The following is a 144,179-nucleotide window of genomic DNA, read 5'->3' on the forward strand; positions in this document are numbered from 1 at the left end:
TCATTATGATCAGTAGTAGTGCTGATCTAGGATCAGGTCCCCTCTTATTTATTATGATCTAGGATCAGGTCCCCTCTTATTCATTATGATCTAGGATCAGGTCCCCTCTTATTCATTATGATCTATGATCAGGTCCCCTCTTATTCATTATGATCTAGGATCAGGTCCCCTCTTATTCAATATGATCTAGGATCAGGTCCCCTCTTATTCAATATGATCAGGTCCCCTCTTATTCATTATGATCAGGTCCCCTCTTATTTATTATGATCTAGGATCAGGTCCCCTCTTATTCATTATGATCTATGATCAGGTCCCCTCTTATTCATTATGATCTAGGATCAGGTCCCCTCTTATTCAATATGATCTAGGATCAGGTCCCCTCTTATTCAATATGATCAGGTCCCCTCTTATTCATTATGATCTAGGATCAGGTCCCCTCTTATTCAATATGATCTAGGATCAGGTCCCCTCTTATTCATTATGATCAGGTCCCCTCTTATTCATTATGATATAGGATCAGGTCCCCTCTTATTCAATATGATCTAGGATCAGGTCCCCTCTTATTCATTATGATCAGGTCCCCTCTTATTCATTATGATATAGGATCAGGTCCCCTCTTATTCATTATGATCTAGGATCAGGTCCCCTCTTATTCATTATGATCAGGTCCCCTCTTATTCATTATGATCAGGTCCCCTCTTATTCATTATGATCAGGTCCCCTCTTATTCATTATGATCAGGTCCCCTCTTATTCATTATGATCTACGATCAGGTCCCACTCTTATTCATTATGATCTAGGATCAGGTCCCCTCTTATTCATTATGATCTAGGATCAGGTCCCCTCTTATTCATTATGATCTAGGATCAGGTCCCCTCTTATTCATTATGATCTAGGATCAGGTCCCCTCTTATTCATTATGATCTAGGATCAGGTCCCCTCTTATTCATTATGATCAGGTCCCCTCTTATTCATTATGATCAGGTCCCCTCTTATTCATTATGATCTAGGATCAGGTCCCCTCTTATTCATTATGATCTGGTCCCCTCTTATTCATTATGATCAGGTCCCCTCTTATTCATTATGGTCTAGGATCAGGTCCCCTCTTATTCATTATGAGCTAGGATCAGGTCCCCTCTTATTCATTATGATCTAGGATCAGGTCCCCTCTTATTCATTATGATCTAGGATCAGGTCCCCTCTTATTCATTATGATCTAGGATCAGGTCCCCTCTTATTCATTATGATCTAGGATCAGGTCCCCTCTTATTCATAATGATCTAGGATCAGGTCCTCTCTTATTCATTATGATCAGGTCCCCTCTTATTCATTATGATCTAGGATCAGGTCCCCTCTTATTCAATATGATCAGGTCCCCTCTTATTCATTATGATCTAGGATCAGGTCCCCTCTTATTCATTATGATCAGTAGTAGTGCTGATCTAGGATCAGGTCCCCTCTTATTTATTATGATCTAGGATCAGGTCCCCTCTTATTCATTATGATCTATGATCAGGTCCCCTCTTATTCATTATGATCTAGGATCAGGTCCCCTCTTATTCAATATGATCTAGGATCAGGTCCCCTCTTATTCAATATGATCAGGTCCCCTCTTATTCATTATGATCAGTAGTAGTGCTGATCTAGGATCAGGTCCCCTCTTATTTATTATGATCTAGGATCAGGTCCCCTCTTATTCATTATGATCTATGATCAGGTCCCCTCTTATTCATTATGATCTAGGATCAGGTCCCCTCTTATTCATTATGATCTAGGATCAGGTCCCCTCTTATTCAATATGATCTAGGATCAGGTCCCCTCTTATTCATTATGATCAGGTCCCCTCTTATTCATTATGATATAGGATCAGGTCCCCTCTTATTCATTATGATCTAGGATCAGGTCCCCTCTTATTCATTATGATCTATGATCAGGTCCCCTCTTATTCATTATGATCTAGGATCAGGTCCCCTCTTATTCATTATGATATAGGATCAGGTCCCCTCTTATTCATTATGATCTATGATCAGGTCCCCTCTTATTCATTATGATCTAGGATCAGGTCCCCTCTTATTCATTATGATATAGGATCAGGTCCTCTCTTATTCATTATGATCAGGTCCCCTCTTATTCATTATGATCTAGGATCAGGTCCCCTCTTATTCAATATGATCAGGTCCCCTCTTATTCATTATGATCTAGGATCAGGTCCCCTCTTATTCATTATGATCAGTAGTAGTGCTGATCTAGGATCAGGTCCCCTCTTATTTATTATGATCTAGGATCAGGTCCCCTCTTATTCATTATGATCTATGATCAGGTCCCCTCTTATTCATTATGATCTAGGATCAGGTCCCCTCTTATTCATTATGATCTAGGATCAGGTCCCCTCTTATTCAATATGATCTAGGATCAGGTCCCCTCTTATTCATTATGATCAGGTCCCCTCTTATTCATTATGATCTAGGATCAGGTCCCCTCTTATTCATTATGATCTAGGATCAGGTCCCCTCTTATTCATTATGATCTAGGATCAGGTCCCCTCTTATTCAATATGATCAGGTCCCCTCTTATTCATTATGATCTAGGATCAGGTCTCCTCTTCATTATGATCAGTAGCAGTGCGGATCTTGGATCAGGTCCCTCTTATCCATTATAAACTGATGCTAGATCAGCACTCCTGTTCTGAGGCGCTTTGTGAACACGTGATGTGGTGGCCAACTCTTGTCCTGGGGAGCTACGCTCCTGCAGGGATTTGTTCCGGCCCAACAGTCATCTTTGTTTTTCTGCTATCCTCTCGTTTTGAGAAAGTGTAAATAAATAAAAATACCTTTATTTCATCAGATATACAAGGCACTTCATCAGATCTTCAGTCTGAAACAGATAGCTGTCAGTGGACCCTGGTCTAAAGTAGTGCACTATAGAGGGCCCTGGTCTAAAGTAGTGCACTATATAGGGAATAGGGTCCTGGTCTAAAGTAGTGCACTATTTAAGGAATAGGGCCCTGGTCTAAAGTAGTGCACCATATAGGGAATAGGACCCTGGTCTCTTCCAAATACCATCCTATTCTCTAGGGAACATGTCGGGCACTACATAGGGAATAGGGTCCTCCTCTGGTCGGGCAGATCAGACGTGAGACGTGCCCTGGCTGCGGGCAGGGTTAGTGGTGGTTTATTATACCAACCCTTATCCTGTCCTGGGTTAGTGGTGGTTTATTATACCAACCCTTATCCTGTCCAGGGTTAGTGGTGGTTTATTATACCAACCCTTATCCCATCCAGGGCCATCCCTCTGTGGGCACGAGAACACCAGGAGACCCCCTGAATGAATGGAAGGACATTTAAAATACATAGTTGTTTCAGTAGTTTCAGTACAACAATAAATCCATCAAAATTGAGGATAAAAAAAAAAAATAAAAAAAAAAAAGTCTGATTTACTGCATTGTGGTCCGTATCTGGCCATGAGAGCTTTCCCTCCCCGGCAGATAAAGATGGCCGCACCCAGCTCTTTAATCCCTGGTGTTCCAGAGGATTATAGAAGTCAGTGATGACACGGAGCTGTCCAGCTGAGAGACACCACACTCAGCACCCCGGCAAATCAGGAACAGAACCCCAGCTGCCGTGGCAACCTGGGCCTTGGTTCCGGAACCCTCGCGCCGAGCAGCTGTTGCACTTTCCCCATCCCGGCGATGCTGGCGACCATGGAGACCAAGTTGGAGACGATGGTTCTGCAGCTCTCTGGGGAGAGTCAACGTGGAGTCGTACACCTTGACCAGGAAGAGAAGAGGAAGTCATGCTGATACCTCAACTGTTAATGTGAACTTTTAGTTTTAATACAGAACCATCACTCTGTGTGTATGTAGGTTAAAATGTCTACTCACCATCTTTAAAAAGGTGAATGAAACACCAGTCAGAGAAAGTCTTTAGAAAATGTGCTTTTGTTCCTGAAAATAAAACATCTTTGCAGTAACTAGTGATGCCTCCACTTGTGTCACTTGTTGTATTCAAAATGGCAGCGTATTCCCCAAAGTACAGTGCCTTGCGAAAGTATTCGGCCCCCTTGAACTTTGCGACCTTTTGCCACATTTCAGGCTTCAAACATAAAGATATAAAACTGTATTTTTTTGTGAAGAATCAACAACAAGTGGGACACAATCATGAAGTGGAACGACATTTATTGGATATTTCAAACTTTTTTAACAAATCAAAAACTGAAAAATTGGGCGTGCAAAATTATTCAGCCCCTTTACTTTCAGTGCAGCAAACTCTCTCCAGAAGTTCAGTGAGGATCTCTGAATGATCCAATGTTGACCTAAATGACTAATGATGATAAATACAATCCACCTGTGTGTAATCAAGTCTCCGTATAAATGCACCTGCACTGTGATAGTCTCAGAGGTCCGTTAAAAGCGCAGAGAGCATCATGAAGAACAAGGAACACACCAGGCAGGTCCGAGATACTGTTGTGAAGAAGTTTAAAGCCGGATTTGGATACAAAAATATTTCCCAAGCTTTAAACATCCCAAGGAGCACTGTGCAAGCGATAATATTGAAATGGAAGGAGTATCAGACCACTGCAAATCTACCAAGACCTGGCCGTCCCTCTAAACTTTCAGCTCATACAAGGAGAAGACTGATCAGAGATGCAGCCAAGAGGCCCATGATCACTCTGGATGAACTGCAGAGATCTACAGCTGAGGTGGGAGACTGTCCATAGGACAACAATCAGTCATATATTGCACAAATCTGGCCTTTATGGAAGAGTGGCAAGAAGAAAGCCATTTCTTAAAGATATCCATAAAAAGTGTTGTTTAAAGTTTGCCACAAGCCACCTGGGAGACACACCAAACATGTGGAAGAAGGTGCTCTGGTCAGATGAAACCAAAATGGAACTTTTTGGCAACAATGCAAAACGTTATGTTTGGCGTAAAAGCAACACAGCTCATCACCCTGAACACACCATCCCCACTGTCAAACATGGTGGTGGCAGCATCATATTTTGGGCCTGCTTTTCTTCAGCAGAGACAGGGAAGATGGTTAAAATTGATGGGAAGATGGATGGAGCCAAATACAGGACCATTCTGGAAGAAAACCTGATGGAGTCTGCAAAAGACCTGAGACTGGGACGGAGATTTGTCTTCCAACAAGACAATGATCCAAAACATAAAGCAAAATCTACAATGGAATGGTTCAAAAATAAACATATCCAGGTGTTAATGGCCAAGTCAAAGTCCAGACCTGAATCCAATCGAGAATCTGTGGAAAGAACTGAAAACTGCTGTTCACAAATGCTCTCCATCCAACCTCACTGAGCTCGAGCTGTTTTGCAAGGAGGAATGGGAAAAAATGTCAGTCTCTCGATGTGCAAAACTGATAGAGACATACCCCAAGCGACTTACAGCTGTAATCGCAGCAAAAGGTGGCGCTACAAAGTATTAACTTAAGGGGGCTGAACAATTTTGCACGCCCAATTTTTCAGTTTTTGATTTGTTAAAAAGGTTTGAAATATCCAATAAATGTCGTTCCACTTCATGATTGTGTCCCACTTGTTGTTGATTCTTCACAAAAAAATACAGTTTTATATCTTTATGTTTGAAGCCTGAAATGTGGCAAAAGGTCGCAAAGTTCAAGGGGGCCGAATACTTTCGCAAGGTACTGTATCTGGTCTAAAAAAATAGTGCACTATATAGGGAATACGGAGAAATCTTTGGCCCTTGGCCCTCTGACCTTGCATCTGTCCAGTACTCTGCACGTCACAGTATCATCCACAGCCTCTACCAGAAGATCTGAGCCGTCACTATGTTGTTGCCGATAAAGACTGGGACTCTCCACAGCAACAGGACAAGATGATTACCAACCAGCCCATGACCCCTGAGATGAACGTGAATTCATCCCCTCATGGGGAAATGAGTGTCATCCTTACAGACATAGTATATTCACAACAGTTAAAATATATATAGAAAAAAATCATAGGATAATAAATATATGATTGGTCAGGTAAAACGTACAGTATAGTCTGCACAGTGGCCGTTACGGTGCTGGGTGATGTCATGCGGTGTAGGACTACCTACAGCCCGACAGACATGGTGGTCAACAAGAGTCCTGAACTACTGCTACCTGCAGGGGAACTGGAGCCAAAACAGGATCAATAAGGACATGATGCAATGAGACAGCGATCAATTACCTTTTGAGGAATCGGTCTGAAGAATAAAATTACCCTTTTACTCAAAGGGTGTAGGCCTAGTATGAACCACACGGGGTAGCATCTCAAATGGGCCAGTCGGCTCTTCGTCGTCATATTCACAACGGCTACGTTTAAAACACATGCCAATTCCAGGTTACATATACTGCCTTTACATAGTAGGTTTTAAAAATGGCAGAGAAATAAGGGGTAAAGGTAGATAAAAATGTACTTGCATAAACCAAATTGTTTGACAAACTCAAAGGATGAGGAAGGTTTTTTTTCCCAAAGCTTTCCATAAATGAAGCAGTTATAAGCATTGGTCACCTGCTGCTCAACTGTGACCTAGTCCTCCTTGGAATCAACAGCCAGAACTGATTCATTTTAAAGAGACAGTAGGGGATTGATTTATATAGGTAGGCGTGCTGGTGTCACCTGTTAATTAATAAATGAGCACATCCAATATCATCTCATGTCAACCAATCAACGGAATGGAAAGATATAAAGTGTTTCTGATCATGCCGCCGTTCTGAAATGAGAGAGACACAGACAGATAAAATCACTAATTGACTCGTTCAATATTAGGTTGGTGACAACGTTCAAAGAAACGTTAATCAAACACGTTGCAACAATGTTCCAATGTAACCCATAACATATAAACACACAAGATACCTTTCAATGTAGGGGCGTTTTTTTGTATTTTTTAGACGATGTGCAGTGTCCTCCAATCACAAGACGTATTTTCCGCCGTAGGGCAATACAGACGTGAGTTTCATCCAATCAAATCTCTCGACCGCGATACGCTCGGACGCGTCGCGTTTTAGTCGCTGTAGCTACGCGCTAGGCAAGACAAGCAGTATGGCGGAAGAAGAGAGTGAATTTGAGTTAGAAGGTTTTAAAAAAGAATTGAATAGTTTATTTGTCAGTAGTTCAAGTGAAGAATACGGACTTCAAAGCAAGTTATATTGTGTACGGTTCTGTAAGGTAAAGCAATGTATTGGAATTACACCTGGGGGAGAGAGAGGAAAAATACTTGTTTTCCCCAGGACAGACTCGTACTAGCTAACGGTAGCTAGCTAGCTAGCTAGCCAGAGCTCCTTTCTCTAATCTATGCTAAGGCTAACTAGCCAACCAACCTATTCCCCTCCCCCCTCAAACAGACAGATAACAACCCGTAAATGGCTAGCTAGCAACCAATAAACCAACCTGTTTTTCCCCCTGTAATGTCACATATGTTATATCCTAATTCACCCTTTTCAAAATGCATGATAGTAGCTAACTAGCTAGCTACGGGGAAAAGCATTGTCAAGTCGTTCTCGGGTAGCTTGCTTGTTAGCCAAGTTATCTTCAGTTCCCACTTTAGCGAGTTAGTTTAGCTGCTAGTTTACCAACAGTAGATTCGGGAAGGTGTTTAATAAGACCTCTAGTGGAATTCAATGTCTGCCCTTGTTTTTACAGTTTGTCAGATTGAAGCGTTAACGTTACATATACTTGTAGCTAGCTACAGTGTCTAGTTAGTGTGACTATGGCCTAGTTTGGTAATAATGTAGCAAGCTACAGTGTCTAGTTAGTCTGACTATGGCCTAGTTTTGTAATAATGTAGCTAGCTACAGTGTCTAGTTAGTCTGACTATGGCCTAGTTTTGTAATAATGTAGCTAGCTACAGTGTCTAGTTAGTGTGACTATGGCCTAGTTTTGTAATAATGTAGCTAGCTACAGTGTCTAGTTAGTGTGACTATGGCCTAGTTTTGTAATAATGTAGCTAGCTACAGTGTCTAGTTAGTCTGACTGGCCTAGTTTGGTAATAATGTAGCTAGCGAAGTATTCAGTTGCTACTAAATAAGTTGAGATGGTGATGCAATGAAGGGGACAATTGTTTTTAATTGGGCCCATCCAACGTCTTGGTATGGTTTCTCTATCCAATGTCTTTATTTTTCATCCCCCTTTCCTACCTGTATCTCCCCCTTTCCTACCTGTATCTCCCCCTTTCCTACCTGTATCCCCCCCTTTCCTACCTGTATCTCCCCCTTTCCTACCTGTATCTCCCCCTTTCCTACCTTTCCTACCTGTATCTCCCCCCTCCCCTTTCCTACCTGTATCTCCCCTCTCCCCTTTCCTACCTGTATCTCTCCCCTTTCCTACCTGTATCTCCCCCCTCCCCTTTCCTACCTGTATCTCACTCTCCCCACCCCCTTCCCTCTCTGCTCCCTTCCCTTGTAGTTGGTGGAGGTGTATTCAGGACGATGGCAGGTACCCTTGCCACAGCTGCAGGTGCTCCAGACTGCTCTATGTTCCTTTGTCCAAGCCTCGGCCTGCTTCCCGTCTGACTGTGAACATGTATGCTACACACTGAGTAGCCTTGCCCTGTAAGTATGAGTGTTGACTTGTTTACCTGCACTGAGTAGCCTTGCCCTGTAAGTATGAGTCTTGACTTGTTTACCTGCTCCTTGGAGTCCATGTCACCCCCAGTCTCCATCTCCAGTATGAGTGTTGACTTGTTTACCTGCTCCTTGGAGTCCATAGTCCTGTCACCCCCAGTCTCCATCTCCAGTATGAGTGTTGTTTTCTAGGGTTACTCTGCTCCTTGGAGTCCATAGTCCTGTCACCCCCAGTTTCTATCTCCAGTATGAGTGTTGTTTTCTAGGGTGACTCTGCTCCTTGGAGTCCATAGTCCTGTCACCCCCAGTCTCCATCTCCAGTATGAGTGTTGTTTTCTAGGGTTACTCTGCTCCTTGGAGTCCATAGTCCTGTCAAACCCAGTTTCTATCTCCAGTATGAGTGTTGTTTTCTAGGGTGACTCTGCCCCTTTCAGCCTTGTTATTCCGTCCCTGTTGTTACATTTATTTTCTCTCCCCCAACACCTCCCCTTTCTCTCCCCCCCACACCTCCCCTTTCTCTCCCCCCCACACCTCCCCTTTCTCTCCCCCCCACACCTCCCCTTTCTCTCCCCCCCACACCTCCCCTTTCTCTCTCCCCCCACCCTTCCCCTTTCTCTCTCCCCAACACCCCTCCCCTTTCTCCCCCCCACCCTTCCCCTTTCTCTCTCCCAACACCCCTCCACTTTCTCTCCCCCACACCCCTCCCCTTTCTCTCCCCCACACCCCTCCCCTTTCTCTCCCCCCCACCCCTCCCCCTTCTCTCTCCCCCACCCCTCCCCCTTCTCTCTCCCCCACCCCTCCCCCTTCTCTCTCCCCCACCCCTCCCCCTTCTCTCTCCCCCACCCCTCCCCCTTCTCTCTCCCCCACCCCTCCCCCTTCTCTCTCCCCCACCCCTCCCCTTTCTCTCCCCCACCCCTCCCCTTTCTCTCCCCCCACCCCTCCCCTTTCTCTCCCCCCACCCCTCCCCTTTCTCTCCCCCCACCCCCCCCTTTCTCTCGCCCCACCCCTCACCTTTCTCTCTCTCCCCACCCCTCCCCTTTCTCTCTCTCCCCCTCCCCTTTCTCTCTCTCCCCTTCCCCTCCCCTTTCTCTCTCCCCCCACCCATCCCCTTTCTCTCTCCCCCCACCCCTCCCCTTTCTCTCTCCCCCCACCCCTCCCCTTTCTCTCTCCCCCACCCCTCCCCCTTCTCTCTCCCCCACCCCTCCCCCTTCTCTCTCCCCCACCCCTCCCCCTTCTCTCTCCCCCACCCCTCCCCCTTCTCTCTCCCCCACCCCTCCCCCTTCTCTCTCCCCCTTCTCTCTCCCCCTTCTCTCTCCCCCACCCCTCCCCCCTCTCTCTCCCCCACCCCTCCCCCTCTCTCTCCCCCACCCCTCCCCCCTCTCTCTCCCCCACCCCTCCCCCTTCTCTCTCCCCCACCCCTCCCCCTTCTCTCTCCCCCACCCCTCCCCTTTCTCTCCCCCCACCCCTCCCCTTTCTCTCCCCCCACCCCTCCCCTTTCTCTCCCCCCACCCCTCCCCTTTCTCTCCCCCCACCCCTCCCCTTTCTCTCCCCCCACCCCTCCCCTTTCTCTCCCCCCCACCCCTCCCCTTTCTCCCCCCCCCACCCCTCCCCTTTCTCTCTCTCCCCACCCCTCCCCTTTCTCTCTCACCCCCACCCCTCCCCTTTCTCTCTCCCCCCAACCCTCCCCTTTCTCTCTCCCCCCAACCCTCCCCTTTCTCTCTCCCACCCCTCCCCTTTCTCTTCCCCTCCCCTTTCTCTCTCCCACCCCTCCCCTTTCTCTTCCCCTCCCCTTTCTCTTCCCCTCCCCTTTCTCTTCCCCTCCCCTTTCTCTTCCCCTCCCCTTTCTCTTCCCCTCCCCTTTCTCTTCCCCTCCCCTTTCTCTTCCCCTCCCCTCCCCTTTCTCTCCCCCTCCCCTTTCTCTCCCCCTCCCCTTTCTCTCCCCCTCCCCTTTCTCTCCCCCTCCCCTTTCTCTCTCTCCCACCCCTCTCCTTTCTCTTCCCCTCCCCTTTCTCTCCCCCTCCCCTTTCTCTCCCCCTCCCCTTTCTCTCCCCCTCCCCTTTCTCTCCCCCTCCCCTTTCTCTCCCCCTCCCCTTTCTCTCTCCCCCTCCCCTTTCTCTCTCTCCCCACAGGAGTGCTTTTGAGCTCTTGCTGTTTTTGAACAGAAATAAGATCCTGCAGGATCCCTTGAAAAAAATCCTTGATTCGTTCCAGGTGAGTTGTCTTAACAACCCCTTGCTTCCTAGCCTGGTTCCATATCTGTTTGTGCTGTCTTGCCAGCTCCTATGGTTGTTATGTCAACAAGACGACACAAAGAGGCTGTGTTGACTCAGCTGACCAATCAGATCATATCCGTTTGAATCAGCTGACCAATCAGATCATATCCATTTCTCACTGCTTTATGGAATGCTCTAAAACATCACTCTTGAGTTTGGCAAGATGGCACGTAAAGATCTTGGACCAGGCTAACCTCTTCCTCCTTTTTTCAGGAATGTTTTTCCCAGCTGGAGAGACACCAGAACATCCACCTGCTGCAGGTGGGACAGATCATCAGAGAGAAGGGACCGTGGACCAACCCCATACTGCAGGCCATCCTGAAGGACTCACAACTGCCCCGGGATGAAGGTGAGAGTCTGGGAGAGAAAGGCAGGATGAGAGGGGAGGGCCATGGACCAACTACTCATCCATGTACCATGTTGTATTACTGACTAGAAATCTGTCCTGTAAATATCTGCTCTGGAGTCGTCCATCTATAATGACAGGAGTCCGTTAACTAGAGGTTCCTCTCTCTGTGGATTTAATATTTACTACTGTTGCACTCCTTTCTCTTTCTTTACCCCAAATATAGAGCACTATTTGGGATGCAACATTGACCCTTGACCTGTCTCTCTCCACAGTGGACCGGTACCTAGGCTCAGAGGTGCTACATTGACCCTTGACCTGTCTCTCTCCACAGTGGACCGGTACCTAGGCTCAGAGGTGCAACATTGACCCTTGACCTGTCTCTCTCCACAGTGGACCAGTACCTAGGCTCAGAGGTGCAACATTGACCCTTGACCTGTCTCTCTCCACAGTGGACCGGTACCTAGGCTCAGAGGTGCAACATTGACCCTTGACCTGTCTCTCTCCACAGTGGACCGATACCGAGGTTGAGGTCCAACACTGACCCTTGACCTGTCTCTCTCCACAGTGGACCGGTACCTAGGCTCAGAGGTGCCAGTGTTCTTTGAGCTGCGTGTTCGTTACCTGCTGTCCAGTGAGATGTTCACCGAGGCGGTGGTCTTGGCTAAGACCTGCTCTCAGCACCCCGTTGCCGGGCGACACCTGTTCTTCCGACAGGCCTACCTCACCTGTCTGTTGAAGGCATCGCTCCCTCGCCATATGCACGAAGAGGTGAGGGGAACAAACTTTGGTTATTAGGATTCCTGGGTTCTGGATAATAGCATCTGCTATATGACTTAAATATAACATGTTGGGAATGGGGGGGGGGCTAATGACTGCTCGGGATAATTACTGTAATTGATAGATGGGATCTACTGTAGAGACGAGGATGGACTGAGATGCTAGATGGGATGTAGAGATGAGAGGATGGACTGATATGCTAGCTGGGATCCACAGTGGAGATGAGAGGATGGACTGATATGCTAGCTGGGATCTACAGTAGAGATGAGAGGATGGACTGATATGCTAGATGGGATCTACAGTGGAGATGAGAGGATGGACTGATATGCTAGATGGGATCTACAGTAGAGATGAGAGGATGGACTGATATGCTAGCTGGGATGTAGAGATGAGAGGATGGACTGAGATGCTAGATGGGATGTAGAGATGAGAGGATGGACTGATATGCTAGCTGGGATCTACAGTAGAGATGAGAGGATGGACTGATATGCTAGATGGGATGTAGAGATGAGAGGATGGACTGATATGCTAGCTGGGATCTACAGTAGAGATGAGAGGATGGACTGATATGCTAGATGGGATCTACAGTAGAGATGAGAGGATGGACTGATATGCTAGATGGGATGTAGAGATGAGAGGATGGACTGATATGCTAGCTGGAATCCACAGTAGAGATGAGAGGATGGACTGATATGCTAGCTGGGAACTACAGTGGAGATGAGAGGATGGACTGATATGCTAGATGGGATCTACAGTAGAGATGAGAGGATGGACTGATATGCTAGCTGGGATGTAGAGATGAGAGGATGGACTGAGATGCTAGATGGGATGTAGAGATGAGAGGATGGACTGATGTGCTAGATGGGATCTACAGTAAAGATGAGAGGATGGACTGATATGCTAGATGGGATCTACAGTAGAGATGAGAGGATGGACTGATATGCTAGCTGGGATCCACAGTAGAGATGAGAGGATGGACTGATATGCTAGCTGGGAATTACAGTGGAGATGAGAGGATGGACTGATATGCTAGATGGGATCTACAGTAGAGATGAGAGGATGGACTGATATGCTAGCTGGGATGTAGAGATGAGAGGATGGACTGAGATGCTAGATGGGATGTAGAGATGAGAGGATGGACTGATGTGCTTGCTGGGATCTACAGTAGAGATGAGAGGATGGACTGATATGCTAGCTGGGATCTACAGTAGAGATGAGAGGATGGACTGATGTGCTAGCTGGGATCTACAGTAGAGATGAGAGGATGGACTGATGTGCTAGCTGGGATCTACAGTAGAGATGAGAGGATGGACTGATATGCTAGCTGGGATCCACAGTAGAGATGAGAGGATGGACTGATATGCTAGCTGGGATCTACAGTAGAGATGAGAGGATGGACTGATATGCTAGCTGGGATCTACAGTAGAGATGAGAGGATGGACTGAGATGCTAGATGGGATGTAGAGATGAGAGGATGGACTGATATGCTAGCTGGGATCTACAGTAGAGATGAGAGGATGGACTGATATGCTAGATGGGATGTAGAGATGAGAGGATGGACTGATATGCTAGCTGGGATCTACAGTAGAGATGAGAGGATGGACTGATATGCTAGATGGGATCTACAGTAGAGATGAGAGGATGGACTGATATGCTAGATGGGATGTAGAGATGAGAGGATGGACTGATATGCTAGCTGGGATCCACAGTAGAGATGAGAGGATGGACTGATATGCTAGCTGGGAACTACAGTGGAGATGAGAGGATGGACTGATATGCTAGATGGGATCTACAGTAGAGATGAGAGGATGGACTGATATGCTAGCTGGGATGTAGAGATGAGAGGATGGACTGAGATGCTAGATGGGATGTAGAGATGAGAGGATGGACTGATGTGCTAGATGGGATCTACAGTAGAGATGAGAGGATGGACTGATATGCTAGATGGGATCTACAGTAGAGATGAGAGGATGGACTGATATGCTAGCTGGGATCTACAGTAGAGATGAGAGGATGGACTGATGCTAGCTGGGATCTACAGTAGAGATGAGAGGATGGACTGATATGCTAGATGGGATCTACAGTAGAGATGAGAGGATGGACTGATATGCTAGCTGGGATCCACAGTAGAGATGAGAGGATGGACTGATATGCTAGCTGGGATCCACAGTAGAGATGAGAGGATGGACTGATATGCTAGCTGGGATGTAGAGATGAGAGGATGGACTGATATGCTAGCTGGGATGTAGAGATGAGAGGATGGACTGATATGCTAGCTGGGATGTAGAGATGAGAGGATGGACTGAGATGCTAGCTGGGATCTACAGTAGAGATGAGAGGATGGATTGATATGCTAGCTGGGATCTACAGTAGAGATGAGAGGATGGACTGATATGCTAGCTGGGATCCACAGTAGAGATGAGAGGATGGACTGATATGCTAGCTGGGATCTACAGTAGAGATGAGAGGATGGACTGATATGCTAGCTGGGATCCACAGTAGAGATGAGAGGATGGACTGATATGCTAGCTGGGATCTACAGTAGAGATGAGAGGATGGACTGATATGCTAGCTGGGATCCACAGTAGAGATGAGAGGATGGACTGATATGCTAGCTGGGATCTACAGTAGAGATGAGAGGATGGATTGATATGCTAGCTGGGATCTACAGTAGAGATGAGAGGATGGACTGATATGCTAGCTGGGATCTACAGTAGAGATGAGAGGATGGACTGATGTGCTAGCTGGGATCTACAGTAGAGATGAGAGGATGGACTGATGTGCTAGCTGGGATCTACAGTAGAGATGAGAGGATGGACTGATATGCTAGCTGGGATCCACAGTAGAGATGAGAGGATGGACTGATATGCTAGCTGGGATGTAGAGATGAGAGGATGGACTGATATGCTAGCTGGGATGTAGAGATGAGAGGATGGACTGATATGCTAGCTGGGATGTAGAGATGAGAGGATGGACTGAGATGCTAGCTGGGATCTACAGTAGAGATGAGAGGATGGATTGATATGCTAGCTGGGATCTACAGTAGAGATGAGAGGATGGACTGATATGCTAGCTGGGATCCACAGTAGAGATGAGAGGATGGACTGATATGCTAGCTGGGATCTACAGTAGAGATGAGAGGATGGACTGATATGCTAGCTGGGATCCACAGTAGAGATGAGAGGATGGACTGATATGCTAGCTGGGATCTACAGTAGAGATGAGAGGATGGACTGATATGCTAGCTGGGATCCACAGTAGAGATGAGAGGATGGACTGATATGCTAGCTGGGATCTACAGTAGAGATGAGAGGATGGATTGATATGCTAGCTGGGATCTACAGTAGAGATGAGAGGATGGACTGATATGCTAGCTGGGATCTACAGTAGAGATGAGAGGATGGACTGATGTGCTAGCTGGGATCTACAGTAGAGATGAGAGGATGGACTGATGTGCTAGCTGGGATCTACAGTAGAGATGAGAGGATGGACTGATGTGCTAGCTGGGATCTACAGTAGAGATGAGAGGATGGACTGATATGCTAGATGGGATGTAGAGATGAGAGGATGGACTGATATGCTAGCTGGGATCTACAGTAGAGATGAGAGGATGGACTGATATGCTAGATGGGATGTAGAGATGAGAGGATGAACTGATATGCTAGATGGGATGTAGAGATGATAGGATGAACTGATATGCTAGATGGGATGTAGAGATGAGAGGATGGACTGATATGCTAGCTGGGATGTAGAGATGAGAGGATGGACTGATACGCTAGATGGGATCTACAGTAGAGATTAGAGGATGGACTGATATGCTAGATGGGATGTAGAGATGAGAGGATGGACTGATATGCTAGCTGGGATCTACAGTAGATATGAGAGGATGAACTGATATGCTAGATGGGATCTACAGTAGAGATGAGAGGATGGACTGATATGCTAGCTGGGATCTACAGTAGAGATGAGAGGATGGACTGATATGCTAGATGGGATGTAGAGATGAGAGGATGGACTGATATGCTAGCTGGGATCCACAGTAGAGATGAGAGGATGGACTGATATGCTAGCTGGGATCTACAGTAGAGATGAGAGGATGGACTGATATGCTAGATGGGATCTACAGTGGAGATGAGAGGATGGACTGATATGCTAGCTGGGATCTACAGTAGAGATGAGAGGATGGACTGATGCTAGCTGGGATCTACAGTAGAGATGAGAGGATGGATTGATATGCTAGCTGGGATCTACAGTAGAGATGAGAGGATGGACTGATATGCTAGCTGGGATCCACAGTAGAGATGAGAGGATGGACTGATATGCTAGCTGGGATCTACAGTAGAGATGAGAGGATGGACTGATATGCTAGATGGGATCTACAGTGGAGATGAGAGGATGGACTGATATGCTAGCTGGGATCTACAGTAGAGATGAGAGGATGGACTGATATGCTAGCTGGGATCTACAGTAGAGATGAGAGGATGGACTGATATGCTAGCTGGGATCTACAGTAGAGATGAGAAAAGTAACGCTCCCCTAACGGTGTAGCCCTGCGTTCGCCCTCCACTACACCACTGGAATCTACCGTATAAATGCTTGAATGATGTCACCATTTCTTCTTCTTCTCTCTCTCTACCTGTAGATGTCTGACATTGACGGTAAGGACGCTGTGGATATCGTGTGTAACACAGAGAGTGAGGAGAGCGACGAGACGCTCCTGGCCCTCTGCACAGCCTTCCTCTCTCAGCAGCTACACCGGGGAGACATGTACTGCATGTGGTGAGGCTCGTCACTGTCTATACACATCATACTGGTCTGTGTTCACTGTCAATACACATCATACTGGTCTGTGTTCACTGTCTATACACATCATACTGGTCTGTGTTCACTGTCTATACACATCATACTGGTGGTCTGTGTTCACTGTCTATACACATCATACTGGTGGTCTGTGTTCACTGTCTATACACATCATACTGGTCTGTGTTCTACACCGGGGAGACATGTACTGCATGTGGTGAGGCTCGTCACTGTCTATACACATCATACTGGTCTGTGTTCTACACCGGGGGACGTGTGTATGGTACCGGTCTGTGTTCTACACCGGGGGACGTGTGTATCGTACCGGTCTGTGTTCTACACCGGGGAGACATGTACTGCATGTGGTGAGCCTCGTCACTGTCTATACACATCATACTGGTCTGTGTTCACTGTCTATACACATCATACTGGTCTGTGTTCTACACCGGGGAGACATGTGTCATACTGGTCTGTGTTCTACACCGGGGAGACATGTACTGCATGTGGTGAGCCTCGTCACTGTCTATACACATCATACTGGTCTGTGTTCTACATCAGGGGAGACATGTACTGCATGTGGTGAGGCTCGTCACTGTCTATACACATCATACTGGTCTGTGTTCTACACCGGGGGACGTGTGTATGGTACCGGTCTGTGTTCTACACCGGGGGACGTGTGTATCGTACCGGTCTGTGTTCTACACCGGGGAGACATGTACTGCATGTGGTGAGGCTCGTCACTGTCTATACACATCATACTGGTCTGTGTTCACTGTCTATACACATCATACTGGTGGTCTGTGTTCACTGTCTATACACATCATACTGGTCTGTGTTCTACATCAGGGGAGACATGTACTGCATGTGGTGAGGCTCGTCACTGTCTATACACATCATACTGGTCTGTGTTCTACATCAGGGGAGACATGTACTGCATGTGGTGAGGCTCGTCACTGTCTATACACATCATACTGGTCTGTGTTCACTGTCTATACACATCATACTGGTGGTCTGTGTTCACTGTCTATACACATCATACTGGTCTGTGTTCTACACCGGGGAGACATGTATCATACTGGTCTGTGTTCTACACCGGGGAGACATGTACTGCATGTGGTGAGGCTTGTCACTGTCTATACACATCATACTGGTCTGTGTTCTACACCGGGGAGACATGTACTGCATGTGGTGAGGCTCGTCACTGTCTATACACATCATACTGGTCTGTGTTCTACACCGGGGGACGTGTGTATGGTACCGGTCTGTGTTCTACATCAGGGGACGTGTGTATGGTACCGGTCTGTGTTCTACACCGGGGGACGTGTGTATCGTACCGGTCTGTGTTCTACACCGGGGGACGTGTGTATCGTACCGGTCTGTGTTCTACACCGGGGGAAGTGTGTATGGTACCGGTCTGTGTTCTACACCGGGGGACGTGTGTATGGTACCGGTCTGTGTTCTACACCGGGGGACGTGTGTATCGTACCGGTCTGAGGCACTGCATCTCAGTGCTAGAGACGTCACTACAGACCCTGGATCAGCGGTCTGAGGCACTGCATCTCAGTGCTAGAGACGTCACTACAGACCCTGGATCAGCGGTCTGAGGCACTGCATCTCAGTGCTAGAGACGTCACTACAGACCCTGGATCAGCGGTCTGAGGCACTGCATCTCAGTGCTAGAGACGTCATTACAGACACCCTGGTTTCGAATCCAGGCTGTATCACCACCGGGGCCGTGAATCGGGGAGTCCCGTAGGGCGGCGCACGATTGGCCCAGCATCGTCTGTGTTAGAGTTTGTCCCGGGGGTAGACCGTCCATTGTAAATAAGAATTTGTTCTTAACTGACTTGCCTAGTTTAAAATAAAGGTTAAATAAATAAAAATATATATATATACTTTTTTTTTAAATACCTAAATAAATACAATTGAAAGCTGACATGTATTTATCCTGCTTGTTCTTTGATGTTTGTGGTTTTCTGGGCCTGGTTACCGTTCAGCACCTGGTGAGAACTGTTGACATGAATGGGGCTTTATAGACAACATTGATTGATCTTGGACCACTTCCTACTCCCCCGTTGGGATCTGATTTACAAACCCAGGTTTTTAATTGAGTCCGCTAATGAATAAACTGACTTTTTTTATTTTTTATTTAACCCAGTAATAATTAACGTTTTTATTAAAGAAGTGGATTATTTTTTTTATCATCTTGTTATTGAATCTCTTCCTCTTCCAGGGATTTGGTGTTCATATGGAGTCGACTCCGCCTGCGGGTCAACCCTTCCAAACAGGCCTTCCTGGAAGAGAGTCATCGGTTGCTGCTGTCTGCCACCAACATCAGATCCATATTCTCTTTCATTAGAGTGATCCTTGCAGAGGTGAGCCAGGAACTCCTGCGATTGTTGATTTTTAGTGCTGAAATTCCAGCTGCCATTTTGTTTGTTCAGATGTAATGGAGTTGTTGTGGTAGAGGATGATGTGAAAAGCTTCTTTTTTTGATTTGGGTTGTACCTCCGCTCAGGTGGCTTGGCTTAGGTCAGCGTTCTTCAGATGCTTTGTTGAGGATTACTGTGCCGACTAGAGAGATGATTTGGGTTGTACCTCCGCTCAGGTGGCTTGGCTTAGGTCAGCCTTCTTCAGATGCTTTGTTGAGGATTACTGTGCCGACTAGAGAGATGATTTGGGTTGTACCTCCGCTCAGGTGGCTTGGCTTAGGTCAGCCTTCTTCAGATGCTTTGTTGAGGATTACTGTGCCGACTAGAGAGATGATTTGGGTTGTACCTCCGCTCAGGTGGCTTGGCTTAGGTCAGCCTTCTTCAGATGCTTTGTTGAGGATTACTGTGCCGACTAGAGAGATGATTTGGGTTGTACCTCCGCTCAGGTGGCTTGGCTTAGGTCAGCCTTCTTCAGATGCTTTGTTGAGGATTACTGTGCCGACTAGAGAGATGATTTGGGTTGTACCTCCGCTCAGGTGGCTTGGCTTAGGTCAGCGTTCTTCAGATGCTTTGTTGAGGATTACTGTGCCGACTAGAGAGATGAATAGAAGCCATGGCTTTTATTTGGGGGGTTTGACTGAGAATTTGTGTTGAACTGTCAAACAACATGAGCGGTTGGACGAGTAACCGAAAGGTCGCAAGATCGAATCCCCCTGAGCTGACGAGGTACAAATCTGTCGTTCTGCCCCTGAACAAGGCAGTTAACCCCACTGGTCCCCGGTTAGGCCGACATTGAAAATAAGAATTTGTTCTTTAACTGACTTGCCTAGTAAAATAAAAATACCATCAGCTTAGCATGGTGCTGGGGTGCGACTCAAATGGGCCCCTACTTATGGTCCCTGGTTAAGAATAGCACACTACAGTATATAGGGAATAGTTCACTTTTTTTGGGACACAGCCCAGATCATGATTAGGCCGACTCGTTAGTATAATTGTTTGTTTTTCAGTCAAAAATAGACACCTTTTGATGAAGATGAGCAACAAAGACTGGATAAATACATGATCTAAATACTGAGCTATATTTTATTCTCCAAAACATTTTGGTATTATTTTATACTCGTATACAATCGCTGAGGGAAAGATTTGAGTTTAACCAGTACACAGAGTTTTCTAAACGCCGCTTGGATTGGAACCTGGTGCTTCGGGTCAGAGCACCTGTAAATAGAGCTCTTTGTCCACGCAGACCAGCGGTGTGTTTGGTGTCCAAATCAGGATGTATGAGCAGAGAATAACCCCATTACCTACTGTGGAATATGGTGCTGGATCTTTGATGTTATAGGGGGCCGTTCTGCTTCCGCTGGTCCTGGACCTGACTGTGTGCCTAAAAATATATATATAAATACATGTTTTTGTACAGCATGGGTAATTCACTGACCCCCTTCTGTTCTATTTCTGTTCTTCTCTCCCAGCTGGGAAAGGATGGTCTCCAGTTCTGTGTGGAGCTCTGCACCCACGCCCTCCAGACGAACCCCTGCGACGCCGCCACCAAGTCCCTCGTCTACAAGACGGTAGCCTACCTCCTCCCCAACGACCTGGAGGTCTGCCGGGCCTGCGCCCTCCTCGTCTTCTTCCTGGAACGCACCGTGGAGGCCTACAAAACGGTGTTCCTCCTCTACACGCACCCCGACCAGGAGTACCACGTCGAAGCCGGTCCCATCGGGAACCACATCCGCTTTGAGATCCTCCAGACCCTGAAGAGAGGTCTCTACTTCGATCCAGAGTTCTGGAACCTTTTGAATCTCCGGACCAACTGCCTGAAGCTGATGAGCGAGAAGAAGGCGGCGTTGGCGAGGATGATGATGGAGGAGGAGGATGATGGGTGGGTGTCCAACCACTGCAGCACCGCCACCAAAGAGCCCTGTTGCAGCTGGAGCGCTGACCTGTCGGAGCGTGTGCAGCCTAAACATGTAGAGACTAAACCGGTACAGAAACACGTTCAGATTAAACCCTTTCACCAGGTAACGGCGCCCAAAAGGCGGTTCCAAAAAGAAGAGAAGAATCACGTTTCCGTGGCAGCCAAACGTGTCAAAGCTCAAAGGTTGGAAAAAACCTCTGTTGTCGAGTCGCAGCGGCTGCCTGTTAATCATGTGACGCCGGCGATGGCGAAGACGGAGAAGCTGGCTGAACCCCCTGTTGGCGAGGAACAACCTGTTATAAAAAGAAGAGGGAGGAAGCCTGGGCCGAAGCCGGGACCGCGGTCATCCGTCAAAACAACAGAGCCCTCAGTCGAGACCACCTCTGTCAGACGGTCCTTCAGACAACTGGACATGGCGCAGGAGAACCTGGCCAGGCAAGTCGGTCACAGACCACATAGGCACATGACCAGACTCTCGGAGAAGAAACCTCCTAAACGGCGGGGTAGGAAACCCCGGTGGCTCCTGGAGGGTACGTTCCAGGCTGAGAACAGTGCTCCCCGGAAGGGTCGCCGTCCGGGGAGGAAACCTACACAGCAGAAGACCCAGCAGACACCAGTGGACAAGACCAATAAGACCTCTCGGTCTGGTGCCGCTGTCAAGGAAAGCACAACCAAACAAAAGAATGCCGTGACCTCACAAAATAAAATGGCGGCCGCTCGTCTAACAGCTCCGAGGGAACAGGAAGGTAAACGTCAGAAGGAGATTCCCGCTACTAACCACCTACCAGTAGTATCTCCTGCTCATGACTCAAAGCTGGAGGTCTCCCTACCTGACAATGAAGTATTTGGGTTCTTCCATGAGGATTATCTCAGTAGGCAAGGACTGGTGACTCTAAACTGTGATAAATCTAAGGCACCAATCCAGGCACAGTATCGGGTGAAGGACAGACTCGGAGAGGTGTTTCTCCTTTCCGCTCAGAACGCCAGTCTCTTCATAGAGCAGTTGCACAACTACGCCCAGACGCCTAAGGCGGAAGGTGTCACGTTGAATACCGAAACCTGTTTGTTGAAAGCGACAGATGTCCGTCCCTCCCTGAACCAAAGTTGTCTGCCGGTGCCGTGTGACGCTTCGAGGGTATTTTACCAGACTTCTGCAGTGGAAATGGAAGTTGAGGTCTACTCACAAACTGTCACTGCTACAGACATGACTTTCACACCACAAGATGGCGCTGTCGAACACATCGCAAGTCCCAAGGAGGACGGATTCTCTACCGATGCTCAGCAAACATGTATTCCATCTGTTCTCTCAGTGAATGTAATTGTTCCTAATAACACAGGAAGAAGAACAAATACATATGTAACTGATGTTCCAAGAGAACCAACGGAAGTTACGAATGTTCCAAAAAAGCGAACCGCTTCTGAAGTCGCGGAGATTCTAGAATCGTCCAGGAAGTCCGAAGTTACCGACATTCTGAAAGAGGCTATGGATATAGCAAACATTGGTGTGGATGAAGCAATGGTGGGTGACACTGGCAGCGTCCCTGGAAAGGAAACTCGGGAGCTTGTTGTTCTTACTCCTTTCTGCTGGCTGGCTAATACCTCAATGGATGCGTTTGCTAGAGAGTTTGAAAAGTTTGCCAAGGGTCCGGATTCTGATGTTGTCGCAAAGCAGCAGTCGGTGACACCACAGACCACAGATGGTGTCTCGCGCAAAATGTTGGAGACGACATCGTCAACGGTGACACCACAGTCTCCAAAAGTCATCCCTACGGCCGTCACAGACCCAGTGGTCCTTGAGGACACTTCAAAAATAACCAAAGTCACCCCACAGGACACTACAGACATCCAGGAAAACATGGACACTCGGCACACCCAACTGGACATTAAAGGTATCTCACAAAACGCGGAGCCGGAGGATATCCCAATGGCCGCTGAGAGCTTCCCACGGCTCACTGATGAGACCCGGCAGCTTGAGCACCCTGTGGACTCGACACAGGACAATGGCACCCCTCAGTTCACTGAAGACCCCCCACAGAATACACAGGACATAAGACAACTCGCAGAGGACACCCTGAAAGTCACTTTCACTGAGGTCACCCCACAGGCTACTGAGGACCGCACAAAAGCCACGGTGGATACTCCAGAGGCTGTGGACACACTACCACAGAACATAGAGGAGGACAGCTCGGAGGGAATTGAGGATAGCCGGGAAGTTACTGTAGACAACCAGGAAGTTACTGTAGACAGCCAGGAAGTTACTGTAGACAGCCAGGAAGTTACTGTAGACAGCCAGGAAGTTACTGTAGACAGCCAGGAAGTTACTGTAGACAGCCAGGAAGTCACTGTAGATACCTCTGAGCACATTGAGGACGCCCTACAAAACACTGCAGACACCCTACAGCTCACAGTGGATGCCCCAATGGTCTCTGAAGACCTCACCAAGGACACACGTGGTGCCACACAGAACAATGGGGACACGCCACAGCTCCATGAGGACACACCGATCACTGAGGACACCCCAAGAGTCCCCGAAGAGACGTCACAGGAACCCAAAGACACCTCAAAGGTCAGCGGAGATTCCCCGATGGTCTCTGAGGACACCCCACAGAACACACAAGTCAATGAAGACACCTCAATGGTTACTGAAGACACCCCACAGGACACACAGTACAATTCACTGGTCAACCCGAAAGTCACTGAAAGTGCTCACACTCCAAAGGTCACCCCAAGAGTCCCCAAAGACACGTCACAGGATTCCGAAGACCCCTCAAAAGTCACTGAAAACTCTCCACAGAAAACACAGGACACCCCAAAATTCACAAAAGACAACCCAACTGTCTCTGGGGATATCGGACAAACTCCTGGAGATGGCACCCCACAGGAAAATGAGAACAGCCCACTGGCATATCGCTGTAGTCTCTGCAACAAGGTTTTCAAAGGCAAACGCGTTATAGCCCACGCCATGTACCACTTCCGCAGGGACCAATGTATGTTCTGTAGGATGCTGTTCAAAAACGACCTGCTCGCTATGATGCATCTGTCCCGACACGTCGACAAGTTGAAAAAAGGAAACCTACCGTCTGATATTGAGGAGGTCCGTGAGAACTGTACAGCTGGGATGTCAGACACGCCTGGACGCTCAACGCAGAGGGGGAGACGGGGACGCAAGAGGATCCCTGTAAACTCCGCCGAGTCAACGCCTCCGGATCGCAGGAAGCTACGGTCGACCAATAGGATCTCCTCTATAAACTGCTCGGAGTCCACTCCACCGGATCGCAGGAAGCTACGGTCTAACCCTAAGCTACTGTCGACCAATGGGCTCTCAACTGACTCTCAACCTTCACCAGATACTAAACTCGCAACAGAAGAGTCTGAAGGCAAGCAGTCGACGCAGAAGGTCAATGGACAGAGGGGCAGAAGACGAGTTAAGGTTGAAGGAACTGAGGGTGATGGTGATACTCAGGCAGAGGAACAAGAAAAGATCAGTAGGAGGCAAGAGGAGGAGCACTCGGCTCTGGAACAGAGGGAGGAACCCGTGGAGATTGCTACTTCTCTGGTGAAGACATCGACAGGTGAACAAGGGGGAACCTGCTCCTCTCCTCTGACAACGTTTTTGGAAGAAGGGGAGAAACCCTGTTCCTCGGCAAAGACCATGGAGGTCAACACAGAATCTCAGGCTGTATCGGTAACACAGGACAGGCTTTCAGTTTCACCTCTAGAGACTTCAGTTCAGGGTAAGGAGACTCCCGGAAGCTGCCCTGTGGAGGGATGCACAGAGATATTCACTGGAAAACGGCGTTCTCTCCTCGGACATATTCTGGACGATCACCGCGGCGACGCCAAACCCTTGGAAACGACGTTCCGTCACGGGAATGGCAAATGCAATATTTGCCAGAAACATGTTTTGACTTTGCAGCATTACCAGCACCACATTTTATGGCACAAAGGAATTCCCAGGCATCCCTGTCTACATGATGGATGTAAAGCCCGGTTCAGTGCAGCGACAGAAATGAGGAACCACGCGAAGACCCATCAGCCGCTCCTGGCAGTGTGCTGCTTCCCAGGTTGTCGGGAGCGCTTGGCTTGTCTTCCGGAGCTGAACCGCCACGAACAAGAACACTATCGTCTTCCAAAGGAAGGGAAGGATGAATCCGTTTCCTCTACCCTTGTCACCAATACCACCTCTGTTAACGTGATTAAACCGTGTAAGACGGGGAGGAATAAGCTACAGGAGATGCAGGGTGTAAAGAGACGATGGCCTCTTAGAGAAAAGGAGGGATCGGCAACTGACCTCACTACTACTGTAAAGGTAACCAGGAAGTATGACTTGACCAAGACGTTAAAGAGAACGCAGGTCGTAAAGAAACGGCATGTTCATGGAGATCCTCGTACTACTGACCCCTCTACCGTCTCTGTAAAGGCAACAAATACGTTGAGGAAATTGCGGGTTAAGAGGAAACCGTGTGTTGGTAAGAAAATGGACGCTCCAACTACTCCCGTCACCACGTCCAATGAAAAAGCTGAGCAAGCGAGCAAGAAGTTAAAGATGATTCATAAGGTGAAGAAAGCGTGGGCTGTAAAGAGACAGAACGTTAGCGAAGACGATCATACCCCAACTGGTCCAACCACCTCCACCACCATTACCGCCACTGAAAAAGTTACCAAAAAGCTAAAAATCATAAACAAGTTGACGAAAATGCGAGTGATTAAGAAACCGAACGTTAGCAAAGAAAAGGATACCCAACTGGATCCAGCCACCGACACAAAAGTGACAGAAAAGTTAAAGAAAACGCAACTTGTGAAGAAACCGAGTGTTGGAAAAGACCCCAGGAAGATGTCAAGCGTTAGCACAGACGAGGACACCACCCCCCAACCTGTTCCTCCCACCGTCACTCCGAAAGTCACCGAGAAGTTACCCGTGGTGACCGAGAAGTTAAAGAAAACACAAGTTCTAAAGAAACAAAGAGTTATCAAGGAACCCAAGAGGCCTGTTAGCAAAGAACCCAGGAAGACCTCTGGTCCAGAGAAACATGTTAATGAAGTCACAGAAGTGGTAGGAGGTAAATCAAAGGAAAAAGCTGATAAACCATTGGTGGAAACATCAGACTCAACAGCTAGCGATGTCTGTGACCAGAAGATGGTTAACGGACACGTAAAGGACCTCCCTAAAGAATCGCCAAAATACCAGAGAAGTCTTAAAACAAGTACAGTTTCCAAATCCAAGAAATGTGACCCACGAAACCATAAACCTGCTACTCCCAAAACCCCTACAAATACTCCCAAAACCCCTGCAAATACTCCCAAACCCCCTGCAAATACTCCCAAACCCCCTATCAAGGAGGAAGCGAAAAACTCAACTTTCTTTGGGAAGATTAACAACAGGCCATACATCCGGCCTCCACCCACGGCCTACCTAGACGAGCGGTACACCACCATGCCAAAACGCAGGAAAGAGATGTCCTGGACCCCTCGCTTCTCTCCGACGCGCCCGGACCTCGTGGTGGAGGCGTCGGGGACCACGGCGACACCGTCCGTCCATAGGCAGCGCTGCGCCAAGTGTTTCTTGTCCTTCGACAGTGGAGAAGAGTTGCAGACGCACGTCTCGCTGAAGAAGTGCGCAACCCTTTTCGGCTTCGACTCAGACGAGGACAGTAAGTATAACATTGTGACTTGTTGTTAACATATTTGTCTACTTCGGGGATTTGATTTCTCGTTGATTGATTGAATTAAAAAAAAAAAAAAACATTATTTGAATGATAGTTAATACAAGGTCATTTAGGAGCTGTTTCCGGATGCTGATTTAAGCCTAGAAGTCGTGGATTTAAAAACCATCTCAACGGGGAATCCATCAAAGTATTCTTAGTCCCAGACTACCCTTAATATGTGTCTGGTAAACCTCCAAGTGTAGTAGATTATATGTCTGGTAAACCTCCTGTAGTAGATTATGTGTGTCTGGTAAACCTCCTGTAGTAGATTATGTGTCTGGTAAACCTCCTGTAGTAGATTATGTGTCTGGTAAACCTCCTGTAGTAGATTATGTGTCTGGTAAACCTCCAAGTGTAGTAGATTATGTGTCTGGTAAACCTCCTGTAGTAGATTATGTGTCTGGTAAACCTCCTGTAGTAGATTATGTGTGTCTGGTAAACCTCCTCAAAGTGTAGTAGATTATGTGTGTCTGGTAAACCTCCCGTAGTAGATTATGTGTCTGGTAAACCTCCCGTAGTAGATTATGTGTCTGGTAAACCTCCTGTAGTAGATTATATGTCTGGTAAACCTCCTCAAAGTGTAGTAGATTATGTGTGTCTGGTAAACCTCCTGTAGTAGATTATGTGTGTCTGGTAAACCTCCTGTAGTAGATTATGTGTGTCTGGTAAACCTCCTGTAGTAGATTATGTGTGTCTGGTAAACCTCCTGTAGTAGATTATGTGTGTCTGGTAAACCTCCTGTAGTAGATTATATAAATTATTTTAAATTGGATTTTTCCTCCATATTGTGTTTATGCTGAAAGCTCCAGATGTTGTATGCTGATTTATGGTTTGTGATTTACTATTGTTTCAGGTAGCTCGTGAAAGCTGATAGACAAGAGGACATGTTTGGATGTGCTGCTAGGGAAGGGGGGGTGTGGGGGCTGTTGAACCCCCTCCAAAACCTGCTAGGAGTGTTGAACCCCTTTCGACCCTGCTACCTCACTGAGGGGCGACCAGGGTTTACAGGACTCTAACATGACTTGCTGGCTAGTCTGGGACAGCCGTGCCAGGCCTCCCCTTGTGACTGAGGCTGGCAATCTGAGGCGGCTACAACAGGAGACACCTCTCAACCCTGCTACCCTTTTTATTGAAGAGGATTCCTAAAGCGTTAACTCTTTTTTACATGACTTGCTGACTAGCCTGGGATGTGACTGAAGTTGGCCCGGTTGGCTACAGCAGAAGACGGAGAACAGTAAAAGGGTTGTGACCATTTCTTCCATGTTCTGTCTCCCATGGTCATAGGAGTGACCTACGACCTTTGAACCCTGACCTCAAATCCAAAGTTCAAAGAGGTCTTTTGGGCTGACCGATTTTTTGATTCGTCGACCAGGAAGCGTCTCTAAACTAAAGCCTGAAGGACTTATGAGGCGGACACTATGAGACCTGGCCTGGATAGTTAATATATTCTTAGTTTTTTTTATTTGTTTTTGACTGTATTTACTTTGGACTGAAGAAGTGCCTGGAATCCAACCTGCTACTTCCTGCTTCTCTTCTATTGGTCAATGGTCCAGGGGTTTCCTCCCAATTTGGCATCTTATTCCCTCTATAGTTGCACTACCGTATGTGAGCCCTGGTCAAAAGCAGTGTACTATTAAAAGGGAATAATTTGGGCCACGGAGACTCGTTGCCGGGGTCAAGGAGTGACTCTTGAAGATGTGAGAACTGATGATATGCAGGGATGTTAACTAAACAAAATGTTCAAATATTTAACACACACTAAAAAAAAAAATAATGTTTTTTTATATTGCTCATTGCTATTGCACTTGTCACTTAAACCCAAAACCCCCCTAGTGAGTTTAACAGTCAAACTGCCAGTGGGAAAGAGGCTCCTAAACCCCCCTAGTGAGTTTAACAGTCAAACTGCCAAGGGGAACGAGGCTCCTAAACCCCCCTAGTGAGTTTAACAGTCAAACTGCCAAGGGGAACGAGGCTCCTAAACCCCCCTAGTGAGTTTAACAGTCAAACTGCCAGGGGGAACGAGGCTCTAAAACCCCCCGAGTGAGTTTAACAGTCAAACTGCCAGGGGGAACGAGGCTCTAAAACCTCTTCTATGGATTATATGTCTACGGCCCACAATGCAACAACGTGTATATTTAGATATCGTGTTGTTAGGCAACCGGTAACTGTCCAAATAAAGTAAACCCTTGAGTAAATGAGGGGATACAGAAGTTTTGTATATGTGTGGGGTGCCATTTTCCAGGCATGGTCCAGGTCCACTTGTAGAATCTATGCCAAGGTGCATTGAAGCTGTTCTGGCAGCTCGTGGTGACACGACACCTATTTAAGACATTTATGTAGGTGTTTCCTTTATTTTGGCAATTACATGTATTTGATCAAATTTTAACCAGTTTATTATGATTTATTTTTATTTTTAACTATTGATCCTCTGACTAAATTCTGTTCATTGAGAGCATGCTCCTGTGATTGGATATTTTTTTTACAACTCAATATTATTTTATATATATATTTTTTTGCTTCTTGGGCCCCATATGGGCTTGGGGTCCAGCCCCTGACTCACACCAATTGACCCGTCACATTTATTTATTATGCAGTTTATTTTATTAAATCAGTTGACCAATCAAGGCAGGGCCCCGCCCAGTTACCCAATCAAGGCAGGGCCCCGCCCAGTTACCCACGTGGATGCCCCTGCCTCCTCTTCTCTCCCCCTGTCTGATAATTAGCAGAGCGGCAGCAGGTTGTCTAAAACTCATTGACAGCGGGTTCCTGAATCCTCCTGTGGTTGGCGGTTGCAGTAAAATAAAAATAAATATCTCTATCTAATATATACTGTATAGAAGTGTCTTGCCCCCCCCCCCACCTCCCCCACAGGCCTGGGCCCAGGGGCTTCAGCCCCGGTAAGCCCCTGCATTAATCTGGCCCTGTATGTAGGGAACAGGTTGCAATGTGCAAAGTGTCTTTCATTTCCATATTACCGCTTAAATTTACTATAATACAAACAACCCGTTTGAACATATTAGCCATCAGGACTAAACAACAACAACAAGAACCCGTTTGAACATATTAACCATCAGGACTAAACAACAACAACAACAACCCGTTTGAACATATTAGCCATCAGGACTAAACAACAACAAAAACAACAACAACCTGTTTGAACATATTAGCCATCAGGACTAAACAACAACAACAACAACAACCTGTTTTAACATATTAGCCATCAGGACTAAACAACAACAACAACAACCCGTTTGAAGCCATCAGGACTAAACAACAACAACAACAACCCGTTTGAAGCCATCAGGACTAAACAACAACAACAACAACCCGTTTGAAGCCATCAGGACTAAACAACAACAACAACAACAACCTGTTTGAAGCCATCAGGACTAAACAACAACAACAACCCGTTTGAAGCCATCAGGACTAAACAACAACAACATCAACAACCCGTTTGAAGCCATCAGGACTAAACAACAACATCAACAACCCGTTTGAAGCCATCAGGACTAAACAACAACAACATCAACAACCCGTTTGAAGCCATCAGGACTAAACAACAACAACAACAACAACCCGTTTGAAGCCATCAGGACTAAACAACAACAACATCAACAACCCGTTTGAAGCCATCAGGACTAAACAACAACAACATCAACAACCCGTTTGAAGCCATCAGGACTAAACAACAACAACATCAACAACCCGTTTGAAGCCATCAGGACTAAACAACAACAACAACAACAACAACCTGTTTGAAGCCATCAGGACTAAACAACAACAACATCAACAACCTGTTTGAAGCCATCAGGACTAAACAACAACAACATCAACAACCTGTTTGAAGCCATCAGGACTAAACAACAACAACAACAACAACAACAACAACCCGTTTGAAGCCATCAGGACTAAACAACAACAACAACAACAACAACAACAACAACCTGTTTGAAGCCATCAGGACTAAACAACAACAACAACAACAACAACAACAACCCGTTTGAAGCCATCAGGACTAAACAACAACAACAACAACAACAACCCGTTTGAAGCCATCAGGACTAAACAACAACAACATCAACAACCCGTTTGAAGCCATCAGGACTAAACAACAACAACATCAACAACAACCCGTTTGAAGCCATCAGGACTAAACAACAACAACAACAACAACCCGTTTGAAGCCATCAGGACTAAACAACAACAACAACAACAACAACAACCTGTTTGAAGCCATCAGGACTAAACAACAACAACAACAACCTGTTTGAAGCCATCAGGACTAAACAACAACAACAACAACCTGTTTGAAGCCATCAGGACTAAACAACAACAACAACAACAACCTGTTTGAAGCCATCAGGACTAAACAACAACAACAACAACAACAACAACAACCCGTTTGAAGCCATCAGGACTAAACAACAACAACAACAACAACAACAACAACCCGTTTGAAGCCATCAGGACTAAACAACAACAACAACAACAACAACCCGTTTGAAGCCATCAGGACTAAACAACAACAACAACAACAACAACCCGTTTGAAGCCATCAGGACTAAACAACAACAACAACAACAACAACCCGTTTGAAGCCATCAGGACTAAACAACAACAACAACAACAACAACATTCCATATTTAAAATGGGCTCTTCATCTTTTCTTTCTGTAATGTATGTGACTTTAATCCATATTATAGTTTGATGCACATTCTAAGTTTCCCTCTTTGTATATCTGTCTGGGATGAGTTGACGCGATGTCAGTCGGTCTCCACACAACCAGAACTACGCTGTCAGCCTGTTGTTCAATGTACGTCCCTGTCCCAAACGGTTCCTGGTGTACTACTTGGGACCAGGGGCCCCATTTGGGTTAACTATAAGGAATAGGCCAGGGGCACCATTTGGGTTAACTATAAGGAATAGGCCAGGGGCCCCATTTGGGTTAACTATAAGGAATAGGCCAGGGGCCCCATTTGGGTTAACTATAAGGAATAGACCAGGGTGCCACTTGGGACTCATATTTTATAAAAAGAGGTTAGGAACTTGTTACGTGTATTAATCGGACCCATCTGTCCCCAACCAACAACGCTGCGTTCAGAAACCAGTGTATTGATATTGTCTATTGCTCAACACATGGACGAGACTAAACGCTTCTATGAGCTTCTGACATCACTTCCTTTTTTTTTTTTTAAAGATGAATCTATTGTGATGTCAGCGAGGCGGCAGCCTGACTGACTGTTCTACTGAACCCAACAGAACAGTGGCAGCAGGTGTAATGTATTATTCACATGGGGTTTTTCTATTTGGCTCCTGTAAATATGTGAAGAGTTCGAATGGCTTATTATTTACTGGGTGTTTTGAAACGGGTTTATTATATATCATCAAGTTCTTGGTGTAAAATAATAAAAACACATGTTATTAAACTGGTATAAGTCGACCGAGTCGTATTTATTTATCAAGAGTTACCAGTACATGCATAAGGTGGGGAAGAACTGTGTCAAGGTGTGATCACTGTGGGCTGGGCCCTCTTTTTCTCAATTCATCTTTCATTGATTGCTTGTATCTTCCTCTCCTTGCCTCCCTTCTCAAAAGACATTAGCTGTGTTTGAGCAGATCGATACCGTAATGTATCGTGGGTAAATTGACTGATAGTGATTTATGATGCCATGGGGTTTTATGTACATCGGGAACTTAGCTTAGTTTGACATTTCAGGTGACCGCTAACATACTGACTTGTTTTAACATGCTTATCCCATGGCTCATTTATTTGATTTTGAATTTTTAGGACCCCCTTTTTAATGTGGATATAAAAACAAAAAATAGATAAAATAGTGAATTTGGTCTTTACTAATATAGCCCACAGAAACCGATTTGAATAACACATAAATCGCAGAAAAGACAGTCCAATAAATCATAAGGAATTATGTTTAAGGTTTTGAAGTGTCTGTATATCTCGGAGATCTAAGAAAGCTCAGGAAATATATTAGGTTGTTGGACACATTTAACCCCTTATTATTTTTGTTGACACATAACTGCCTCCATACTTCCATTCATTTGTATGGGTTACCTTCAGACAAGTCCCATGACGCCGTCATGAGCCATCTTTCCATAGAGTGGTCTGAACGCTACTAGTTTTGTAGGCCAAACCGTTCAGATGCTACAAACATTTTTGTGATATCTCATGGTCTAACCGCTGTAGCTCCACCACAGATGTGGAAGACACATACAGGCAGATTGAGACGCAGCCCATGCAAAAACATTTCTCTAACTTCATCTGACAGATTTGGCTGGGGATGTTATTTAGATTGACACGAGGGGTGCGTCAATAGATTTAAGGATTTCTGTTAAAGCCAGAACACTTGTCATATTTATTAGACCCGTGTAGTTCCACGCTTTGTCCACAGAAGGTGCTGTTGCAGACTTTTACAGTAAAGATTGTCACTAGGTACCACAGCCACAAAGCATTTTTTAGACTTCATTTAAAGGTTTAAGCATAAGGTTAGCAGTGTGCTTAAGGTTATGTTTAAACCCAGATTTTAAGAAATTGTAGGAATAGTCAAGAGTTTAGCCATAATTATGACTGTGGTATCTAGGAACGACCACTAAAAGAGGGGGTGCCTGATTTCTCGACCACTGATGATGACTTCCCCCCACGGCTCTTGTAGCCATAGCAGCCGAACACGACAACGGTCGTAAACACAAAAAAAAAACGGATTCCAGAAATATTTTCTCACTGAAGAGATCTTTACAAAGGAATATTACCTTTACTTTTGTTGTTGTTTTGTTTTACCTGACAACGCCAGCTGTACGTAAAACTAGCTAAGGTCGCTAGCAGCGCCTAAATTGTATGCTAGCTAGGTTCGCTAACTAACATTAGCTAGCTGCATTGTATGCTAGCTAGGTTAGCTAACTGACGTTAGCTAGCTACATTAGCTTAGCTTGTTAACATTGTCTAGCCGCTATCTTTTGCAGTTTGTGAAAAATACCAAACATAATAATATTTTGCTAGTGTAGTTTAGCAAGGAAACTTACCTGCTAATGTCATTAGCTAGTTCTCGCTAACGTTACAAGCTGGCCAATATTTTATATTGCTTTTAAATAGTTAGGATTTTTTTAAAATCTTATTAACACTTTGTTCTAGCTAGCTAATTTGTGTAGGTAGATAAAGTAAACACAATGATATAGTTAGAGAAACAGCAAGTACACTCACTAGTACTAGCTGTGGCTAGTGTTTTTAGTTTGACAGTCCGACGATGTCAAAGAATGCCACTTTTATTGGCCCCTAGGCCTAACTCATGCAGCTGTATGGTGATAATGAGCTGAAATGCCGAATAGAGGCATTTGATTCATTCAGAATCGCTGCTACATGAATCTTTTCCGACAATTATCTGAGTTTGGACAACAATGTTTAGTCTGATGGCGAATTGTTGCAACTGGTTGAAACGCTGGCGGCAGCCCGCAAGGTGAGTGCATGAAGTATCATTCCATGTGTAACTCACTGTGTTGTTGTTTGTGTCGAACTGCTATGCTTTATCTGGGCCAGGTCGCAGTTGCAAATGAGAACTTGTTCTCAACTAGTTTACCTGGTTAAATAAAAAAAATGACTAGTTAGCTAACGGAAGTTAAATTGTCTGGTTATGTATTTAAATATTCACACTATTTTTGATTTATTGGCTATTTGATTTGTGAATGTGGTACCAGTGCTGCCAGCCACCCAGTTCACCCCATGTCAGAATCTGTGATTTCATAGAATGTCTTGTTCGCTATATACAGTGCCTTGCGAAAGTATTCGGCCCCCTTGAACTTTGAGACCGTTTGCCACATTTCAGGCTTCAAACATAAAGATATAAAACTGTATTTTTTTGTGAAGAATCAACAACAAGTGGGACACAATCATGAAGTGGAACGACATTTATTGGATATTTCAAACTTTAACAAATCAAAAACTGAAAAATTGGGCGTGCAAAATTATTCAGCCCCCTTAAGTTAATACTTTGTAGCGCCACCTTTTGCTGCGATTACAGCTGTAAGTCGCTTGGGGTATGTCTCTATCAGTTTTGCACATCGAGTGACTGAAATTTTTTCCCATTCCTCCTTGCAAAACAGCTCGAGCTCAGTGAGGTTGGATGGAGAGCATTTGTGAACAGCAGTTTTCAGTTCTTTCCACATATTCTCGATTGGATTCAGGTCTGGACTTTGACTTCGCCATTCTAACACCTGGATATGTTTATTTTTGAACCATTCCATTGTAGATTTTGCTTTATGTTTTGGATCATTGTCTTGTTGGAAGACAAATCTCCATCCCAGTCTCAGGTCTTTTGCAGACTCCATCAGGTTTTCTTCCAGAATGGTCCTGTATTTGGCTCCATCCATCTTCCCATCTATTTTAACCATCTTCCCTGTCCCTGCTGAAGAAAAGCAGGCCCAAACCATGATGCTGCCACCACCATGTTTGACAGTGGGGATGATGTGTTCAGCTGTGTTGCTTTTACGCCAAACATAACGTTTTGCATTGTTGCCAAAAAGTTCCATTTTGGTTTAATCTGACCAGAGCACCTTCTTCCACATGTTTGGTGTGTCTCCCAGGTGGCTTGTGGCAAACTTTAAACAACACTTTTTATGGATATCTTTAAGAAATGGCTTTCTTCTTGCCACTCTTCCATAAAGGCCAGATTTGTGCAATATACGACTGATTGTTGTCCTATGGACAGAGTCTCCCACCTCAGCTGTAGATCTCTGCAGTTCATCCAGAGTGATCATGGGCCTCTTGGCTGCATCTCTGATCAGTCTTCTCCTTGTATGAGCTGAAAGTTTAGAGGGACGGCCAGGTCTTGGTAGATTTGCAGTGGTCTGATACTCCTTCCATTTCAATATTATCTCTTGCACAGTGCTCCTTCGGATGTTTAAAGCTTGGGAAATCTTTTTGTATCCAAATCCGGCTTTAAACTTCTTCACAACAGTATCTCGGACCTGCCTGGTGTGTTCCTTGTTCTTCATGATGCTCTGCGCTATTAACGGACCTCTGAGACTATCACAGTGCAGGTGCATTTATACGGAGACTTGATTACACACAGGTGGATTGTATTTATCATCATTAGTCATTTAGGTCAACATTGGATCATTCAGAGATCCTCACTGAACTTCTGGAGAGAGTTTGCTGCACAGAAAGTAAAGGGGCTGAATAATTTTGCAGGCCCAATTTTTCAGTTTTTGATTTGTTAAAAGAGTTTAAATATCCAATAAATGTCGTTCCACTTCATGATTGTGTCCCACTTGTTGTTGATTCTTCACAAAAAAATACAGTTTTATATCTTTAAGTTTGAAGCCTGAAATGTGGCAAAAGGTCGCAAAGTTCAAGGGGGCCAAATACTTTCGCAAGGCACTGTATCACCCAACAGAGATGTGTGGTATATAGCATGCTGCTGCCTGATTACCGGGTAGTCATGTAACCAACCAGTGACTAAGGTGCTAAACTACAGCCACTTTTGGCAGCTGTCACTCCTTAAAACTGCAGAAGTACCCCCCCCTCTCTCCGGGGGCCGGATTAAAAAGGCATAAACCCCAGGGCTGTTATTCTGTATGTTCTCTTTCATTCTGTTTGATTTCATGACATGCCTATTCTTACTATAACATATATGTGTGTTGTTGACTGTGATAAAGGCACAGGATCGTAGGCAGTGTGTGAGTTTCAAGTTTGGGGGAAGCTTATTTTCACTATAAAAATGCACGTTTTATTATTAATAAGCATTCGTAGCATCATGACATTTGCATACTGAAGTAAGATAATGTGATGAGTAGATTGGATAGTCATAATTTAGGCTCATAATATAACCCAATCACTGTTGGCAAAAAAAAAGGTTCAACGCATGGCTGACAGTGTATAGTGTGGAGTAGGCCTAGGTTATAGGCCCGGGTTCCCCAACTTGCGGCCGGAAGGTGGTTTTATTTGTCCCCCCAAATTCTTAGAATTTGTTTTCTTTTTTCCCCCCCTCCATTGTTGGACATAAGACTGTAAAAACACCCAGGAAATCGGCTCCAAGTAATTTTTTATTTAAGGAATATGTTCCCATTTATTTCCACCATAATAGAGAGACACGTGATCCTATACAAACGTAATCAGGGTTTGAAATTATTATTTTAGTCAAACATATCTGTTTGGGCTTCTTGTAATCAATTTGCAGTCTACAAATGGTTTGTAATTATGTTCAGGCCCCCCGACCATCCGCTCCAGAAAAAACACCGTCCCTCAGCTGAATCTTGTTGATGATCCCTGCTATAGGCTACGTTTCTGCTATAGGCTACGTTTCTGCTATAGGCTATAGGCTACGTTTCTGCTATAGGCTACGTTTCTGCTATAGGCTATAGGCTACGTTTCTGCTATAGGCTATAGGCTACGTTTCTGCTATAGGCTACGTTTCTGCTATAGGCTATAGGCTACGTTTCTGCTATAGGCTACGTTTCTGCTATAGGCTATAGGCTACGTTTCTGCTATAGGCTATAGGCTACGTTTCTGCTATAGGCTATAGGCTACGTTTCTGCTATAGGCTACGTTTCTGCTATAGGCTACGTTTCTGCTATAGGCTATAGGCTACGTTTCTGCTATAGGCTATAGGCTACGTTTCTGCTATAGGCTACGTTTCTGCTATAGGCTACGTTTCTGCTATAGGCTACGTTTCTGCTATAGGCTATAGGCTACGTTTCTGCTATAGGCTATAGGCTACGTTTCTGCTATAGGCTATAGGCTACGTTTCTGCTATAGGCTACGTTTCTGCTATAGGCTATAGGCTACGTTTCTGCTATAGGCTATAGGCTACGTTTCTGCTATAGGCTACGTTTCTGCTATAGGCTACGTTTCTGCTATAGGCTATAGGCTACGTTTCTGCTATAGGCTACGTTTCTGCTATAGGCTATAGGCTACGTTTCTGCTATAGGCTACGTTTCTGCTATAGGCTATAGGCTACGTTTCTGCTATAGGCTACGTTTCTGCTATAGGCTATAGGCTACGTTTCTGCTATAGGCTATAGGCTACGTTTCTGCTATAGGCTATAGGCTACGTTTCTGCTATAGGCTATAGGCTACTTTTCTGCTATAGGCTACGTTTCTGCTATAGGCTATAGGCTACGTTTCTGCTATAGGCTATAGGCTACGTTTCTGCTATAGGCTACGTTTCTGCTATAGGCTATAGGCTACGTTTCTGCTATAGGCTATAGGCTACGTTTCTGCTATAGGCTACGTTTCTGCTATAGGCTATAGGCTACGTTTCTGCTATAGGCTATAGGCTACGTTTCTGCTATAGGCTATAGGCTACGTTTCTGCTATAGGCTACGTTTCTTCTTTCTTTGCAGGGTGGATTTTTTGTTGTTGTTGCTTTTTATCAACACATTTCATGCAATTCTACTACACTTTATATGACTGGAGACATTATCAGAATCTCTTCTCTACTTTTCAGACAGTCGCAACTCAACAGTAAATCAGCCCGTATTGCACAACGCCACCTTTTCCTCCCGACTGTAGGCAACGCCACTTTAAAACGATCCACAACTTTCCTTCATTAAAGAAGCTAATGATCGTCTGTGGCCAAAATCACACTTTAGTTGCCTAGTTTAGAACTATTGTATTTATTTCTGTATAGACAGGAGTAGGTTTAATAACACACTTGTTAGCGTTTACAGCACAAAACCAATGTAAGTCAATGTCTCTGATGTTAGCATTTACAGGACAAAACCAATGCAAGTCAATGTCTCTGATGTTAGCATTTACAGCACAAAACCAATGTCTCTGATGTTAGCGTTTACAGCACAAAACCAATGTCTCTGATGTTAGCGTTTACAGCACAAAACCAATGTAAGTCAATGTCTCTGATGTTAGCATTTACAGCACAAAACCAATGTAAGTCAATGTCTCTGATGTTAGCATTTACAGCACAAAACCAATGTAAGTCAATGTCTCTGATGTTAGCATTTACAGCACAAAACCAATGTCTCTGATGTTAGCATTTACAGCACAAAACCAATGTCTCTGATGTTAGCATTTACAGCACAAAACCAATGCAAGTCAATGTCTCTGATGTTAGCGTTTACAGCACAAAACCAATGTAAGTCAATGTCTCTGATGTTAGCGTTTACAGCACAAAACCAATGCAAGTCAATGTCTCTGATGTTAGCATTTACAGCACAAAACCAATGCAAGTCAATGTCTCTGATGTTAGCATTTACAGCACAAAACCAATGTCTCTGATGTTATCATTTACAGCACAAAACCATGCAAGTCAATATCTCTGATGTTAGCATTTACAGCACATAACCAATGTAAGTCAATGTCTCTGATGTTAGCATTTACAGCACAAAACCAATGTAAGTCAATGTCTCTGATGTTAGCATTTACAGCACAAAACCAATGTAAGTCAATGTCTCTGATGTTAGCATTTACAGCACAAAACCAATGTAAGTCAATGTCTCTGATGTTAGCATTTACAGCACAAAACCAATGTCTCTGATGTTAGCATTTACAGCACAAAACCAATGCAAGTCAATGTCTCTGATGTTAGCATTTACAGCACAAAACCAATGTAAGTCAATGTCTCTGATGTTAGCATTTACAGCACAAAACCAATGCAAGTCAATGTCTCTGATGTTAGCATTTACAGCACAAAACCAATGTCTCTGATGTTAGCATTTACAACACAAAACCAATGCAAGTCAATGTCTCTGATGTTAGCATTTACAGCACAAAACCAATGCAAGTCAATGTCTCTGATGTTAGCATTTACAGCACAAAACCAATGTAAGTCAATGTCTCTGATGTTAGCATTTACAGCACAAAACCAATGTCTCTGATGTTAGCATTTACAGCACAAAACCAATGCAAGTCAATGTCTCTGATGTTAGCATTTACAGCACAAAACCAATGCAAGTCAATGTCTCTGATGTTAGCATTTACAGCACAAAACCAATGCAAGTCAATGTCTCTGATGTTAGCATTTACAGCACAAAACCAATGCAAGTCAATGTCTCTGATGTTAGCATTTACAGCACAAAACCAATGCAAGTCAATGTCTCTGATGTTAGCATTTACAGCACAAAACCAATGTCTCTGATGTTAGCATTTACAGCACAAAACCAATGTAAGTCAATGTCTCTGATGTTAGCGTTTACAGCACAAAACCAATGCAAGTCAATGTCTCTGATGTTAGCATTTACAGCACAAAACCAATGTCTCTGATGTTAGCATTTACAGCACAAAACCAATGTCTCTGATGTTAGCATTTACAGCACAAAACCAATGTAAGTCAATGTCTCTGATGTTAGCATTTACAGCACAAAACCAATGCAAGTCAATGTCTCTGATGTTAGCATTTACAGCACAAAACCAATGTCTCTGATGTTAGCATTTACAGCACAAAACCATGCAAGTCAATATCTCTGATGTTAGCATTTACAGCACAAAACCAATGTAAGTCAATGTCTCTGATGTTAGCGTTTACAGCACAAAACCAATGCAAGTCAATGTCTCTGATGTTAGCATTTACAGCACAAAACCAATGCAAGTCAATCTCTCTGATGTTAGCATTTACAGCACAAAACCAATGTAAGTCAATGTCTCTGATGTTAGCATTTACAGCACAAAACCAATGTCTCTGATGTTAGCATTTACAGCACAAAACCAATGCAAGTCAATGTCTCTGATGTTAGCATTTACAGCACAAAACCAATGCAAGTCAATGTCTCTGATGTTAGCATTTACAGCACAAAACCTTTGTAAGTGGATATCCCCCCCAAATAAAATAAAAAAACTACTTTTTATAGATCTTTTAATAATAATTTTCACTTGTCATGTCCAAATCACGTTCCAGGGAAAACAACAGATTGTATCGCCCATGATATGGAAATGAAATGGAAATGGAAATGAAATGTGAAAAATAGTAACATCAGAGACATTGACTTGCATTGGTTTTGTGCTGTAAATGCTAACATCAGAGACATTGACTTACATTGGTTTTGTGCTGTAAATGCTAACATCAGAGACATTGACTTACATTGGTTTTGTGCTGTAAATGCTAACATCAGAGACATTGACTTGCACTGGTTTTGTGCTGTAAATGCTAATAAGATGGAGACAGTGACAAACTATCCATTTAAGGCCACATCCCAGGCCATTCATTGTGTAAATACCTTCATTATGCAAAACATTTTAATAAATGAATGAAAAAGATAAGCACCAAATAAGATCTGGAAGTGATATGGTGTTCATCTTTTCCTGTTGGTGTTGAGGCATACAGCTGGCTCTACACAACCAATGGGGTGGGTAGGTTTATCTGGTGAACAGCTGGCTCTACACAACCAATGGGGTGGGTAGGTTTATCTGGTGAACAGCTGGCTCTACACAACCAATGGGGTGGGTTTATCTGGTGAACAGCTGGCTCTACACAACCAATGGGGTGGGTTTATCTGGTGAACAGCTGGCTCTACACAACCAATGGGGTGGGTAGGTTTATCTGGTGAACAGCTGGCTCTACACAACCAATGGGGTGGGTGGGTTTATCTGGTGAACAGCTGGCTCTACACAACCAATGGGGTGGGTTTATCTGGTGAACAGCTGGCTCTACACAACCAATGGGGTGGGTGGGTTTATCTGGTGAACAGCTGGCTCTACACAATCAATGGGGTGGGGTGGGTTTATCTGGTGAACAGCTGGCTCTACACAACCAATGGGGTGGGTGGGTGGGTTTATCTGGTGAACAGCTGGCTCTACACAACCAATGGGGTGGGTTTATCTGGTGAACAGCTGGCTCTACACCACCAATGGGGTGGGTTTATCTGGTGAACAGCTGGCTCTACACAACCAATGGGGTGGGTGGGTTTATCTGGTGAACAGCTGGCTCTACACAACCAATGGGGTGGGTTTATCTGGTGAACAGCTGGCTCTACACAACCAATGGGGTGGGTTTATCTGGTGAACAGCTGGCTCATCACAACCAATGGGGTGGGTGGGTTTATCTGGTGAACAGCTGGCTCTACACAACCAATGGGGTGGGTGGGTGGGTTTATCTGGTGAACAGCTGGCTCTACACAACCAATGGAGTGGGTTTATCTGGTGAACAGCTGTCTCTACACAACCAATGGGGTGGGTTTATCTGGTGAACAGCTGGCTCTTCACAACCAATGGGGTGGGTTTATCTGGTGAACAGCTGGCTCTACACAACCAATGGAGTGGGTTTATCTGGTGAACAGCTGGCTCTACACAACCAATGGGGTGGGTTTATCTGGTGAACAGCTGGCTCTACACAACCAATGGGGTGGGTTTATCTGGTGAACAGCTGGCTCTACACAACCAATGGGGTGGGTTTATCTGGTGAACAGCTGGCTCTACACAACCAATGGGGTGGGTTTATCTGGTGAACAGCTGGCTCTACACAACCAATGGGGTGGGTTTATCTGGTGAACAGCTGGCTCTACACAACCAATGGGGTGGGTTTATCTGGTGAACAGCTGGCTCTACACAACCAATGGGGTGGGTTTATCTGGTGAACAGCTGGCTCTACACAACCAATGGGGTGGGTTTATCTGGTGAACAGCTGGCTCTACACAACCACTGGGGTGGGTTTATCTGGTGAACAGCTGGCTCTACACAACCAATGGGGTGGGTTTATCTGGTGAACAGCTGGCTCTACACAACCAATTGCATGGGGTGGGTGAGTTTATCTGGTGAAAAGCGTGAGTTGGTGGAGGGGCCGACCTGACGGCCGGAACAGTTGGTGGAGGGGCCGACCTGACGGCTGGGAACAGTTGGTGGAGGGGAACAGTTGGTGGAGGGGCCGACCTGACGGCCGGAACAGTTGGTGGAGGGGCCGACCTGACGGCTGGGAACAGTTGGTGGAGGGGCCGACCTGACGGCCGGAACAGTTGGTGGAGGGGAACAGTTGGTGGAGGGGCCGACCTGACGGCCGGGAACAGTTGGTGGAGGGGCCGACCTGACGGCCGGAACAGTTGGTGGAGGGGCCGACCTGACGGCTGGGAACAGTTGGTGGAGGGGCCGACCTGACGGCTGGGAACAGTTGGTGGAGGGGCCGACCTGACGGCCGGAACAGTTGGTGGAGGGGCCGACCTGACGGCCGGGAACAGTTGGTGGAGGGGCCGACCTGACGGCCGGGAACAGTTGGTGGAGGGGCCGACCTGACGACCGGGAACAGTTGGTGGAGGGGCCGACCTGACGGCCGGAACAGTTGGTGGAGGGGCCGACCTGACGGCCGGAACAGTTGGTGGAGGGGCCGACCTGACGGCCGGAACAGTTGGTGGAGGGGCCGACCTGACGGCCTGAACAGTTGGTGGAGGGGCCGACCTGACGGCCGGGAACAGTTGGTGGAGGGGCCGACCTGACGGCCGGGAACAGTTGGTGGAGGGGCCGACCTGACGACCGGGAACAGTTGGTGGAGGGGCCGACCTGACGGCCGGAACAGTTGGTGGAGGGGAACAGTTGGTGGAGGGGCCGACCTGACGGCCGGGAACAGTTGGTGGAGGGGCCGACCTGACGGCCGGAACAGTTGGTGGAGGGGCCGACCTGACGGCTGGGAACAGTTGGTGGAGGGGCCGACCTGACGGCCGGAACAGTTGGTGGAGGGGCCGACCTGACGGCTGGGAACAGTTGGTGGAGGGGCCGACCTGACGGCCGGAACAGTTGGTGGAGGGGAACAGTTGGTGGAGGGGCCGACCTGACGGCCGGGAACAGTTGGTGGAGGGGCCGACCTGACGGCCGGAACAGTTGGTGGAGGGGCCGACCTGACGGCTGGGAACAGTTGGTGGAGGGGCCGACCTGACGGCTGGGAACAGTTGGTGGAGGGGCCGACCTGACGGCCGGAACAGTTGGTGGAGGGGCCGACCTGACGGCCGGAACAGTTGGTGGAGGGGCCGACCTGACGGCTGGGAACAGTTGGTGGAGGGGCCGACCTGACGGCTGGGAACAGTTGGTGGAGGGGCCGACCTGACGGCCGGAACAGTTGGTGGAGGGGCCGACCTGACGGCCGGGAACAGTTGGTGGAGGGGCCGACCTGACGGCCGGGAACAGTTGGTGGAGGGGCCGACCTGACGACCGGGAACAGTTGGTGGAGGGGCCGACCTGACAGCCGGAACAGTTGGTGGAGGGGCCGACCTGACGGCCGGAACAGTTGGTGGAGGGGCCGACCTGACGGCCGGAACAGTTGGTGGAGGGGCCGACCTGACGGCCTGAACAGTTGGTGGAGGGGCCGACCTGACGGCCGGGAACAGTTGGTGGAGGGGCCGACCTGACGGCCGGGAACAGTTGGTGGAGGGGCCGACCTGACGACCGGGAACAGTTGGTGGAGGGGCCGACCTGACGGCCGGAACAGTTGGTGGAGGGGAACAGTTGGTGGAGGGGCCGACCTGACGGCCGGGAACAGTTGGTGGAGGGGCCGACCTGACGGCCGGAACAGTTGGTGGAGGGGCCGACCTGACGGCTGGGAACAGTTGGTGGAGGGGCCGACCTGACGGCCGGAACAGTTGGTGGAGGGGCCGACCTGACGGCTGGGAACAGTTGGTGGAGGGGCCGACCTGACGGCCGGAACAGTTGGTGGAGGGGAACAGTTGGTGGAGGGGCCGACCTGACGGCCGGGAACAGTTGGTGGAGGGGCCGACCTGACGGCCGGAACAGTTGGTGGAGGGGCCGACCTGACGGCTGGGAACAGTTGGTGGAGGGGCCGACCTGACGGCTGGGAACAGTTGGTGGAGGGGCCGACCTGACGGCCGGAACAGTTGGTGGAGGGGCCGACCTGACGGCTGGGAACAGTTGGTGGAGGGGCCGACCTGACGGCTGGAACAGTTGGTGGAGGGGAACAGTTGGTGGAGGGGCCGACCTGACGGCCGGGAACAGTTGGTGGAGGGGCCGACCTGACGGCCGGAACAGTTGGTGGAGGGGCCGACCTGACGGCTGGGAACAGTTGGTGGAGGGGCCGACCTGACGGCTGGGAACAGTTGGTGGAGGGACCGACCTGACGGCTAGGAACAGTTGGTGTCCCTCTGACGCTAAACAGACAAGAGTATCGTGAGAACACGTGTCCCGCTGTAGAGAGATTTAAGGAAATCCCTAGCTAATCCTGCTGCTCTCTGGGCCTGTAGAGTGGGCGGGGGGTGGTTATGAAGTGTGTGTGTGTGACGTGTTTTCCGTCAGGGAGGCGTACTGTATATTTCGGGGGACATGTTGTGGTTACTAGTTGGTGTCCCTGACGTGTGTCTGGTCAGTGCTCTCTGGGTCTGTAGAGTGGGGGGTGGTGTGCTCAGTGCTCTCTGGGTCTGTAGAGTGGGGGGTGTTGTGCTCAGTGCTCTCTGGGTCTGTAGAGTGGGGGGTGGTGTGCTCAGTGCTCTCTGTGTCTGTAGAGTGGGGGTGGTGTGCTCAGTGCTCTCTGGGTCTGGACTGGTTGAAGCTCCCAGATGAAGTCCTCCTGGCTCCAGAGGACTGTCCACTGGATAGTGTGCTGGAAGTCCATACGGCGGAAGAGCCGCAGGCAAGTATTTCTACAAGTTGATGTAGGGTGTGTGTGTGTTGTCAGAATGTGTGTGTGTGTGTTGTCAGAATGTGAGTGTGTGTGTGTTGTCAGAATGTGAGTGTGTGTGTGTGTGTTGTCAGAATGTGAGTGTGTGTTGTCAGAATGTGTGTGTGTGTGTGTTCCATAGGAGAGGCACTTTTTGATGGAGGGTGTGTGTGTGTGTGTGTGTGTGTGTGTGTGTGTGTGTGTGTGTGTGTGTGTGTGTGTGTGTGTGTGTGTGTGTGTGTGTGTGTGTGTGTGTGTGTGTGTGTGTGTGTGTGTGTGTGTGTGTGTGTGTGTGTGTGTGTGTTTGTGTGTGTTTCTAACAAGAATGATGACTTGGACCTTTTTATGCAATTTGACTATTTTCATACGGTGACACAGAGAAGCTTTTTCCTGATTATAAAGGGTGGATTTAGGATCTGGGCTTCTCCTGATTATAAAGGGTGGATTTAGGATCTGGGCTTTTCCTGAGTATAAAGGGTGGATTTAGGATCTGGGCTTTTCCTGAGTATAAAGGGTGGATTTAGGATCTGGGCTTTTCCTGAGTATAAAGGGTGGATTTAGGATCTGGGCTTTTCCTGAGTATAAAGGGTGGATTTAGGATCTGGGCTTCTCCTGAGTGTAAAGGGTGGATTTAGGATCTGGGCTTTTTCCTGATTATAAAGGGTGGATTTAGGATCTGGGCTTTTTCCTGATTATAAAGGGTGGATTTAGGATCTGGGCTTTTCCTGAGTATAAAGGGTGGATTTAGGATCTGGGCTTTTCCTGAGTATAAAGGGTGGATTTAGGATCTGGGCTTTTTCCTGATTATAAAGGGTGGATTTAGGATCTGGGCTTTTTCCTGAGTATAAAGGGTGGATTTAGGATCTGGGCCGATTCATTGGAAGGTGAATGAATGATGGACGATAGTTCTAACATCCACCTCCCTTATAAAGGAATGTCTCGAGGTGTTCGATAAGTCTGTTGACTCTGCATCGCTGTCTGTGTACATCCATAGATGTACCTAGCTGTTCACCGTGATTATGGACAGAGTGCTGACTCACCCAATCTGTGGTCATGTCCCTGTGGTGTTAGCCCTGGGCAGCCCTAAGGTGGGGGGGAGCTGTATTAGTGACCTGGGCTGCTGGCTAAGCCCCTCTTACAGTTACCACCTTAACCAGTAACATCTGAAGGACAGGGTGAGGTGAGGGCGGGAGTCACTCTGTCTGAGCTCTAAACCTGTCCTAGTGTGAGTCACTCTGTCTGAGCTCTGATGCGTTGGGCTAATATCAGATTATTCATCGTTTCTGTGTGAAGACTGGCGTTGAATGTTTTCTTTGGAAGTGGCTCAAGCTATAAAGTCATTATTTATTTAACCTTTATTTAACTAGGCAAGTCAGTTAAGAACAAATTCTTATTTTCAATGACGGCCCTAGGAACAGTGGGGTTAACTGCCTGTTCAGGGGCAGAACGACAGATGTTGTACCTTGTCAGCTCGGGGGATTTGATCTTGCAACCTTTCGGTTACTGGCCCAATGCTCTAACCACTAGGCTACCTGCCGCCCCTACACTCTAACCACTAGGCTACCTGCCTCCTCTACACTCTAACCACTAGGCTACCTGCCGCCCCTACACTCTAACCACTAGACTACCTGCCTCCTCTACACTCTAACCACTAGGCTACCTGCCTCCTCTACACTCTAACCACTAGGCTACCTGCCTCCTCTACACTCTAACCACTAGGCTACCTACCTCCTCTACACTCTAACCACTAGGCTACCTGCCTCCTCTACACTCTAACCACTAGGCTACCTGCCGCCCCTACACTCTAACCACTAGGCTACCTGCCGCCCCAACACTCTAACCACTAGGCTACCTGCCGTCCCTACACTCTAACCACTAGACTACCTGCCGTCCCTACACTCTAACGACTAGGCTACCTGCCTCCTCTACACTCTAACCACTAGGCTACCTGCCTCCTCTACACTCTAACCACTAGGCTACCTGCCTCCTCTACACTCTAACCACTAGGCTACCTGCCTCCTCTACACTCTAACCACTAGGCTACCTGCCTCCTCTACACTCTAACCACTAGGCTACCTGCCTCCTCTACACTCTAACCACTAGGCTACCTGCCTCCTCTACACTCTAACCACTAGGCTACCTGCCGCCCCAACACTCTAACCACTAGGCTACCTGCCTCCTCTACACTCTAACCACTAGGCTACCTGCCTCCTCTACACTCTAACCACTAGGCTACCTGCCTCCTCTACACTCTAACCACTAGCCTACCTGCCTCCTCTACACTCTAACCACTAGGCTACCTGCCTCCTCTACACTCTAACCACTAGGCTACCTGCCTCCTCTACACTCTAACCATTAGACTACCTGCCTCCCTGAATAGAGAGCAATATGTCTTGCTCTCTATCTTTTATGGAAGGGACACATGACATGTTGTAGACTACCCCCCCCCATGTGAATATTGCCCTATAATTTTCCCTGCATGTCCTTCTCCTACCACACCTCCATTTGAGTCTCTGTGTCATCTCTCTAGTAATCCAGCTTCTCTGTGGTGTTTTTAGGAAAATAACACTGGTGATGGTTGGACTTGACAACGCTGGGAAGACTGCTACAGTACGCGGGATCCAGGGAGGTGAGTGGGTCGTCTTGCCTTGAATCACTCACTTCTATTCTACTTGATTATAAATGTAAGATGTTTTTTTGGGGGGGGCTCGTTCTCTTCGTCGCTGAGTGTGTGTGTGTGTTGTGTTCCATCACAGAGAGCCCAGAGGACGTGGCCCCTACGGTAGGGTTCTCCAAGGTGGATCTGAAGCAGGGGAAGTTTGAGGTCACCATCTTTGACCTGGGCGGAGGGAAGAGGATCAGGTCTTTATACTCGTTGTCTTTCTGACACTCAACACCTGCACTGTCTGCCCTGATTCTGCTGATAGGACTATTTTAAACAAAGGTCTACTTGCAGTGGCTGTGATATGTGGTCCCCCCCCTACTAAACGTATAGTTGAATGTACTTCCTGTGGTGGCTGTGATATGTGCCCCCCCCCCTACTAAACGTATAGTTGAATGTACTTCCTGTGGTGGCTGTGATATGTGGCCCCCCCCCCTACTAAACGTATAGTTGAATGTACTTCCTGTGGTGGCTGTGATATGTGCCCCCCCCCTACTAAACGTATAGTTGAATGCACTTCCTGTAAGTGGCTCTGGATAAGAGTCTGCTAAATGACTCCAATGTGATCAGGGGCATCTGGAAGAACTACTACAGCGAGTCGTACGGGGTGGTGTTCGTGGTGGACTCCAGTGATGTTCAGAGGATCCAGGAGACCAGGGACACCATGGCTGAGGTCCTCCGACACCCTCGCATCTCTGGGAAACCTGTCCTAGTGTGAGTCACTCTGTCTGAGCTCTAAACCTGGCCTAGTGTGAGTTATTGACTGTCTGAGTTCTAAACCTGGCCTAGTGTGAGTTACTGTCTGAGCTCTAAACCTGGCCTAGTGTGAGTTACTGTCTGTCTGAGCTCTAAACCTGGCCTAGTGTGAGTCACTCTGTCTGAGCTCTAAACCTGGCCTAGTGTGAGTCACTCTGTCTGAGCTCTAAACCTGGCCTAGTGTGAGTCACTCTGTCTGAGCTCTAAACCTGGCCTAGTGTGAGTCACTCTGTCTGAGCTCTAAACCTGTCCTAGTGTGAGTCACTCTGTCTGAGCTCTAAACCTGGCCTAGTGTGAGTTACTGACTGTCTGAGCTCTAAACCTGGCCTAGTGTGAGTTACTGTCTGAGCTCTAAACCTGGCCTAGTGTGAGTTACTGTCTGTCTGAGCTCTAAACCTGGCCTAGTGTGAGTCACTCTGTCTGAGCTCTAAACCTGGCCTAGTGTGAGTCACTCTGTCTGAGCTCTAAACCTGGCCTAGTGTGAGTCACTCTGTCTGAGCTCTAAACCTGGCCTAGTGTGAGTTACTGTCTGAGCTTTAAACCTGGCCTAGTGTGAGTCACTCTGTCTGAGCTCTAAACCTGGCCTAGTGTGAGTCACTCTGTCTGAGCTCTAAACCTGGCCTAGTGTGAGTTACTGTCTGTCTGAGCTCTAAACCTGGCCTAGTGTGAGTCACTCTGTCTGAGCTCTAAACCTGGCCTAGTGTGAGTCACTCTGTCTGAGCTCTAAACCTGGCCTAGTGTGAGTCACTCTGTCTGAGCTCTAAACCTGGCCTAGTTTGAGTCACTCTGTCTGAGCTCTAAACCTGTCTGTCTGTCTGTCTGTCTGCCTACCCGTCTGCCCGTCTGTCTGTCTGCCCGTCTGTCTGTCTGCCCGTCTGTCTGTCTGCCCGTCTGTCTGTCTGCCCGTCTGTCTGTCTGCCCGTCTGTCTGTCTGCCCGCCCGCCCGTCTGTCTGTCTGTCTGTCTGCCCGCCCGTCTGTCTGTCTGTCTGTCTGTCTGTCTGTCTTTAAAGTAGCGTATTATATTCTGCCCAACATATTGAGAAAAGGGAATCCATGTTAGCAGGAATCCAACTATATTTCCAGCTGCATTAGATCATGAAGTGTCTTCTTCCTACACCATATGTTTCTGTCACACACGCACGCACGCACACACACACACACACACACACACACACACAGAGAGACATACACACACACACACACACACAGAGAGACATACACACACACACACAGAGAGACATACACACACACACACACATCCTCATCCTCCTGGAGAACTCAACTTCATTTCTATAAAAAAATATATATATTTCCCCTTACCGGAACCCCTAACCTCGTACCCTAATTCTAAGCCTAATTCTAACCCTGAATCTCTAAGCTTAAAATAGCCTCTGTCCTCATTGGGACGAGGGAGAATTTCCCTTGTTCTACTATCCTTGTAGTGGGCTTTCTGAGATTGTAGATCCCCACAAGGATAGAAGAACCAACACACAGACACACACACACACACACACCACCCCACCACTTGCTGTCTGACACCTGTTTCTGACATATCCCTGTCGGCTCCACAGATTGGCTAACAAGCAGGATCGGGACGGGGCATTGGCTGAGGCAGACATCATCGAGAACCTGTCACTGGAGAAGCTAGTGAACGAGAACAAGTGTCTCTGTCAGATCGTGAGTGATGCTGTGGTTTATCTTTCAATACTTCACCTGCAGTAACTACAGTACTGTGGCTATGAGACTGTACCTTGTTATACTGTGGCTATGAGACTGTACCTTGTTATACTGCAGTACTGTGGCTATGAGACTGTACCTTGTTATACTGCAGTACTGTGGCTATGAGGCTGTACCTTGTTATACTGTGGCTATGAGACTGTACCTTGTTATACTGCAGTACTGTGGCTATGAGACTGTACCTTGTTATACTGCAGTACTGTGGCTATGAGGCTGTACCTTGTTATACTGTGGCTATGAGGCTGTACCTTGTTATACTGTGGCTATGAGGCTGTACCTTGTTATACTGCAGTACTGTGACTATGAGACTGTACCTTGTTATACTGCAGTACTGTGGCTATGAGGCTGTACCTTGTTATACTACAGTACTGTGGCTATGAGGCTGTACATTATTATACTACAGTACTGTGGCTATGAGACTGTACCTTGTTATACTGCAGTACTGTGGCTATGAGGCTGTACCTTGTTATACTGTGGCTATGAGACTGTACCTTGTTATACTGCAGTACTGTGGCTATGAGGCTGTACCTTGTTATACTGCAGTACTGTGGCTATGAGGCTGTACCTTGTTATACTGCAGTACTGTGGCTATGAGACTGTACCTTGTTATACTGCAGTACTGTGGCTATGAGGCTGTACCTTGTTATACTACAGTACTGTGGCTATGAGACTGTACCTTGTTATACTGCAGTACTGTGGCTATGAGACTGTACCTTGTTATACTGCAGTACTGTGGCTATGAGACTGTACCTTGTTATACTGCAGTACTGTGGCTATGAGGCTGTACCTTGTTATACTGCAGTACTGTGGCTATGAGGCTGTACCTTGTTATACTGTGGCTATGAGACTGTACCTTGTTATACTGTGGCTATGAGGCTGTACCTTGTTATACTGTGGCTATGAGACTGTACCTTGTTATACTGCAGTACTGTGGCTATGAGGCTGTACCTTGTTATACTGCAGTACTGTGGCTATGAGGCTGTACCTTGTTATACTGCAGTACTGTGGCTATGAGACTGTACCTTGTTATACTGTGGCTATGAGGCTGTACCTTGTTATATTGTGGCTATGAGACTGTACCTTGTTATACTGCAGTACTGTGGCTATGAGACTGTACCTTGTTATACTGCAGTACTGTGGCTATGAGGCTGTACCTTGTTATACTGCAGTACTGTGGCTATGAGGCTGTACCTTGTTATACTGCAGTACTGTGGCTATGAGGCTGTACCTTGTTATACTGTGGCTATGAGACTGTACCTTGTTATACTGCAGTACTGTGGCTATGAGACTGTACCTTGTTATACTGCAGTACTGTGGCTATGAGGCTGTACCTTGTTATACTGCAGTACTGTGGCTATGAGACTGTACCTTGTTATACTGCAGTACTGTGGCTATGAGACTGTACCTTGTTATACTGCAGTACTGTGGCTATGAGACTGTACCTTGTTATACTGTGGCTATGAGGCTGTACCTTGTTATACTACAGTACTGTGGTTATGAGACTGTACCTTGTTATACTGTGGCTATGAGACTGTACCTTGTTATACTGCAGTACTGTGGCTATGAGACTGTACCTTGTTATACTGCAGTACTGTGGCTATGACGCTGTACCTTGTTATACTGCAGTACTGTGGCTATGAGACTGTACCTTGTTATACTGTGGCGATGAGGCTGTACCTTGTTATACTACAGTACTGTGGCTATGAGGCTGTACCTTGTTATACTGTGGCTATGAGACTGTACCTTGTTATACTGCAGTACTGTGGCTATGAGGCTGTACCTTGTTATACTGCAGTACTGTGGCTATGAGGCTGTACCTTGTTATACTGCAGTACTGTGGCTATGAGGCTGTACCTTGTTATACTGTGGCTATGAGACTGTACCTTGTTATACTACAGTACTGTGGCTATGAGACTGTACCTTGTTATACTGCAGTACTGTGGCTATGAGGCTGTACCTTGTTATACTGCAGTACTGTGGCTATGAGACTGTACCTTGTTATACTGCAGTACTGTGGCTATGAGGCTGTACCTTGTTATACTGTGGCTATGAGACTGTACCTTGTTATACTGCAGTACTGTGGCTATGAGGCTGTACCTTGTTATACTGCAGTACTGTGGCTATGAGGCTGTACCTTGTTATACTGCAGTACTGTGGCTATGAGGCTGTACCTTGTTATACTGCAGTACTGTGGCTATGAGACTGTACCTTGTTATACTGCAGTACTGTGGCAATGAGGCTGTACCTTGTTATACTGTGGCTATGAGACTGTACCTTGTTATACTGTGGCTATGAGGCTGTACCTTGTTATACTGCAGTACTGTGGCTATGAGGCTGTACCTTGTTATACTGCAGTACTGTGGCTATGAGACTGTACCTTGTTATACTGTGGCTATGAGACTGTACCTTGTTATACTGCAGTACTGTGGCTATGAGGCTGTACCTTGTTATACTGCAGTACTGTGGCTATGAGACTGTACCTTGTTATACTGCAGTACTGTGGCTATGAGACTGTACCTTGTTATACTGCAGTACTGTGGCTATGAGACTGTACCTTGTTATACTGTGGCTATGAGGCTGTACCTTGTTATATTGTGGCTATGAGACTGTACCTTGATATACTGCAGTACTGTGGCTATGAGACTGTACCTTGTTATACTGCAGTACTGTGGCTATGAGGCTGTACCTTGTTATACTGCAGTACTGTGGCTATGAGACTGTACCTTGTTATACTGTTGCTATGAGGCTGTACCTTGTTATACTACAGTACTGTGGCTATGAGGCTGTACCTTGTTATACTGTGGCTATGAGACTGTACCTTGTTATACTGCAGTACTGTGGCTATGAGACTGTACCTTGTTATACTGCAGTACTGTGGCTATGAGGCTGTACCTTGTTATACTGCAGTACTGTGGTTATGAGACTGTACCTTGTTATACTGTGGCTATGAGACTGTACCTTGTTATACTGCAGTACTGTGGCTATGAGGCTGTACCTTGTTATACTGCAGTACTGTGGCTATGAGGCTGTACCTTGTTATACTGCAGTACTGTGGCTATGAGACTGTACCTTGTTATACTGTGGCTATGAGGCTGTACCTTGTTATACTACAGTACTGTGGCTATGAGGCTGTACCTTGTTATACTGTGGCTATGAGACTGTACCTTGTTATACTGCAGTACTGTGGCTATGAGACTGTACCTTGTTATACTGCAGTACTGTGGCTATGAGGCTGTACCTTGTTATACTGCAGTACTGTGGCTATGAGGCTGTACCTTGTTATACTGTGGCTATGAGACTGTACCTTGTTATACTACAGTACTGTGGCTATGAGACTGTACCTTGTTATACTGCAGTACTGTGGCTATGAGGCTGTACCTTGTTATACTGCAGTACTGTGGCTATGAGACTGTACCTTGTTATACTGCAGTACTGTGGCTATGAGACTGTACCTTGTTATACTGCAGTACTGTGGCTATGAGGCTGTACCTTGTTATACTGTGGCTATGAGGCTGTACCTTGTTATACTGCAGTACTGTGGCTATGAGGCTGTACCTTGTTATACTGCAGTACTGTGGCTATGAGGCTGTACCTTGTTATACTGCAGTACTGTGGCTATGAGGCTGTACCTTGTTAAACTGTGGCTATGAGACTGTACCTTGTTATACTACAGTACTGTGGCTATGAGGCTGTACCTTGTTATACTGCAGTACTGTGGCTATGAGACTGTACCTTGTTATACTGCAGTACTGTGGCTATGAGGCTGTACCTTGTTATACTGCAGTACTGTGGCTATGAGGCTGTACCTTGTTATACTGCAGTACTGTGGCTATGAGGCTGTACCTTGTTATACTGCAGTACTGTGGCTATGAGACTGTACCTTGTTATACTGTGGCTATGAGGCTGTACCTTGTTATACTGTGGCTATGAGACTGTACCTTGTTATACTGTGGCTATGAGACTGTACCTTGTTATACTGCAGTACTGTGGCTATGAGACTGTACCTTGTTATACTGCAGTACTGTGGCTATGAGACTGTACCTTGTTATACTGCAGTACTGTGGCTATGAGGCTGTACCTTGTTATACTGCAGTACTGTGGCTATGAGTCTGTACCTTGTTATACTGCAGTACTGTGGCTATGAGACTGTACCTTGTTATACTGCAGTACTGTGGCTATGAGACTGTACCTTGTTATACTGCAGTACTGTGGCTATGAGACTGTACCTTGTTATACTACAGTACTGTGGCTATGAGACTGTACCTTGTTATACTACAGTACTGTGGCTATGAGGCTGTACCTTGTTATACTGCAGTACTGTGGCTATGAGGCTGTACCTTGTTATACTGCAGTACTGTGGCTATGAGGCTGTACCTTGTTATACTACACCTGCAGTACTGTGGCTATGAGACTGTACCTTGTTATACTGCAGTACTGTGGCTATGAGGCTGTACCTTGTTATACTGCAGTACTGTGGCTATGAGGCTGTACCTTGTTATACTACACCTGCAGTACTGTGGCTATGAGACTGTACCTTGTTATACTGCAGTACTGTGGCTATGAGGCTGTACCTTGTTATACTGCAGTACTGTGGCTATGAGGCTGTACCTTGTTATACTACACCTGCAGTACTGTGGCTATGAGACTGTACCTTGTTATACTACAGTACTGTGACTATGAGACTGTACCTTGTTATACTGCAGTACTGTGGCTATGAGACTGTACCTTGTTATACTACACCTGCAGTACTGTGGCTATGAGGCTGTACCTTGTTATACTGCAGTACTGTGGCTATGAGACTGTACCTTGTTATACTGCAGTACTGTGGCTATGAGACTGTACCTTGTTATACTGCAGTACTGTGGCTATGAGGCTGTACCTTGTTATACTGTGGCTATGAGACTGTACCTTGTTATACTGCAGTACTGTGGCTATGAGGCTGTACCTTGTTATACTGTGGCTATGAGGCTGTACCTTGTTATACTGCAGTACTGTGGCTATGAGGCTGTACCTTGTTATACTGCAGTACTGTAGCTATGAGACTGTACCTTGTTATACTGTGGCTATGAGACTGTACCTTGTTATACTGTGGCTATGAGACTGTACCTTGTTATACTGCAGTACTGTGGCTATGAGACTGTACCTTGTTATACTACAGTACTGTGGCTATGAGACTGTACCTTGTTATATTGCAGTACTGTGGCTATGAGACTGTACCTTGTTATACTGCAGTACTGTGGCTATGAGGCTGTACCTTGTTATACTGTGGCTATGAGACTGTACCTTGTTATACTGTGGCTATGAGACTGTACCTTGTTATACTGCAGTACTGTGGCTATGAGACTGTACCTTGTTATACTGCAGTACTGTGGCTATGAGGCTGTACCTTGTTATACTACAGTACTGTGGCTATGAGACTGTACCTTGTTATACTGCAGTACTGTGGCTATGAGACTGTACCTTGTTATATTGCAGTACTGTGGCTATGAGACTGTACCTTGTTATACTGTGGCTATGAGACTGTACCTTGTTATACTGCAGTACTGTGGCTATGAGGCTGTACCTTGTTATACTGCAGTACTGTGGCTATGAGACTGTACCTTGTTATACTGCAGTACTGTGGCTATGAGACTGTACCTTGTTATACTACAGTACTGTGGCTATGAGACTGTACATTATTGCAGCTGGTCAGGATTGTGTGTTCTTCATACATTCTATTAGCAAAGAGTTCCTCCTGGTTTCAACAATGACCCCCCCTTTATTGTTCTCTCTCTTGGGAGAATAGCTGTCTATAAAATACATGAGTTAAGAAATCAAATGTTGTGTGACCTGTAAATCCTCTTTGTCTCTCTACCCGTCTGACTTCCTGTGTGTTGTCAGGAGCCGTGTTCTGCTGTTCTGGGCTACGGTAAGAAGGGGGACAAGTCCATCAGGAACGGACTCAACTGGCTGCTGAACAACATCGCTAAAGACTACGAAGCCATCTCTGAACGCGTCCGGAAGGACACGGCCGAACAGAGGGCTCAGGAGGAACAGGAGAAGAAAGAGAGACAGGAGAGAGTACGGAGGATACGGGAGGAGAGGTGAGGATGAGAGAGGAGAGGAGGAGGAGAGAGGTGAGGAGGAGGAGAGGTGAGGAGGAGGGGAGGAGAGAGGAGGGGGAGAGGAGAGAGTACGAAGGACAAGGCTGAACAGAGGGCTCAGGAGGAACAGGAGAAGAGAGAGAGACAGGAGAGAGTACGGAGGATACGGGAGGAGAGAGGAGGAGGAGAGAGGTGAGGAGGAGGAGAGAGGTGAGGAGAGAGGAGAGGTGAGGAGGAGGAAGAGAGGAGAGAGTACGGAGGATACAGGAGGAGAGGTGAGGAGGAGGAGGGAGAGAGGAGGTGAGGAGGAGGAGAGGTGAGGAGGAGGAGGAAGAGAGGGGTGAGGAGGAGGAGGAGTGAGGAGAGGAGGAGAGGAGGAGAGTGTGGAGAGGAGGAGAGGTGAGGAGTAGGAGGAGGAGAGAGGAGAGGTGAGGAGGAGGAAGAGAGAGGATAGGAGGAGAATGTGGAGAGGAGGAGGGGAGAGAGGAGAGAGTACAGAGGATACGGGAGGAGAGGTGAGGAGGAGGAGAGGAACTTTACTGTGCCCGTGGGGGCACTGTTGCAGTATCATGTACATGTTTAAAATGGAGGTTAGGAAACACAGCGACAATACAGTAGACAATAGGAGAGATATCACACCTTAGTGAAGGGGACAATACAGTAGACAATAGGAGAGATATCACACCTTAGTGAAGGGGACAATACAGTAGACAATAGGAGAGATATCACACCTTAGTGAAGGGGACAATACAGTAGACAATAGGAGAGATATCACACCTTAGTGAAGGGGACAATACAGTAGACAAAAGGAGAGATATCACACCTTAGTGAAGGGGACAATACAGTAGACAATAGGAGAGATATCACACCTTAGTGAAGGGGACAATACAGTAGACAATAGGAGAGATATCACACCTTAGTGAAGGGGACAATACAGTAGACAATAGGAGAGATATCACACCTTAGTGAAGGGGACAATACAGTAGACAATAGGAGAGATATCACACCTTAGTGAAGGGGACAATACAGTAGACAATAGGAGAGATATCACACCTTAGTGAAGGGGACAATACAGTAGACAATAGGAGAGATATCACACCTTAGTGAAGGGGACAATACAGTAGACAATAGGAGAGATATCACACCTTAGTGAAGGGGACAATACAGTAGACAATAGGAGAGATATCACACCTTAGTGAAGGGGACAATACAGTAGACAATAGGAGAGATATCACACCTTAGTGAAGGGGACAATACAGTAGACAATAGGAGAGATATCACACCTTAGTGAAGGGGACAATACAGTAGACAATAGGAGAGATATCACACCTTAGTGAAGGGGACAATACAGTAGACAATAGGAGAGATATCACACCTTAGTGAAGGGGACAATACAGTAGACAATAGGAGAGATATCACACCTTAGTGAAGGGGACAATACAGTAGTGTTGCAGTATCATGTACATGTTTAAAATGGAGGTTAGGAAACACAGCGACAATACAGTAGACAATAGGAGAGATATCACACCTTAGTGAAGGGGACAATACAGTAGACAATAGGATAGATATCACACCTTAGTGAAGGGGACAATACAGTAGACAAAAGGAGAGATATCACACCTTAGTGAAGGGGACAATACAGTAGACAATAGGAGAGATATCACACCTTAGTGAAGGGGACAATACAGTAGACAATAGGAGAGATATCACACCTTAGTGATGGGAACATTAACCAGCTGGTTAGGAGAGATATCACACCTTAGTGAAGGGGACAATACAGTAGACAATAGGAGAGATATCACACCTTAGTGAAGGGGACAATACAGTAGACAATAGGAGAGATATCACACCTTAGTGAAGGGGACAATACAGTAGACAATAGGAGAGATATCACACCTTAGTGAAGGGGACAATACAGTAGACAATAGGAGAGATATCACACCTTAGTGAAGGGGACAATACAGTAGACAATAGGAGAGATATCACACCTTAGTGAAGGGGACAATACAGTAGACAATAGGATAGATATCACACCTTAGTGAAGGGGACAATACAGTAGACAATAGGATAGATATCACACCTTAGTGAAGGGGACAATACAGTAGACGATAGGATAGATATCACACCTTAGTGAAGGGGACAATACAGTAGACAATAGGAGAGATATCACACCTTAGTGAAGGGGACAATACAGTAGACAATAGGAGAGATATCACACCTTAGTGAAGGGGACAATACAGTAGACAATAGGAGAGATATCACACCTTAGTGAAGGGGACAATACAGTAGACAATAGGATAGATATCACACCTTAGTGAAGGGGACAATACAGTAGACAATAGGAGAGATATCACACCTTAGTGAAGGGGACAATACAGTAGACAATAGGATAGATATCACACCTTAGTGAAGGGGACAATACAGTAGACAAAAGGAGAGATATCACACCTTAGTGAAGGGGACAATACAGTAGACAATAGGAGAGATATCACACCTTAGTGAAGGGGACAATACAGTAGACAATAGGAGAGATATCACACCTTAGTGAAGGGGACAATACAGTAGACAATAGGAGAGATATCACACCTTAGTGAAGGGGACAATACAGTAGACAATAGGAGAGATATCACACCTTAGTGAAGGGGACAATACAGTAGACAATAGGAGAGATATCACACCTTAGTGAAGGGAACAATACAGTAGACAATAGGAGAGATATCACACCTTAGTGAAGGGGACAATACAGTAGACAATAGGAGAGATATCACACCTTAGTGAAGGGGACAATACAGTAGACAATAGGAGAGATATCACACCTTAGTGAAGGGGACAATACAGTAGACAAAAGGAGAGATATCACACCTTAGTGAAGGGGACAATACAGTAGACAATAGGAGAGATATCAATACAGTAGACAATAGGAGAGATATCAATACAGTAGACAATAGGAGAGATATCGCACCTTAGTGAAGGGGACAATACAGTAGACAATAGGAGAGATATCAATACAGTAGACAATAGGAGAGATATCACACCTTAGTGAAGGGGACAATACAGTAGACAATAGGAGAGATATCACACCTTAGTGAAGGGGACAATACAGTAGACAATAGGAGAGATATCACACCTTAGTGAAGGGGACAATACAGTAGACAATAGGAGAGATATCACACCTTAGTGAAGGGGACAATACAGTAGACAATAGGAGAGATATCACACCTTAGTGAAGGGGACAATACAGTAGACAATAGGAGAGATATCACACCTTAGTGAAGGGAACAATACAGTAGACAATAGGAGAGATATCACACCTTAGTGAAGGGGACAATACAGTAGACAATAGGAGAGATATCACACCTTAGTGAAGGGGACAATACAGTAGACAATAGGAGAGATATCACACCTTAGTGAAGGGGACAATACAGTAGACAATAGGAGAGATATCACACCTTAGTGAAGGGGACAATACAGTAGACAATAGGAGAGATATCACACCTTAGTGAAGGGGACAATACAGTAGACAATAGGAGAGATATCACACCTTAGTGAAGGGGACAATACAGTAGACAATAGGAGAGATATCACACCTTAGTGAAGGGGACAATACAGTAGACAACAGGAGAGATATCACACCTTAGTGAAGGGGACAATACAGTAGACAATAGGATAGATATCACACCTTAGTGAAGGGGACAATACAGTAGACAATAGGAGAGATATCACACCTTAGTGAAGGGGACAATAGGAGAGATATCACACCTTAGTGAAGGGGACAATACAGTAGACAATAGGAGAGATATCACACCTTAGTGAAGGGGACAATACAGTAGACAATAGGAGAGATATCAATACAGTAGACAATAGGAGAGATATCACACCTTAGTGAAGGGGACAATACAGTAGACAACAGGAGAAATATCACACCTTAGTGAAGGGGACAATACAGTAGACAATAGGAGAGATATCACACCTTAGTGAAGGGGACAATACAGTAGACAATAGGAGAGATATCACACCTTAGTGAAGGGGACAATACAGTAGACAATAGGAGAGATATCACACCTTAGTGAAGGGGACAATACAGTAGACAATAGGAGAGATATCACACCTTAGTGAAGGGGACAATACAGTAGACAACAGGAGAGATATCACACCTTAGTGATGGGGACAATACAGTAGACAACAGGAGAGATATCACACCTTAGTGAAGGGGACAATACAGTAGACAATAGGAGAGATATCACACCTTAGTGACGGGGACAATACAGTAGACAATAGGAGAGATATCACACCTTAGTGATGGGAACATTAACCAGCTGGTTAGGAGAGATATCACACCTTAGTGAAGGGAACATTAACCAGCTGGTTAGGAAAGATATCACACCTTAGTGACATTAACCAGCTGGTTAGGAGAGATATCACACCTTAGTGAAGGGGACAATACAGTAGACAATAGGAGAGATATCACACCTTAGTGAAGGGAACATTAACCAGCTGATTAGGAAAGATATCACACCTTAGTGACATTAACCAGCTGGTTAGGAGAGATATCACACCTTAGTGATGGGAACATTAACCAGCTGGTTAGGAGAGATATCACACCTTAGTAATGGGAACATTAACCAGCTGGTTAGGAGAGATATCACACCTTAGTGAAGGGAACATTAACCAGCTGGTTAGGAGAGATATCACACCTTAGTGATGGGAACATTAACCAGCTGGTTAGGAGAGATATCACACCTTAGTGATGGGAACATTAACCAGCTGGTTAGGAGAGATATCACACCTTCGTGAAGGGAACATTAACCAGCTGGTTAGGAGAGATATCACACCTTAGTGAAGGGAACATTAACCAGCTGGTTAGGAGAGATATCACACCTTAGTGAAGGGAACATTAACCAGCTGGTTAGGAGAGATATCACACCTTAGTGACATTAACCAGCTGGTTAGGAGAGATATCACACCTTAGTGAAGGGAACATTAACCAGCTGGTTAGGAGAGATATCACACCTTAGTGACATTAACCAGCTGGTTAGGAGAGATATCACACCTTAGTGACATTAACCAGCTGGTTAGGAGAGATATCACACCTTAGTGATGGGAACATTAACCAGCTGGTTAGGAGAGATTTCACACCTTAGTGAAGGGGACAATACAGTAGACAATAGGAGAGATATCACACCTTAGTGAAGGGAACATTAACCAGCTGGTTAGGAGAGATATCACACCTTAGTGAAGGGGACAATACAGTAGACAATAGGAGAGATATCACACCTTAGTGAAGGGGACAATACAGTAGACAATAGGAGAGATATCACACCTTAGTGACATTAACCAGCTGGTTAGGAGAGATATCACACCTTAGTGAAGGGGACAATACAGTAGACAATAGGAGAGATATCACACCTTAGTGAAGGGGACAATACAGTAGACAATAGGAGAGATATCACACCTTAGTGAAGGGGACAATACAGTAGACAATAGGAGAGATATCACACCTTAGTGAAGGGAACATTAACCAGCTGGTTAGGAGAGATATCACACCTTAGTGAAGGGAACATTAACCAGCTGGTTAGGAGAGATATCACACCTTAGTGAAGGGAACATTAACCAGCTGGTTAGGAGAGATATCACACCTTAGTGAAGGGAACATTAACCAGCTGGTTAGGAGAGATATCACACCTTAGTGAAGGGAACATTAACCAGCTGAATTTTAGGCCGTCATTGTAAATAAGAATGAGTTATTAACTGACTTGCCTAGTTAACATTTGAGGTAAATAAAAAAGTCATTTTGTTCCCCTGATCCCAGAGACCGTCAGGAGAAAGAGGAGGCGGAGAGGGAGGGTCGGACACTGCAGGAGGAGGAGGAGACCGACGACGCCGCCGTACACAGCCCCTTCCAGCCAATCGGCAACGTCATCAATGAGGTGTGGAATACACTGGGCCAATCAGCATCACCTTTGTTGATTTGCTTGAAATGGCACTCTATTCCCTATGTAGTGCACTGGTTTTGACCAGAGCCCTATGTGTTCGTTATAGTGTCCCCTTTAGGGAATAGGGTGCCATTTGAGCCCCAAGATCAATGGGTTGGGTGTTTCCATCTGTATTAATGCCATGGGGAGGTTCCATCTGTATTAATGCCATGGGGAGGTTCCATCTGTATTAATGCCATGGGAAGGTTCCATCTGTATTAATGCCATGGGGTGTTTCCATCTGTGTTAATGACATGGGCAGGTACCATCTGTATTAATGCCATGGGGTGGTTCCTTCTGTATTAATGCCATGGGGAGGTTCCATCTGTATTAATGCCATGGGGAGGTTCCATCTGTATTAAAACCATGGGGGGTTCCAGCTGTATTAATGCCATGGGGAAGTTCCATCTGTATTAATGCCATGGGGGGGTCCAGCTGTATTAATGCCATGGGGGGTTCCAGCTGTATTAATGCCATGGGGAGGTTCCATCTGTATTAATGCCATGGGGGGGTCCAGCTGTATTAATGCCATGGGGAGGTTCCAGCTGTATTAATGCCATGGGGGGTCCAGCTGTATTAATGCCATGGGGGGTCCAGCTGTATTAATGCCATGGGGTGGTTCCAGCTGTATTAATGCGATGGGGTGGTTCCAGCTGTATTAATGCCATGGTGGGGTTCCAGCTGTATTAATGCCATGGGGGGTTCCAGCTGTATTAATGCCATGGGGAGGTGTTCCATCTGTATTAATGCCACGGGGTGGGTTCCAGCTGTATTAATGCCATGGGGGGGGGGGGGTCCAGCTGTATTAATGCCATGGGGGGGTTCCAGCTGTATTAATGCCATGGGGTGTTCCATCTGTATTAATGCCATGGGGTGGTTCCAGCTGTATTAATGCAATGGGGAGGTTCCAGCTGTATTAATGCCATGGGGGGGTTCCAGCTGTATTAATGCCATGGGGAGGTGTTCCATCTGTATTAATGCCATGGGGGGGAGGTTCCAGCTGTTTTAATGCCATGGGGGTGGTTCCAGCTGTATTAATGCCATGGGGTGGTTCCAGCTGTATTAATGCCATGGGGAGGTTCCAGCTGTGTTAATGCCATGGGGTGGTTCCAGCTGTATTAATGCCATGGGGGGTCCAGCTGTATTAATGCCATGGGGGGGTTCCAGCTGTATTAATGCCATGGGGGGTCCAGCTGTATTAATGCCATGGGGAGGTTCCAGCTGTGTTACTGCCATGGGGGGTTCCAGCTGTATTAATGCCATGGGGGGTCCCATCTGTATTAATGCCATGGGGGGTGCAGCTGTATTAATGGGTGTGTACCATGGGTGTTCCATCCATGCAGAATGAAGACAAGCTGAAGAAGAGACCGACAGGAGGGCAGGTGGGTGGTGCCAACGATGCTAGAGAAGGAGGGCAGGAAGAGGAGGAGGAGGAAGAGGACAGCGAGAGACAGACTCCAGAGAGCGGTGCAGCCTCAGTGGAGCGGACGAAGAAGAAGACTAGTAAACTGAGACTGAAGAGGAAACACAGAGTGGACCCCCTGAGGACGGAGGAGACAGCAGCCCCCGAGAGCCCCACACCTCCTCCACTACCTGGTGAGAGACACACCTCCACCACTACCTGGTGAGAGAGAGACACCTCCACCACTACCTGGTGAGAGATACCCACACCTCCACCACTCCCCCGAGAGCCCCACACCTCCTCCACTACCTGGTGAGATACCTCCACCACTACCTGGTGAGAGACACACCTCCACCACTACCTGGTGAGAGACACACCTCCTCCACTACCTGGTGAGAGACACACCTCCACCACTACCTGGTGAGAGACACACCTCCACCACTACCTGGTGAGAGACACACCTCCACCACTCCCTGGTGAGAGACACACCTCCACCACTCCCTGGTGAGAGACACACCTCCACCACTACCTGGTGAGAGAGACACACCTCCACCACTACCTGGTGAGAGACACACCTCCACCACTACCTGGTGAGAGAGACACACCTCCACCACTACCTGGTGAGAGAGACACACCTCCACCACTACCTGGTGAGAGAGACACACCTCCACCACTACCTGGTGAGAGACACACCTCCACCACTCCCTGGTGAGAGAGACACACCTCCACCACTACCTGGTGAGAGACACACACCTCCACCACTACCTGGTGAGAGAGACACACCTCCACCACTACCTGGTGAGAGAGACACACCTCCACCACTACCTGGTGAGAGACATACCTCCACCACTACCTGGTGAGAGAGACACACCTCCACCACTACCTGGTGAAAGAGACACACCTCCACCACTACCTGGTGAGAGACACACCTCCACCACTACCTGGTGAGAGAGACACACCTCCACCATTACCTGGTGAGAGAGACACACCTCCACCACTACCTGGTGAGAGAGACACACCTCCACCACTACCTGGTGAGAGAGACACACCTCCACCACTACCTGGTGAGATACCCACACCTCCACCACTACCTGGTGAGATACCCACACCTCCACCACTACCTGGTGAGATACCCACACCTCCACCACTACCTGGTGAGATACCCACACCTCCACCACTACCTGGTGAGATACCCACACCTCCACCACTACCTGGTGAGATACCCACACCTCCACCACTACCTGGTGAGATACCCACACCTCCACCACTACCTGGTGAGATACCCACACCTCCACCACTACCTGGTGAGATACCCACACCTCCACCACTACCTGGTGAGATACCCACACCTCCACCACTACCTGGTGAGACACCCACACCTCCACCACTACCTGGTGAGACACCCACACCTCCACCACTACCTGGTGAGACACCCACACCTCCACCACTACCTGGTGAGACACCCACACCTCCACCACTACCTGGTGAGACACCCACACCTCCACCACTACCTGGTGAGACACCCACACCTCCACCACTACCTGGTGAGACACCCACACCTCCACCACTACCTGGTGAGACACCCACACCTCCACCACTACCTGGTGAGACACCCACACCTCCACCACTACCTGGTGAGACACCCACACCTCCACCACTACCTGGTGAGACACCCACACCTCCACCACTACCTGGTGAGACACCCACACCTCCACCACTACCTGGTGAGACACCCACACCTCCACCACTACCTGGTGAGACACCCACACCTCCACCACTACCTGGTGAGACACCCACACCTCCACCACTACCTGGTGAGACACCCACACCTCCACCACTACCTGGTGAGACACCCACACCTCCACCACTACCTGGTGAGACACCCACACCTCCACCACTACCTGGTGAGACACCCACACCTCCACCACTACCTGGTGAGACACCCACACCCCCACCACTACCTGGTGAGAGATACCCACACCTCCACCACTACCTGGTGAGAGAGACACACACACTTTTAATCCTTCCATAGGTGTGGCAGACCAATGACTGGGCTGGAACCCAGTTTAATCAGTATTAATCAACATGTTGACTTCTTTACTTTCGTTGTTTTAGTGGGATGGGCTTCTACTAATAATGTGTTTAGTTGTTGTTTTAGTGGGATGGGCTTCTACTAATAATGTATTTAGTTGTTGTTTTAGTGGGATGGGCTTCTACTAATAATGTGTTTAGTTGTTTTAGTGGGATGGGCTTCTACTAATAATGTATTTAGTTGTTGTTTTAGTGGGATGGGCTTCTACTAATAATGTGTTTAGTTGTTGTTTTAGTGGGATGGGCTTCTACTAATAATGTGTTTAGTTGTTGTTGTTTTAGTGGGATGGGCTTCTACTAATAATGTGTTTAGTTGTTGTTTTAGTGGGATGGGCTTCTACTAATAATGTGTTTAGTTGTTGTTTTAGTGGGATGGGCTTCTACTAATAATGTGTTTAGTTGTTGTTTTAGTGGGATGGGCTTCTACTAATAATGTATTTAGTTGTTGTTTTAGTGGGATGGGCTTCTACTAATAATGTGTTTAGTTGTTGTTTTAGTGGGATGGGCTTCTACTAATAATGTGTTTTGTTGTTGTTTTAGTGGGATGGGCTTCTACTAATAATGTATTTAGTTGTTGTTTTAGTGGGATGGGCTTCTACTGATAATGTGTTTTGTTGTTGTTTTAGTGGGATGGGCTTCTACTAATGATGTGTTTTGTTGTTGTTTTAGTGGGATGGGCTTCTACTAATAATGTGTTTAGTTGTTGTTTTAGTGGGATGGGCTTCTACTAATAATGTATTTAGTTGTTGTTGTTTTAGTGGGATGGGCTTCTACTAATAATGTGTTTAGTTGTTGTTTTAGTGGGATGGGCTTCTACTAATAATGTATTTAGTTGTTGTTTTAGTGGGATGGGCTTCTACTAATAATGTGTTTAGTTGTTGTTTTAGTGGGATGGGCTTCTACTAATAATGTATTTGTTGTTGTTTTAGTTGGATGGGCTACTCCCAAAATGTCTAGGCTTCCCAAGCTGGAGCCTCTTGGCGATAGGAGTCGATCCGGTAATGATGATTTATAGTGACTGTCTAGACCTGTCATCTGACTGTCTCCACCACCACTCCACTGCTGTATGTTAACCACTAACTAACCACTAACTAACTACTAACTAACCATCTGTCTGTTCCTCATCTAGCAGCCTGTTCATGTTGTTGTTTCTTCTCTTTCACTAACAGCTGATGATGATCTCTTATTCCATGTTAAACACTGACCCCATCTCCTCTCTGTCTCTTATTCCATGTTCAACACTGACCCCATCTCCTCTCTGTCTCTTATTCCATGTTAAACACTGACCCCATCTCCTCTCTGTCTCTTATTCCATGTTCAACACTGACCCCATCTCCTCTCTGTCTCTTATTCCATGTTCAACACTGACCCCATCTCCTCTCTGTCTCTTATTCCATGTTCAACACTGACTCCATCTCCTCTCTGTCTCTTATTCCATGTTAAACACTGACCCCATCTCCTCTCTGTCTCTTATTCCATGTTAAACACTGACCCCATCTCCTCTCTGTCTCTTATTCCATGTTAAACACTGACCCCATCTCCTCTCTGTCTCTTATTCCATGTTCAACACTGACCCCATCTCCTCTCTGTCTCTTATTCCATGTTAAACACTGACCCCATCTCCTCTCTGTCTCTTATTCCATGTTAAACACTGACTCCATCTCCTCTCTGTCTCTTATTCCATGTTAAACACTGACCCCATCTCCTCTCTGTCTCTTATTCCATGTTAAACACTGACTCCATCTCCTCTCTGTCTCTTATTCCATGTTAAACACTGACCCCATCTCCTCTCTGTCTCTTATTCCATGTTAAACACTGACCCCATCTCCTCTCTGTCTACAGAGCATGTTAAACACTGACCCCATCTCCTCTCTGTCTACAGAGCATGTTAAACACTGACTCCATCTCCTCTCTGTCTCTTATTCCATGTTAAACACTGACCCCATCTCCTCTATGTCTCTTATTCCATGTTAAACACTGACCCCATCTCCTCTCTGTCTCTTATTCCATGTTCAACACTGACCCCATCTCCTCTCTGTCTCTTATTCCATGTTAAACACTGACTCCATCTCCTCTCTGTCTCTTATTCCATGTTAAACACTGACCCCATCTCCTCTCTGTCTCTTATTCCATGTTAAACACTGACTCCATCTCCTCTCTGTCTCTTATTCCATGTTAAACACTGACCCCATCTCCTCTCTGTCTCTTATTCCATGTTAAACACTGACTCCATCTCCTCTCTGTCTCTTATTCCATGTTAAACACTGACTCCATCTCCTCTCTGTCTCTTATTCCATGTTCAACACTGACCCCATCTCCTCTCTGTCTCTTATTCCATGTTCAACACTGACCCCATTTCCTCTCTGTCTCTTATTCCATGTTAAACACTGACCCCATTTCCTCTCTGTCTCTTATTCCATGTTAAACACTGACCCCATTTCCCCTGTATGTCTATAGAGCATGTTAAACACTGACCCCATCTCCTCTCTGTCTATAGAGCATGTTCAACACTGACCCCATCTCCTCTCTGTCTCTTATTCCATGTTAAACACTGACCCCATCTCCTCTCTGTCTCTTATTCCATGTTCAACACTGACCCCATCTCCTCTCTGTCTCTTATTCCATGTTAAACACTGACCCCATCTCCTCTCTGTCTCTTATTCCATGTTAAACACTGACCCCATTTCCTCTCTGTCTCTTATTCCATGTTAAACACTGACCCCATCTCCTCTCTGTCTCTTATTCCATGTTAAACACTGACCCCATCTCCTCTCTGTCTCTTATTCCATGTTAAACACTGACCCCATTTCCCCTGTATGTCTATAGAGCATGTTAAACACTGACCCCATCTCCTCTCTGTCTATAGAGCATGTTCAACACTGACCCCATCTCCTCTCTGTCTCTTATTCCATGTTAAACACTGACCCCATCTCCTCTCTGTCTCTTATTCCATGTTCAACACTGACCCCATCTCCTCTCTGTCTCTTATTCCATGTTAAACACTGACCCCATCTCCTCTCTGTCTCTTATTCCATGTTAAACACTGACCCCATTTCCTCTCTGTCTCTTATTCCATGTTAAACACTGACCCCATCTCCTCTCTGTCTCTTATTCCATGTTAAACACTGACCCCATCTCCTCTCTGTCTCTTATTCCATGTTAAACACTGACCCCATTTCCTCTCTGTCTCTTATTCCATGTTCAACACTGACCCCATTTCCCCTCTCTGTCTATAGAGCATGTTAAACACTGACCCCATCTCCTCTCTGTCTCTTATTCCATGTTAAACACTGACCCCATCTCCTCTCTGTCTCTTATTCCATGTTCAACACTGACCCCATCTCCTCTCTGTCTCTTATTCCATGTTAAACACTGACCCCATCTCCTCTCTGTCTCTTATTCCATGTTAAACACTGACCCCATCTCCTCTCTGTCTCTTATTCCATGTTCAACACTGACCCCATTTCCTCTCTGTCTCTTATTCCATGTTCAACACTGACCCCATCTCCTCTCTGTCTATAGAGCATGTTAAACACTGACCCCATCTCCTCTCTGTCTACAGAGCATGTTAAACACTGACCCCATCTCCTCTCTGTCTATAGAGCATGTTCAACACTGACCCCATCTCCTCTCTGTCTCTTATTCCATGTTAAACACTGACCCCATCTCCTCTCTGTCTCTTATTCCATGTTCAACACTGACCCCATTTCCTCTCTGTCTCTTATTCCATGTTAAACACTGACCCCATCTCCTCTCTGTCTCTTATTCCATGTTAAACACTGACCCCATCTCCTCTCTGTCTCTTATTCCATGTTAAACACTGACCCCATCTCCTCTCTGTCTCTTATTCCATGTTAAACACTGACTCCATCTCCTCTCTGTCTACAGAGCATGTTAAACACTGACCCCATTTCCCCTCTCTGTCTATAGAGCATGTTAAACACTGACCCCATCTCCTCTCTGTCTCTTATTCCATGTTCAACACTGACCCCATCTCCTCTCTGTCTCTTATTCCATGTTCAACACTGACCCCATCTCCTCTCTGTCTCTTATTCCATGTTCAACACTGACCCCATCTCCTCTCTGTCTCTTATTCCATGTTAAACACTGACCCCATCTCCTCTCTGTCTCTTATTCCATGTTAAACACTGACCCCATTTCCTCTCTGTCTCTTATTCCATGTTAAACACTGACCCCATCTCCTCTCTGTCTCTTATTCCATGTTAAACACTGACCCCATTTCCTCTCTGTCTCTTATTCCATGTTCAACACTGACCCCATCTCCTCTCTGTCTCTTATTCCATGTTAAACACTGACCCCATCTCCTCTCTGTCTCTTATTCCATGTTAAACACTGACCCCATCTCCTCTCTGTCTCTTATTCCATGTTAAACACTGACCCCATCTCCTCTCTGTCTCTTATTCCATGTTAAACACTGACCCCATCTCCTCTCTGTCTCTTATTCCATGTTCAACACTGACCCCATCTCCTCTCTGTCTCTTATTCCATGTTAAACACTGACCCCATCTCCTCTCTGTCTCTTATTCCATGTTCAACACTGACCCCATCTCCTCTCTGTCTACAGAGCATGTTAAACACTGACCCCATCTCCTCTCTGTCTCTTATTCCATGTTAAACACTGACCCCATCTCCTCTCTGTCTCTTATTCCATGTTCAACACTGACCCCATCTCCTCTCTGTCTACAGAGCATGTTAAACACTGACCCCATCTCCTCTCTGTCTCTTATTCCATGTTAAACACTGACTCCATCTCCTCTCTGTCTCTTATTCCATGTTAAACACTGACCCCATCTCCTGTCTGTCTACAGAGCATGTTAAACACTGACCCCATCTCCTCTCTGTCTCTTATTCCATGTTCAACACTGACTCCATTTCCTCTCTGTCTACAGAGCATGTTAAACACTGACCCCATCTCCTCTCTGTCTCTTATTCCATGTTAAACACTGACCCCATCTCCTCTCTGTCTCTTATTCCATGTTAAACACTGACCCCATTTCCTCTCTGTCTCTTATTCCATGTTAAACACTGACCCCATCTCCTCTCTGTCTACAGAGCATGTTAAACACTGACCCCATTTCCCCTCTCTGTCTATAGAGCATGTTAAACACTGACCCCATCTCCTCTCTGTCTCTTATTCCATGTTAAACACTGACCCCATCTCCTCTCTGTCTCTTATTCCATGTTCAACACTGACCCCATCTCCTCTCTGTCTCTTATTCCATGTTAAACAGTGACCCCATCTCCTCTCTGTCTCTTATTCCATGTTAAACACTGACCCCATTTCCTCTCTGTCTCTTATTCCATGTTAAACACTGACCCCATTTCCTCTCTGTCTACAGAGCATGTTAAACACTGACCCCATTTCCTCTCTGTCTACAGAGCATGTTAAACACTGACCCCATTTCCTCTCTGTCTACAGAGCATGTTAAACACTGACCCCATTTCCTCTCTGTCTACAGAGCATGTTAAACACTGACCCCATTTCCTCTCTGTCTACAGAGCATGTTAAACACTGACCCCATTTCCTCTCTGTCTCTTATTCCATGTTAAACACTGACTCCATTTCCTCTCTGTCTACAGAGCATGTTAAACACTGACCCCATTTCCTCTCTGTCTACAGAGCATGTTATACACTGACCCCATTTCCTGTCTGTCTACAGAGCATGTTAAACACTGACCCCATTTCCTCTCTGTCTACAGAGCATGTTAAACACTGACCCCATCTCCTCTCTGTCTCTTATTCCATGTTAAACACTGACCCCATTCCCCCTCTCTGTCTCTTATTCCATGTTAAACACTGACTCCATTTCCTCTCTGTCTACAGAGCATGTTAAACACTGACTCCATTTCCTCTCTGTCTACAGAGCATGTTAAACACTGACTCCATTTCCCCTCTGTCTATAGAGCATGTTAAACACTGACCCCATTTCCTCTCTGTCTACAGAGCATGTTAAACACTGACCCCATTTCCTCTCTGTCTATAGAGCATGTTAAACACTGACCCCATTTCCTGTCTGTCTACAGAGCATGTTAAACACTGACCCCATTTCCTCTCTGTCTATAGAGCATGTTAAACACTGACCCCATTTCCTCTCTGTCTATAGAGCATGTTAAACACTGACCCCATTTCCCCTGTATGTCTACAGAGCATGTTAAACACTGACTCCATTTCCCCTGTATGTCTATAGAGCATGTTAAACACTGACCCCATCTCCTCTCTGTCTCTTATTCCATGTTCAACACTGACCCCATCTCCTCTCTGTCTCTTATTCCATGTTAAACACTGACCCCATCTCCTCTCTGTCTCTTATTCCATGTTAAACACTGACCCCATCTCCTCTCTGTCTCTTATTCCATGTTAAACACTGACCCCATCTCCTCTCTGTCTACAGAGCATGTCTATAGACCATTTCCTCTCTGTCTACAGAGCATGTTCAACACTGACCCCATTTCCTCTCTGTCTCTTATTCCATGTTAAACACTGACCCCATCTCCTCTCTGTCTCTTATTCCATGTTAAACACTGACTCCATCTCCTCTCTGTCTCTTATTCCATGTTAAACACTGACCCCATCTCCTCTCTGTCTCTTATTCCATGTTAAACACTGACCCCATCTCCTCTCTGTCTCTTATTCCATGTTCAACACTGACTCCATCTCCTCTCTGTCTCTTATTCCATGTTCAACACTGACCCCATTTCCTCTCTGTCTACAGAGCATGTTAAACACTGACCCCATCTCCTCTCTGTCTCTTATTCCATGTTAAACACTGACCCCATTTCCTCTCTGTCTACAGAGCATGTTAAACACTGACCCCATCTCCTCTCTGTCTCTTATTCCATGTTAAACACTGACCCCATTTCCTCTCTGTCTACAGAGCATGTTAAACACTGACCCCATCTCCTCTCTGTCTCTTATTCCATGTTAAACACTGACCCCATTTCCTCTCTGTCTACAGAGCATGTTAAACACTGACCCCATCTCCTCTCTGTCTACAGAGCATGTTAAACACTGACCCCATCTCCTCTCTGTCTACAGAGCATGTTAAACACTGACTCCATTTCCCCTGTATGTCTATAGAGCATGTTAAACACTGACTCCATCTCCTCTCTGTCTACAGAGCATGTTAAACACTGACCCCATTTCCTCTCTGTCTACAGAGCATGTTAAACACTGACCCCATCTCCTCTCTGTCTACAGAGCATGTTAAACACTGACCCCATTTCCTCTCTGTCTACAGAGCATGTTAAACACTGACTCCATTTCCTCTCTGTCTACAGAGCATGTTAAACACTGACCCCATTTCCTCTCTGTCTACAGAGCATGTTAAACACTGACTCCATTTCCCCTGTATGTCTATAGAGCATGTTAAACACTGACTCCATTTCCTCTCTGTCTACAGAGCATGTTAAACACTGACCCCATTTCCTCTCTGTCTACAGAGCATGTTAAACACTGACCCCATCTCCTCTCTGTCTACAGAGCATGTTAAACACTGACCCCATTTCCTCTCTGTCTACAGAGCATGTTAAACACTGACCCCATTTCCTCTCTGTCTACAGAGCATGTTAAACACTGACTCCATCTCCTCTCTGTCTACAGAGCATGTTAAACACTGACCCCATTTCCTCTCTGTCTACAGAGCATGTTAAACACTGACTCCATCTCCTCTGAAAACATATTGTAATTGTCAGTCTTCTCTGTCTGATGGAAGTTGTATTAAATCTCTCTGTTGATCCTACGAACATCCTACATGCCTCCTGTATCCTGTCCCTTTAGTCTGTGTCTGTTACGTGGTTCAGGTCATCTTGATGTATGGGCTGTTTATAGTTGACCGAGTTAAAATATTGTACAGGAAGTTGTCAGGACACATTTCTGACACGCTGTGTTTTTTGATTTCAGCTAACAGAAACCAGTTGCCAGCCTTATATAGATGTAGCTAATTTAATCCTGTCTCCTCCTCCTCTTCCTCCTCCTCTTCCTCCTCCTCTCTCTTCCTCCATTCCTCCTCCTCACTCTCTTTCAGAGTTCTTCGGCAAGCCCCTCCCTCCCGTGGCCAACCGTCAACAACAACCTAACAGCGACACTCATGATGTCATATCCTAGCCCCTCCCCTCCACCGGGCTCCTCCTTCCTTACCTGATTGGTTTATCCATCCCCAAGCCCCACCTTCAATTCAAACAACATTATTTGTCCTCTTCAGGCATTTCTATTAGGCTTTGACCTGACCCCCCTCACCCCCGCCAAAAAAATGACAGTTTCTTTGGTTTCTTTTCAAAGTACGTGCTGTGTAGAGGTCTACAGACTCCACCACCAGCCGAGATGATGCTCCCAAGACCAATGAACCACCGCCACTGTCGGCCCCGAGCTCACGGGACTACGATGGTGGAGCGGACTGTCCAACCCTGGAGAGAGACTGGGTGGGCCCTGCAGAGAGAGACTGGGGATGACTGGGTGGGCCCTGGAGAGAGATGGAGGGTGACTGGGTGGGCCCTGGAGAGAGACGGAGGGTGACTGGGTGGGCCCTGGAGAGAGACGGAGGATGACTGGGTGGGCCCTGGAGAGAGACGGAGGATGACTGGGTGGGCCCTGGAGAGAGACGGAGGATGACTGGGTGGGCCCTGGAGAGAGATGGAGGGTGACTGGGTGGGCCCTGGAGAGAGAGACTGGGGATGACTGGGTGGGCCCTGGAGAGAGAGAGGATGACTGGGTGGGCCCTGGAGAGAGACTGGGTGGGGATGACTGGATGGGCCCTGAGAGAGAGAGGATGACTGGATGGGCCCTGAGAGAGACGGAGGATGACTGGGTGGGCCCTGAGAGAGACGGAGGATGACTGGGTGGGCCCTGGAGAGAGACGGAGGATGACTGGATGGGCCCTGAGAGAGACGGAGGATGACTGGGTGGGCCCGGGAGAGAGACGGAGGATGACTGGGTGGGCCCTGGAGAGAGACGGAGGATGACTGGGTGGGCCCTGGAGAGAGAGGGAGGATGACTAGGTAGGCCCTGAGAGAGAGGGAGGGTGACTGGGTGGGGATGACTGGGTGGGCCCTGGAGAGAGAGGGAGGATGACTGGGTGGGCCCTGAGAGAGGGAGGATGACTGGGTGGGCCCTGAGAGAGGGAGGATGACTGGGTGGGCCCTGAGAGAGAGACTGGGGATGACTGGGTGGGCCCTGGAGAGAGACTGGGTGGGGGTGACTAGGTGGGCCCTGAGAGAGGGAGGGTGACTGGGTGGGCCCTGGAGACAGACGGAGGATGACTAGGTGGGCCCTGGAGAGAGACCGAGTCATATTCATTAAGCACCAAACAAACAAACAGGGAAAGTGACTGATGGTAAACGCTTGTTTCCGTTGTGTGTTGCAAAACATTTTAGTACGACGTGTCCTAATGAATAGGACCATGTTGACGCTGAAGAACCCAGCATTGTGTTAAACACAGACTGAGAAATAAATGCATATTGACATGGACTTTATGGATAGTTATATTTATATGTACGTATATCACATATATATGTATATATATCTCACACACATCAGTATGTGGACGCCCCTTCAAATGAGTGGATTCGGCTATTTCACCAAAACCCATTGCTGACAGGTGTATTAAATCAAGCACACAGCCATGCAATCTCCATAGACAAACATTGACAGTAGAATGACCTTACTGAAGAGCTCAGTGACTTTTCAACGTGGCACCGTCATAGGATGCCACCTTTCCAACAAGTCAGTTTGTCAGATTTCTGTCCTGCTAGAGCTCCCGCCGGGCAACTGCTAGTGCTGTTATTGTGAAGTGGAAACGTCTAGGAGCAACAACGGCTCAAGACGTGAAGTGGTAGGCCACATAAGGTCACAGAACAGGACCGCTGAGTGCTGAAGCATGTAAAAATCGTCTGTCCTCGGTTCATGAAATGGGTTTCTATGGCCGAGCAGCCGCACACAAGCCTAAGATCACCATGCTCAATGTCAAGAGTCGGCTGGAGTGGTGTAAAGCTCACCGCCATTGGACTCTGGAGCAGAGGAAACACGTTCTCTGGAGAGATGAATCACGCTTCACCATTTGGCAGTCCGACGCACGAATTTGGGTTTGGTGGATGACAGGAGAAGGCTACGAGCCTGAATACATAGTGCCAACTGTAAAGTTTGGTGGAGGAGGAATAATGGTTTGGGCCTCTTAGTTCCAGTGAAGGGAAATCTTAACGCTACAGCATACAATGACATTCCCGACGATTCATTGCTTCCAACTTTGTGGCAACAGTTTGGGGAATGCCCTTTCCTGTTTCAGCATGACAATGAATTGGAACGCTGACTGTGAGCCAGGCCTAATCGCCCAACATCAGTGCCTGACCTCACTAATGATCTTGTGGCTGAATGGAAGCAAGTTCCCCTGCAGCAATGTTCCAACATCTAGAGGAAAGCCTTCCCAGAAGAGTGGATGCTGTTATAGCAGCAAAGGGGGGTCCAACTCCATATTAAAGCCTTCCCAGAAGAGTGGATGCTGTTATAGCAGCAAAGGGGGGGTCCAACTCCATATGAATGACTTCCCAGAAGAGTGGAGGCTGTTATAGCAGCAAAGGGGGGTCCAACTCCATATTAAAGCCTTCCCAGAAGAGTGGAGGCTGTTATAGCAGCAAAGGGGGGTCCAACTCCATATGAATGACTTCCCAGAAGAGTGGAGGCTGTTATAGCAGCAAAGGGGGGTCCAACTCCATATTAAAGCCTTCCCAGAAGAGTGGAGGCTGTTATAGCAGCAAAGGGGGGTCCAACTCCATATTAATGACTTCCCAGAAGAGTGGAGGCTGTTATAGCAGCAAAGGGGGGTCCAACTCCATATTAATGACTTCCCAGAAGAGTGGAGGCTGTTATAGCAGCAAAGGGGGGGGACCAACTCCATATTAATGCCCATGATTTTGGAATGAGATGTTTGACGAGCAGGTGTCCACATACTTTTGGTCATGTAGTGTGTGTGTATATATACACAAACACACTGAGAATGCAGAACATTAAGAACACCTATTCCTATTCTACAGACTGACCAGGTGATCCCTTATTGATGTCTTGTGTTAAATCCACTTCAATCAGCATAGATGAAGAGGGGAGGAGACGGGTTTAAAGAAGGATTTTCAAGCCTTGAGACAATTGGCGACATGGAGTGCGAATGTTACAAGACAAGAAGATTTGAATTGTCTTTTTTTTAACAGGGGATGGTAGTAAGAGCCAGTTGCACCGGTTTGTGTCAAGAACTGCAAAGATGCTGGTTTTTGTTGTTGTTTTTTTTCATGCTAAACAGTTTTCCTGTGTGTATCAAGAATGGTCCACCATCCAAACGACATCCAGCTAATTATGACACAACTGTGAGAACAGCATTGGAGTCGACATGGGGCCAGCGTCCCTGTGGAACGCTTTCCACACCTTGTGAAGTCCCCGACCAATCGAGGCTGTTCTGATCGGGAGGGCGAGGAGGAAGGGGAAGGGGAGAGTACAACTCAATATTACGGTGTTCCTAATGTTTAGTATACTCGGTGTGTGTGTGTATAACTTTGCATTGCAGTAATTTCATTGGTCTCATCCTGTTTTTAATCTGACTAAAACATCCTCAACCTGTCCACTTTATTCTTAGTTTCTGTTTTAATCTGACTAAAACATCCTCAACCTGTCCACCTTATTCCTACTTCCTGTTTTAATCTGACTAAAACATCCTCCCTGGAGGCTGAAACCTGTCCACCTTATTCCTACTTCCTGTTTTAATCTGACTAAAACATCCTCCCTGGAGGCTGAAACCTGTCCACTTTATTCCTACTTCCTGTTTTAATCTGACTAAAACATCCTCCCTGGAGGCTGAAACCTGTCCACCTTATTGTTTAGTCCCTGTTTTATTTTTTTCCCTGCTAATAATATCAGTATTATAGGGTGTACTGTCTGTGATAAAGACATCTTTCAATGCATCCTTAGTGCACTACATGATAAAGTAGTGCACTACATGATAAAGTAGTGCACTACATGATAAAGTAGTGAACTACATGATAAAGTAGTGCACTACATGATAAAGTAGTGCACTACATGATAAAGTAGTGCACTACATGATAAAGTAGTGCACTACATGATAAAGTAATGCACTACATGATAAAGTAGTGCACTACATGACAGTCTACAGTCTGTTATAGTCACTACATACTGTACTCTACAGTCTGTTATAGTCACTACATACTGTACTCTACAGTCTGTTATAGTCACTACATACTGTACTCTACAGTCTGTTATAGTCACTACATACTGTACTCTACAGTCTGTTATAGTCACTACATACTGTACTCTACAGTCTGTTATAGTCACTACATACTGTACTCTACAGTCTGTTATAGTCACTACATACTGTATTGCTGTTGTACATGAACTGGTACATCATAGTTCATTCACCTGGCTTTATACATGTAAATATCTATTACCTCTAAGCTCTGGTCCAGAGACAGACCCCATTTCTATTCTGCATAGAGACTGACCCCATTTCTACTCTGCATAGAGACTGACCCCGTTTCTACTCTGCATAGACTGACCCCGTTTCTACTCCACCGAGACTGACCCCGTTTCTACACTGCATAGAGACTGACCCCGTTTCTACTCTGCATAGAGACTGACCCCGTTTCTACACTGCATAGAGACTGACCCCGTTTCTACTCTGCATAGAGACTGACCCCGTTTCTACTCCACTGAGACTGACCCCGTTTCTACTCTGCATAGAGACTGACCCTGTTTCTACTCCACCGAGACTGACCCCGTTTCTACTCTGCATAGAGACTGACCCCGTTTCTACACTGCATAGAGACTGACCCCGTTTCTACTCCACCGAGACTGACCCCGTTTCTACACTCCATAGAGACTGACCCCGTTTATTGTTTGACTGTAGGCCACACCTTACCATGTGAACAGGGTCAGGGGGTCAGTCTTGTCCTGTATCACCTTACCATGTGAACGGGGTCAGGGGGTCAGTCTTGTCCTGTATCACCTTACCATGTGAACGGGGTCAGGGGGTCAGTCTTGTCCTGTATCACCTTACCATGTGAACTGGGTCAGGGGGTCAGTCTTGTCCTGTATCACCTTACCATGTGAATGCATCTTGTACATTTCCATAACATGTTACTTTAGTCACACAGCTACATTCTTGGGATTTCATAGTCACATTTTCTACCTTGTGTAAATTTTTGTTATAAAATGCTAATAAATGCGTATATGGATTTGTACCCTTGTCTCTATTCCAAACTCTATTGGCCTCCACATTCACCCGGCTTTATGTTAGGGAGGGGAACTGAGTTTAAAATAGCCTAGGAGAAGGGGGTAAATTATAAGACACGGACACGTCTAAAGAAAAACACGAATGAAATGGACATTTCGGCGTCAACCGTTTGCTTAAATTGATTTAATTCTGATTTATTTATGAAATGTTTAGACGTTTAGTCTCGGGAGAGTTATTTATTCTACAATGGAGACATTCTCAGTTGTCGACATGTCTGAGATTACTGTCGTGCAACTCCGTTATCGGTCCCGACCGTGGACAGGACCTGTCGAGAGAGGAGCGAACTGTTCCGACCGAACGGGTAAGGTTGGTTCATACGAATACACGAATAGGACCAGCAGACAATACGTTTGTGGGTTCTTTGATCAAATAAATGATTAGATGTGTTAAACTTTTAGTTACACACACGCACACACTCATCAGCCGTCGTCCTGTTTGAATCTAGACGTGTTCCTCAAACTCACAGGTTCTTTCCCGACCCGAGAAACAGAAACGGGTGTGTAAAGTCATATTGGACCGTTTTGACCAACAGTACGGTCAGGAACTTGGCCCCCTATGGCCGTCTGCAAGGTATGTACGCGTTCACCTCGTCCTCGTATCCTTTTATACAGTCTATGCAGCATTACGTGCCAATAACTATATTATAAGTCGTTGTATTACTCTGAACTTAAATCGGATGGGAACTCTGTTGTAGTCTTGTTTCCCAAATGGCACCGTATTCCCCATAGGTCTTGGTCTAAAGTTGTGCAGTGCATTCTGGAAGTATTCAGACCACATAGATTTTTTTACACATTTTGTTATGTTACAGCCTTGTTCTAAAATGGCTCATCAATCTACACACAATACCCCATAATGACATCACAATACCCCATAATGACATCACAATACCCCATAATGACATCACAATACCCCATAATGACATCACAATACCCCATAATGACATCACAATACCCCATAATGACAAAACAGGTTTAGACAGTTTTGCAAATGTATATAAAAAAAAAATGGGAGTTTCTCCCATTCCTCTCTGCAGATTCTCTCAAGCTCTGTGAGGTTGGATGGGGAGCGTCGTTGTACAGATATTTTCAGGTCTCTCCAGAGATGTTTGATCGGGTTCAAGTCCGTGTTCCTGCTGGGACACTGAAGGACATTCAGTGACTTGTCCTGAAGCCACTCCTGCGTTGTCTTGGTTGTGTGCTTAGGGTCGTTGTCCTATTGGAAGGTGAACCTTCGCCCCAGTCTGAGGTCCTGAGCGCTTTGGAGCAGGTTTTCATCAAGGATCTCTCGGTGTTCCGTTCATCTTTGCCTCGATCCTGACTAGTCTCCCAGTCCCTGCCGCTGAAAAACATCCACACAGCATGATGCTGCCACCACCATGCTTCACCGTAGGGATGGCGCCAGGTTTCCTCCAGACTTGGCACGCTTGGCATTCAGGCCAAAGAAACCAATCTTGATTTCATCAAACCAGGGAATCTTGTTTGAGAGTCTTTAGAAAACTCCAAGCGGGCTGTCATGTGCCTTTTAATGACAAGTGGCTTCCATCTGGCCACTCTACCATAAAGGCCTGATTGGTGGAGTGCTGCAGAGATGGTTGTCCTTCTAGAAAGTTCTCCCATCTCCAAAGAGGAACTCTGGAGCTCTGTTAGAGTGACCATCGGGTTCTTGGTCACCTCCCTGACAAAGGGAAAGGTGTTGTTGAACCCTGGGTGCTGGCAGTATGGAGTGATGCTCAACCTCTTCTCCTCTCCTCCTGTCTCCTACAGGGCTGTGTTGTTGAACCCTGGGTGCTGGCAGTATGGAGTGATGCTCAACCTCTTCTCCTCTCCTCCTGTCTCCTACAGGGCTGTGTTGTTGAACCCTGGGTGCTGGCAGTATGGAGTGATGCTCAACCTCTTCTCCTCTCCTCCTGTCTCCTACAGGGCTGTGTTGTTGAACCCTGGGTGCTGGCAGTATGGAGTGATGCTCAACCTCTTCTCCTCTCCTCCGGTCTCCTACAGGGCTGTGTTGTTGAACCCTGGGTGCTGGCAGTATGGAGTGATGCTCAACCTCTTCTCCTCTCCTCCTGTCTCCTACAGGGCTGTGTTGTTGAACCCTGGGTGCTGGCAGTATGGAGTGATGCTCAACCGTTTTGCTGCGGTGTCAGAGGTCAAACAACGCCTCCAAGGGCAAGGCTTCGTCAGCCTACTGCCCCACACGGACCTGCCTCTTAACTCCTCTCTCCCCCAGCCTCACCCTGCCTCTCCCACCCAGCCTAGCTCCATCCCTCACCCTACCTCTCCCACCCAGCCCAGCTCCATCCCTCACCCCGGTCCTCCTCCTCCCTCCCTTCAGTGTTTCATCCACCCCTCCCCAGTGCGTTACCCCTCTCCTCTTCACCGCCAGGGCCAGTTGAAACCCTACTACCTGATGAACGCTGCCTCCCTGCTGCCTGTCTTAGCCCTGGGGGTAGAGGAGGGGGACAGGGTCCTGGATCTCTGCTCTGCTCCTGGAGGGAAGGCCTTGGCTATACTACAGACTGCTGACCCAGGTCAGGACATGAGCATTACACTGTTAGGGTGTAGAGGAGGGGGACAGGGTCCTGGATCTCTGCTCTGCTCCTGGAGGAAAGGCCTTGGCAAAACTACAGACTGCTGACCCAGGTCAGGAGCATTACACTGTTAGGGTGTAGGGGGTCAGGGTGTAGGGGGTCAGGGTGTAGGGGGTCAGGGTGTAGGGGGTCAGGGTGTAGGGGCTAAGGGTGTAGGGGCTAAGGGTGTAGGGGCTAAGTGGTTAGGGTGTAGGGGCTAAGGGTGTAGGGGGTTAGAGAGTAAGGGGGCTAATTAGGGTGTAGGGGCTAATTAGGGTGTAGGGGCTAATTAGGGTGTAGGGGCTAAGGGTGTAGGGGGTTAGGGTGTAGGGGCTAACCCCTTAAGGGTAGGACTGCTAACCCAGGTCCTGTTAAACTCATTAATGGGAACGGTTAACACCGTTATATTGATAACATGAGTCAGTCTCATCTGTCGTTGTGTTCCAGCTCTGTTGTGTTGTAATGAAATGGACCCACACCGACGTGATTGGCTGGCCAAAACCCTGGAATCCTTCATCCCCCAATCGCTGAGCAGCACTGTCACCGTGTCCAATCAGGATGGACGGAACTTTGGGCAGAGTGAAGCCGGAATGTATGACAAGGTGAGGGAAGAAGACACAAGGGCTCCATCTCAGTGTGTTGTGCATCCTATCTCCTTACCTCCTTCCCATCCGTATTGGTAGGAGACGCTCCCTCTCAGTGCATCCTATCTCCTTACCTCCTTCCCATCCGTATTGGTAGGAGACGCTCCATCTCAGTGCATCCTATCTCCTTACTTGCTTTCTTCCCATCCGTATTGGTAGGAGACACTCCCTCCCTTCAGACTGGTTTCTCCAATGGGTTTTAAGAAAGGGGCTAGGAGACAGGCTGCAAGGAGTCCTGGACGGAGGAAGAGCCATGATAACATTTCTCTGAAGTGAGCGTCTCCAACCTGCAGTTCCAGCAGGGGGCGCTCTTGTTCCTCTGAACGGTCATCAAATCAGATCCCGTTTATCTGGTCACATGCGCGCGCGGGTTTAGCAGATATTGTTGCAGGTGTAGCGAAATGCCTGTAAATCACATAACAGCCCAGATCAGTGGAAAGACACACATAACAGCCCAGATCAGTGGAAAGACACACATAACAGCCCAGATCAGTTGAAAGACACACTGCAGCTATTCTGAACGTTTCCTGTTGAAGGACAATATGCCCGTATGAATACAGTAATGGACTCACACATAACGGTCCCATTTATCTTTGTTTGCAAAATAATATAGATATATATATATTTTTTTAGACAAGTTAAAAACTCCATAGTGGTCGAAGGCACTGCATCTCCGTGCTAGAGGCGTCACTACAGACCCTGGTTCAATCCCGGGCTGTATCACAACCAGGCCGTGATCTGGAGTCCCATAGGGCGGCGCACAATCGGCCCAGCGTCGTCCGTGTTTGGGGGGGGGGGGGGGTCTTTTATCTACTTCCTCAGAGTCACAAAACAAGTTCTTATTTACAATGACGACCCTAGGAACAGGTGGTTAACTGGTCTAGGAACAGTGGGGTTAACTGGTCTAGGAACAGTGGGTTAACTGGTCTAGGAACAGTGGGGTTAACTGGTCTAGGAACAGTGGGGTTAACTGGTCTAGGAACAGTGGGGTTAACTGGTCTAGGAACAGTGGGTTAACTGGTCTAGGAACAGTGGGTTAACTGGTCTAGGAACAGTGGGTTAACTGGTCTAGGAACAGTGGGTTAACTGCCTTGTTCAGAGGAACAGTGGGTTAACTGGTCTAGGAACAGTGGGTTAACTGGTCTAGGAACAGTGGGTTAACTGGTCTAGGAACAGTGGGTTAACCAGTCTAGTGGGTTAACTGGTCTAGGAACAGTGGGTTAACTGGTCTAGTAACAGTGGGTCAACTGGTCTAGGAACAGTGGGTCAACTGGTCTAGGAACAGTGGGTTAACTGGTCTAGGAACAGTGGGTTAACTGGTCTAGGAACAGTGGGTTAACTGGTCTAGGAACAGTGGGTTAACTGGTCTAGGAACAGTGGGTTAACTGGTCTAGGAACAGTGGGTTAACTGGTCTAGGATCAGTGGGTTAACTGGTCTAGGAACAGTGGGTTAACTGGTCTAGTGGGTTAACTGGTCTAGGAACAGTGGGTTAACTGGTCTAGGAACAGTGGGTTAACTGGTCTAGGAACAGTGGGTTAACTGGTCTAGGAACAGTGGGTTAACTGGTCTAGGAACAGTGGGTTAACTGGTCTAGGAACCGTGGGTTAACTGGTCTAGGAACAGTGGGTTAACTGGTCTAGGAACAGTGGGTTAACTGGTCTAGGAACAGTGGGTTAACTGGTCTAGGAACAGTGGGTTAACTGGTCTAGGAACAGTGGGTTAACTGGTCTAGGAACAGTGGGTTAACTGGTCTAGGAACAGTGGGTTAACTGGTCTAGTGGGTTAACTGGTCTAGGAACAGTGGATTAACTGGTCTAGGAACAGTGGGTTAACTGGTCTAGGAACAGTGGGTTAACTGATCTAGGAACAGTGGATTAACTGGTCTAGGAACAGTGGGTTAACTGGTCTAGGAACAGTGGGTTAACTGGTCTAGGAACAGTGGGTTAACTGGTCTAGGAACAGTGGGTTAACTGGTCTAGGAACAGTGGGTTAACTGGTCTAGGAACAGTGGGTTAACTGGTCTAGGAACCGTGGGTTAACTGGTCTAGGAACAGTGGGTTAACTGGTCTAGGAACAGTGGGTTAACTGGTCTAGGAACAGTGGGTTAACTGGTCTAGGAACAGTGGGTTAACTGGTCTAGGAACAGTGGGTTAACTGGTCTAGGAACAGTGGGTTAACTGGTCTAGGAACAGTGGGTTAACTGGTCTAGTGGGTTAACTGGTCTAGGAACAGTGGATTAACTGGTCTAGGAACAGTGGGTTAACTGGTCTAGGAACAGTGGGTTAACTGATCTAGGAACAGTGGATTAACTGGTCTAGGAACAGTGGGTTAACTGCAGTGTTGATGTTTATGCCGAGGTAGGTATAATTATTTGTGTGCTCTGTCTCCCTCCCCTCTCTTCACTCCCCCCTGCCTCTCTTCCTCTCTCCCCCCTGCCTCTCTTTCTCTCGCTCCGCCCTGCCTCTGTCTCTTATCTCCTCTCCCACAGAGGGCTATAGGATTAGCTCTTGTTCTCCTCTGTGGCACTCATTAGCGCCGTCTCACTGACTGGAGAGGCCCTGTGGAGGAGAGGAGCCCACGCCTCTACCCACCGGAGGAAAACCCATCCTATCTCATCCCCCCTCAGCAGCTAGCATCACATAGAGACTTTACATTACAGTCATCCTCTCTCTGCTCTGTTCTCTCTCTCTCTCTCTCTCTCTCTCTCTTCTCTCTCTGTTGCTCTGTTCTGTTCTCTTTTCTCTCCTCTCTTTTCTCTTTCCTCTGTGTTCTCTCTCCTCTGTTCTCTCTCTCTTCTCTCTGTTGCTCTGTTCTATTCTCTCTTTCACTCCTCTGTTCTCTCTCTTCTCTTCTCTCCTCTCTTCTCTGTTCTCTCCTCTCTGTTCTCTCCTCTGTTCTTTCTCCTCTGTTCTCTCCTCTCTCTTCTGTTCTCTCCTCTCTATTCTCTCCTCTCTCCTCTCTCTCCTCTCCTCTGTTCTCTCTCCTCTGTTCTCTCCTCTCTCTCCTCTCCTCTCTGTTCTCTCTCCTCTGTTCTCTCCTCTCTCTCCTCTCCTCTCTGTTCTCTCCTCTCTGTTCTCTCCTCTCTGTTCTCTCCCCTCTGTTCTCTCTTCTCCTCTCTCTCCCCTCTGTTCTCTCCTCTCTGTTCTCTCCTCTCTGTTCTCTCCTCTCTGTTCTCTCCTCTTTGTTCTCTCCTCTCTGTTCTCTCCTCTCTGTTCTCTCCTCTCTGTTCTCTCCTCTCTCTCCTCTCTGTTATCTCCTCTCTGTTCTCTCTCCTCTCCTCTCTCTCCTCTCCTCTCTGTTCTCTCTCCTCTGTTCTCTCCTCTCTCCTCTCTCCTCTTTCTGCTCTTGAAACAGAAAGGGGTTGATGGATTTAGGGGCTAGAGACCATGAGGCTGGGGATCTTTCCTGTGTTGTGTCATTAGTGTTCTTCATTGAATTAGAATACTAGTCATTTGAATAGTGCTTCTCACCATGTATCTCTGTCTGTCTCTGTCCCTGTCCCTCCACGCCTTATGCCTCCCTGCTGCTGGTTTCATTTACTATCTCTAGATTTAGTGGTTTTGTTGACCCCCCCACCTATTAATTCTCTAATTGTCTTTCTCTCTCCCCGCTCCTCCCTCTTCTCTCCCCCCTCCTCCCTCTTCTCTCCCCGCTCCTCCCTCTTCTCTCCCCCTCCTCCCTCTTCTCTCCCCCTCCTCCCTCTTCTCTCCCCCCTCCTCCCTCTTCTCTCCCCCTCCTCCCTCTTCTCTCCCCCTCCTCCCTCTTCTCTCCCCCCTCCTCCCTCTTCTCTCCCCCTCCTCCCTCTTCTCTCCCCCCTCCTCCCTCTTCTCTCCCCCTCCTCCCCCTTCTCTCCCCCTCCTCCCTCTTCTCTCCCCGCTCCTCCCCCCTCCTCCCTCTTCTCTCCCCCTCCTCCCTCTTCTCTCCCCCTCCTCCCTCTTCTTTCCCCCCTCCTCCCTCTTCTCTCCCCCCTCCTCCCTCTTCTCTCCCCCCTCCTCCCTCTTTTCTCCCCGCTCCCCCCCTTCCCCTCCCTCCCTTCCTCCATCTTCTCTCTCCCCCTCCCTCCCTTCCTCCCTCTTCTCTCCCCCCTCCTCCCTCTTCTCTCCCCCCCTTTCTCTTCTTTCCCCCTCCTCCCTCTTCTTTCCCCCCTCCTCCCTCTTCTCTCCCCCCTCCTCCCTCTTCTCTCCCCCGTCCTCCCTCTTCTTTCCCCCCTCCTCCCCCTTCTCTCCCCCTCCTCCCTCTTCTCTCCCCGCTCCTCCCTCTTCTCTCCCCCTCCTCCCTCTTCTCTCCCCCTCCTCCCTCTTCTCTCCCCCCTCCTCCCTCTTCTTTCCCCCCTCCTCCCTCTTCTTTCCCCCCTCCTCCCTCTTCTCTCCCCCCTCCTCCCTCTTCTCTCCCCCCTCCTCCCTCTTTTCTCCCCGCTCCCCCCCTTCCCCTCCCGCTCCTCCCCCTTCCCCTCCCTCCCTTCCTCCATCTTCTCTCTCCCCCTCCCTCCCTTCCTCCCTCTTCTCTCCCCCTCCTCCCTCTTCTCTCCCCCCTCCTCCCTCTTCTCTCCCCCTCCTCCCTCTTCTCTCCCCCTCCTCCCTCTTCTCTCCCCCCTCCTCCCTCTTCTCTCCCCCCTCCTCCCTCTTCTCTCCCCCCTCTTCTCTCCCCCCTCCTCCCGCTTCTCTCCCCGCTCCTCCCCCTCCCTCCCTTCCTCCCTCTTCTCTCCCCCTTCCTCCCTCTTCTCTCCCCCTTCCTCCCTCTTCTCTCCCCCTCTCCCCCTTCCTCCCTCTTCTCTCCCCCTCCCTCCCTCCCTCTTCTCTCTCCTCCCTCCCTCCCTCCCTCTTCTCTCTCCTCCCTCCTCCCTCTTCTCCCTCCCTCCTCCCTCTTCTCCCTCCCTCCTCCCTCTTCTCCCTCCCTCCTCCCTCTTCTCCCCCCTCCTTTCTTTTCTCCCCTCCCCTTCTTCTCCCTCCCTCCTCCCCTCCCTCTTCCCTCTTCTCCCTCTTCTCCCTCCTCCCTCCCTCCTCTTCTCCCTCCCTCTTCTCCCTCCCTCCTCCCTCTTCTCCCTCCCTCCTCCCTCTTCTCCCCTCCCTCCTCCCTCTTCCCCTCCTCCCTCTTCCCCTCCTCCCTCTTCCCCTCCTCCCTCTTCCCCTCGTCCCTCTTCCCCTCGTCCCTCCTCCCTCCTCTTCTCCCTCCCTCCTCCCCCTCCCTCCTCCCTCTTCTCCCACCCTCCTCCCTCTCTCCTCCCTCCCTCCTCTTCTCCGTCCCTCCTCCCTCCCTCCTCCCTCTTCTCCCTCCCTCCTCCCTCTTCTCCCTCCCTCCTCCCTCTTCTCCCCTCCCTCTTCTCCCTCCCTCCTCCCTCTTCTCCCCTCCCTCCTCCCTCCTCCCTCTTCCCCCTCCCTCTTCCCTCTCCCTCCTCCCTCCTCCCTCTCCCTCCTCCCTCCTCCCTCTCCCTCCTCCCTCTTCCCTCTCCCTCCTCCCTCTTCCCTCTCCTCCCTCCCTCTTCCCTCTCCTCCCTCCCTCTTCCCTCTTCCTCTTCCCCCTCCCTCCTCCCTCTTCCCCCTCCCTCCCTCCTCCCTCCCCCCCTCCCTCCCAGGTTCTGCTGGATGCTCCATGTTCTAATGATCGTAGCTGGCTGTTCTCCGGACCAGGAGGGGAGCAGCATGGAGCTGTGAGGCTGAGGGAGAGGGCCAGGCTGCCCACACTACAGACACAACTGCTCAGGTATGAATTCATGCTTTAATTATGAAATCAGCTTGGCAATATACAGACATACCGGGCCCAAAAATAGACATACCTGGCCTACATAGACATACCTGGCCTACTAACAGACATACCTGGCCTACATACAGACATACCTGGCCTACAAACAGACATACCTGGCCTACATACAGACATACCTGGCCTACAAACAGACATACCTGGCCTACATACAGACATACCTGGCCTACAAACAGACATACCTGGCCTACATACAGACATACCTGGCCTACAAACAGACATACCTGGCCTACATACAGACATACCTGGCCTACTAACAGACATACCTGGCCTACATACAGACATACCTGGCCCACAAATAGACATACCTGACCTACATACAGACATACCTGGTCTACATCCAGACATACCTGGCCTACATACAGACATACCTGGCCTACATACAGACATATCTGGCCTACATACAGACATACCTGGCCTACATACAGACATACCTGGCCTACATACAGACATACCTGGCCTACATACCTGGCCTACATACAGACATACTTGGCCTACATACAGACATACCTGGCCTACATACAGACATACCTGGCCTACATACCTGGCCTACATACAGACATACCTGGCCTACATACCTGGCCTACATACAGACATACCTGGCCTACATACCTGGCCTACATACAGACATACCTGGCCTACATACAGACATACCTGGCCTACATACAGACATACCTGGCCTACCTCCAGACATACCTGGCCTACATACAGACATACCTGGCCTACATACAGACATACCTGGTCTACATACAGACATACCTGGCCTACATACAGACATACCTGGTCTACATACAGACATACCTGGTCTACATCCAGACATACCTGGCCTACATCCAGACATACCTGGTCTACATCCAGACATACCTGGCCTACATCCAGACATACCTGGTCTACATCCAGACATACCTGGCCCACATCCAGACATACCTGGCCTACATACAGACATACCTGTCCCTTTTCCACTGTGGGGTTTTACACCAGAGTTTTGTGTTTCTACCTCTGAGGCCGGGGGTGTAAAAACAGTCCTGGGCCAGGCCTATGTTGACCTTTAACCTGAAATCAATCCACAGCCCTCTCTTCCAGCTGCTACTGATCTGTCTCATCACATCCTGTCTGTTCCCCAGGTCTGCGCTGGCTGCGTTGCGTCCGGGGGGCGTGGCCGTCTACTCCACCTGCACGTTGTCCCGCTCTGAGAACCAGGAAGTGGTGGAGGCGGTCCTAAACACCTGTCCAGGGGTGGAGCTTCAAGACCTGGAGGAGGAGCTAGCCCTTCCGCTCCAGAAACACTTCACCTTCACCCCGTTAGGCCACACCCCCTCGTTAGGCCTCCTTGTGGTTCCACAGCAGGGTCAGAGCTGGGGGCCCATGTTCCTGTCGCGCATCAAGAGGATTCACTGATTGGTTGATTGACTCGCTGACTTCCTGTCACGCATCAAGAGGTACTGCCTGCCTGACTGGTCGGTTGGTTGATTTTCTCGCTGACTTCCTGTCACGCATCAAGAGGACTCGCTGACTTCCTGTCACGTATCAAGAGGACGAACTGACTGAGCATGTCAGACGCTGAGGCTGGTCTTCGATGGATTCCACAATGCAACATGTTTTCATGTGACGGCTACTGCTAACGAGCTAACTCTCTAGGGCTTGTGTTCCAAATGCCACTCTATATATATATAGCACACACAAGTAGTGCACTATATAGGGAATAGGGTGCTATTTAGGAAGCACCCTTTGTCTCACACGCTCTTTGCCCATGTTCCTATCTGGCATCAAGAAGACCCACTGAACTCTTAAATAAAGGTTACATAAAATAAAGAATGAATCCCAATGACCTCTGAATACCCACAACAGTTGTTGATACAAAGAAGCAGTGACGGCTGCTGATTGGCTGAATACCCGAGGTGCATTATGGTTTGAATTGTCAACAAAGCAGCATGACAGAAATATGAGGCCAAGTTTTCAAACCTCCTGTAGTTTCTTTGAGAATATATATATATATATATATATATATATATATATATATACATATAAAACGATCTTTGCACGATTCTATTTCACTTTTGCACGTTAAAAACCGAACGACCACATCTGCACATGCTGCCGTTGTCTTGAACAGATTAGATGATGCTACTTAGGAGGAGCAGCTCCTGATGAACGGGTACACCAGGGAGAACGCAACAAGCATGTAGATACAATAAACTGAAAACACATTATCTAACTGGGGATAGCTAGCTAACATAATGTCACTGAGCATTATCTAACTGGGGACAGCTAGCTAACATAATGTCACAGAGCATTATCTAACGGGACAGCTAGCTAACACAATGTCACAGAGCATTATCTAACTGGGGATAGCTAGCTAACGTAATATCACAAAGCGTTATCTAATTGGGGATAGCTAGCTAACGTAATATAACAAAGCATTATCTAACTGGGGACAGCTAGCTAACATAATGACACAAAGCATTATCTAACTGGGGATAGATAGCTAACATAATGACACAGAGCATTATCTAACTGGGGACAGCTAGCTAACATGTCACAGAGCATTATCTAACTGGGGATAGCTAGCTAATATGTCACAGAGCATTATCTAACTGGGGATAGATAGCTAACATAATGTGACAGAGCATTATCTAACTGGGGACAGCTAGCTAACATGTCACAGAGCATTATCTAACTGGGGATAGCTAGCTAACGTAATGTGACAGAGCAGGTAACTTTCATTCTGAAATAACTTAATGTCAGATATTAGTTTAGAAAGACTTGACATTGGCATGGGAGTTAACTAGCTACCAGCTGCTTATTAAAAGGTAGACAACTGGTTAATTTGACCCCAAAATCGCCCAAACTGTTTCTCAAAATTAGCGTAGCTGGCTAATTAATTTAATAATGCGTTGATACCCCCCAGGTTTTATGTTGTTTTAGTCCCCACATCTTGTCGCCCTGTCACCTACTGTAAAACTAATAATTTTGCACGCCCAATTATTCAGTTTTTTGATTTGTTAAAAAAGTTTGAAATATCCAATAAATGTCGTTCCACTTCATGATTGTGTCCCACTTGTTGTTGATTCTTCACAAAAAAATACAGTTTTATATCTTTATGTTTGAAGCCTGAAATGTGGCAAAAGGTCGCAAAGTTCAAGGGGGCCGAATACTTTCGCAAGGCACTGTAGCTAATGTTTATCTATGGTATTTGAAACACTCGGTGCCGACCTGACTAGAGATTTGGGAGAGAACGGGGAGTACGTCTCAAGGCCAAGGTCTCCCGGCTGGTTAGTGTGACTGTGTGTGCGTAGCAGGACATTGTGTGCTAATGTTAGCGTGAATGTGTGTGCGTATGGTGGTGTGAATGTGTGGGCGTAAGAAGTCAGTATAAAATGAATTGATTTGTATTCTTGACTTCAGAACGTTCTGTGAATAAACCTTTTTGACTCTTTAGCTGGGCCTCCGTCTGTTTCATTCAACCAGGATCTTACACATTCTGGTGTGCAGACTGAGTGGTATAATTCAATTGGGTTATGAACATTGAGAATGTAAAAGGGCACTCCACACTGCCCTTTCCCACCTGGACAAACGGAACACCTGCGTGAGAATGCTGTTCATCGACTACAGCTCAGCGTTCAACACCACACTGCTCATCACTAAGCACATTCACACCACCATGTCCTCAAGGCTAATTATGTGTCGAGGAAATGTCTGGTCGAGTTGCATTGCGACACACATTTCAGTTTCGTATTTAAATGCAGTAATTTACCATTTTTTCTCCCAGTGGATGCGATGTTCAGGTGCACATGAACACTACTGAGGAGAAATACGTGTGTTTAGTTCCGTGTTGTAATCTGTCATGTGTTTTGAAGTGGGCGTGTCTCGGAGCTCCATGTCATGTCCGTGCGTCATGGGAGCGGCTGCCCGGGCTCCTAATTGAGTAATACGTTTTGCCGCCTGTTGGCCTGCAGAACTATCATTATGAAATGTCTGTTCATTTATGGAAAGTAAATTCCCCGCTTTGGGGATAAGACAGGAGGAGTGTTTAAGATATTCCGTCTGAATGAACATGTAAATGTGGGTATAATGAAGGTATGTCACATGATTTAATATGTCATGTTTGGGTAAAGAGTAACATGGTTAATGGTATGGTCCATAGGTAGGGGCCAGAGGTATAAAATAACCAGTGGTTATTGGTATGGTCCGTAGGGAGGGGCCAGAGGTATAAAATAACCAGTGGTTATTGGTATGGTCCGTAGGTAGGGGCCAGAGGTATAAAATAACCAGGGGTTAATGGTATGGTCCATAGGTAGGGGCCAGAGGTATAAAATAACCAGTGGTTATTGGTATGGTCCATAGGGAGGGGCCAGAGGTATAAAGATACAGTGGGGCAAAAAAGTATTTAGTCAGCCACCAATTGTGCAAGTTCTCCCACTTAAAAAGATGAGAGAGGCATCTTGACGGTGATCCTGAAGATTGATGGATGGAGAAACATGAGGGAGTCAGGCAGAGAGGTGTCAGGATAGGTTTGTTTCAGCAGTAAGATTGGATCAGCAGTAGGGTTGGATCAGCAGTAGGGTTGGATCAGTTGTAGGATTGGATCAGCAGTAGGGTTGGATCAGCAGTAGGGTTGGAACAGCAGTAGGGTTGGAACAGCAGTAGGATTGGATCAGCTGTAGGGTTGGAACAGCAGTAGGATTGGATCAGCTGTAGGGTTGGATCAGCAGTAGGGTTGGATCAGTTGTAGGATTGGATCAGCAGTAGGGTTGGATCAGCAGTAGGGTTGGAACAGCAGTAGGGTTGGAACAGCATTAGGATTGGATCAGCTGTAGGGTTGGATCAGCAGTAGCCTCTCTATCTGAGTCCTTGGCAGACAGACAAGCAGAGAGACAAGCAGACAGACAGGCAGACAAGCAGACAGACAGGCAGACAGGCAGACAAGCAGACAGACAGGCAGACAAGCAGACAGACAGGCAGACAGACAGGCAGACAAGCAGACAGACAGGCAGACAGACAGACAGACAGACAGACAAGCAGACAGACAGGCAGACAGGCAGCCAGGTGGAATGTCCTAATGGCTGAAGTGAATGGCCCTTTATTCCCTAGTACTCTGGTAGTAGTGTCATAAACAGGGAATAGGGTGCCATTTGGGACCGCCACTCTGTCTACGTTCATATCCGTCAGTTTGCTCTCAGCGTGTCTCTCGGCCCTGGAGGACACCAGACCTCAGACAGCGTCATCTGAATGTCTCAGTCAAAGGGAGACATTAGATTTTTGAAGATTTTTTTAAAGCTGAGATTTTACTCCGTTTCGGTCTGGTCTATGTCGCCTAGGCAGTCTATGTCAAGGAAAGAGCTGATCTAATGAATCACCTGGTCAGTCTGTCAGGAATCACCTGGTCAGTCTATGTCAAGGAAAGAGCTGATGTAATGAATCACCTGGTCAGTCTATGTTAAGAAAAGAGCTGATGTAATGAATCCCTCCCACTCCCAAAGAGCTCGTTGAGGACCTGCGTAAGTAAGGTATGTCTGAATAGCAAATACTGAGAAGTGCTTAAATCAACATGTGCAGGAAAGGTATACTTCTCCTCATTCTGAATTGGGCCCCTCTATGTCCTACAGCTTGAATACTGAAAGCATGCATTTCAAATGGCACCCTGTACAGTGCACTACTTTAGAACTGAGACCATAGGGCTCTGGTCAAATGCAGTGCACTACATAGAAAGGGGGGCCCATTTTGGACAGAGCCAGAGTTTCACTCATCCTATTCTCCATTTCTCTGTTCGTTTCTCTTTGTCAGTCTCCAGGGTGAGAGCGAGGGACTGTCGGAGAGACGCGCAGACAGCCGCCTCTGTTTCTGGTGGTGGATCATGGGTAATTGAAAGTGGTGTCACAGACGCTTGGCGTTTGACAGCTGTGGAGGTTTGAAGCCTCTGTCATGGCATTTTCCTTTAGTTACCAATTGCTTGTTGTCCACAGAATGCACTCTGTCTCTCGCTGTACCCCCCCACCACCGCCCACCGCCACCAACCAGGGCTGTCTCACTGTGTTCCCAGCTAGCACGTAACGTTCAGAGAACCATATGTTGCTGAGAGTGTGGTTGTCCTATGTTTTGTTTTTTTGTATAGAACCTTCCCACCACATTCTGGGAAAGGTGCAGGATAGTTACTTGGGTTTGGAACACGCTCGGCACATTTTTACAAATGTTATCAAATAGTTCAGAGGACGTTTAAGAAAACTTTCCATTAAAATAAACATAAAAACCAAGAAAACTTGAGTCGTGTTCAGACAACGTTCTAAAAAAAAAAAAAAAGTTTATTTAAAAACACACACATTCCATTCTCGGCGTCAACAAAACTCTCTCTCTCCTCCAGCTGGTTTAAGCGTGTTCAGGTGTGTTGGCCGCGCCCACTAATTGGCCACACCTGATCTTAATGAGTGTTTGTTCCCTTTGAAATGGGCTTCTGATTGAACGGACTCACATGAACGGACTCAAATGAACGGACTCAAATGAACGGACTCAAATGAACGGACTCAAATGAACGGACTCAAATGAACGGACTCAAATGGACAGAGTCAAATGAACGGACTCAAATGAACGGACTCAAATGAACGGACTCAAATGAACGGACTCAAATGAACGGACTCAAATGAACGGACTCAAATGAACGGACTCAAATGAACGGACTCAAATGAACAGACTCAAATGAACAGACTCAAATGAACAGACTCAAATGAACAGACTCAAATGAACAGACTCAATTGAACAGTGTTGTATGTGTAAAGGAACATGGCATGCTCGCTGAAGGCTCGAGGCGCGGTGGACTCATTCAATAGATAGATAACAGAATATCATAGGTGGGAATTTTAGTGGTTAGAGCGTTGGACTAGTAACCGAAAAGGTTGCTGGATCGAATCCCCCGAGCTCACAAGGTAAAAATCTGTCGTTCTGCCACTCAACACGGCAGTTAACCCACTGTGTGATTAATGCCGAAGGAAATTAATTTCCATGTGTCCTATTTGTGATTGGAGTTGAAAACAGTTGAATCGAAATAAGAGAGCAGTAAAATATCTTATTGAAACATGAATAAAACGTCCCTGGGAAACATTGAACCAGAGTAAAACCTTCTCAGAACCTATTATCTGACCATGCTGGTCATCTAGGAACATTTGAACATCTTGGCCATGTTCTGTTATAATGTCCACCCGGCACAGCCAGAAGATGACTCTTCTGGAAGGCCACCCCTCATAGCCTGGTTCCTCTCTAGGCTTCTTCCTAGGTTTTGGCCTTTCTAGGGAGTTTTTCCTAGCCATCGTGCTTCTACACCTGCATTGCTTGCTGTTTGGGGTTTTAGGCTGGGTTTCTGTTACAGCACTTTGTGACATCAGCTGATGTAAGAAGGGCTTTATAAATACATTTGACATGAGAACCTCCCTGGAAAATATTCAACCAGAGTAAAACCTTCCCAGAACCTCCCTGCAACCCAAAACACTGTATGTCTCCAGAACAGGCGAACGGCTCAGTTTCCCCCGTCAGGAAACACATGGCTTTGTTCCCACAACCAACGTGAAGCATCGAAAAACATACATTGGCACAACTTCAAAGGAACCAAATGTGCTGGGTTATCTCTGGTGTTTCTTCTTGTTCTGGAGAAACATCGAGGGTGTAGGGCTGTATATAGGACACATCAAGGGTGTAGGGCTGTATATAGGACACATCAAGGGTGTAGGGCTGTATATAGGACACATCAAGGGTGTAGGGCTGTATATAGGACACATCAAGGGTGTAGGGCTGTATATAGGACACATCAAGGGTGTAGGGCTGTATATAGGACACATCAAGGGTGTAGGGCTGTATATAGGACACATCAAGGGTGTAGGGCTGTATATAGGACACATTTCAAGGGTGTAGGGCTGTATATAGGACCCATCAAGGGTGTAGGGCTGTATATAGGACACATCAAGGGTGTAGGGCTGTATATAGGACACATCAAGGGTGTAGGGCTGTATATAGGACACATCAAGGGTGTAGGGCTGTATATAGGACACATCAAGGGTGTAGGGCTGTATATAGGACACATCAAGGGTGTAGGGCTGTATATAGGACACATTTCAAGGGTGTAGGGCTGTATATAGGACATATCAAGGGTGTAGGGCTGTATATAGGACACATTTCAAGGGTGTAGGGTTGTATATAGGACACATTTCAAGGGTGTAGGGTTGTATATAGGACACATCAAGGGTGTAGGGTTGTATATAGGACACATCAAGGGTGTAGGGCTGTATATAGGACACATCAAGGGTGTAGGGCTGTATATAGGACACATCAAGGGTGTAAGGGCTGTATATAGGACACATCAAGGGTGTAGGGCTGTATATAGGACACATTTCAAGGGTGTAGGGCTGTATATAGGACACATCAAGGGTGTAGGGCTGTATATAGGACACATTTCAAGGGTGTAGGGCTGTATATAGGGCACATCAAGGGTGTAGGGCTGTATATAGGACACATCAAGGGTGTAGGGCTGTATATAGGGCACATCAAGGGTGTAGGGCTGTATATAGGACACATTTCAAGGGTGTAGGGCTGTATATAGGACATATCAAGGGTGTAGGGCTGTATATAGGACACATTTCAAGGGTGTAGGGTTGTATATAGGACACATTTCAAGGGTGTAGGGTTGTATATAGGACACATCAAGGGTGTAGGGCTGTATATAGGACACATCAAGGGTGTAAGGGCTGTATATAGGACACATCAAGGGTGTAGGGCTGTATATAGGACACATGTCAAGGGTGTAGGGCTGTATATAGGACACATCAAGGGTGTAGGGCTGTATATAGGACACATTTCAAGGGTGTAGGGCTGTATATAGGGCACATCAAGGGTGTAGGGCTGTATATAGGACACATTTCAAGGGTGTAGGGCTGTATATAGGACATATCAAGGGTGTAGGGCTGTATATAGGACACAGTTCAAGGGTGTAGGGTTGTATATAGGACACATTTCAAGGGTGTAGGGTTGTATATAGGACACATCAAGGGTGTAGGGCTGTATATAGGACACATCAAGGGTGTAGGGCTGTATATAGGACACATCAAGGGTGTAGGGCTGTATATAGGACACATTTCAAGGGTGTGGGGCTGTATATAGGACACATCAAGGGTGTAGGGCTGTATATAGGACCCATCAAGGGTGTAGGGCTGTATATAGGACGCATCAAGGGTGGACACATATCAAGGGTGTAGAGCTGTATATAGGACACATCAAGGGTGTAGGGCTGTATATAGGACCCATCAAGGTTGTAGGGCTGTATATAGGACACATCAAGGGTGTAGGGCTGTATATAGGACACATTTCAAGGGTGTGGGGCTGTATATAGGACACATCAAGGGTGTAGGGCTGTATATAGGACGCATCAAGGGTGGACACATATCAAGGGTGTAGAGCTGTATATAGGACACATCAAGGGTGTAGGGCTGTATATAGGACACATCAAGGGTGTAGGGCTGTATATAGGACCCATCAAGGTTGTAGGGCTGTATGTAGGACACACATCAAGGGAGTAGTGAGTCATCGAGGACACTCGGTGACAGTATTGTGCTCCTCTGGCTTCCATTCTAAGTGTTCTCTCTTCTCTAAATGAAATCTGTCTCCGGTTTTCATCTCCTCAGGGCTCAGTTGGCTCTCAAGCCATATTATTTTACAGGTTATTTTTCTGGTGATCGAGAAGGGGGAATAGTCCACAGGCTCTCTCCTCCCCCCACGTCTCCAGCTCCCCCCTCCCCCCACGTCTCCAATCCCCCCCTCCCCCCACGTCTCCAATCTCCCCCTCCCCCCTCCCCCCACGTCTCCAATCCCCCCCTCACCCCACGTCTCCAATCCCCCCTCCCCCCACGTCTCCAATCCCCCTCCCCCCACGTCTCCAATCCCCCCCTCCCCCCACGTCTCCAATCCCCCCTCCCCCACGTCTCCAATCCCCCCTCCCACCACGTCTCCAATCCCCCCTCCCCCCACGTCTCCAATCCCCCCCTCCCCCCACGTCTCCAATCCCCCCTCCCCCACGTCTCCAATCCCCCCTCCCACCACGTCTCCAATCCCCCCTCCCACCACGTCTCCAATCCCCCCCTCCCACCACGTCTCCAATCCCCCCCTCCCACCACGTCTCCAATCCCCCCCTCCCCCCACGTCTCCAATCCCCCCCTCCCTCCACGTCTCCAATCCCCCCCTCCCCCCACGTCTCCAATCCCCCCTCCCCCCACGTCTCCAATCCCCCCCTCCCCCCACGTCTCCAGCCCCATCAGTCAATACCCCAGCAGTCAATACCCCATCAGTCAATAATACCCCATCAGTCAATAATACCCCATCAGTCAATACCCCATCAGTCAATACCCCATCAGTCAATAATACCCCATCAGTCAATACCCCATCAGTCAATAATACCCCATCAGTCAATACCCCATCAGTCAATACCCCATCAGTCAATAATACCCCATCAGTCAATAATACCCCATCAGTCAATAATACCCCATCAGTCAATACCCCATCAGTCAATAATACCCCATCAGTCAATAATACCCCATCAGTCAATAATACCCCATCAGTCAATACCCCATCAGTCAATAATACCCCATCAGTCAATACCCCATCAGTCAATACCCCATCAGTCAATAATACCCCATCAGTCAATACCCCATCAGTCAATACCCCATCAGTCAATACCCCATCAGTCAATAATACCCCATCAGTCAATAATACCCCATCAGTCAATAATACCCCATCAGTCAATACCCCATCAGTCAATACCCCATCAGTCAATAATACCCCATCAGTCAATAATACCCCATCAGTCAATACCCCATCAGTCAATACCCCATCAGTCAATAATACCCCATCAGTCAATACCCCATCAGTCAATAATACCCCATCAGTCAATAATACCCCATCAGTCAATAATACCCCATCAGTCAATACCCCATTAGTCAATACCCCATCAGTCAATAATACCCCACCAGTCAATACCCCATCAGTCAATAATACCCCATCAGTCAATACCCCATCAGTCAATACCCCATCAGTCAATAATACCCCATCAGTCAATAATACCCCATCAGTCAATAATACCCCATCAGTCAATAATACCCCATCAGTCAATAATACCCCATCAGTCAATAATACCCCATCAGTCAATACCCCATCAGTCAATACCCCATCAGTCAATACCCCATCAGTCAATACCCCATCAGTCAATAATACCCCATCAGTCAATACCCCATCAGTCAATACCCCATCAGTCAATAATACCCCATCAGTCAATACCCCATCAGTCAATAATACCCCATCAGTCAATAATACCCCATCACTCAATACCCCATCAGTCAATAATACCCCATCAGTCAATACCCCATCAGTCAATACCCCATCAGTCAATAATACCCCATCAGTCAATAATACCCCATCAGTCAATACCCCATCAGTCAACAATACCCCATCAGTCAATACCCCATCAGTCAATAATACCCCATCAGTCAATAATACCCCATCAGTCAATAATACCCCATCAGTCAATAATACCCCATCAGTCAATACCCCATCAGTCAATACCCAATCAGTCAATAATACCCCATCAGTCAATAATACCCCATCAGTCAATACCCCATTAGTCAAAACCCCATCAGTCAATAATACCCCATCAGTCAATAATACCCCATCAGTCAATACCCCATCAGTCAATAATACCCCATCAGCCAATAATACCCCATCAGTCAATAATACCCCATCAGTCAATACCCCATCAGTCAATAATACCCCATCAGTCAATACCCCATCAGTCAATAATACCCCATCAGTCAATAATACCCCATCAGTCAATAATACCCCATCAGTCAATAATACCCCATCAGTCAATAATACCCCATCAGTCAATAATACCCCATCAGTCAATAATACCCCATCAGTCAATACCCCATCAGTCAATACCCCATCAGTCAATAATACCCCATCAGTCAATAATACCCCATCAGTCAATACCCCATCAGTCAATACCCCATTAGTCAATACCCCATCAGTCAATAATACCCCATCAGTCAATAATACCCCATCAGTCAATAATACCCCATCAGTCAATAATACCCCATCAGTCAATACCCCATTAGTCAATACCCCATCAGTCAATAATACCCCATCAGTCAATAATACCCCATCAGTCAATAATACCCCATCAGTCAATACCCCATCAGTCAATAATACCCCATCAGTCAATAATACCCCATCAGTCAATACCCCATCAGTCAATAATACCCCATCAGTCAATAATACCCCATCAGTCAATAATACCCCATCAGTCAATACCCCATCAGTCAATAATACCCCATCAGTCAATACCCAATACGTCAGTCAGCTGAGAGAGGAGTTGCACCCCTATGGCACTCTTTCTGTCTCTCTATGTCTGTCTCTCCTCTCTCTATGTCTCTGTCCTCTCTCTCCTATCGCTCTCTCTCTCTCTCTCTGTCTCTCTCTCTGTCCTCTCTCTCCTATCGCTCTGTCTCTCTGTCCTCTCTCTCTCTCTCCTCTCTCTCTCTGTCGGTCTGTCTCTCCTCTCTCTCTGTCCTCTCTCTCTGTCTCTCTGTCCTCTCTCTCTCTGTCAGTCTGTCTCTCCTCTCTCTCTCTCTCTGTCGGTCTGTCTCTCCTCTCTCTCTGTCGGTCTCTCTCCTCTCTCTCTCTCTCTCTCTCTCTCTCTCTCTGTCTGTCTCTCCTCTCTCTCTCCTCTCTGTCCTTTCTCTCTCTCTACTATCTCCCCTCTCTCTCTCCTCTCTGTCCTTTCTCTTTCTCTCCTCTCTCCTCTCTCTCTCTCTCTCCTCTCTCTCTCTCCTCTCTCCTCTCTGTCGGTCTGTCTCTCCTCTCTCTCTTTTCGGTGTGTGTGAGCATCCCCACAGTGTTGATTCTTCTCTCACTAATTACCAACCAGCCCAGGAAATAATTGTCTCAAAGTGATGGCATGTAGAGGTCTAATTAGCATATCTCCATGGGCTGTCAGAATAGTTCAACTTTTGTTTTGTCTTTTCCCCCACATCTGCAACCCTCGCAGGCTGAGGAAACTAATGCTCTCCCTCCTTCAGTCTCTGTTTCAGGAGATGCCTGGCAGGCAGGCGGTCGTCAGGGAGACAGATGGTGAGCTTCTCCAAGATCTTCCAACAGCAACACTTCCTCTTCTTCCTCTACTTCCTCTTCTTCGTCTACTTCCTCTTCTTCCTCTACTTCCTCTTCTTCCTCTACTTCCTTTTCTTCCTCTACTTCCTCTTCTTCCTATACTTCCTCTACTTCCTTTTCTTCCTCTACTTCCTCTTCTTCCTATACTTCCTCTACTTCCTTTTCTTCCTATACTTCCTTTTCTTCCTCTACTTCCTTTTCATCTTCTTCCTATACTTCATCTACTTCCTTTTCTTCCTCTTCTTCCTCTACCTCCCTTTCTTCCTCTACTTCCTCTACTTCCTCTTCTTCCTCTATGTCCTCTACTTCCTCTTCTTCCTCTACGTCCTCTTCTTCCTTTTCTTCCTCTACATCCTCTTCTTCCTCTTCTTCCTCTACTTCCCTTTCTTCCTCTATGTCCTCTACTTCCTCTTCTTCCTCTACTTCCTCTACTTCCTCTTCTTCCTCTACTTCCCTTTCTTCCTCTATGTCCTCTACTTCCTCTACTTCCTTTTCTTCCTCTTCCTCTACTTCCTCTTCTTCCTCTACTTCCCTTTCTTCCTCTATGTCCTCTACTTCCTCTTCTTCCTCTACTTCCTCTACTTCCTTTTATTCCTCTATGTCCTCTACTTCCTCTTCTTCCTCTACTTCCTCTATTTCCTTTTATTCCTCTACGTCCTCTACTTCCTTTTCTTCCTCTTCCTCTTCTTCCTCTACTTCCTTTTCTTCCTCTTCCTCTACTTCCTCTTCTTCCTCTACTTCCTCTACTTCCTTTTCTTCCTCTTCCTCTACTTCCTCTTCTTCCTCTTCGTATCTAAATAATTGGAAGGGACATGAAGGTGCCTCTGTGCCAGCCCTGCAGTCTGCTGTTTGATCGTCAGGCCCCATGGAGGGAGGGAGAGGAAGACTATCCTTAGTTGCTTTCTCTTCCTTACGCTAATGAGTGAGACACCAACAGAGACACAACTTGAACCCCCAATGACACAGTCGTAGTCAGCTGACTTCCTGCCACGATTCCCTGTGTGTCCCTGGGTGTCCCTGGGTGTCCCTGGATGTCCTTGTGTGTCCCTGGGTCTCCCTGGGTGTCCTTGGGTGTCCCTGGGTCTCCCTGGGTGTCCCTGGGTGTCCCTGGGTCTCCCTGTGTCTCCCTGGGTCTCCCTGGGTGTCCCTGGGTCTCCCTGGGTTTCCCTGGGTGTCCCTGTGTCTCCCTGGGTCTCCCTGGGTCTCCCTGGGTGTCACTGGGTCTCCCTGGGTGTCCCTGGGTCTCCCTGGGTTTCCCTGGGTGTCCCTATGTCTCTGTGGGTGTCCCTGTCTCCCCCTGTGTCTCCCTGTGTCTCCCTGGGTCTCCCTGGGTCTCCCTGGGTGTCCCTGGGTTTCCCTGGGTGTCCCTGTGTCTCCATGGGTCTCCCTGGGTGTCCCTGTGTCTCTGTGGGTGTCCCTGTCTCCCCCTGTGTCTCCCTGTGTCTCCCTGGGTCTCCCTGGGTCTCCCTGGGTGTCCCTGGGTTTCCCTGGGTGTCCCTGTGTCTCCATGGGTGTCCCTGTGTCTCCCTGGGTGTCCCTGGGTCTCCCTGGGTGTCACAGGGTCTCCCTCCCTTTTTAAAAAAAATATTATCTATATATTATTATTATCAATCAATATGATCAATATATTATTATTATCAATCAATATTATCAATATTTATCTATATATTATTATTATCAATCAATATGATCAATATATTATTATTATCAATCAATATTAGCAATATATTATTATTATCAATCAATATTATCAATATTTATCTATATATTATTATTATCAATCAATATTTATCTATATATTATTATTATCAATCAATATTATCAATATTTATCTATATATTATTATTATCAATCAATATTATCAATATTTATCTATATATTATTATTATCAATCAATATGATCAATATTTATCGCAGTCTAAAGTCCGAATTGCACTGTGATTTTGAGGGGGGGGTCCCTGATGAATTTGCGGACCCAAACAGTCTGTGAAGCCCCCCGCACTAGCCTACCATGACAGGGATGAGTTAGCAGCCTCCAGACATCATGATGGGAGCAGGCAGGGTGATAACAGAGGTCAGGTGTGATCGATGCTCCCACCGAGCGACGCAGCTCTCCTCTCTCCCTAGTAGGTGTCTTTGTTATTCAGAGAGAGAGATTGTCCTGTGTGAGGGTTAGCAGCTTGGGGAGGGGGGGGGGAGTAAAGCACAGAGCTTAACCGACTGAAGGCAGGACAGATTACTGCACAGCACCCAATCATTCTTACACTGAGAAAAGGACACAATTGATTCTGAGACATAAAACCAAGCTCAACGAAGGCTCATAGGGATCTGCCTGCCTGCCGACTGGCTGGCTGACTGGCTTTTAGGGGTCTGCCTGCCTGCCTGCCTGCCTGCCTGCCGACTGGCTGGATGGCTGGCTGGCTGGCTGACTGGCTGGCTGACTGGCTGGCTGGCTGGCTGACTGGCTGGCTGGCTGGCTGACTGACTGACTGGCTGGCTGGCTGGCTGGCTGGCTGGCTGGCTGGCTGACTGCCTGGCTGGCTGGCTGACTGGCTGGCTGGCTGGCTGGCTGGCTGACTGGCTGGCTGGCTGAATGGCTGGCTGGCTGGCTGACTGACTGACTGGCTGGCTGGCTGACTGGCTGGCTGGCTGACTGGCTGGCTGACTGACTGGCTGGCTGGCTGACTGGCTGACTGGCTGGCTGGCTGGCTGACTGGCTGACTGGCTGGTTGGCTGGTTGGCTGGCTGGCTGACTGGCTGGCTGACTGGCTGACTGACTGACTGGCTGGCTGGTTGGCTGACTGACTGGCTGGCTGGTTGACTGGCTGGCTGGCTGACTGGTTGGATAAGGTTACAGCCTTATTCTAAAATGGATTATATTGTTTTTTTCCCCCTCATCAATCTACACACAATACCCCATAATGACATCACAATACCCTATAATGACATCACAATACCCCATAATGACATCACAATACCCCATAATGACATCACAATACCCCATAATGACATCACAATACCCCATAATAACATCACAATAGCCCATAATGACATCACAATACCCCATAATGAAAAAACAAAAACAGGTTCAAGAAATATCACATTTCCATAAGTATTCAGACCCTTAACTCAGTACTTTGTTGAAGCACCTTAGGCAGCGATTACAGCCTTGAGTCTTCTTGGGTATGACGCTACAAGCTTGGCAAACCTGTATTTGGGGAGTTTCTCCCGTTCTTCTCTGCAGATCCTCTGAAGCTCTGTCAGGTTGGATGGGGAGTGTCGCTTCACAGCTATTTTCAGGTCTCTTCAGAGATGTTTGATCGGGTTCAAGTCTGGTCTCTGGCTGGGCCACTGAACGACATTCAGAGACTTGTCCAGAAGCCACTCCTGCATTGTCTTGGTTGTGTTCTCAGGGTCGTTGTCCTGTTGGATGTTGAACCTTCGCCCCAGTCTGAGGTCCTGAGCACTCTTGAGAAGGTTTTCATCAAGGATCTCTCTGTACTTTGCTCCGTTCATCTTTCCCTCGATACTGACTAGTCTCCCAGTCCCTGCCACTGAAAAACATCCCCACAGCATGATGCTGCCACCACCATGCTTCACCGTAGGGATGGTGCCAGGTTTCCTACAGACGTGACACTTGGCATTCAGGCCAAAGAGTTGAATCTTGGTTTCATCAGACCAGAGAATCTTATTTCTCATGGTCTGAGAGTCTTTAGGTTTATTTTGGCAAACTCCAAGCGAGCTGTCATGTGCCTTTTACTGAGGAATGGCTTCCGTCTGGCCACTCTACCATAAAGGCCTGATTGGTGGAGTGCTGCAGAGATGGTTGTCCTTCTGGAAGGTTCTCCCATCTCCAAAGAGGAACTCTGGAGCTCTGTCATCGGGTTCTTGGTGACCTCCCTGACCAAGGCCTTTCTCCCCTGATTGCTCAGTTTGGCCGGGCGGCCAGCTCTAGGAAGGGTCTTGGTGGTTCCAAACTTCTTCCATTTAAGAATGATGGAGGCCACCGTGTTCTTGGGGAACTTCAATGCTACAGACATTTTTTGGTACCCTTCCCCAGATCTGTTCTTTGACTCAATCCTGTCTCGGCGCTCTAACAACAATTTCTTCGACCTCATGGCTTGGTTTTTGCTCTGACATGCACTGTCAACTGTAGGACCTTATATAGACAGGTGTGTGCGTTTCCAAATCACGTCCAATCTTATTTAAATTTACCACAGGTGGACTCCAAACAAGTTGTAGAAACACCTCAAGGATGATCAATGGAAACAGGATGCACCTGAGCTCAATTTCGAGTCTCGATTTAAATGAATCACAGTGAGCACTGTTCTGTTGATTTAAATGAATCCAAACTAACACGACAATGAATCCAAACTAACATGACAATGAATCCAAACTAACATGACAATGAATCCAAACTAACACGACAATGAATCCAAACTAACATGACAATAAATCCAAACTAACATGACAATGAATCCAAACTAACATGACAATGAATCCAAACTAACATGACATTTTGTCAGCCGGTGATTGTGATGCAAAAGCCTGCCGGTCTCACGGTAATTGATCGTTAATTAACATAAACATGTTTAGCATCTCCAGGACTCCAAACTAGCCGCCAATGCGCCTTTGGAACATCTACATCTAAAAAAGTCTCATAATAATTTAATATACACCATCACAATAAATCCCAGAGCACACCATCACAATGCATCCCTGAGTACACCATCACAATACATCCCTGAGTACACCATCACAATACATCCCTGAGTACACCATTACAATACATCCCTGAGTACACCAGCACAATAGAGCCCTGAGTACACCATCACAATGCATCCCTGAGTACACCATCACAATACATCCCTGAGTACACCATCACAATACATCCCTGAGTACACCATTACAATACATCCCTGAGTACACCATCACAATGCATCCCTGAGTACACCATCACAATGCATCCCTGAGTACACCATCACAATACATCCCTGAGTACACCATTACAATACATCCCTGAGTACACCATCACAATAGAGCCCTGAGTACACCATCACAATAAATCCCTGAGTACACCATCACAATAAATCCCGGATGTACACCATTACAATACATCCCTGAGTACACCATCACAATACATCCCTGAGTACACCATCACAATAAATCCCTGAGTACACCATCACAATACATCCCTGAGTACACCATCACAATAAATCCCTGAGTACACCATCACAATACATCCCTGAGTACACCATCACAATACATCCCTGAGTACACCATCACAATAAATACCTGAGTACACCATCACAATAAATCCCTGAGTACACCATTACAATACATCCCTGAGTACACCATCACAATACATCCCTGAGTACACCATCACAATACATCCCTGAGTACACCATCACAATAAATCCCTGAGTACACCATCACAATACATCCCTGAGTACACCATCACAATAAATCCCTGAGTACACCATCACAATAAATCCCTGAGTACACCATCACAATACATCCCTGAGTACACCATCACAATACATCCCTGAGTACACCATCACAATACATCCCTGAGTACACCATCACAATACATCCCTGAGTACACCATCACAATAAATCCCTGAGTACACCATCACAATACATCCCTGAGTACACCATCACAATAAATCCCTGAGTACACCATCACAATAAATCCCTGAGTACACCATCACAATAAATCCCTGAGTACACCATCACAATAGAGCCCTGAGTACCAGGCCATTAGTCCCTGGTGGAGGGACAATAGAGCCCTGAGTACACCATCACAATAAATCCCTGAGTACACCATCACAATAAATCCCTGAGTACACCATCACAATAAATCCCAGAGTACACCATCACAATAGAGCCCTGAGTACCAGGCCATTAGTCCCTGGTGGAGGGACAATAGAGCCCTGAGTACACCATCACAATAAATCCCAGAGTACACCATCACAATAGAGCCCTGAGTACACCATCACAATAAATCCCTGAGTACACCATCACAATAGAGCCCTGAGTACACCATCACAATAAATCCCTGAGTACACCATCACAATAAATCCCTGAGTACACCATCACAATAAATCCCAGAGTACATCATCACAATAAATCCCAGAGTACACCATCACAATAAATCCCTGAGTACACCATCACAATAAATCCCTGAGTACACCATTACAATAGAGCCCTGAGTACACCATCACAATAAATCCCTGAGTGCACCATCACAATAAATCCCTGAGTACACCATCACAATAAATCCCTGAGTACACCATCACAATATAGCCCTGAGTACACCATCACAATAGAGCCCTCTGAGTACACCATCACAATAAATCCCTGAGTACACCATCACAATAAATCCCTGAGTACACCATCACAATATAGCCCTGAGTACACCATCACAATAGAGCCCTCTGAGTACACCATCACAATAAATCCCTGAGTACACCATCACAATAAATCCCAGAGTACACATCACAATATAGCCCTGAGTAGACCATCACAATAGAGCCCTCTGAGTACACCATCACAATAAATCCCTGAGTACACCATCACAATAAATCCCAGAGTACACCATCACAATAGAGCCCTGAGTACCAGGCCATTAAATCAAATCAAATCAAATGTATTTATATAGCCCTTCGTACATCAGCTGATGTCACAAAGTGCTGTACAGAAACCCAGCCTAAAACCCCAAACAGCAAGCAATGCAGGTGTAGAAGCACGGTGGCTAGGAAAAACTTTAGGACCAGATGGAGGAACAATAGAGCCCTGAGTACCAGGCCATTAGGACCTGATGGAGGGACAATAGAGCCCTCTGAGTACCAGGCCATTAGGACCTGATGGAGGGACAATAGAGCCCTGAGTACCAGGCCATTAGGACCTGATGGAGGGACAATAGAGCCCTCTGAGTACCAGGCCATTAGGACCTGATGGAGGGACAATAGAGCCCTCTGAGTACCAGGCCATTAGGACCTGATGGAGGGACAATAGAGCTCTGAGTACCAGGCCATTAGGACCTGATGGAGGGACAATAGAGTCCTGAGTACCAGGCCATTAGGACCTGATGGAGGGACAATAGAGCCCTGAGTACCAGGCTATTAGGACATGATGGAGGGACAATAGAGCCCTGAGTACCAGGCCATTAGGACCTGATGGAGGGATAATTGAGCCCTGAGTACCAGGCCATTAGGACCTGATGGAGGGACAACATAGCCCTGAGTACCAGGCCATTAGGACCTGATGGAGGGACAATAGAGCCCTGAGTACCAGGCCATTAGGACCTGATGGAGGGACAATAGAGCCCTGAGTACCAGGCCATTAGGACCTGATGGAGGGACAATAGAGCCCTCTGAGTACCAGGCCATTAGGACCTGATGGAGGGACAATAGAGCCCTCTGAGTACCAGGCCATTAGGACCTGATGGAGGGACAATAGAGCTCTGAGTACCAGGCCATTAGGACCTGATGGAGGGACAATAGAGTCCTGAGTACCAGGCCATTAGGACCTGATGGAGGGACAATAGAGCCCTGAGTACCAGGCTATTAGGACATGATGGAGGGACAATAGAGCCCTGAGTACCAGGCCATTAGGACCTGATGGAGGGATAATTGAGCCCTGAGTACCAGGCCATTAGGACCTGATGGAGGGACAACATAGCCCTGAGTACCAGGCCATTAGGACCTGATGGAGGGACAATAGAGCCCTGAGTACCAGGCCATTAGGACCTGATGGAGGGACTAGGGTTCTATAGGGCCCTGGTCTAAAGTAGTGCACTATGTAGAGAATAGGGCACCATTCGGGATGGTCTAATAGAAGAACACACACTCTCTCTCTCTCTCTCTCTCTCTCTCTCTCTCTCTCTCTCTCTCTCTCTCTCTCGCTCTCTCTCTCTCTCTCTCCCTCTCTCTCTCTCTCTCTCTCTCTCTCTCTCTCTCTCTCTCTCTCTCTCTCTCTCTCTCTCTCTCTGTCTCTGTCTCTGTCTCTGTCTCTGTCTCTGTCTCTCTCTCTCTCTGTCTCTGTCTCTGATCGTTTCCTCAAAAGCAAAACTGATGATCCTGTGGTAGGTTGTAATAGGGGGAATTGTAACACTGGAAAATTAAGCCCTCGTGAATAATGATGAGCTTTATCAGCCTAGTCATTAGGCCTCCAGCTCTTATAGCAAGGCTCCTAGAATCACTGTGAGAATATAGATCAGTCTCCAGCTCTTATAGCAAGGCTCCTAGAATCACTGTGAGAATATAGATCAGTCTCCGGCCTGCTCTTAATGCAGGGCTCCTAGAATCTCCTGCTCCTGCATCCCTGTCTCACCCCCCGACCCTGTGGAAAGATGCTTGCTGGGAGTGTTCAGTGCATGCTGGGAGTGTTCAGTGCATGCTGGGAGTGTTTAGTGCATGCTGGGAGTGTTTAGTGCATGCTGGGAGTGTTTAGTGCATGCTGGGAGTGTTTAGTGCATGCTGAGAGTGTTTAGTGCATGCTTTGAGTGTTTAGTGCATGCTGAGAGTGTTTAGTGCATGCTGGGAGTGTTTAGTGCATGCTGGGAGTGTTTAGTGCATGCTGGGAGTGTTTAGTGCATGCTGGGAGTGTTTAGTGCATGCTGGGAGTGTTTAGTGCATGCTGGGAGTGTATAGTGCATGCTGGGAGTTGTGTGAGTGGTGTCTGGAGTTAGATCTCCTGTGTTTTCTGTTTTGTTTCCTTGTCTTGGTGGTTTCCATTGTTCTGCTTGATTCACTTTTGTTTTTCCAGTGGTAGAATTCGGTATATTTTATTTTCTTGTTAGAATTGCCCTGGTTTTGGCGGGGATGACGACCCACATGGAGACGCCGTCCCTGTCACTTCGGCACGGCTTCAGGTGTGTTACTGAAGCTACTGTCACGGTGGAGGAGTTTCTGGTCGTTGTAGGAGAGAAGGTGGGATATGAAAACGTTGCTTATGCATCCCGGATGAATAAAGCTGTGGTGGTTTTTCTTAAAGAAGAGAGTCTGGTAGATGGGATGGTTGAGCATGGTGTACTTCTTAAAGAAGAGTGTCTGGTAGATGGGATGGTTGAGCATGGTGTACTTCTTAAAGAAGAGTGTCTGGTAGATGGGATGGTTGAGCATGGTGTACTTCTTAAAGGAGAGCGTCTGGTAGATGGGATGGTTGAGCATGGTGTACTTCTTAAAGAAGAGTGTCTGGTAGATGGGATGGTTGAGCATGGTGTACTTCTTAAAGAAGAGTGTCTGGTAGATGGGATGGTTGAGCATGGTGTACTTCTTAAAGAAGAGCGTCTGGTAGATGGGATGGTTGAGCATGGTGTACTTCTTAAAGAAGAGTGTCTGGTAGATGGGATGGTTGAGCATGGTGTACTTCTTAAAGAAGAGTGTCTGGTAGATGGGATGGTTGAGCATGGTGTACTTCTTAAAGAAGAGTGTCTGGTAGATGGGATGGTTGAGCATGGTGTACTTCTTATAGAAGAGTGTCTGGTAGATGGGATGGTTGAGCATGGTGTACTTCTTAAAGAAGAGTGTCTGGTAGATGGGATGGTTGAGCATGGTGTACTTCTTAAAGGAGAGTGTCTGGTAGATGGGATGGTTGAGCATGGTGTACTTCTTAAAGAAGAGCGTCTGGTAGATGGGATGGCTGAGCATGGTGTACTTCTTAAAGAAGAGTGTCTGGTAGATGGGATGGTTGAGCATGGTGTACTTCTTAAAGAAGAGCGTCTGGTAGATGGGATGGTTGAGCATGGTGTACTTCTTAAAGAAGAGCGTCTGGTAGATGGGATGGTTGAGCATGGTGTACTTCTTAAAGGAGAGTGTCTGGTAGATGGGATGGTTGAGCATGGTGTACTTCTTAAAGAAGAGCGTCTGGTAGATGGGATGGTTGAGCATGGTGTACTTCTTAAAGGAGAGCGTCTGGTAGATGGGATGGTTGAGCATGGTGTACTTCTTAAAGAAGAGTGTCTGGTAGATGGGATGGTTGAGCATGGTGTACTTCTTAAAGAAGAGTGTCTGGTAGATGGGATGGTTGAGCATGGTGTACTTCTTAAAGAAGAGTGCCTGGTAGATGGGATGGTTGAGCATGGTGTACTTCTTAAAGGAGAGTGTCTGGTAGATGGGATGGTTGAGCATGGCGTACTTCTTAAAGAAGAGTGTCTGGTAGATGGGATGGTTGAGCATGGTGTACTTCTTAAAGAAGAGTGTCTGCTAGATCGCATGGTTGAGCATGGTGTACTTCTTAAAGGAATGTTTATTCAAGTTACGTCCCTTTTCTTCTCTGTCAACAAGGGTAACGATTTTCAAATGTACCTCCGTTTATTCCCAATGAGCTGTTGGAGCGCGAGTTATTGTGGTTTGGGAAGTTTCAATTAAAATTGTCCCGTTGGGTTGTAAACACCCGGGCTCTGAAACAGGTTATGTCGTTTCAAACACCCGGCTCTGAAACAGGTTACATGGTTTCAAACACCCGGCTCTGAAACAGGTTATGTCGTTTCAAACACCCGGCTCTGAAACAGGTTATGTCGTTTCAAACACCCGGCTCTGAAACAGGTTACATGGTTTCAAACACCCGGCTCTGAAACAGGTTATGTCTTTTCAAACACCCGGGCTCTGAAACAGGTTATGTCTTTTCAAACACCCGGGCTCTGAAACAGGTTACATGGTTTCAAACACCCGGCTCTGAAACAGGTTATATCGTTTCCAACACCCGGCTCTGAAACAGGTTATGTCGTTTCAAACACCCGGCTCTGAAACAGGTTATGTCGTTTCAAACACCCGGCTCTGAAACAGGTTATGTCGTTTCAAACACCCGGTTCTGAAACAGGTTATGTCGTTTCAAACACCCGGCTCTGAAACAGGTTATGTTGTTTCAAACACCCGGCTCTGAAACAGGTTATGTCGTTTCAAACACCCGGCTCTGAAACAGGTTATGTCGTTTCAAACACCCGGCTCTGAAACAGGTTATGTCGTTTCAAACACCCGGCTCTGAAACAGGTTATATCGTTTCCAACACCCGGCTCTGAAACAGGTTATGTCGTTTCAAACACCCGGCTCTGAAACAGGTTATGTCGTTTCAAACACCCGGTTCTGAAACAGGTTACATGGTTTCAAACACCCGGCTCTGAAACAGGTTATGTCGTTTCAAACACCCGGCTCTGAAACAGGTTATGTCGTTTCAAACACCCGGCTCTGAAACAGGTTATGTCGTTTCAAACACCCGGCTCTGAAACAGTTTATATCGTTTCAAACACCCGGCTCTGAAACAGGTTATGTCGTTTCAAACACCCGGCTCTGAAACAGGTTATGTCTTTTCAAACACCCGGCTCTGAAACAGGTTATGTCGTTTCAAACACCCGGCTCTGAAACAGTTTATATCGTTTCAAACACCCGGCTCTGAAACAGGTTATGTCGTTTCAAACACCCGGCTCTGAAACAGGTTATGTCGTTTCAAACACCCGGCTCTGAAACAGGTTATGTCTTTTCAAACACCCGGCTCTGAAACAGGTTATGTCTTTTCAAACACCCGGCTCTGAAACAGGTTATGTCTTTTCAAACACCCGGCTCTGAAACAGGTTATGTCGTTTCAAACACCCGGTTCTGAAACAGGTTACATGGTTTCAAACACCCGGCTCTGAAACAGGTTATGTCGTTTCAAACACCCGGTTCTGAAACAGGTTACATGGTTTCAAACACCCGGCTCTGAAACAGGTCATGTCGTTTCGGGAACAGGTGTTTATGTTGTTGGACGCCCCAGGAGCAGACGTTGGAGTTATCGTTTAAAGTCACGTATGACAACAGACGGTATATGGTTTATGCTGGTACTGGTAGTCAACGGTGTTTTGAGTGTGGGGATGTTGGTCATAAGCAACATGATGCTATTAGAAGCAATACAACAGAAAAGGCTTCATTTAGTTTTTCTACAGGAGATACATAGTGATCAGGCTAATGAGGTTGACTTCTACAGGAGATACATAGTGATGAGGCTAATGAGGTGGACTTCTACAGGAGATACATAGTGATGAGGCTAATGAGGTGGACTTCTACAGGAGATACATAGTGATGAGGCTAATGAGGTTGACTTCTACAGGAGATACATAGTGATGAGGCTAATGAGGTGGACTTCTACAGGAGATACATAGTGATGAGGCTAATGAGGTTGACTTCTACAGGAGATACATAGTGATCAGGCTAATGAGGTGGACTTCTACAGGAGATACATAGTGATGAGGCTAATGAGGTGGACTTCTACAGGAGATACATAGTGATGAGGCTAATGAGGTTGACTTCTACAGGAGATACATAGTGATGAGGCTAATGAGGTTGACTTCTACAGGAGATACATAGTGATGAGGTTGACGTCTACAGGAGATACATAGTGATGAGACTAATGAGGTGGACTTCTATCTCTCTCTCTCTCTCTCTCTCCGTCCTCTCCCCTCTCTCTCCGTCCTCTCCCCTTGACTTCTACAGAAGACAGGTTGTTTGTATCTGAGCTCTACTGTAGTAGTTAATGAAGGTTCTCCTCTGCTCTCTTGTCTCGTCTGCTCTCTTGTCTCCTCTGCTCTCTTGTCTCCTCTGCTCTCTTGTCTCCTCTGCTCTGCTCTCTGCTCTCTACTCTCTTCTCTGCTCTCTACTCTCCTCTGCTTTGCTCTCTACTCTCCTCTCCTCTGCTCTCTACTCTCCTCTTCTCTGCTCTCTACTCTCCTCTTCTCTGCTCTCCTCTCCTCTGCTCTCTACTCTCCTCTCCTCTGTTCCCTACTCTCCTCTCCTCTGCTCTCTACTCTCCTCTCCTCTGCTCTCTACTCTCCTCTCCTCTCCTCTCTCTCAGAATCACTTGAGTATGTTTTGATGTTCCTGTGAAGCTCACATCTGCACTCAGCACTCAGGAGCCCTAACATTACTTACACCTGTCACATCTCTCTCTCTCTCTCTCTCTCTCGCTCTCTCTCTCTCTCTCTCTCTCTCTCTCTGTCTCTCTCTCTCTCTCTCTCTCTCTCTCTCCGTCCTCTCCCCTCTTCTCTCTTCTCCTTTCCTCTTCTCCTCTTTCTACATCTCTCTCTCTCTCTCTCTCTGTCTCTCTCTCTCTCTGTCTCTCTCACTCTCCGTTCTCTCCCCTCTTCTCTCTTCTCCTTTCCTCTCCTCCTCCCTTCCTTCCACTCAGCCGCCCACCTCGTCTCTCTGGAGAGACGTAGAGGTCCCGGAGGTCACCAGTTTTCTTCTGTGCCAGTGTGTTCAGGAGTGTGTGTGCGTGTGCATGTTTGTTTGTGTGTGAGAGAGAGGTGGGCTGGTTGTCATAGAGGGGAGAAAGAGGGAGAGAGGAGGCCTGGTTGTCGTAGAGGGGAGAAAGAGGGAGAGAGAAGGGCTGGTTGTTATAGAGGGGAGAAAGAGGGAGAGAGGAGAGCTGGTTGTTATAGAGGGGAGAAAGAGGGAGAGAGGAGGCCTGGTTGTCGTAGAGGGGAGAAAGAGGGAGAGAGAAGGGCTGGTTGTTATAGAGGGGAGAAAGAGGGAGAGAGGAGGGCTGGTTGTTATAGAGGGGAGAAAGAGGGAGAGAGGAGGGCTGGTTGTTATAGAGGGGAGAAAGAGGGAGAGAGGAGGGCTGGTTGTTATAGAGGGGAGAAAGAGGGAGAGGAGGGCTGGTTGATATAGAGGAGGAGAAAGAGGGAGAGGAGGCTGGTTGTTATAGAGGGGGAGAACGTGGGAGAGAGGAGGCCTGGTTGTCGTAGAGGGGAGAAAGAGGGAGAGAGGAGGACTGGTTGATATAGAGGGGAGAAAGAGGGAGAGAGGAGGGCTGGTTGATATAGAGGGGGAGAAAGAGGGAGAGAGGAGGGCTGGTTGTTATAGAGGGGAGAAAGAGGGAGAGAGGATGGCTGGTTGTCGTAGAGGGGATAAAGAGGACGGCTGGTTGTTGTAGAGGGGAGAAAGAGGGAGAGAGGAGGGCTGGTTGTTATAGAGGGGAGAAAGAGGGAGAGAGGAGGACTGGTTGATATAGAGGGGAGAAAGAGGGAGAGAGGAGGGCTGGTTGATATAGAGGGGAGAAAGAGGGAGAGAGGAGGGCTGGTTGATATAGAGGGGGAGAAAGAGGGAGAGAGGAGGGCTGGTTGTTATAGAGGGGAGAAAGAGGGAGAGAGGAGGGCTGGTTGATATAGAGGGGGAGAAAGAGGGAGAGAGGAGGGCTGGTTGTTATAGAGGGGAGAAAGAGGGAGAGGAGGGCTGGTTGATATAGAGGGGGAGAAAGAGGGAGAGGAGGGCTGGTTGTTATAGAGGGGAGAAAGAGGGAGAGAGGAGGGCTGGTTGTTGTAGAGGGGGAGAAAGAGGGAGAGAGGAGGGCTGGTTGTTATAGAGGGGGAGAAAGAGGGAGAGAGGAGGGCTGGTTGATATAGAGGGGGAGAAAGAGGGAGAGGAGGGCTTGTTGTTATAGAGGGGGAGAAAGAGGGAGAGAGAAGGGCTGGTTGTTATAGAGGGGAGAAAGAGGGAGAGAGGAGGGCTGGTTGTTATAGAGGGGAGAAAGAGGGAGAGAGGATGGCTGGTTGTCGTAGAGGGGATAAAGAGGACGGCTGGTTGTTGTAGAGGGGAGAAATAGGGAGAGAGGAGGGCTGGTTACTATAGAGGGGAGAAAGAGGGAGAGAGGAGGGCTGGTTGATATACAGGGGGAGAAAGAGGGAGAGAGGAGGGCTGGTTGTTATAGAGGGGAGAAAAAGGGAGAGGAGGGCTGGTTGATATAGAGGGGGAGAAAGAGGGAGAGGAGGGCTGGTTGTTATAGAGGGGAGAAAAAGGGAGAGAGGAGGGCTGGTTGTTATAGAGGTGAGAAAGAGGGAGAGAGGAGGGCTGGTTGATATAGAGGGGGAGAAAGAGGGAGAGAGGAGGGCTGGTTGTTATAGAGGGGAGAAAGAGGGAGAGGAGGGCTGGTTGATATAGAGGGGGAGAAAGAGGGAGAGGAGGGCTTGTTGTTATAGAGGGGGAGAAAGAGGGAGAGAGGAGGGCTGGTTGATATAGAGGGGGAGAAAGAGGGAGAGAGGAGGGCTGGTTGTTATAGAGGGGAGAAAGAGGGAGAGAGGAGGGCTGGTTGATATAGAGGGGGAGAAAGAGGAAGAGAGGAGGGCTGGTTGTTATAGAGGGGAGAAAAAGGGAGAGGAGGGCTGGTTGATATAGAGGGGGAGAAAGAGGGAGAGGAGGGCTGGTTGTTATAGAGGGGAGAAAGAGGGAGAGAGGAGGGCTGGTTGATATAGAGGGGGAGAAAGAGGGAGAGAGGAGGGCTGGTTGTTATAGAGGGGAGAAAAAGGGAGAGGAGGGCTGGTTGATATAGAGGGGGAGAAAGAGGGAGAGGAGGGCTGGTTGTTATAGAGGGGAGAAAGAGGGAGAGAGGAGGGCTGGTTGTTATAGAGGGGAGACAGAGGGAGAGAGGAGGGCTGGTTGTTATAGAGGGGGAGAAAGAGGCAGAGAGGAGGGCTGGTTGTTATAGAGGGGGAGAAAGAGGGAGAGAGGAGGGCTGGTTGTTATAGAGCGGAGAAAGAGGGAGAGAGGAGGGCTGGTTTTTATAGAGGGGAGAAAGAGGGAGAAGAGGGCTGGTTGATATAGAGGGGAGAAAGAGGGAGAGGAGGGCTGGTTGTTGGAGAGGGGAGAAAGAGGGAGAGAGGAGGCTGGTTGTTATAGAGTGTAGAAAGAGGGAGAGAGGAGGCCTGGTTGTTATAGAGGGGAGAAAGAGGGAGAGAGGAGGGCTGGCTGTTATAGAGGGGGAGAAAGAGGGAGAGAGGAGGCTGCTATAGTGCTCTACTGCCCTGTTCCCTCTATAGTGCTCTGCTGCCCTGTTCCCTCTATAGTGCTCTGTTCCCTCTATAGTGCGCTACTTCCCTGTTCCCTCTATAGTGCTCTGCTGCCCTGTTCTCTCTATATAGTGCTCTACTTCCCTGTTCTCTATATAGTGCTCTACTTCCCTGTTCCCTCTATAGTGCTCTACTTCCCTGTTCCCTCTATAGTGCTCTACTGCCCTGTTCCCTCTATAGTGCTCTGCTGCCCTGTTCCCTCTATAGTGCTCTACTGCCCTGTTCCCTCTATAGTGCTCTACTGCCCTGTTCTCTCTATATAGTGCCCTACTTCCCTGTTCCCTCTATAGTGCTCTGTTCCCTCTATAGTGCCCTGTTCCCTCTATAGTGCTCTGTTCCCTCTATAGTGCTCTACTGCCCTGTTCTCTCTATATAGTGCCCTACTGCCCTGTTCCCTCTATAGTGCTCTACTTCCCTGTTCCCTCTATAGTGCTCTGCTGCCCTGTTCCCTCTATAGTGCTCTGTTCCCTCTATAGTGCCCTACTTCCCTGTTCCCTCTATAGTGCTCTGCTTTTCACCAGGGCCCAGTGTCATGTCAGACTCATTCTAGAAGGAGCTTTTTTTTTTGGGGGGGGGGGGGTTCCAGATGTTTATAGTGCCTTTCATTTGTTCTCTCTCTGACAGACCTGGGTTCTGATTGGATTTGCATCGAGCACTTCCTGTGGGGTCGTGACCGTCTCAGCCTATCACTGTGGACCTGTGTAGTGTTGCCGGGTACCAGATGTTCCAAGCTAAATGAGTAAACCAGGTTAACCCAGACAGGAACACAACTTGATTTGGTAAACCCTCTAAGGCTGAGGAGAGACTGGGGGGGGGGAGACAGGGGGAGACAGGGAGGAGAGGAGGAGACAGTGTGGAGAGTGGGGAGACAGGGAGGAGAGGAGGAGACAGGGAGGAGACAGGTAGGAGACAGTGTAGAGAGTGGGAGGAGACAGGGAGGAGACAGGTAGGAGACAGGGAGGAGACAGGGAGGGGACAGGTAGGAGACAGGGAGTAGACAGGTAGGAGACAGGGAGGGGACAAGTAGGAGACAGGGGGAGACAAGGAGGAGACAGGGAGGAGACAGGTAGGAGACAGTGTAGAGAGTGGGAGGAGACAGGGAGGAGACAGGTAGGAGACAGGGGGAGAAAGGGAGGAGAGGAGGAGACAGGGAGGAGACAGGTAGGAGACAGTGTAGAGAGTGGGAGGAGACAGGGAGGAGACAGGTAGGAGACAGGGAGGAGACAGGTAGGAGACAGGAAGGGGACAGGTAGGAGACAGGTAGGAGACAGGGAGGAGACAGGTAGGAGACAGGGAGGAGACAGGGGGAGACAGGGAGGAGACAGGGGGAGACAGGGAGGAGACAGGTAGGAGACAGGGAGTAGACAGGTAGGAGACAGGGAGGAGACAGGGAGGAGATAGGTAGGAGACAGGGAGGAGACAGGGAGGAGACAGGTAGGAGACAGGGAGTAGACAGGTAGGAGACAGGGAGGAGACAGGTAGGAGACAGGGAGGAAACTGGTAGGAGACAGGGGGGAGACAGGTAGGAGACAGGGAAGAGACAGGGAGGAGGCAGGGAGGAGACAGGGAGGAGACAAGGAAAATGGTTGGTCTGAGGAAGACATGTGTGGTACAGTGTTGGGGGGACATGGTTGGTCTGTAGGAGGGATGTGAGGTAGTGTTGGGTGGACATGGTTGGTCTGTAGGAGGGATGTGAGGTAGTGTTGGGGGGACATGGTTGGTCTGTAGGAGGGATGTGAGGTAGTGTTGGGGGGACATGGTTGGTCTGTAGGACAGATGTGAGGTACAGTGATGATGTCATTCTGGTACCAACCTTCAGCATCAGCTGCTCCAGTAAACGTGAAATGTTCAGTGTAAATTGCTCAACTTTGAAATCAATGCTTTTTGTTTGACATACATTTTTAAAGTCAATCAATCAATCAATCAATCACATGTATTTATAAAGCCCTTCGTACATCAGCTGATATCTCAAAGTGCTGTAACAGAAACCCAGCCTAAAACCCTAAACAGCAAGCAATGCAGGTGTAGAAGCACGGTGGCTAGGAAAAACTCCCTAGAACGGCCAAAACCTAGGAAGAAACCTAGAGAGGAACCAGGCTATGAGGGGTGGCCAGTCCTCTTCTGGCTGTGCCGGCTAGAGAGGAACCAGGCTATGAGGTGTGGCCAGTCCTCTTCTGGCTGTACCGGGTAGAGAGGAACCAGGCTATGAGGGGTGGCCAGTCCTCTTCTGGCTGTACCGGGTAGAGAGGAACCAGGCTCTGAGGGGTGACCAGTCCTCTACTGGCTGTACTGGGTAGACCAGAGGAACCAGGCTGAGGGGTGGCCAGTCCTCTTCTGGCTGTATTGGGTAGACCAGAGGAACCAGGCTCTGAGGGGTGGCCAGTTCTCTACTGGCTGTGCCGGGTAGAGAGGAACCAGGCTATGAGGGGTGGCCAGTCCTCTTCTGGCTGTGCCAGGTAGAGAGGAACCAGGCTCTGAGGGGTGGTCAGTCCTATTCTGGCTGTACCAAGTAGAGAGGAACCAGGCTCTGAGGGGTGGTCAGTCCTCTTCTGGCTGTACTGGGTAGAGAGGAACCAGGCTATGAGGGCTGGCCATTCCTCTTCTGGCTGTACTGGGTATAGAGGAACCAGGCTATGAGGGGTGACCAGTCCTCTTCTGGCTGTACTGGGTAGAGAGGAACCAGGCTCTGAGGATTGGCCAGTCCTCTACTGACTGTACTGGGTAGAGAGGAACCAGGCTCTGAGGATTGGCCAGTCCTCTTCTGACTGTACTGGGTAGAGAGGAACCAGGCTCTGAGGATTGGCCAGTCCTCTTCTGACTGTGCCGGGTGGAGATTATAACAGAACATGGCCAAGATGTTCAAATGTTCATAAATGACCAGCAGGGTCAAATAATAATAATCACAGTAGTTGTCGAGGGTGCAACAGGTCAGCACCTCAGGAGTAAATGTCAGTTGGCTTTTCATAGCCGATCATTCAGAGTATCTCTACCACTCCTGCTGTCTCTAGAGAGTTGAAAACAGCAGGTCAGGGACAAGGAGCCTGATTTCATAGATTCATCTCCTACAAAACTGTTCACCTCTGTTTACCTTTTACCATCTCCAACCATCTCCCTTTACCACCTCCCTTTACTACCTCCTACCATCTCCCTTTACCACCTCCTACCACCTCCCTTTACCACCTCCCTTTACCACCTCCTACCATCTCCCTTTACCACCTCCTACCATCTCCCTTTACCACCTCCCTTTACTACCTCCTACCATCTCCCTTTGCCACCTCCCTTTACCACCTCCTACCACCTCCCTTTACCACCTCCTACCATCTCCCTTTACCATCTCCTACCATCTCCCTTTACCACCTCCCTTTACTACCTCCTACCATCTCCTACCATCTCCCTTTACCACCTCCTACCATCTCCCTTTACCACCTCCTACCATCTCCCTTTACCACCTCCTACCATCTCCTACCATCTCCCTTTACCACCTCCTACCATCTCCCTTTACCACCTCCTACCATCTCCCTTTACCATCTCCCTTTACCACCTCCCTTTACCACCTCCCTTTACCACCTCCCTTTACCACCTCCTACCATCTCCTACCATCTCCTTTTACCACCTCCTACCATCTCCCTTTACCACCTCCTACCATCTCCCTTTACCACCTCCTACCATCTCCTACCATCTCCCTTTACCACCTCCTACCACCTCCTACCATCTCCCTTTACCACCTCCCTTTACCACCTCCCTTTACCACCTCCTACCATCTCCTACCATCTCCCTTTACCACCTCCTACCATCTCCCTTTACCACCTCCTACCATCTCCCTTTACCACCTCCTACCATCTCCTACCATCTCCCTTTACCACCTCCTACCATCTCCCTTTACCACCTCCTACCACCTCCCTTTACCACCTCCTACCACCTCCCTTTACCACCTCCTACCATCTCCTACCATCTCCCTTTACCACCTCCTACCATCTCCCTTTACCACCTCCTACCACCTCCCTTTACCACCTCCTACCACCTCCCTTTACCACCTCCTACCATCTCCTACCATCTCCCTTTACCATCTCCTACCATCTCCCTTTACCACCTCCCTTTACCACCTCCTACCACCTCCTACCATCTCCCTTTACCACCTCCTACCACCTCCCTTTAACACCTCCTACCATCTCCCTTTACCACCTCCTACCATCTCCCTTTACCACCTCCTACCATCTCCCTTTACCACCTCCTACCATCTCCCTTTACCACCTCCCTTTACTACCTCCTACCACCTCCCTTTACCACCTCCTACCATCCCCCTTTACCACCTCCTACCATCTCCCTTTACCACCTCCTACCATCTCCCTTTACCACCTCCTACCACCTCCCTTTACCACCTCCTACCATCTCCCTTTACCACCTCCTACCATCTCCCCTTTACCACCTCCTACCACCTCCTACCACCTCCCTTTACTACCTCCTAACATCTCCCTTTACCACCTCCTACCACCTCCCTTTACCACCTCCCTTTACCACCTCCTACAATCTCCCTTTACCACCTCCTACCACCTCTTACCACCTCCTACCACCTCCTACCACCTCCTACCATCTCCCTTTACCACCTCCCTTTACCACCTCCTACCATCTCCTACCATCTCCCTTTACCACCTCCCTTTACCACCTCCTACAATCTCCCTTTACCACCTGCTACCACCTCCCTTTACCACCCCCTACCATCTCCCTTTACCACCTCCTACCATCTCCCTTTACCAGCTCCTACAATCTCCCTTTACCACCTCCTACCATCTCCCTTTACCACCTCCTACCACCTCCTACCATCTCCCTTTACCACCTCCTACCATCTCCCTTTACCACCCCCTACCATCTCCTACCATCTCCCTTTACCACCTCCTACCATCTCCCTTTACCACCTCCTACCACCTCCTACCATCTCCCTTTACCACCTCCTACCACCTCCTGCCATCTCCTACCATCTCCCTTTACCACCTCCTACCATCTCCCTTTACCATCTCCTACCACCTCCTACCATCTCCCTTTACCACCTCATACCATCTCCCTTTACCACCTCCTACCATCTTCCTTTACCACCTCCTACCACCTCCCTTTACCACCTCCTACCATCTCCCTTTACCACCTCCTACCATCTCCTACCATCTCCCTTTACCACCACCTACCATATCCCTTTACCACCTCCTACCACCTCCTACCATCTCCCTTTACCACCTCCTACCATCTCCCTTTACCACCTCCTACCATCTCCTACCATCTCCCTTTACCACCTCCCTTTACCACCTCCTACCATCTCCCTTTACCACCTCCCTTTACCACCTCCTACCATCTCCCTTTACCACCTCCTACCATCTCCCTTTACCAGCTCCATTTACCACCTCCTACCATCTCCCTTTACCACTTCCTACCATCTCCCTTTACCACCTCCTACCATCTCCCTTTACCACCTCCTACCATCTCCCTTTACCACCTCCTACCATCTCCCTTTACCACCTCCTACCATCTCCCTTTACCACCTCCTACCACCTCCCTTTACCACCTCCTACCACCTCCCTTTACCACCTCCCTTTTCTATCTCCTACCACCTCCCTTTACCACCTCCTACCATCTCCCTTTACCACCTCCCTTTACCACCTCCTACCATCTCCCTTTACCACCTCCTACCATCTCCCTTTACCACCTCCTACCATCTCCCTTTACCACCTCCTACCATCTCCCTTTATCACCTCCTACCACCTCCCTTTACCACCTCCTACCACCTCCCTTTACCACCTCCCTTTACTACCTCCTACCACCTCCCTTTACCATCTCCTACCATCTCCCTTTCCCACCTCCCTTTACCACCTCCTACCATCTCCCTTTACCACCTCCTACCATCTCCCTTTACCACCTCCTACCATCTCCCTTTACCACCTCCCTTTACTACCTCCTACCATCTCCCTTTACCACCTCCTACCATCTCCCTTTACCACCTCCTACCACCTCCCTTTACCATCTCCCTTTACCAACTCCTACCATCTCCCTTTACCACCTCCTACCACCTCCTACCATCTCCCTTTACCATCTCCCTTTACCACCTCCCTTTACCACCTCCTACCATCTCCCTTTACCACCTCCTACCACCTCCCTTTACCACCTCCTACCATCTCCCTTTACCACCTCCCTTTACCACCTCCTACCATCTCCCTTTACCACCTCCTACCATCTCCCTTTACCACCTCCTACCATCTCCCTTTACCACCTCCTACCACCTCCTACCACCTCCCTTTACCATCTCCCTTTACCACCTCCTACCATCTCCCTTTACCACCTCCTACCATCTCCCTTTACCACCTCCTACCTTCTCCCTTTACCACCTCCTACCCTCTCCTACCATCTCCCTTTACCACCTACCTTTAACACCTCCTACCATCTCCTACCACCTCCTACCATCTCCCTTTACCACCTCCCTTTACCACCTCCTACCATCTCCCTTTACCACCTCCTACCACCTCCTACCACCTCCCTTTACCACCTCCTACCATCTCCCTTTACCACCTCCTACCACCTCCTACCATCTCCCTTTACCACCTCCTACCACCTCACTTTACCACCTCCTACCATCTCCCTTTACCACCTCCTACCATCTCCTACCATCTCCATTTACCATCTCCTACCATCTCCCTTTACCACCTCCTACCACCTCCTACCATCTCCCTTTACCACCTCCTACCACCTCCTACCACCTCCTACCATCTCCCTTTACCACCTCCCTTTACCACCTCCTACCATCTCCCTTTACCACCTCCTACCATCTCCTACCTTCTCCCTTTACCACCTCATACCATCTCCCTTTACCACCTCCTACCACCTCCTACCATCTCCCTTTACCACCTCCTACCACCTCCTACCACCTCCTACCATCTCCCTTTACCACCTCCCTTTACCACCTCCTACCATCTCCCTTTACCACCTCCTACCACCTCCCTTTACCACCTCCTACCATCTCCCTTTACCACCTCCTACCATCTCCCTTTACTACCTCCTACCATCTCCCTTTACCACCTCCTACCATCTCCTACCATCTCCCATTACCACCTCCTACCATCTCCCTTTACCACCTCCTACCATCTCCCTTTACCACCTCCTACCATCTCCCTTTACCACCTCCTACCATCTCCCTTTACCACCTCCTACCACCTCCCTTTACCACCTCCTACCACCTCCCTTTACTACCTCCTACCACCTCCCTTTACCATCTCCTACCATCTCCCTTTACCACCTCCCTTTACCACCTCCTACCATCTCCCTTTACCACCTCCTACCATCTCCCTTTACCACCTCCTACCATCTCCCTTTACCACCTCCTACCATCTCCCTTTACCACCTCCCTTTACTACCTCCTACCATCTCCCTTTACCACCTCCTACCATCTCCCTTTACCATCTCCCTTTACCACCTCCTACCATCTCCCTTTACCACCTCCTACCATCTCCCTTTACCACCTCCTACCATCTCCCTTTACCACCTCCTACCATCTCCCTTTACCACCTCCTACCACCTCCTACCATCTCCCTTTACCACCTCCCTTTACCACCTCCTACCATCTCCCTTTACCACCTCCTACCATCTCCCTTTACCACTTCCTACCATCTCCCTTTACCATCTCCTACCATCTCCCTTTACCACCTCCTACCATCTCCCTTTACCACCTCCTACCATCTCCCTTTACCACCTCCTACCATCTCCCTTTACCACCTCCTACCATCTCCCTTTACCACCTCCTACCACCTCCTACCATATCCCTTTACCACCTCCCTTTACCACCTCCTACCATCTCCCTTTACCACCTCCTACCACCTCCCTTTACCACCTCCCTTTACCATGTCCTACCATCTCCTACCATCTCCTACCATCTCCCTTTACCACCTCCCTTTACCACCTCCTACCATCTCCCTTTACCACCTCACACCACCTCTTACCACCTCCCTTTACCACCTCCTACCATCTCCCTTTACCACCTCCTACCACCTCCTACCATCTCCCTTTACCACCTCCTACCATCTCCCTTTACCACCTCCTACCATCTCCCTTTACCACCTCCTACCATCTTCTACCATCTCCCTTTACCACCTCCTACCATCTCCCTTTACCACCTCCTACCACCTCCTACCATCTCCCTTTACCACCTCCTACCACCTCCTACCATCTCCCTTTACCACCTCCCTTTACCACCTCCTACCATCTCCCTTTACCACCTCCTACCACCTCTCCTACCATCTCCCTTTACCACCTCCTACCATCTCCCTTTACCACCTCCTACCATCTCCCTTTACCACCTCCTACCATCTCCCTTTACCACCTCCTACCATCTCCCTTTACCACCTCCTACCACCTCCCTTTACCACGTCCTACCACCTCCCTTTACCACCTCCCTTTACTACCTCCTACTACCTCCCTTTACCATCTCCTAGCATCTCCCTTTACCACCTCCCTTTACCACCTCCTACCATCTCCCTTTACCACCTCCTACCATCTCCCTTTACCGCCTCCCTTTACTACCTCCTACCATCTCCCTTTACCACCTCCTACCATCTCCCTTTACCATCTCCCTTTACCACCTCCTACCATCTCCCTTTACCACCTCCTACCATCTCCCTTTACCACCTCCTACCATCTCTCTTTACCACCTCCTACCACCTCCTACCTTCTCCCTTTACCACCTCCTACCACCTCCCTTTACCACCTCCCTTTACCACCTCCTACCATCTCCCTTTACCACCTCCTACCACCTCTCCTACCATCTCCCTTTACCACCTCCTACCATCTCCCTTTACCACCTCCTACCATCTCCCTTTACCATCTCCTACCATCTCCCTTTACCACCTCCTACCATCTCCCTTTACCACCTCCTACCATCTCCCTTTACCACCTCCTACCATCTCCCTTTACCACCTCCTACCATCTCCCTTTACCACCTCCTACCACCTCCTACCATATCCCTTTACCACCTCCCTTTACCACCTCCTACCATCTCCCTTTACCACCTCCTACCACCTCCCTTTACCACCTCCCTTTACCATGTCCTACCATCTCCTACCATCTCCTACCATCTCCCTTTACCACCTCCCTTTACCACCTCCTACCATCTCCCTTTACCACCTCACACCACCTCTTACCACCTCCCTTTACCACCACCTACCATCTCCCATTACCACCTCCTACCACCTCCTACCATCTCCCTTTACCACCTCCTACCATCTCCCTTTACCACCTCCTACCATCTCCCTTTACCACCTCCTACCACCTCCTACCATCTCCCTTTACCACCTCCTACCACCTCCTACCATCTCCCTTTACCACCTCCCTTTACCACCTCCTAACATCTCCCTTTACCACCTCCTACCATCTCCTACCATCTCCCTTTACCACCTCCTACCATCTCCCTTTACCACCTCCTACCATCTCCCTTTACCACCTCCTACCATCTCCCTTTACCACCTCCCTTTACTACCTCCTACCATCTCCCTTTACCACCTCCTACCATCTCCCTTTACCACCTCCTACCACCTCCCTTTACCATCTCCCTTTACCAACTCCTACCATCTCCCTTTACCACCTCCTACCACCTCCTACCATCTCCCTTTACCATCTCCCTTTACCACCTCCCTTTACCACCTCCTACCATCTCCCTTTACCACCTCCTACCACCTCCCTTTACCACCTCCTACCATCTCCCTTTACCACCTCCCTTTACCACCTCCTACCATCTCCCTTTACCACCTCCTACCATCTCCCTTTACCACCTCCTACCATCTCCCTTTACCACCTCCTACCACCTCCTACCACCTCCTTGTACCATCTCCCTTTACCACCTCCTACCATCTCCCTTTACCACCTCCTACCATCTCCCTTTACCACCTCCTACCTTCTCCCTTTACCACCTCCTACCCTCTCCTACCATCTCCCTTTACCACCTACCTTTAACACCTCCTACCATCTCCTACCACCTCCTACCATCTCCCTTTACCACCTCCCTTTACCACCTCCTACCATCTCCCTTTACCACCTCCTACCACCTCCTACCACCTCCCTTTACCACCTCCTACCATCTCCCTTTACCACCTCCTACCACCTCCTACCATCTCCCTTTACCACCTCCTACCACCTCACTTTACCACCTCCTACCATCTCCCTTTACCACCTCCTACCATCTCCTACCATCTCCATTTACCATCTCCTACCATCTCCCTTTACCACCTCCTACCACCTCCTACCATCTCCCTTTACCACCTCCTACCACCTCCTACCACCTCCTACCATCTCCCTTTACCACCTCCCTTTACCACCTCCTACCATCTCCCTTTACCACCTCCTACCATCTCCTACCTTCTCCCTTTACCACCTCATACCATCTCCCTTTACCACCTCCTACCACCTCCTACCATCTCCCTTTACCACCTCCTACCACCTCCTACCACCTCCTACCATCTCCCTTTACCACCTCCCTTTACCACCTCCTACCATCTCCCTTTACCACCTCCTACCACCTCCCTTTACCACCTCCTACCATCTCCCTTTACCACCTCCTACCATCTCCCTTTACTACCTCCTACCATCTCCCTTTACCACCTCCTACCATCTCCTACCATCTCCCATTACCACCTCCTACCATCTCCCTTTACCACCTCCTACCATCTCCCTTTACCACCTCCTACCATCTCCCTTTACCACCTCCTACCATCTCCCTTTACCACCTCCTACCACCTCCCTTTACCACCTCCTACCACCTCCCTTTACTACCTCCTACCACCTCCCTTTACCATCTCCTACCATCTCCCTTTACCACCTCCCTTTACCACCTCCTACCATCTCCCTTTACCACCTCCTACCATCTCCCTTTACCACCTCCTACCATCTCCCTTTACCACCTCCTACCATCTCCCTTTACCACCTCCCTTTACTACCTCCTACCATCTCCCTTTACCACCTCCTACCATCTCCCTTTACCATCTCCCTTTACCACCTCCTACCATCTCCCTTTACCACCTCCTACCATCTCCCTTTACCACCTCCTACCATCTCCCTTTACCACCTCCTACCATCTCCCTTTACCACCTCCTACCACCTCCTACCATCTCCCTTTACCACCTCCCTTTACCACCTCCTACCATCTCCCTTTACCACCTCCTACCATCTCCCTTTACCACTTCCTACCATCTCCCTTTACCATCTCCTACCATCTCCCTTTACCACCTCCTACCATCTCCCTTTACCACCTCCTACCATCTCCCTTTACCACCTCCTACCATCTCCCTTTACCACCTCCTACCATCTCCCTTTACCACCTCCTACCACCTCCTACCATATCCCTTTACCACCTCCCTTTACCACCTCCTACCATCTCCCTTTACCACCTCCTACCACCTCCCTTTACCACCTCCCTTTACCATGTCCTACCATCTCCTACCATCTCCTACCATCTCCCTTTACCACCTCCCTTTACCACCTCCTACCATCTCCCTTTACCACCTCACACCACCTCTTACCACCTCCCTTTACCACCTCCTACCATCTCCCTTTACCACCTCCTACCACCTCCTACCATCTCCCTTTACCACCTCCTACCATCTCCCTTTACCACCTCCTACCATCTCCCTTTACCACCTCCTACCATCTTCTACCATCTCCCTTTACCACCTCCTACCATCTCCCTTTACCACCTCCTACCACCTCCTACCATCTCCCTTTACCACCTCCTACCACCTCCTACCATCTCCCTTTACCACCTCCCTTTACCACCTCCTACCATCTCCCTTTACCACCTCCTACCACCTCTCCTACCATCTCCCTTTACCACCTCCTACCATCTCCCTTTACCACCTCCTACCATCTCCCTTTACCACCTCCTACCATCTCCCTTTACCACCTCCTACCATCTCCCTTTACCACCTCCTACCACCTCCCTTTACCACGTCCTACCACCTCCCTTTACCACCTCCCTTTACTACCTCCTACTACCTCCCTTTACCATCTCCTAGCATCTCCCTTTACCACCTCCCTTTACCACCTCCTACCATCTCCCTTTACCACCTCCTACCATCTCCCTTTACCGCCTCCCTTTACTACCTCCTACCATCTCCCTTTACCACCTCCTACCATCTCCCTTTACCATCTCCCTTTACCACCTCCTACCATCTCCCTTTACCACCTCCTACCATCTCCCTTTACCACCTCCTACCATCTCTCTTTACCACCTCCTACCACCTCCTACCTTCTCCCTTTACCACCTCCTACCACCTCCCTTTACCACCTCCCTTTACCACCTCCTACCATCTCCCTTTACCACCTCCTACCACCTCTCCTACCATCTCCCTTTACCACCTCCTACCATCTCCCTTTACCACCTCCTACCATCTCCCTTTACCATCTCCTACCATCTCCCTTTACCACCTCCTACCATCTCCCTTTACCACCTCCTACCATCTCCCTTTACCACCTCCTACCATCTCCCTTTACCACCTCCTACCATCTCCCTTTACCACCTCCTACCACCTCCTACCATATCCCTTTACCACCTCCCTTTACCACCTCCTACCATCTCCCTTTACCACCTCCTACCACCTCCCTTTACCACCTCCCTTTACCATGTCCTACCATCTCCTACCATCTCCTACCATCTCCCTTTACCACCTCCCTTTACCACCTCCTACCATCTCCCTTTACCACCTCACACCACCTCTTACCACCTCCCTTTACCACCTCCTACCATCTCCCTTTACCACCTCCTACCACCTCCTACCATCTCCCTTTACCACCTCCTACCATCTCCCTTTACCACCTCCTACCATCTCCCTTTACCACCTCCTACCACCTCCTACCATCTCCCTTTACCACCTCCTACCACCTCCTACCATCTCCCTTTACCACCTCCCTTTACCACCTCCTAACATCTCCCTTTACCACCTCCTACCATCTCCTACCATCTCCCTTTACCACCTCCTACCATCTCCCTTTACCACCTCCTACCATCTCCCTTTACCACCTCCTAACATCTCCCTTTACCACCTCCTACCATCTCCTACCATCTCCCTTTACCACCTCCTACCATCTCCCTTTACCACCTCCTACCATCTCCCTTTACCACCTCCTACCATCTCCCTTTACCGCCTCCCTTTACTACCTCCTACCATCTCCCTTTACCACCTCCTACCATCTCCCTCTACCATCTCCCTTTACCACCTCCTACCATCTCCCTTTACCACCTCCTACCATCTCCCTTTACCACCTCCTACCATCTCCCTTTACCACCTCCTACCACCTCCTACCATCTCCCTTTACCACCTCCTACCACCTCCTACCATCTCCCTTTACCACCTCCCTTTACCACCTCCTACCATCTCCCTTTACCATCTCCCTTTACCACCTCCTACCATCTCCCTTTACCACCTCCTACCATCTCCCTTTACCACCTCCTACCACCTCCTACCATCTCCCTTTACCACCTCCTACCACCTCCTACCATCTCCCTTTACCACCTCCCTTTACCACCTCCTACCATCTCCCTTTACCACCTCCTACCACCTCTCCTACCATCTCCCTTTACCACCTCCTACCATCTCCCTTTACCACCTCCTACCATCTCCCTTTACCATCTCCTACCATCTCCCTTTACCACCTCCTACCATCTCCCTTTACCACCTCCTACCATCTCCCTTTACCACCTCCTACCATCTCCCTTTACCACCTCCTACCATCTCCCTTTACCACCTCCTACCACCTCCTACCATATCCCTTTACCACCTCCCTTTACCACCTCCTACCATCTCCCTTTACCACCTCCTACCACCTCCCTTTACCACCTCCCTTTACCATGTCCTACCATCTCCTACCATCTCCTACCATCTCCCTTTACCACCTCCCTTTACCACCTCCTACCATCTCCCTTTACCACCTCCTACCACCTCCTACCATCTCCCTTTACCACCTCCTACCATCTCCCTTTACCACCTCCTACCATCTCCCTTTACCACCTCCTACCATCTTCTACCATCTCCATTTACCATCTCCTACCATCTCCCTTTACCACCTCCTACCACCTCCCTTTACCACCTCCTACCACCTCCTACCATCTCCCTTTACCACCTCCCTTTACCACCTCCTACCATCTCCCTTTACCACCTCCTACCATCTCCTACCATCTCCCTTTACCACCTCCTACCATCTCCCTTTACCACCTCCTACCATCTCCCTTTACCACCTCCTACCATCTCCCTTTACCACCTCCTACCATCTCCCTTTACCACCTCCTACCACCTCCCTTTACCACCTCCTACCACCTCCCTTTACCACCTCCCTTTACTACCTCCTACTACCTCCCTTTACCATCTCCTAGCATCTCCCTTTACCACCTCCCTTTACCACCTCCTACCATCTCCCTTTACCACCTCCTACCATCTCCCTTTACCACCTCCTACCATCTCCCTTTACCGCCTCCCTTTACTACCTCCTACCATCTCCCTTTACCACCTCCTACCATCTCCCTTTACCATCTCCCTTTACCATCTCCTACCATCTCCCTTTACCACCTCCTACCATCTCCCTTTACCACCTCCTACCATCTCCCTTTACCACCTCCTACCACCTCCTACCATCTCCCTTTACCACCTCCTACCACCTCCTACCATCTCCCTTTACCACCTCCCTTTACCACCTCCTACCATCTCCCTTTACCATCTCCCTTTACCACCTCCTACCATCTCCCTTTACCACCTCCTACCATCTCCCTTTACCACCTCCTACCATCTCCCTTTACCACCTCCTACCATCTCCCTTTACCACCTCCTACCATCTCCCTTTACCACCTCCTACCACCTCCCTTTACCACCTCCTACCATCTCCCTTTACCACCTCCTACCATCTCCCTTTACCATCTCCTACCATCTCCCTTTACAATCTCCTACCATCTCCCTTTACCACCTCCTACCATCTCCCTTTACCACCTCCTACCACCTCCTACCACCTCCCTTTACCATCTCCCTTTACCACCTCCTACCATCTCCCTTTACCACCTCCTACCATCTCCCTTTACCACCTCCTACCATCTCCCTTTACCACCTCCTACCATCTCCCTTTACCACCTCCTACCACCTCCTACCATCTCCCTTTACCACCTCCCTTTACCACCTCCTACCATCTCCCTTTACCACCTCCTACCACCTCCCTTTACCACCTCCCTTTACCATGTCCTACCATCTCCCTTTACCACCTACCTTTAACACCTCCTACCATCTCCTACCATCTCCTACCATCTCCCTTTACCACCTCCCTTTACCACCTCCTACCATCTCCCTTTACCACCTCCTACCACCTCCTACCACCTCCCTTTACCACCTCCTACCATCTCCCTTTACCACCTCCTACCATCTCCCTTTACCACCTCCTACCATCTTCTACCATCTCCATTTACCATCTCCTACCATCTCCCTTTACCACCTCCTACCACCTCCTACCATCTCCCTTTACCACCTCCTACCACCTCCTACCATCTCCCTTTACCACCTCCCTTTACCACCTCCTACCATCTCCCTTTACCACCTCCTACCATCTCCTACCATCTCCCTTTACCACCTCCTACCATCTCCCTTTACCACCTCCTACCACCTCCTACCATCTCCCTTTACCACCTCCTACCACCTCCGACCACCTCCTACCATCTCCCTTTACCACCTCCCTTTACCACCTCCTACCATCTCCCTTTACCACCTCCTACCATCTCCCTTTACCACCTTCTACCATCTCCTACCATCTCCCATTACCACCTCCTACCATCTCCCTTTACCACCTCCTACCATCTCCCTTTACCATCTCCTACCATCTCCCTTTACCACCTCCTACCATCTCCCTTTACCACCTCCTACCATCTCCCTTTACCACCTCCCTTTACCACCTCCTACCATCTCCCTTTACCACCTCCTACCATCTCCCTTTACCACCTTCTACCATCTCCTACCATCTCCCATTACCACCTCCTACCATCTCCCTTTACCACCTCCTACCATCTCCCTTTACCATCTCCTACCATCTCCCTTTACCACCTCCTACCATCTCCCTTTACCACCTCCTACCATCTCCCTTTACCACCTCCCTTTACCACCTCCCTTTACCACCTCCTACCACCTCCTACCATCTCCCTTTACCATCTCCTACCACCTCCTACCACCTCCCTTTACCACCTCCTACCACCTCCTACCATCTCCCTTTACCACCTCCTACCATCTCCCTTTACCACCTCCTACCATCTCCTACCATCTCCCTTTACCACCTCCTACCATCTCCCTTTACCACCTCCTACCATCTCCCTTTACCACCTCCTACCATCTCCCTTTACCACCTCCTACCACCTCCTACCATCTCCCTTTACCACCTCCTACCACCTCCTACCATCTCCCTTTACCACCTCCTACCATCTCCCTTTACCACCTCCCTTTACCACCTCCCTTTACCACCTCCTACCACCTCCTACCATCTCCCTTTACCATCTCCTACCACCTCCTACCACCTCCCTTTACCACCTCCTACCACCTCCTACCATCTCCCTTTACCACCTCCTACCATCTCCCTTTACCACCTCCTACCATCTCCTACCATCTCCCTTTACCACCTCCTACCATCTCCCTTTACCACCTCCTACCATCTCCCTTTACCACCTCCTACCACCTCCCTTTACCACCTCCTACCATCTCCCTTTACCACCTCCTACCATCTCCTACCATCTCCCTTTACCACCTCCTACCATCTCCCTTTACCACCTCCTACCATCTCCCTTTACCACCTCCTACCACCTCCCTTTACCACCTTCTACCATCTCCCTTTACCATCTCCCTTTACCACCTCCTACCATCTCCCTTTACCACCTCCTACCATCTCCCTTTACCACCTCCTACCATCTCCCTTTACCACCTCCTACCATCTCCCTTTACCACCTCCTACCATCTCCCTTTACCACCTCCTACCATCTCCTACCATCTCCCTTTACCACCTCCTACCACCTCCTACCATCTCCCTTTACCACCTCCTACCATCTCCCTTTACCACCTCCCTTTACCACCTCCCTTTACCACCTCCTACCACCTCCTACCATCTCCCTTTACCACCTCCTACCATCTCCTACCATCTCCCTTTACCACCTCCTACCATCTCCCTTTACCACCTCCTACCATCTCCCTTTACCACCTCCTACCACCTCCCTTTACCACCTTCTACCATCTCCCTTTACCATCTCCCTTTACCACCTCCTACCATCTCCCTTTACCACCTCCTACCATCTCCCTTTACCACCTCCTACCATCTCCCTTTACCACCTCCTACCATCTCCCTTTACCACCTCCTACCATCTCCCTTTACCACCTCCTACCATCTCCTACCATCTCCCTTTACCACCTCCTACCACCTCCTACCATCTCCCTTTACCACCTCCTACCATCTCCCTTTACCACCTCCCTTTACCACCTCCCTTTACCACCTCCTACCACCTCCTACCATCTCCCTTTACCATCTCCTACCACCTCCTACCACCTCCCTTTACCACCTCCTACCACCTCCTACCATCTCCCTTTACCACCTCCTACCATCTCCCTTTACCACCTCCTACCATCTCCTACCATCTCCCTTTACCACCTCCTACCATCTCCCTTTACCACCTCCTACCATCTCCCTTTACCACCTCCTACCATCTCCCTTTACCACCTCCTACCACCTCCTACCATCTCCCTTTACCACCTCCTACCACCTCCTACCATCTCCCTTTACCACCTCCTACCATCTCCCTTTACCACCTCCCTTTACCACCTCCCTTTACCACCTCCTACCACCTCCTACCATCTCCCTTTACCATCTCCTACCACCTCCTACCACCTCCCTTTACCACCTCCTACCACCTCCTACCACCTCCTACCACCTCCTACCATCTCCCTTTACCACCTCCTACCATCTCCCTTTACCACCTCCTACCATCTCCTACCATCTCCCTTTACCACCTCCTACCATCTCCCTTTACCACCTCCTACCATCTCCCTTTACCACCTCCTACCACCTCCCTTTACCACCTCCTACCATCTCCCTTTACCACCTCCTACCATCTCCTACCATCTCCCTTTACCACCTCCTACCATCTCCCTTTACCACCTCCTACCATCTCCCTTTACCACCTCCTACCACCTCCCTTTACCACCTTCTACCATCTCCCTTTACCATCTCCCTTTACCACCTCCTACCATCTCCCTTTACCACCTCCTACCATCTCCCTTTACCACCTCCTACCATCTCCCTTTACCACCTCCTACCATCTCCCTTTACCACCTCCTACCATCTCCCTTTACCACCTCCTACCATCTCCTACCATCTCCCTTTACCACCTCCTACCACCTCCTACCATCTCCCTTTACCACCTCCTACCATCTCCCTTTACCACCTCCCTTTACCACCTCCCTTTACCACCTCCCTTTACCACCTCCTACCATCTCCCTTTACCACCTCCTACCATCTCCTACCATCTCCCTTTACCACCTCCTACCATCTCCCTTTACCACCTCCTACCATCTCCCTTTACCACCTCCTACCACCTCCCTTTACCACCTTCTACCATCTCCCTTTACCATCTCCCTCTACCACCTCCTACCATCTCCCTTTACCACCTCCTACCATCTCCCTTTACCACCTCCTACCATCTCCCTTTACCACCTCCTACCATCTCCCTTTACCACCTCCTACCATCTCCCTTTACCACCTCCTACCATCTCCTACCATCTCCCTTTACCACCTCCTACCACCTCCTACCATCTCCCTTTACCACCTCCTACCATCTCCCTTTACCACCTCCCTTTACCACCTCCCTTTACCACCTCCTACCACCTCCTACCATCTCCCTTTACCATCTCCTACCACCTCCTACCACCTCCCTTTACCACCTCCTACCACCTCCTACCATCTCCCTTTACCACCTCCTACCATCTCCCTTTACCACCTCCTACCATCTCCTACCATCTCCCTTTACCACCTCCTACCATCTCCCTTTACCACCTCCTACCATCTCCCTTTACCACCTCCTACCATCTCCCTTTACCACCTCCTACCACCTCCTACCATCTCCCTTTACCACCTCCTACCACCTCCTACCATCTCCCTTTACCACCTCCTACCATCTCCCTTTACCACCTCCCTTTACCACCTCCCTTTACCACCTCCTACCACCTCCTACCATCTCCCTTTACCATCTCCTACCACCTCCTACCACCTCCCTTTACCACCTCCTACCACCTCCTACCATCTCCCATTACCACCTCCTACCATCTCCCTTTACCACCTCCTACCATCTCCCTTTACCACCTCCTACCATCTCCTACCATCTCCCTTTACCACCTTCTACCACCTCCCTTTACCACCTCCTACCATCTCCCTTTACCACCTCCTACCATCTCCCTTTACCACCTCCTACCATCTCCCTTTACCACCTCCTACCATCTCCCTTTACCACCTCCTACCATCTCCCTTTACGTCCTCTCTCCTCCTCTCTCTCCTGCTCCTCTCCTCTCTCCTTTCGCCTCCTCTCTCTTGCTCCTCTCCTCTCTCCTCCCCTCTCCCCTCTCTCCTCCTCTCTCTGCTGCTGCTCCTCAGACGTCATGGCTAGAATTCAATACCAAAATCTCAACACTGGGCCTCCCTCCCCTCTCTCTCCTCCTCCCTCCCCTCTCTCTCCTCCTCCCTCCCTTCTCTCTCCTCCTCCCTCCCCTCTCTCTCCTCCTCCCTCCCTTCTCTCTCCTCCTCCCTCCCTTCTCTCTCCTCCTCCCTCCCCTCTCTCTCCTCCTCCCTCCCCTCTCTCTCCTCCTCCCTCCCTTCTCTCTCCTCCTCCCTCCCTTCTCTCTCCTCCTCCCTCCCCTCTCTCTCCTCCTCCCTCCCCTCTCTCTCCTCCTCCCTCCCCTCTCTCTCCTCCCCTCCCCTCTCTCTCCTCCTCCTTCCCCTCTCTCTCCTCCTCCCTCCCTTCTCTCTCCTCCTCCCTCCCTTCTCTCTCCTCCTCCCTCCCCTCTCTCTCCTCCTCCCTCCCCTCTCTCTCCTCCTCCCTCCCTTCTCTCTCCTCCTCCCTCCCCCTCTCTCTCCTCCTCCCTCCCTTCTCTCTCCTCCTCCCTCCCCTCTCTCTCCTCCTCCCTCCCCTCTCTCTCCTCCTCCCTCCCCTCTCTCTCCTCCTCCCTCCCCTCTCTCTCCTCCTCCCTCCCCTCTCTCTCCTCCTCCCTCCCCTCTCTCTCCTCCTCCCTCCCCTGTGTCCTGGATCGATTGTGCCCACAGGAGGGGTGAGTGACTGGTTGTGCTTTTATTGATGTACCTTCTCAGCTTAAAGAGCAACAGGATATCACCTCTATAGAAGGAAGATATAGAGGAAGAGGAGAGGGAGAGATGAGATTTAAACCTCTACAGGTCAGACCTTTACACCTCCCTTTCACCTCTCTCTCTCTCTCTCTCTCTCTCTCTCTCTCTCTCTCTCTCTCTCTCTCTCTCTCTCTCTCTCTCTCTCTCTCTCTCTCTCTCTCTCTCTCTCTCTCTCTCTCTCTCTCTCTCTCTCTCTCTCTCTCTCTCTCTCTCTCTCTCTCTCTCTCTCTCTCTCTCTCTCTCTCACTCTCTCTCTCTCTCACTCTCTCTCTCTCTTTACCTGTCCCCCCTCTCTCTCTCTCTCTACCTCTCTCTCTCTCTTTACCTGTCCCCTCACTCTCACTCTCTCTACCTCTCCCATCAGCCTCTCTCTCTACTTCTCCCCTCTCTCTATCTCCTCCCTCTCTCCCCCCCCCCTCTCTCTCACTTAGTCTACCTCACTCTATTGTGGAGAAGAGGGTGATTGAGACAGAGAGAGAGAGAGAAAGAGAGAGAGAGAGACAGAGAGAGGAGGAGGAGGAGGGGGAGGATATCTTGTCTTGAGTGTTTTGTACAGCAGCACAGGTAGTCCTCTTGGAGTCCCTCACCACTCAATGAAGACCACACGGTCTGTGACAGCAGAGTACAGGCTCAACCTGAATCACTTCTCTGAGCTGAAAGGGAGAGGGCTTGGAGACAGAGGGAGAGGGCTTGGAGACACAGGGAGAGGGCTTGGAGACAGAGGGAGAGGGCTTGGAGACAGAGGGAGAGGGCTTGGAGACAGAGGGAGAGGGCTTGGAGACAGAGGGAGAAGGCTTGGAGACAGAGGGAGAGGGCTTGGAGACAGAGGGAGAGGGCTTGGAGACAGAGGGAGAGGGCTTGGAGACAGAGGGAGAGGGCTTGGAGACAGAGGGAGAGGGCTTGGAGACAGAGGGAGAGGGCTTGGAGACAGAGGGAGAGGGCTTGGAGACAGAGGGAGAGGGCTTGGAGACAGAGGGAGAGGGCTTGGAGACAGAGGGAGAAGGCTTGGAGACAGAGGGAGAGGGCTTGGAGACAGAGGGAGAGGGCTTGGAGACAGAGGGAGAGGGCTCGGAGACAGAGGGAGAGGGCTCGGAGACAGAGGGAGAGGGCTCGGAGACAGAGGGAGAGGGCTCGGAGACAGAGGGAGAGGGCTCGGAGACAGAGGGAGAGGGCTCGGAGACAGAGGGAGAGGGCTCGGAGACAGAGGGAGAGGGCTCGGAGACAGAGGGAGAGGGCTCGGAGACAGAGGGAGAGGGCTCGGAGACAGAGGGAGAGGGCTCGGAGACAGAGGGAGAGGGCTCGGAGACAGAGGGAGAGGGCTCGGAGACAGAGGGAGAGGGCTCGGAGACAGAGGGAGAGGGCTCGGAGACAGAGGGAGAGGGCTCGGAGACAGAGGGAGAGGGCTCGGAGACAGAGGGAGAGGGCTCGGAGACAGAGGGAGAGGGCTCGGAGACAGAGGGAGAGGGCTCGGAGACAGAGGGAGAGGGCTCGGAGACAGAGGGAGAGGGCTCGGAGACAGAGGGAAAGGGCTTGGAGACAGAGGGAGAGGGCTTGGAGACAGAAGGAGAGGGCTTGGAGACAGAGGGAGAGGGCTCGGAGACAGAGGGAGAGGGCTTGGAGACAGAGGAAGAGGGCTTGGAGACAGAGGGAGAGAGAAGTCTGCCGCCCGCCTGCTACTAAAGTGTTATTTATAGGTAAAGTAAAGTCTGTTCTTTCATTTACCTCAACCTGCTCCTGGCCTCAAGGGCCTTTTAAGCCTGTATGGTTGCCATAGATACTTTCAGACATCGTTTCCACGTCGTCTGGTTGAAGCCACAGTCAGTGCAGAAAAAAAAAACTAGAAATCAGGTTAAAGCCAATTGAAGGTAAGAAACTTCTGCAAAAGAGTGAGTTTACCGTTTAGTTGAGGTAAAGAGTGAGTTTACTGTTTAGTTGAGGTAAAGAGTGAGTTTACCGTTTAGTTGAGGTAAAGAGTGAGTTTACCGTTTAGTTGAGGTAAAGAGTGAGTTTACCGTTTAGTTGAGGTAAAGAGTGAGTTTACCGTTTAGTTGAGGTAAAGAGTGAGTTTACCATTTAGTTGAGGTAAAGAGTGAGTTTACCGTTTAGTTGAGGTAAAGAGTGAGTTTACCGTTTAGTTGAGGTAAAGAGTGAGTTTACCGTTTAGTTGAGGTAAAGAGTGAGTTTACCGTTTAGTTGAGGTAAAGAGTGAGTTTACCGTTTAGTTGAGGTAAAGAGTGAGTTTACCGTTTAGTTGAGGTAAAGAGTGAGTTTACCGTTTAGTTGAGGTAAAGAGTGAGTTTACCGTTTAGTTGAGGTAAAGAGTGAGTTTACCGTTTAGTTGAGGTAAAGAGTGAGTTTACCGTTTAGTTGAGGTAAAGAGTGAGTTTACCGTTTAGTTGAGGTAAAGAGTGAGTTTACCGTTTAGTTGAGGTAAAGAGTGAGTTTACCGTTTAGTTGAGGTAAAGAGTGAGTTTACCGTTTAGTTGAGGTAAAGAGTGAGTTTACCGTTTAGTTGAGGTAAAGAGTGAGTTTACCGTTTAGTTGAGGTAAAGAGTGAGTTTACCGTTTAGTTGAGGTAAAGAGTGAGTTTACCGTTTAGTTGAGGTAAAGAGTGAGTTTACCGTTTAGTTGAGGTAAAGAGTGAGTTTACCGTTTAGTTGAGGTAAAGAGTGAGTTTACCATTTAGTTGAGGTAAAGAGTGAGTTTACCGTTTAGTTGAGGTAAAGAGTGAGTTTACCGTTTAGTTGAGGTAAAGAGTGAGTTTACCGTTTAGTTGCAACAGAAGTACATTTTCTCTGTGTTTGTTTGTTGTTGAATGCAAATATTCCTGTTCCTTCTGTTTGTGAATATTCCTGTTCCTTCTGTTTGTGAATATTCCTGTTCCTTCTGTTTGTCAGCGTTTTGTGAAGCGTTTTGAAGCCGTTTCCTCTGAAGACACGTTGTTTTATTGATGCAGAATAAAGGGCCCCGTCACAAATGGCACCCTATAGTATAGTGCACTCCTTTTCCATTAAGAACAAGGGAGTGTTTTCCGTCGTGCCGAGCAGAGAGCTTCCTGGGAGGGTATAAACATTTCACTAGGACTGACTGTTAATGCTCTCCTTCTGTCAGAGCGGGAGGTTGTTAGAGTGTAGAGGCAGGGAGCCTAGTGGTTAGAGTGTAGAGGCAGGTAGCCTAGTGGTTAGAGTGTAGAGGAGGCAGGTAGCCTAGTGGTTAGAGTGTAGAGGAGGCAGGGAGCCTAGTGGTTAGAGTGTAGAGGCAGGTAGCCTAGTGGTTAGAGTGTAGAGGAGGCAGGTAGTCTAGTGGTTAGAGTGTAGAGGAGGCAGGTAGCCTAGTGGTTAGAGTGTAGAGGTGGCAGGTAGCCTAGTGGTTAAAGTGTAGAGGAGGCAGGTAGCCTAGTGGTTAGAGTGTAGAGGAGGCAGGTAGTCTAGTGGTTAGAGTGTAGAGGAGGCAGGTAGCCTAGTGGTTAGAGTGTAGGGGAGGCAGGTAGCCTAGTGGTTAGAGTATAGAGGCAGGGAGCCTAGTGGTTAGAGTGTAGAGGAGGCAGGTAGTCTAGTGGTTAGAGTGTAGAGGAGGCAGGTAGCCTAGTGGTTAGAGTGTAGAGGAGGCAGGTAGCCTAGTGGTTAGAGTGTAGAGGAGGCAGGTAGCCTAGTGGTTAGAGTGTAGAGGAGGCAGGTAGCCTAGTGGTTAGAGTGTAGAGGAGGCAGGTAGCCTAGTGGTTAGAGTGTAGAGGAGGCAGGTAGCCTAGTGGTTAGAGTGTAGAGGAGGCAGGTAGCCTAGTGGTTAGAGTGTAGGGGAGGCAGGTAGTCTAGTGGTTAGAGTGTAGAGGAGGCAGGTAGTCTAGTGGTTAGAGTGTAGAGGAGGCAGGTAGTCTAGTGGTTAGAGTGTAGAGGAGGCAGGTAGCCTAGTGGTTAGAGTGTAGAGGAGGCAGGTAGTCTAGTGGTTAGAGTGTAGAGGAGGCAGGTAGCCTAGTGGTTAGAGTGTAGAGGAGGCAGGTAGCCTAGTGGTTAGAGTGTAGAGGAGGCAGGTAGTCTAGTGGTTAGAGGAGGCAGGTAGTCTAGTGGTTAGAGTGTAGAGGAGGCAGGTAGCCTAGTGGTTAGAGTGTAGAGGTGGCAGGTAACCTAGTGGTTAGAGTGTAGAGGAGGCAGGTAGCCTAGTGGTTAGAGTGTAGAGGAGGCAGGTAGCCTAGTGGTTAGAGTGTAGAGGAGGCAGGTAGCCTAGTGGTTAGAGTGTAGAGGAGGCAGGTAGTCTAGTGGTTAGAGTGTAGAGGAGGCAGGTAGCCTAGTGGTTAGAGTGTAGAGGAGGCAGGTAGCCTAGTGGTTAGAGTGTAGAGGTGGCAGGTAACCTAGTGGTTAGAGTGTAGGGGCGGCAGGTAGTCTAGTGGTTAGAGTGTAGAGGAGGCAGGTAGCCTAGTGGTTAGAGTGTAGAGGAGGCAGGTAGCCTAGTGGTTAGAGTGTAGAGGAGGCAGGTAGCCTAGTGGTTAGAGTGTAGAGGAGGCAGGTAGCCTAGTGGTTAGAGTGTAGAGGAGGCAGGTAGCCCAGTGGTTAGAGTGTAGGGGCGGCAGGTAGTCTAGTGGTTAGAGTGTAGAGAAGGCAGGTAGCCTAGTGGTTAGAGTGTAGAGGAGGCAGGTAGCCTAGTGGTTAGAGTGTAGAGGAGGCAGGTAGCCTAGTGGTTAGAGTGTAGAGGAGGCAGGTAGCCTAGTGGTTAGAGTGTAGAGGAGGCAGGTAGCCTAGTGGTTAGAGTGTAGAGGACTGCCTCTGATCTGGAGGACTCACTAAACAGAGAACATCCCTGGTCATCCCTACTGCCTCTGATCTGGAGGACTCACTAAACAGAGAACCTCCCTGGTCATCCCTACTGCCTCTGATCTGGAGGACTCACTAAACAGATTACCTCCCTGGTCATCTCTACTGCCTCTGATCTGGAGGACTCACTAAACAGAAAACATCCCTGGTCATCCCTACTGCCTCTGATCTGGAGGACTCACTAAACAGAGAACATCCCTGGTCATCCCTACTGCCTCTGATCTGGAGGACTCACTAAACAGAGAACCTCCCTGGTCATCCCTACTGCCTCTGATCTGGAGGACTCACTAAACAGAGAACATCCCTGGTCATCCCTACTGCCTCTGATCTGGAGGACTCACTAAACACGTGGTTTGTTTGTAAATGATGTCTGAGTGTTGGAGTGTGACCCTGCCTATCCGTAAATAAACATTTTAAAAATTAAAATGTTGTCGTCTGGTTTGCTCAATATAAGTAATAATCTAATTATACTTTTGATACTTAAGTACATTTCAAACCAAATACTTTTAGACTTTTACTCAAGTAGTATTTTACTGGGTGACTTTCACTTTTACTTGAGTCATTTTCTAATAAGGTATCTTTACTTTTACTCAAGTCTGATAATTGAGTACTTTTTCTACCACTGTGCCTAGACCGCTGTCCATGGAGCTGAAATGTCAGCACCAGTCATCTTAACGGGAAGGCCTCCTCAAGGCAGGACAGGCAGGTTGAATGGAAACATCGATGATCAACCTCCACATCATGTGGGTTATCTCTGTTTCTCTAAACCTCTCTGATGACGAGTAAAACCCCAACCTCTACATCATGTGGGTTATCTCTGTTTCTCTAAACCTCTCTGATGACCAGTATAACCCCAACCTCTACATCATGTGGGTTATCTCTGTTTCTCTAAACCTCTCTGATGACCAGTATAACCCCAACACATGATCTGGGTTATCTCTGTTTCTCTAAACCTCTCTGATGACCAGTATAACCCCAACCTCTACATCATGTGGGTTATCTCTGTTTCTCTAAACCTCTCTGATGACCAGTATAACCCCAACCTCTACATCATGTGGGTTATCTCTGTTTCTCTAAACCTCTCTGATGACCAGTATAACCCCAACACATGATCTGGGTTGTCTCTGTTTCTCTAAACATCTCTGATGACCTGTATAACCCCAACCTCTACATCATCTGGGTTATCTCTGTTTCTCTAGACCTCTTTGCCAGGAGTCATGGAGGGTGGGGGCCAAGGAGTCATGGAGGGTGGGGGCACAAGGAGTCATGGAGGGTAGGGGGCGCCAGGGGTCATGGAGGGTAGTGCCAGGAGTCATGGAGGGTAGTGCCAGGGGTCATGGAGGGTAGGGGTACCAGGAGTCATGGAGGGTGGGGGAGGGGGGAGTCATGGAGGATAGGGGGCGCTAGGAGTCATAGAGGGTAGTGCCAGGAGTCATGGAGTGTAGTGGCACCATGAGTCATGGAGGGTAGTGCCAGGAGTCATGGAGGGTAGTGCCAGGGGTCATGGAGGGTAGTGCCAGGGGTCATGGAGGGTAGGGGTACCAGGAGTCATGGAGGGTGGGGGCACCATGAGTCATGGAGGGTAGTGCCAGGAGTCATGGAGGGTAGGGGCACCAGGG

The 144,179-nt window shown here is 48.1% G+C and overlaps 4 protein-coding genes across 11 annotated transcripts; 3 read left to right on the forward strand and 1 right to left on the reverse strand.

The window, feature by feature from the left end:
• Window positions 1-7,003: 7,003 nt before the first annotated feature.
• LOC139394103 (mucin-2-like) lies at window positions 7,004-28,561 on the forward strand. Its single transcript, XM_071142122.1, has 9 exons — window positions 7,004-7,164; window positions 8,401-8,546; window positions 10,688-10,769; window positions 11,045-11,180; window positions 11,746-11,948; window positions 16,600-16,736; window positions 18,991-19,132; window positions 20,659-26,755; window positions 27,663-28,561. The coding sequence occupies exons 1-9, from the start codon at window positions 7,039-7,041 to the stop codon at window positions 27,671-27,673; spliced, it is 7,080 nt and encodes a 2,359-aa protein (XP_070998223.1). The 5' UTR covers window positions 7,004-7,038; the 3' UTR covers window positions 27,674-28,561.
• Window positions 28,562-33,737: 5,176 nt separating this feature from the next.
• Window positions 33,738-74,580, forward strand: LOC139394111 (ADP-ribosylation factor-like protein 13B). Of its 7 annotated transcripts, none has more exons than XM_071142136.1 (10): window positions 33,738-34,275; window positions 47,912-47,982; window positions 48,110-48,215; window positions 48,586-48,729; window positions 50,344-50,449; window positions 56,390-56,592; window positions 62,402-62,519; window positions 63,908-64,160; window positions 66,987-67,055; window positions 74,103-74,580. In XM_071142136.1, exons 1-10 carry the CDS (start codon window positions 34,217-34,219, stop codon window positions 74,180-74,182), a joined length of 1,209 nt encoding a protein of 402 aa, XP_070998237.1. In that variant the 5' UTR covers window positions 33,738-34,216; the 3' UTR covers window positions 74,183-74,580. The 7 variants fall into 7 exon arrangements, with proteins under 7 accessions (XP_070998237.1, XP_070998242.1, XP_070998240.1 ...); XM_071142135.1 differs by lacking the exon at window positions 33,738-34,275 and adding an exon at window positions 44,962-45,326; XM_071142137.1 differs by lacking the exon at window positions 33,738-34,275 and adding an exon at window positions 44,962-45,326 and having other exon boundaries at window positions 74,357-74,580.
• Window positions 74,581-79,427: 4,847 nt separating this feature from the next.
• On the forward strand, window positions 79,428-90,772 carry LOC139394105 (tRNA (cytosine(34)-C(5))-methyltransferase, mitochondrial-like). Of its 2 annotated transcripts, XM_071142125.1 has the most exons (8): window positions 79,428-79,662; window positions 79,828-79,931; window positions 81,437-81,598; window positions 81,635-81,888; window positions 82,375-82,529; window positions 88,145-88,272; window positions 89,454-89,768; window positions 89,833-90,772. In XM_071142125.1, exons 1-7 carry the CDS (start codon window positions 79,507-79,509, stop codon window positions 89,725-89,727), a joined length of 1,233 nt encoding a protein of 410 aa, XP_070998226.1. In that variant the 5' UTR covers window positions 79,428-79,506; the 3' UTR covers window positions 89,728-89,768; window positions 89,833-90,772. The 2 variants fall into 2 exon arrangements, with proteins under 2 accessions (XP_070998226.1, XP_070998225.1); XM_071142124.1 differs by having other exon boundaries at window positions 81,437-81,888.
• Window positions 90,773-102,495: 11,723 nt separating this feature from the next.
• On the reverse strand, window positions 102,496-103,032 carry LOC139394104 (pro-resilin-like). Its single transcript, XM_071142123.1, has one exon. The coding sequence runs from the start codon at window positions 103,030-103,032 to the stop codon at window positions 102,496-102,498; it is 537 nt and encodes a 178-aa protein (XP_070998224.1).
• Window positions 103,033-144,179: the final 41,147 nt, after the last annotated feature.

This window comes from Oncorhynchus clarkii, unplaced genomic scaffold (genome assembly GCF_045791955.1).
Source record: "Oncorhynchus clarkii lewisi isolate Uvic-CL-2024 unplaced genomic scaffold, UVic_Ocla_1.0 unplaced_contig_5422_pilon_pilon, whole genome shotgun sequence".
Classification (NCBI taxonomy): domain Eukaryota; kingdom Metazoa; phylum Chordata; class Actinopteri; order Salmoniformes; family Salmonidae; genus Oncorhynchus; species Oncorhynchus clarkii.

Bases quoted from the DNA above. Each gene is read 5' to 3' on its own strand.
- LOC139394103 (XM_071142122.1), top strand. From the start codon at position 7,039: ATGGCGGAAGAAGAGAGTGAATTTGAGTTAGAAGGTTTTAAAAAAGAA. The intron at 11,949-16,599 runs GTGAGGGGAACA...CTCTACCTGTAG, and splicing joins CTCGCCATATGCACGAAGAG to ATGTCTGACATTGACGGTAA. The intron at 16,737-18,990 runs GTGAGGCTCGTC...TTCCTCTTCCAG, and splicing joins GGAGACATGTACTGCATGTG to GGATTTGGTGTTCATATGGA.
- LOC139394111 (XM_071142135.1), top strand. From the start codon at position 45,253: ATGAAGTCCTCCTGGCTCCAGAGGACTGTCCACTGGATAGTGTGCTGG. The intron at 50,450-56,389 runs GTGAGTGATGCT...GTGTGTTGTCAG, and splicing joins ACAAGTGTCTCTGTCAGATC to GAGCCGTGTTCTGCTGTTCT. The intron at 56,593-62,401 runs GTGAGGATGAGA...CCCTGATCCCAG, and splicing joins CGGAGGATACGGGAGGAGAG to AGACCGTCAGGAGAAAGAGG.
- LOC139394105 (XM_071142124.1), top strand. From the start codon at position 79,507: ATGTTTAGACGTTTAGTCTCGGGAGAGTTATTTATTCTACAATGGAGA. The intron at 79,932-81,436 runs GTATGTACGCGT...TGTCTCCTACAG, and splicing joins CCCCTATGGCCGTCTGCAAG to GGCTGTGTTGTTGAACCCTG. The intron at 81,889-82,374 runs GTCAGGACATGA...GTTGTGTTCCAG, and splicing joins ACTACAGACTGCTGACCCAG to CTCTGTTGTGTTGTAATGAA.
- LOC139394104 (XM_071142123.1), bottom strand. From the start codon at position 103,032: ATGGAGACACAGGGACACCCAGGGAAACCCAGGGACACCCAGGGAGAC.